Source organism: Ammospiza caudacuta, chromosome 3 (genome assembly GCF_027887145.1).
Source record: "Ammospiza caudacuta isolate bAmmCau1 chromosome 3, bAmmCau1.pri, whole genome shotgun sequence".
Lineage (NCBI taxonomy): Eukaryota > Metazoa > Chordata > Aves > Passeriformes > Passerellidae > Ammospiza > Ammospiza caudacuta.
In genome coordinates this window covers 37,394,879-37,519,323 of record NC_080595.1, presented here as the reverse complement: position 1 = coordinate 37,519,323, position 124,445 = coordinate 37,394,879, and the positions used below count along the sequence as shown (strand labels likewise).

The 124,445-nt window shown below is 39.2% G+C and overlaps 5 protein-coding genes across 11 annotated transcripts; 3 read left to right on the top strand and 2 right to left on the bottom strand.

The window, feature by feature from the left end:
• Positions 1-4,226: 4,226 nt before the first annotated feature.
• QPCT (glutaminyl-peptide cyclotransferase) lies at positions 4,227-16,458 on the top strand. Of its 2 annotated transcripts, none has more exons than XM_058802352.1 (7): positions 4,227-4,392; positions 8,137-8,283; positions 10,656-10,937; positions 13,465-13,641; positions 14,487-14,586; positions 15,050-15,166; positions 16,052-16,458. In XM_058802352.1, the coding sequence occupies exons 1-7, from the start codon at positions 4,291-4,293 to the stop codon at positions 16,195-16,197; spliced, it is 1,071 nt and encodes a 356-aa protein (XP_058658335.1). In that variant the 5' UTR covers positions 4,227-4,290; the 3' UTR covers positions 16,198-16,458. The 2 variants fall into 2 exon arrangements, with proteins under 2 accessions (XP_058658335.1, XP_058658334.1); XM_058802351.1 differs by having other exon boundaries at positions 13,462-13,641.
• Positions 16,459-19,977: 3,519 nt separating this feature from the next.
• SLC30A6 (solute carrier family 30 member 6) lies at positions 19,978-36,947 on the bottom strand. 2 transcript variants are annotated; one of them, XM_058801830.1, is made up of 14 exons: positions 36,921-36,947; positions 34,410-34,496; positions 33,726-33,810; positions 32,637-32,679; positions 30,583-30,648; positions 30,101-30,181; positions 28,830-28,865; positions 27,926-28,020; positions 27,112-27,160; positions 25,161-25,280; positions 24,758-24,860; positions 24,403-24,450; positions 23,768-23,836; positions 19,978-22,757 (listed from the first exon to the last, which is right to left on the bottom strand). In XM_058801830.1, the coding sequence occupies exons 1-14, from the start codon at positions 36,921-36,923 to the stop codon at positions 22,260-22,262; spliced, it is 1,383 nt and encodes a 460-aa protein (XP_058657813.1). In that variant the 5' UTR covers positions 36,924-36,947; the 3' UTR covers positions 19,978-22,259. The 2 variants fall into 2 exon arrangements, with proteins under 2 accessions (XP_058657813.1, XP_058657814.1); XM_058801831.1 differs by lacking the exon at positions 36,921-36,947 and adding an exon at positions 36,552-36,765.
• A 7,980-nt stretch (positions 36,948-44,927) lies between these two features.
• SPAST (spastin) lies at positions 44,928-79,216 on the bottom strand. 4 transcript variants are annotated; one of them, XM_058801032.1, is made up of 17 exons: positions 78,749-79,216; positions 74,722-74,808; positions 73,388-73,471; positions 67,829-67,924; positions 61,733-61,917; positions 60,633-60,766; positions 60,240-60,333; positions 56,905-56,979; positions 55,609-55,680; positions 55,018-55,093; positions 54,387-54,478; positions 52,530-52,609; positions 51,685-51,727; positions 51,002-51,081; positions 49,334-49,404; positions 47,469-47,509; positions 44,928-46,218 (listed from the first exon to the last, which is right to left on the bottom strand). In XM_058801032.1, exons 1-17 carry the CDS (start codon positions 79,152-79,154, stop codon positions 46,096-46,098), a joined length of 1,839 nt encoding a protein of 612 aa, XP_058657015.1. In that variant the 5' UTR covers positions 79,155-79,216; the 3' UTR covers positions 44,928-46,095. The 4 variants fall into 4 exon arrangements, with proteins under 4 accessions (XP_058657015.1, XP_058657016.1, XP_058657017.1 ...); XM_058801033.1 differs by having other exon boundaries at positions 74,722-74,805; XM_058801034.1 differs by lacking the exon at positions 67,829-67,924.
• A 3,457-nt stretch (positions 79,217-82,673) lies between these two features.
• Positions 82,674-88,270, top strand: DPY30 (dpy-30 histone methyltransferase complex regulatory subunit). 2 transcript variants are annotated; one of them, XM_058802497.1, is made up of 5 exons: positions 82,674-82,787; positions 83,224-83,297; positions 83,382-83,429; positions 84,604-84,746; positions 87,978-88,270. In XM_058802497.1, the coding sequence occupies exons 2-5, from the start codon at positions 83,262-83,264 to the stop codon at positions 88,048-88,050; spliced, it is 300 nt and encodes a 99-aa protein (XP_058658480.1). In that variant the 5' UTR covers positions 82,674-82,787; positions 83,224-83,261; the 3' UTR covers positions 88,051-88,270. The 2 variants fall into 2 exon arrangements, with proteins under 2 accessions (XP_058658480.1, XP_058658481.1); XM_058802498.1 differs by lacking the exon at positions 82,674-82,787 and adding an exon at positions 82,969-83,132.
• A 6,394-nt stretch (positions 88,271-94,664) lies between these two features.
• Positions 94,665-123,754, top strand: MEMO1 (mediator of cell motility 1). The gene is made up of 9 exons (XM_058801193.1): positions 94,665-94,848; positions 106,840-106,921; positions 108,991-109,059; positions 110,939-111,051; positions 112,344-112,455; positions 113,376-113,518; positions 114,657-114,733; positions 120,087-120,191; positions 121,493-123,754. The coding sequence occupies exons 1-9, from the start codon at positions 94,788-94,790 to the stop codon at positions 121,622-121,624; spliced, it is 894 nt and encodes a 297-aa protein (XP_058657176.1). The 5' UTR covers positions 94,665-94,787; the 3' UTR covers positions 121,625-123,754.
• The last annotated feature ends 691 nt before the right edge of the window (positions 123,755-124,445 follow it).

Genomic DNA, 124,445 nt, shown 5'->3' with positions numbered 1-124,445 from the left:
ACTGGTTTTCTGTATGGACCACAAGGGCTATATAAACAAACTGCGTTTGGAACTGTTTTATAACTCTAAAAATGCATGAAGTTTTTCCAGTTTGAAAATAATACCTCTAGCATTTGGTTATTTCATATCTGAAAGTGGATACATCATGTATTCATTTCCATTCACCAATCTAATGTTTTGAATATTTTCATATTCAAGGCAACATCTTGGGAGAGTTTACTGGGGCATTTGCCTGAGAAATTCCATAAGCACACGCTGCCATGATTATTTTTCACTGTTTTTACCCTGATGTTGCATAGCAAAGGTCCTTATTTAGGATCTGCAAGATCTGCAACAAATGTCTGCAAAAAGAGGAAGTAATATCTCTATAGACAGAATATAGAAGTGCTTTTCCTTTTTTTTTTTCTTTATTCTTTTTCCTGTTCATTGTCTCTTTTCTCTCTCACTCTCTCAACTCAACCTCTCCCATAAGGGAACTGAAAAAAAAGCTAGGAGTTCACGTTTGGTTTGGATAAAATTCTGAAATCTGGGTATGTCTATGAATTACCTCATCATCTTGGTTTGAGCCCTTAGCTGAACTTTGTCCCAACATCTACCTCCACACCAACCAGTGAAAAGTTTCATATAGACTTACAAAACATAGAATCAAAATTTACCTTGGTATAAACATCCATTTTGGACATATTTTTTTTATTAAACAAAATCCATATTCATATTCAAAATTCTAGGTAATTGAGTTTTGGAATTCACTTAACCCCCCGCCCCCAAGTTTAAGGAATGATCTCATGGATCCTTTAATCTATAGGTAGCTTCATTCATATCATATATAGAATTCAACTGTATCGGCTCCAAAATAAAGTTATTTTCCTAAATAAGGCTTTGGGGTAAACCTAACACATTTCACACTTCCCACTTATTAAAGCTTTGTCTGAGAAGCCATGGAAACAGGCTCTCTGTAACCTGAATCACCAAGCAGGTTGCTTGCACAGCTTGATAGAGGAGAGGAGCAGCGGATGAGCTAACCGGGATGAGCAGCAGCAGCTGAAGCCCACAGGATGCACACGAGCAGCGGGCACCTGCAGGCCCCTGTGCTCCCCTGTGACCGTCCCCCCACCAAGGGCCCACCATCAGCCCTTCCCTCTGGGCTGGCAGAGCTGCCTGTGCATTTCTGAGGCTGCAGCAGCCCAGGCTGTTGGGCTCTGGAAATCTCAGGCTGTTTCTGCTGCCTCACTGCTGCTGGCAAATCAGCCGCAGCTGAGGCTCAAAATTCTTGAATCAGGAGTGGCTTGGGTTCCAAGGGACCTTAAAAACCATCTGGTTCCACCCTCCCTGCTGTGGGCAGGGACACCTTCCACTAGACTGGGTTGCTTGGAGCTCCATCCAGCCTTTTGGATTGGAAATGACCTTTTATTATGTGGATTCAAACCGCAGCAAACCAGACTTCCTCTGCTCTCCCTGCCACGGGGGAGGCAGGCATTCAAACTGTATTTGTGACGGTGGAAGGTGCGGGAGTTCCCCCTCGGGAGAGAACTGCGTGCATTAAACCGCATTAACCCCGCATTAAACCGCATTAAACTGCGTTAAACCGCATTGAACCCGCAGCAGCGCCGGGCAGTGCATCTCTCCAGGGCTGGTAGGCACGGCAGTGACGGAGCCCGCGGCCTCAGCTGCCTTCCCAGGGCAGTTTGGCTGAAATGCTGGTGTGCTGGAGGGTGAGCAGAAGGAAAAGGCTTCGCCAGAGGTGCCTGCATCCACTGTCCATCGGGACTTCAGTAGATGGCACTGTCACACCAGCTGTCGCTTGCTGGGCACAGGAAGGGACGATGTACAGATCATACTGTCACACATTCTCTGTGCTATCTTCAATTAAAGTACCCTTTCCCCCCCTCTACATGGTATCTGATTACATCTATTTGATTTTTCATAGTAATAACACAACTATTTAAAATGTATGTAATAGAACAGCTGGCCACTGAGAAATTTGTTGACACATTTCCTATTAGGTGGTATGGAGCGGGATTAAACAACACATTTTTTTCCTTCATAAATCCCTGGAAAAACAAAATGCCCCTCACTTCTGATTTTTATTTTAAAGTTTGCATATTTAAATAGTTATGTAATTCTGTTTTCAGCTGTGAAGTTTTCAGCTGATTTCTGTTGCATGTACTTTTTTGCTGTTGTTCTTCCCTCAGTCTTCTTTGTAGACACAGAACTTTATGGGGTGGTTATGAGAAGGGACTTCCCCACTCCAGATTTTGAAAGTAATGCCCTTAAAAAAATCCTGTTTGATCTCTCTAGATCACATCTGGTCCAGCACTTACATTTTTATGTGTGTTTCCCATGTAGGTGATATTAACACTGCCTTAATCTGACTTTACACTAGCCAAATTTGTAATCTATCAAATAATTGTAACCCTCAGAGCAACCACAATCCCTTAGGGAAAAGCAGTGTTAGCTAGTCCTGACTCATATTCTTGTCAGATTTCTCCTGTAGCTATAGTATTTATTTTCTTTTCTGCTAAATTGTATGAGAACCCTGGCACATCACCCAGGAATTCTGTCCAGCATCTGGATTGTATAGCCAACCACAGGAAATCTCATGGAGGGGCAACAGATTTTTGTTCTGTAGTGTAGTTCTGCTGGGATCGCCATCATCTTGGTAGTGGGATTTAGACTAATTGCCCGTGACTTGATCTCTGACATGCTGGGGCTTTTGTCTAAAAATCTGTCAACCATGCTGATTTTTCTTGGTAATCAAAAAATTGCCCATTTCTTTCTGTTAACCAGTGATTCAGCTGTGAATTTGGAACAATTTCCTAACAAAGCACTGTGTGGACTTTCACGATGGAAAAAAAAAAAAAAGGCACCAATTTACATTAACTCTTTGTTTTCCCATATATGAAAAAAAGGGACAGAGCCACATTCTGAGTATCAGCTAGAAGGATCTGTAGTAAAGCTATCACCACCAGAGATGTCATCTGTACGCTGGGTGGCAGACCCACCAGCTTTTCTAGGAACCCTGTGAAATCTGGGTCAACAATCTGCAAATCACAAATCACTCCATTTCTCCAACATCACTGTTACTCGCAAAGCTGTAGTTACTAGGATGAGGCTTTCCAGTACAAGGCTGACAAGCAGCAAAATTATTACCCCTGCTGCTTCCCTCCTTCACCTCTTCTTTTTCTTCTTTTGTTTTGAGATTGAGCCTGAACTTTAAGAAATATATAAAAGTCGGAGACTTTAAATATAATATCTGTGATGCAGAATAGACAGATGTTTTCTACAACATTCTAGAGCAAGAACGGTGATGTCAAATCACCTAAAGAAGAGGACAAAAACTCAGACACTTGTATCTTTGGTTAATTAAGTTAAATGGGTGTACTGCAAAATACCACCTCACCACAGATTTTGCTTTGTTCTTGGTTGATAATAAAAGTACATAAATTAAAACCTGAAAAAAAATTTACATAAATTAAAGCCTGAAGAGTGGGTTTTCATTTTAGCAGGTATTGTGGTTTTAGGCCTTAAAAAGATCATAAGAAGAACTTGTAAATTAATGAATTAAACCCCTTCGCATTTCCGTGGTCTCTGCTGTCCCACCCTTCATAAGGAATACCGGCTCCGAGCTTCCATCAGCGCGGCCCTCCCTCATGGCAGCGCCCGCAGCTCCCACCGGTGCCTGGAGGCCGAGGGATCACGAGCTGCCCCTCGGAACATAGAACCAGCTTTCAGGGAAAAGCCGCAGGCTCAGGCTTTTCCCACGGCGGGAATCACGAGTGCCTGCCCGCGCTGGCTGCCCGGCGGCCGGGGCAGGGGGGAGCGGAGGGGGCCGGGTCGCAGGCAGCCCCTGGCGCTGCTGACGGGCCGGGCTCGGGGGAACGCGGGCTGCCCGAGAGGCTGGCACGGCTGCGGCTCCTGCGGCCAGCGCCGCTCCTGCCGCTGCCTCCTCCCGCCGTGCCTCCTTCCCTCCCTCTCTCCGTGCCTCCTTCCCTCCCTCCGTGCCTCCTTCCCTCCCTCCTTCCCTCCGTGCCTCCTTCCCTCCCTCCCTCCGTGCCTCCTTCCCTCCCTCCGTGCCTCCTTCCCTCCCTCCTTCCCTCCGTGCCTCCTTCCCTCCCTCCCTCCGTGCCTCCTTCCCTCCCTCCCTCCTTCCCTCCGTGCCTCCCTCCCTCCCTCCGTGCCTCCTTCCTTCCCTCCCTCCCTCCGTGCCTCCTTCCCTCAGCGCCGCCTCCGTCGGCACAGCCGCCGCTCTCTCCTTCACTCCCCCGGCACTCGGCGAGGCGGAGGGAAGGGATGGCGGGGGTCGCCGCCCGGCTGCTCGGGGCGCTGTGCCTGGCCGCCTGCCTGCCCCCGGCGCTCGGCAGGGACGCCGGAGCGCAGTGGACCCAGGAGAAGGTGGGTCGCGTTCGCCTTTCCCGGCGCTTCTCGCCTCTCCCTCGGTGCGGGGGCAGCGCCTTCCCGGCGGGCAGGGGTGAGCGGCTGGGCGCGGGGACGGCCCCATCCCTCCTGCCCCGGCCTCCAACGTGAATCTGGGCTGGGCTCGCCCTTGGCGCCGTCCCGCAGGTGAGGGTAGGTGCCATGGCTTCCCTCCTAAGCCTTACGAGCAGATCTTCCTCACACGTTTGGCTTTGTCATCTCCCACCGCCCGGGACCGGGCATCAAGAGCGATAAGCTTTGTCACGGTCTGAAATGTTACTGAATTTAAGGGGAAACCCAAAATCTGAAATTGTATTCCTTATAACATTCTACTATACTCCAACTTTCATTGTGACCATGTTGATTCAGAGGACAGTGACTTAGTTTGAGAAGACAGATAGCTTTCAGCAGCAATGCACATGTATCTAGGAAAAGCAAGTAGGCATGTGCTGATAGCCGGTACAAAATTGTTTTGAAAAGATACAATGCTCTAATATGCTGTAGACTTGTACCATATTGTGTCTAATTTAGACTGCTGTGTGAACTAGTGAAAAAAGGAATCTTGAGATACGGTTTAATTAAACAGTGGTGAGCTTTAAACCATAGATTTCTCAATGTAGCAGGTCTTAGTGTTTCATTATGAAACTAAACCACGTGAAACGTAGGAAAGCTTAAAACTGCAAACCACATTCAACTAAACCCTTCAGGAATTTCCAAACAGAAAATATACTTTTAGGGCCATTCCCCAAGTGTTTGTAGAAGAAGTCAAAGTTCAGCAAGAAGCGACTGAATTCCTCAAGTCGGAATAGACAAGCTGATAAAATGAGGCTTCCCTCACACCCTTCCATGCTTCCCCTTAGTAACTCCCTTTCTCCTTGTTTTAACTCATCCCCCCCTCCCCATTCAAGGAAATCTTGGCTTGTTGCTTTGTTAATGAGATACTGTTTCATTCTGTTCTATTAATTGTACCTTACACTACATACATATATATGTGTATAGCTCATATAGTGTATATATATAGCTCATGTATAGATTGTATATCTGTAATTATGCACAATACATGTATATGTACATATATAGTATATACATGCAGGGGTGAATCTTTAGTCATGCTGGTCAATGAACAATCACACAGCCCCAGTGCTCCTTTTTGCAGCACCCTTGAGCCCCATCCCCTCATTCTTTAGCTGGCTGCATTCTGACCAGCCAGTCTCCCCAGCAGTGCTGTCAGTAGTGCCACAGAACCATATCACCTCAGCTCCTCCACCTGTGCACACACTGAGCAAGAACAACCTCCTCTTTCTCATCAAATTCTTGTCCTTCAACAACTTTTGTTCTTTGTCCCTGGAGGGACATGTGAGCCAGAAATTCAAAGTCCTACAGGTAAGCCTGGGCTACTTGTAGAACTCGAAGTTTTGCAGTTTTGTACAGCTTAGTAGAGCAGGATTAGTGACAACCCTGTCATGAAGATACTGTTCTGCCTCCCTGTTGTGGCTAAGTAGGGATTGACCAACACTGTAAAGAATGAGTCACTTACAAATCTTATTTTGCTTCTCTTTTATTTCATAACCACTTTTGTAACTCCTCTCACTTCCCAAATTTGAAGATATCTCCATCATTAGAAATGGAAATTGATTCCTCTCCTCTGAAGTATTTTCATGTATTTGTACTTTAATAATGTTTCTTTACCGAGTGATTTGATGACCCCAATTACCAGGCATGCTCTTCTCTTGTTCAACTGCAGATTTTCTGAACTTCCTCAAGTAAATTGTCCTCCTACACTCTTCCAAAGTACAAAGCTTTTGTTTTTCACTCTCCCCTTACAGCCCGCTCCTCCTAAACTGAACAGCTCCCTGTCATTTTCTCTTCTCTGTGCCTCTTCTACACTGGTTTAAGTTGCACCTTATTATACTTCTAGTATTTCAAAAGACTGCTTTACAACTTCCATGGTATAATTTCCAAACTTTCAAAAGTTCATCTTCATATCAGATGAAATGATATAATTTTTCTTTTTTCTTTAATCTATGTATAAATTTGCTAGCCATAAAAATGCTAACTGCCCATCTTAAATTTTGGTGTCCTTACAGTCTTAAAATTCAGCCTTAAACACTGTATTAAAATTGGCACAACTAGATTCAGCGTCTTTGTGTCAGCCCTCTGCTTAATTTCACTGCTAAACCTAAGTGGAAATAGAGGAAAGGTTCACACAGAGATAAACACCTAGGAAACAAGAGAAGGGTAGAATTAAATGTTTGCAGTGAAGTCTAAAAAATACTTGTGCTCATACTTGCTTGTACAAACACAAACAAAGTAGAAAAAAGTCAAATAGTGAGGCAACCCCTGTTTTTAAACAATATTCATCACCTAGGGTAATAAGATAATTGGTAATAAGATACCTGACTTTCGAGGTCAGTTCACATTCTGGCCAGGTAATGGGTTTTAGGTGTTGTGTCAGACACATGTGAAATGACACACACAAGTAGAAAAGGAGTGAATTATTCCTTGCTAACACATACAATGATAGGGTTAGACTACAGATATGTATGAAAATGTCATTTTGATGCAGGAGCATCCCAAAAGCAAGTCAGCTGTTGAACAGTTTGAAGAAAGAAAAAGAATAAAATAAAAAATAACATTGTCCTACAGTATAAACTATGATTTGCCCATGTTCCATTTTCACTCCTTTTGCTCATCTTAGAAAGGATGACACAGACAAGGTACATGGAAGGACAGCAAGTCTGATCAGTCATGTAAGGCAGTTCTGATCAAAGAAGAAATAAACAAAGCAGTATTTTTCATTAGAAAGACAGGAGTAGAGGGAAGACCCTGTGATATAAATGAGGAATGGAATGATAGTGCCTGAAACAGGAATCTGTAAAAACAGTAGTGGCACAGGAAGTTTCTGAGGAGACAACTGCTAGAGATTGGATAGGTTCAAACCTGGTGTCTAAAGGGGCATTTGAGATGTCCTTGGGAATCCCACCTGGCATTCGGCTACCACTGCAGAGCTCTATGGAGCTCTTGCACATCTAAGATGTGCCTTTGCCAGCTGCATAAGGATGTCTCAAGCATTTTGGGTCACCTGATACAGCCCCAAAGGCCTGTGCTTGGGTGACAGAAAGGAAGTCACTTGGGAGGTGGGTCACATACTAGGGGCTGCCACAGGAGACAAACTGTCGGATCTGAGGTTAACCCATGTGTCACCAAGCTGACAAATGCCCCAGCTAGCCCCAGAGGAGCCGCAGCATTCTGTGCAGTCACACTCATTCTGCCGCTGTGGGCAGAGACCACAATGACACAGCTAGCTCCCCCTGGGCGTGACTTACCTTAGGCATTTCTTCACAGCACACAGCATAAAGCTAAATTCTACTACTGGAAACAAAGCTTCTGGTGTTTGTCTCAATAGAAACCTCGGTTGAAGGTGGCGTGGTTGGACATGACATATATAATTTAGATATTAGGAAACAGAGAACCCATTCATAGGTTCAGGTTTTACAGCTAGCTGGTAGGTAAAACTTTCTCCCATACTTTAAATACTAGCAAATTTTGTATGGAAATGAAAGAGAAGCTAGTAATTTCTGAGTGAAAAGGGTTTAATAATTATGTTTTGTTTGGAATAAATTAAAGTAGCACAATATATCATTTTTATTGTAATTATGAAGAAAACTGGTTAAAAAGGCCTAGTAATAGTTATAGCACTCTTCTTCTCTCTACCTTCTGCAGTATTCTCACCAACCAAGAATTTTAAGTTCTGATGCTATTCAAAAAGTTGTGGCCAACACAGATATTTCTGAAATGTGGGAGAATGATTTGCGCCCTATCCTGATAGAAAGATACCCGGGATCACAAGGAAGTTACATTGTGCGACAGGTAAGACAACACTTCCTGACAAGCTCTAACATCTTTACTATATATTATTATTATTATTATTATTATTTATATTCTGGTAACATCTTTGGTGACCCCTACCAAAGAGACAGTGCCACAGAAATTCCTTTAATTCAGTAGGATGAACTCTATCATTGTTCAAGTCTAGACCGCATAGTGCCAACATGACACAGCTTGCACATCAGCTGACATTATTTCCCAGGGCTGCATAGCATGATGGAAAATAAGTTATTTTTTTTTTTTTAATAATGTTTTAAATTAACAAGTTTGCCCCAGGTTTGGTACCCAAAGTACAACACAGTGGTTGTCCTTTCCCTCACATGAGCAGGTTTTTGGTCACTGGTTCAAACCCGAGACCATGCATGGGATGAAATAAATGACACTTTTTCTGGAGAGGCCCTGTCCTGTGCTGTTACAGTGCTCTGGAGTGTTGCCTCAGATGGGTGTATCAACACAAAAGGGGGTCAGAGGGGCCCAAAGGGGCAGGCAGATGAAATGGTCAGCACAACAAAGTGCAGCCCTGATCCACGAACCACAGCAGCTCCACTGGCCCAAGCACAGCAGCGTCCTGATGCTGGGCTAACAAACCAGGCTGCAGCTGGCCCCAAGGCAGGAAAGACTCCAGCACGTTGTCTTTGAGCCACAAGAAGCTGTCACACAATGGCGTTGCTGCTCTGCCAGCCCCTCTGCTCTGCACTCACAGCGTGCGCAAATTCAGGACAGTGTCCATGTTGGCTCCGGACCCCATCAGCCAAGCAGGAGGCAGACAATGGTACAGCTGAGTTTACTAAAGACATTCACAGCATCCCACTAGCTTGCATCTGCCCTTTGGGCACTGACTCAACAGCTCTAAGACAGCCCCAGCTACAATACATTTATTTGCTACTCAGGAATTGGTAGATTGGAAAAATGCAGCCTTTTTATGCATTGTGTGTGTGTGTGTGTGTATGTGCACATCTCTGTAGATTTAGCTTTGTGGTTTCTTTAGCAGTACTCTGGAAGGCAGCCAAGTGAAAGGGGGAAAAGGAAGAAAAGCAAAAAAACAGCTGAGCCTAGGCTAGAAAACCACAGATTATGTTCAAAATAGAATGGATCATCCTGTTACAAGGTAACAGCATGTATTAAATTAAAAAAAAAAATTAAGAGTCCTCTATTGTCAAAACACAGCAATGGAGTTTGAAATGGATTATACTTCTTTGTTGACACAAAATCATCAGAATAGGGAAAAAGGCTACTGGGAGCTCCATCCAGGCTTATATAGTGCCCTCAGTCCTTAACAGACATCCTTCACTCTGCCTACTGATAGCTGATAGACCATACATGTTGTAAAAGCTTTTAGTGGGTGACCACAAACAAAATGGAAGTTTGTTCTAGCACTAATATCTATGGCAATATTGTTGTTTTTTATCATTCCCACTGACTTCCCTAAGAGCAGAACAAGTCTTCAAAGTCTATTTCCCCCTCAGAGGCTTTTCCTAATGTTTACTTAAAGAGAGAGGAATCTGCCTCAAAGAAGCTCTCTAGGGACCCACAAAAATAAGTTGCTCAACAGAGAAGCAGAGATGTCCCTCTAATATGAGTTAGCCAGAACTCTGGTTGAAGTATAGCTGGGGTTGTTAGAGGTATTCTCTTCAGGCAGAAAGATAGCTAAAATTAATGATTTGCCTTATGGATTGTCTCAATTCTTATCTTTATATGAGCTACACTTATAGAATTTCATTTTTGAAACGCTCTTCTGAAATGTGTCATTCTTTCTTTAATTAAAATAATCTACCTATCTGTTATGGCCTTGTAAACAATTTATGTCACTTGAAAGGCAGATTTTTCACAGAAGCTTAGAAGTCCAGCCACCTCACACCAACCAACCAACACAAAGAGCTTTTTTTTTTTTTCCCCTTATACTTCTGTGGCATCTTTGTGTGGTAATTGTCTAAACAGCCACAACAAGGTCTCCGCAGCCAACTCTGACTTTCAATTTAAAGGCACATCTGAGTCAAGCTCTGAAAATATTAACATTAAATCTGCTCTAGTTACACCTGTAAAAGACACTGGCCTGAAAACTTTAGATATCAAGATCTTAATGTGTCATAATAACCAGCAATAATTCAAAACATCTTCACACTCACAAAAAGAAAGGTCAAAGGGAAGACATAAAAAGCAAATGAGGCAGTCAGAGGCTCAGGTAGCAAAGTTATACAGTGATATTACATTTTTTGCTATAAAGTTTATTCTTTAAAACACCATGAACTTACAGAAATAAGCTTAGGAGCCACTATTAATTAGCTAATAACAATTTGTCTGCAACATCTTTCTGAAGCAAGAAATATTAACCTGATTGTTTTTTATAATTGCAGCATATCAAGGACCGTCTTCAAGCATTAAAGGCTGGTTGGGAAATTGAAGAAGATACATTTCAGAGATACACACCATATGGCTATAAAACCTTTTCAAATGTTATTGGCACTCTGGAGCCCTCTGCACAACGCCATCTCGTGCTTGCTTGCCACTACGACTCAAAATTCTTTGGACAACAGTGGCAGGGCAGAGTGTTTGTGGGAGCCACTGATTCAGCTGTGCCTTGTGCCATGATGTTGGAGCTGGCACGGGCCCTGGATAACGAGCTGCAGTTAATCAAGGTAGTTCTTTTGTTTCATTTTCATTTGCCTTGCCAACAGCAACAGGCCTCAGGGCATTTCCACATTCTTTTCCATAGCCTGCATGCTGGGTTCTCTGATTGCTGTGCTTGTAATAAATCTCCCATTGACTCCAAGAACAAACAGAGATCAGTATCTACTACTCTAAGTTATATTGTCACATTAAAATTTCTTATAAAAAGGGTGGATATCTAAAAGTTATATACCATTTAAAAAGAACAAATTATATATAAACATATACCATTTAAAAAGAACAAATGATACATGAATAATAGATGTTTCGTAGACTTGGAAAGGTGTAATGCTACTTTCTATCTAAAAGGCACAGAACCTGACTCACAAGTTCCTGTCCTATCCAGTAACATCTAGGGCCATTGAAAATCTTTGCTGCATTCTGAATCCTGCAGAAATCTCTTGGTTGCATTCTGCTTTGAGACAGAGATGAACTAATTGTTCTGCAGATGAGTCACACTCAGGTCCCCTCATCCCACAAAGATTTTCTTCTTAATTTTTTTTTACAATTTTGAATAGTTTTTTTTATGGAAGAAGTATAATGTCATCAGTCTGTGTTACCTGTGCTATGAAAATCTGTTTCAAAGGGCTGCAATTGCTAGGCACAAAAATCTGTTGAGCCTACAAACTCTTAAAGCTTGTAGGATTGCAAATTTGTAGGATTATGGATTCACGAGTGCCATCTACTGGTTCAGTATTCAGTATTTACAGAAAAATAATTCTCATAAGTTTGCAGAGGTGTTACAGGAAAAGGTTTATCAAATATGAGAGACACTCTACAAAGTGTCAGGAGTACACTCAGCTCAGGTTTTAGAATTACTTGTCGACAGGAGTTCCAGAAACTGATTTGGTGCCTTCTGATATGTGAATATTTAAGAATGAGAAGATTAAGAATATGCCAATATTTTTAATCACAAAACAAACCAAGAAAAGTCCTGTAATACATAGGCTTTCATTTATAATAAATTTGCCCAGTGAGTATTTATGAAACAACTTGCACACTGACTTTAAAGACATTTTTCACTATGAATACACTATTTTACAGTGAAAATTATTTTTTATCATCTAAGATGACAGCATTTGACAAAAAGGCAACTAATGACTTTTCACAGGCTATCACTTGTACAGTCTGTTAACAAAATATACTTTGGGATCCATCTGCTTAATACATTAGTTATGATGTTTTTGCTCTGCTTATGGTAGCACAACAGACTTTGCTATGTTTTCAGCCAAATCTATTTATACTTTGACTTGAAGCTGTGATTTTTGTCTTGATGCTTCTCCAGTTATAACATACTTCTCCAGAGTTAGTTTAAAATTATTGGGCAAAGACTCTCTTCATTATTAAAATGTGTTAAGCAGCAATAGTAATAATAACACAAGTACTACTTTCTAAAACTCAAATAGCACTGATACAGTTTCCTGCAGAATGTAATGCAAAATGACTGCTGCCCACAGAGCGCTGTCATGTGCAAAGGACAAAGGGCAGCAAGCCATTGCCATTAGAGAAATCAATATACCACTGTGAGCACAATCAATACCATCTTGCCTGCATGACTGACATTTTATAGAAGCTTCTGTTCAGATGGCATCAGCTCCAGCTATTTGGGAGTTGTAGCCCATACAGGACATGACTGCTGCCAGTGACCTCACCTTTTTAACCACATCATGCAATTTTACTTGAAGCAGTGTTAATTCATAGAGGGCTTAAAGACTGTCAAGCGACTGTCAAGACTACAGTTCTCAAACTGTTCATTTATTGGAACCAGACGGGGATTTTCTGGGCTATGGATTATTAGGAAATTCTGACAATTGAAATGAGGATTCAGATAGTAGATTCCCTCTACACTAGGAAGAAATTTCATACAAATGTCTTTTTTATGACATTAAACACATTTGTCATATATATTCTCAGGTTTGAGTGCTGTTATATTTTGGTTATTGAAAGGAAAAGACATATCTGACATATCCACTCTCTTTGCTCTGGTTTAGCACAGAATTACCTCCGTGACTGCAAATTCCCCTGAATGAAAAGAAGGGGCTGAAAGAACCATCAACTTGTCAAATACATAATTCACCTCCACTGATGCACAGCTGTAGCAATTACATTAATCCTTGTGATGCAATCAAATGACGATATTTGCACTCCCATCAGTTGTTGTTACTGACATGTCCCCTCATTATTTGAGATAATGTTGCTGCTACCTGGTTTTGCAGGTCTCAACACTCAGGTCATGTCCTCCTAAGTCAGAAATGAAACTTTTATCCAGAACCAAAATTGTATGAGACTGGAGAATGTGTCACTGTGTTAGATAAATAGCAATTACCTTGACTGATGACTACCACTATTACACCATAATAACATCCAAAGGAAGGTCTGCATAAGGAACCTTGAAAATACATCCTTATCTGTGTTACTTACATAGCTACAGTATTTGCCCTTTATTTACTGTTCTGGCCAGAATCACTTAGTTTTACTTTTAACTTCCTCCAGCAGGCCAGCTCAACATCAAGACCAGACCTTTCCCTTCAGCTGATCTTTTTTGATGGTGAAGAAGCCTTTGTTCGGTGGTCCCCTTCCGACTCCCTCTATGGATCTCAACACTTAGCTCAAAAAATGGCATCGACCCCACACCCACCTGGTTCAACAACCACAAACCAGCTGCAGGGCATAGTAAGTGGCTCTTCCCTTCCTAAGGACTTTCCTCCTTAAGGAACAATAGTAAATGGCATTTATAAAAATATTTAATTAATAGGTAACTGGCCAAATTCCCAAGAAACCACGACCCCACTGAAGTTAAAGGAAGAAGCAGGCTTCTGGAAACATTGTGAAATATGTTAGAGAATTGGGAAGAGCTTTTCATGGGATTAGACCTGCTGCATGCAAGTATGAGGAGGAGCCATAGAAATATCAAAATACACAGTTTATTAGAATATAAACTAGGATACCCACCTTCTTCAGGAAAAGATAATTCAAAGTGATAAGGAAAGAGCACAAACAGCATTGGCCTATGAACAAATCTCCCCTAGCTCAGTACTAAGCTACAGCAACCTCTGTATCCCTCTGATTCCTACTAACATTCTGGTTGTCTGTTGCCTTCTACTTTCCCTGTTTACTGCTGAGGCACTTGTGTCACTGCTTCTTGTGACTCATAAAATGTCTTTCCCTTGACAGACTTTGTTGTTCTCAGGGGAAAAAGCAATTTCCTCTTCTTTCTCCCCACCTACCGCTGTTTTAAAGAGATATAACACACAAATTGCAGGCTAGGCTATGCAGCCTGCTTCAGCTTGAGGAACAGAGGAATAGCCTAACCTTGCTCTCCTTGGGAAGACAGCAGAATGTATCAGATTGGAATCAGGTTCTGCTAGTGAATTCTCCTCAGTACCATGCTGGAAAGGCAGATCTTTGGCCAGGGCTAGCGAAGACCTGCTCATGAGCTGTACAGGACACCAAGAGTTTCATTACTGCTGATGATGTTATAGGAAAGAGTTCTGCACTAAAGAGTCTTTCTTGTCTAGGACCTGTTTGTACTACTGGATTTAATTGGTGCACGAAACCCGGTCTTTCCCAATTATTTTCCAAACACTCTTCGATGGTTTCAGAGGCTTCAAGCAATTGGTAAGCCAAAGGATATGGGTTTTGAATTAATTTCAAAACCAAGTGAGTAGCTGCTGAATATATTAAGCCCTGTGAATCAGATTTTTAGATTAATTTTCTGGTTTACAGTAAGAATCTTTGATAATGTAAATGTGAAATATTAAACCTTTATGAAGATTTTGATACTTAGTTAATAAAACAACTGAGGAAGACTCTCAGACATTTGAAAGCAACAAAACATTATGTTGCTGATTGTCATTCTGTGACACTTGGCAACTGCTTCACTTCTGTGTTTTTGTTCTCACTTCTGTAAAATTATGGTAACAGCACCAGTTCTGAAGTCTTCCAAATATTAAACAAATGCAAAAGACAGTCTCTACTGTGCCATGGAAAATGCTTCCATGTGTGAGGAAAAATAATTCAAACCTGCCAACGTTCCTCATTGTCCAAAAATTGTAATAATCACTTTCATTGTGCATTACAGAGCAAAAGCTACACAACATGAATCTGCTGAAGAATCACCCTGTTCCAAGTCAATATTTCCGCAGTAATTTACATCGAGGCTTGGTTGAAGATGATCATGTTCCATTTTTGTTAAGAGGTACCAGAAATTCTTATATTCAGTAAGAAATGCTTAATTTAGTAAATGAGCAAGTGCATATGCTCTCATTTTTCAAGCTTATTTGTCCCAACTTGAGGCTTCTGAATCCAGCTTTAGAGCTTTAATGTATTACCTAATGAAAAAAATTAATTCCTTAGAGGTGTGCAGCTGAAAAATCAGAGAGAAAAAGAAGTGAAACAGGAAAGAGGCTGAGAAAAAAATGCTCCTCCCCAAAAGCAATTGGGAAGCAGAAGACTGATTTCATTCCTCTTTTACCTACCTACAAAGCTGCAGTACATATAGGTGGCTTAATGTGTGTGTGTGTATGTATATATATATGTATATATACACATACATGCAGTGATACAGTTCCTTTATCTGAGGGCAACACTGTCTCTATTTTACAGAGTAAAAATAAGAAACCCTATTTTACCATTTATGTAGAGAACTAGAAAAATGCTTCAAAAATATTCAGTCTTAACAGTATCACAAAAACATGGTAATCAGTTTTCATTTTGAGGAGCTGCAGTGATTTCTCTGTCCTACTTTAGCTCCTAAACACAAAACCTAAAGAATCTTGGAAAAAAAAAAAAAACCGCCAATAAATAGCTACAGATTATTTTAAAAAGAAAAAGAAAAAAGTAGGAGGAGGGAAAAGTACTGAAAGGAAAGGAAGGTGGCAGCTTTACACAATACACTCTTTAATGATGGGATGCAGTCACAAGCATCAAAACAAGAGAAGGAAAAAGGAAGCTGCAGGGACACACCCTATAAAGCAAGCTTATTGAGTAGTTACCTGACTCTGTTGCTAAATGGTGAAGTATCAGTTGGCTTAACAGAACTTCTAAAACATTTCTTCTCCAAATTTCACTTTCCTTTTTATAGGGGTTCCAGTCCTGCATCTGATTCCATCCCCTTTTCCTGCAGTATGGCATACCATGAAGGACACAGAAGAAAACCTTGACAAAGCCACTATTGACAATCTCAACAAAATCCTGCAAGTGTTTGTACTGGAATATCTCAACCTCTGAAAGACAAAACATCAACAAATTGTATTCCATTCACACTACTGTTTGCCCACCTTCACACTTGCTATTTAATTGCATTGGAGAGTATCAAGGTGAAGAAAAATGCGATAGCTCTTGCTAGACTGATTATTGATTGAGCTGTTCACGGCCCATTGATCCAGTAGCCAAATAAGATACCATTAAATAAGACCTAGCTCAGCCTGGAAAGAATTTGATCTTTCCATGTTTTGTGTCTAAATAAAAAACCTCCAGAATCTTTCCAAATTGTTATCACTGTTTTTTGTCAGGTATTGTGATCCCAGGAGGGAATGCCTCATGACTTAATTGTATGATACATTTTTACAAGGTGGGACCAACTTTTGCAGTGTTCAGCTACAGAAATTTACACCATGTTATCAAAAGAGGCAAAAATCACATCATAGCAGACTTCTACTTTGGGCTGAACAAAACCACCTCATGCTGAAATGAGTTGCCAGAACTCCTGACACACAGGTGTGATTTTTAATCCTCTCTGGTCCCTCTCCTCCTTCCCCTACAAAGGTGGCTGCAAGGGTTTATCTCTGCAGAGAGCTGACCCCCAGAACACAGACCAATAACCCAAACTCAGCCTTGCCCCTATCATTTGTTGGATACTTGTTGATGGAGAGTGGTGGGGGTGATCCTAACAGGAAGGTTTGTGGGGGTTTCCCTGTGCTTTGACTGCGACACAGGAGATATAAACAAAAGATCAGGTGGTGTGTGGGAGCAATGACCCAGTACACGCCATTCAGTCACATGAGAATCATTCATAATTTGACCCAAAAAACCTCCAAACCACCACCCATCTGCTGTTTTTAATACAGACCACAACAAAAATACTCATATCAGGAAAGTGATCACTTTAGAAACTATAGTTTATCTAAATACAATTTTAAAGGCTAAGTGCTATCAAAAATAAAATGTTATTAAAAGCAAGACAGCAGTTTAGGCACCAAAAAGATACAAATTTAACAACCCTGTGCTTTTACATTCCTTACTGGAATTGTTCAACAGATAAATCTGTTGTAACACTTGCAAAAAGAAGGCCTGGAACGAGATCAATGAAAGACAGAAGAACAATATTCAAAAGCTACTGACAGAATTGTGGTTTCCACTGGTGAGAAAAGGATGAGAGCATTTTACAGGGGAAAAAAAATCAAGCTGATAGGAGATGAACTGAGGAAAAAAAGTCAGTATTTTACTGCTCCAAACTTCTTCCCGGCGAAGTTCTACCCTGAGCAAAGAGAATTAAAAATGAGGTAAGCAATGGAGTTTTAGGCATGTCAGATTTGACCTGTATTTTATCATTTGCCTAAGACAAATATTTTGGAGCCTAAGACTATATTTATATCTATATTATAAAGTCGTTACAGAAACAGGTATTTACAGCAGTGGAAATTTGTAAAATTTTTCTATTACAATAGGATCATTTTCAGGATAGCCTGAAAATTAAATTTGATCTGATTTTAAATTTAATTCTGATTTGGTAGCTCAAAGATGAAACAAAAGCATTTTGTGTTTTCCTATCACTTTAACATTGGTGAGAAACATTTGTCTTACCTGCAACTTCTGAAATAGAACACTATGAAAATTCTAAAAAATCAGTCAGATGTCTTTCAGGTGTTACTGTACATCTGTGTAAATATATCAAAGTTTCTTGAACTCTTCATAATCATATTCTCTTCTACTTCAGCCCATGAGAAAATAGTCTAGAAAATGACATTAAATCTTCTGAAGTTTGAATACTTTGAGCACTATAAGGCACCTTCATACCCTCCCAAGTGGTGAAGAAAGGTAACAGAATGGCTAAATATAGAAATATTAAACATGAATTTGTGTGGCTGATTTGTTTTGGCAAACTCTTGTGGTATTTCATATTTTGCAGGACCTCTTAAAATGCAGTACATGTTTGCAGTGTGGACTGCAAATTTTGCAGTGTGGACTGCTTCAAATTCTCAAATCCTCTTTGAGAATTTGAAAGTTAACTTAAAACATGCTTCATTGTGAAATACTGGTTCAGAGGGTTGTTATAACTGGGAAAAGCCTGGGTTTTTTAAATCTCTATGAAGACTTAGCTGAAGCCATAATTTAACCATGTGGTACTCCAAATCATGTCAATTTTGTCACTAAATTTTTACTGCCTGAGCATGCAGTAAAAGTTATGTTTATCTCGAGTTATGTTTACTCAATCCAAGGCAATGAGACACAGGTTGCTGTAATATGATTCAATATTTCTCAAAATATGAAGAAAACATGAAAATGCTCGGGGTTTTTTTCTTCCCTTCCTGGATTTCATTTGGGGTTTTTTTGGTACAGGAAAAAAAGGCCATCTCCTAACTGGATGCTAGCCCTGGAAAAGTTTAGTTACAGAGTGATGGGTCATCATCTTAGCAATTTCTATGATCCATCATTCATTTAAAAAATAATTGCTGGAAGGAAAACTTACATCAAGCTAGTAACCATGTGAATCCAAGAATCTAAGTTCCTAAAAGCACAAGAAGTAGCCAGCAAGGCAGACATGGCACAAGGTTGATTTTCATTGCTACCAAGGCAGTGGAGAACAAGCAGGTAGGACAAAGTCAAAGTTATTTCATAAAATGCCCAGAAAACAAAAAATAAAGTGAAGAGACCAGGACTGGTATCTCTTCTACTCTCAGTTTCAACACTGCATATGACTAAATATCCAGATCCATTGGGTCTGGACAAGCACAGGACAGATAATCAGTCCAGAATTCAGAGGGAGGCTTTGTGTTGAAAAACCTATGGCTGGATAGTTTCTCTTCCTCTGCTGTATGGTGGCAGCAAGGGTTAGAAATCAATAGAAGACTTCAGTTAATCTAATCAGAGGAATTGCTGCACAGGTTCTCACCTTGAAAAGGATTTGTCACATCTCAGTCAAGGGGAAGGGAATAAAAATCAGTTTACCAGCCACAAAAGGCTGTCACTGGCTTTGTGTGCCAAAGGTGTCTGTGGTTATCACCAGGGTTAAGGGAATGCAGAACGGAATGAACTCAAGAGCCGTCACTCAACACGTAAAGCTGAAAAACCCCCATATTATGGTAGTTATTTGTCTTGTGATAGGAGCTCTGGCTCCTTCTGTATCAGGACAAGGCAGTTTCTCACAAGACTCTGAAGGCAGATAACGGTACATGCCCCTCAAACTCTCTAAAGCTGGATGCATTTACCTACAAGTGATGTGGTCCTGTGCAATCACAGCTGGAACAACTTAAGGGGGTAACAATGCCACATCCTCTGGCAGACAGAAATGACAGCAAGAACCAGTCTTCTTTTCTCTCTAGCTGAGACAGCACTCCTAGCATTAGGAGTGAAGATGATATAATTTATCAATTCTTATTCACTATGTATCAAATAAATATTTAGATTTTGACCACCTAACAGCATTACACAGAAAAGGCAAAATGTACAAAAAACCACTTTCTATAGAATTATTGCAAGGACCCAGTCAACCCTGGTAGTAGACCCAGCAAAACAGATCTGAAGTTTCATATACCTGCTCATTGAGACTGAAGTATCACCCGAGAGCATCACTTAAACAAATATAGAGAAAGGTAACTGTAAAATCTTGTACACAAATTACCACTTTTCCCTTGTCGTTTACAAATTACACTGATTTTATTTTCCTCATATAAAAGGAGACATTTTACTCTGTGCTGATTTAACAAATGTTCTAATATACTCATAACAATAAAGCAGCTAAAAAGCTGTTCTAAAATCTAAAAGAATCTTTATCATCTGCACATATGATATATGCTGTAAACAATCACTCAAAAAAGTATTTTTGTTAAAGTGATTATATTGCACTCAGAATTCTGGGATTCTCACCCTCCCTTCTCATTTTAAATCAGAGATCAGCTTCATTTTTTAATAAAATGGATATTTAATTTTCTACTGAAAACAAGTAAGCATGCATTCAATATAATACAATGTATTGAAAATATCAGAAAAAGTGATATCAAGTGATTATGAAACTGGAGTAAGGAACAATTGTTAACCAGGCCACACAAGAGTAGTGTATTGTAAACATTCTGCTGGCTCTAAGGTGTTGCAGATGCTGTAGAAAGTGCAGTCTAATTCACCACTCAAGAGGTACAGGGAATCTGTTCAAGTGTTCTGTACTTCAGTGAATTTCCATGCAGCAACGGCACATGTAATAGGCTCACAGAAAGAAAGGATAATGGACCACAGTTAATACTGAGTTAATACTGACCTCACAGAAACAGAGCCAATCATTGTAACTTCATTGCAATCTTTAAATGGAACTTTGCCAGGTCATTACATTTCCTAACAGAGCAATGAAATTTTCACTCTCGCTGCAAATGAAGTACAGAACTCGATTCCCTACTTGTACTTACATGGACAGCATCCCAGTGGCAGCCTGGGCACCACCCTCAGCCTGAAACATCCCCAAAAGATACATCTCCATCATGCAGAATGTCACCTCGCTTTTGCAAGAATGACTCCCTCCTCCCAGCACTGGCTGAAGAAACACAGGTCATGGAGAGGGGGAAAAAATACAAATATTCTTACACAGAAAAAGAAAAATAAGTCCTCAGCCAGTGAAGAGGCCACACATCTTTAAAATTAAAATGAACGTTGTTTTCTCCACTCAGATCTACATAAGAAAGATTTCTTCATCAAAGCAATTATCTTCAGGTAACATAGTATCTTTGGAATCCCTGAGATACTACAGCTCCATGTAACCACCTCACAGAAGTGGAGTCACTGACTTAGCACACAGATGAACAAGGTGGAAGCCAATACATAGCACCCTGAGTTGCAAGTGGAACAACAGGAATGAGCAACCCATTCCTAGACAGCCAAGAAATGCAGAAGAATGTGCAGAGGGGCAATTGTAATGTAGATACTGCACACAGGAACAGAAAAAAAACCTGAAGTATTTCTAAAAGGCCTTTCCCTGTTCTCAGAGCAGAGAAGGAAAAGACAGCAATGAGAGGGAGGGAAGAGCTCTCTGAGAAAGGCCCTGGAGAAATGCAGACAGCTCAATGTACAGTAGAACAGTAATACAAAAGCACATTTTTTTTCTTGTGGTCTTGTTCCAAATGTGCCCCAAAGGTTAAGCACTCCAGCAGTGACTATGAACTCTCAGTGATCCTGTACTCTGGATTTAAACCAGGAATATAAATAAATTACTTTTCCCCCTGGAACTATTAAAAAATACAAAGAGGAAAATACAAAGTCACAATCAAATCACAGAATACTCCCCATAGTCAAAAATTAAATACTGGTTTCAGAAACAACAGTCATCTGTTCTGTATCCTTAATAGGGTAAAAAAGAGGTGCTTGTAAAATCTTAAGTTTTAAGTATTTTATTTCCCAGTATATTGCTAAATAATTTTGCAGTTAAACCAAAAAGTAAGAAATATCAGAGATGAGTATGGAATACTTACAACTAGAAAATGGTTGCTGAACCATCTGAATTTCTATAAAAGCATCAATAAAAATGTAAAAACACGGTATCGCAAAATCAATTACAATCTGAAACGCCAGATTGCCTTCGCAATGGCCACAACATGAATATTTGATGGATTTTTGCAACCAAAAACTAATTGTGATTTGGCCCAAACATGGCTTAATACAGCAATCAAACATGTCTGAAAATTGGGACTTGTATTTCTGCCATTTCCTACACTCTGCTATTCAGCATCCAGTAATTTTCATTAGGAAAAAAAAAAATGCTACCTGGTCACAATTTTATTCTCTTATGGCGTTGTGCTGCATCTCAATACATTCTTGGATAAATGAAGAAAAGTGGATAAAAAAGATGAGTAGAAATAGACACCCTATAAAAACTACTTGTAAAGTATTGTAAATCTGCAAAATATCTGTGGCATTACACAGGCTACTGCTGATGCGAAGGAAAAAACTGCTTTTTAACCACTTCATGAATATGAACAATGCACTTGTTCCCAGCCATTCAGAATGATGTGACATTCCAAATGTTCATAAAAATTGGGTAATAAAAGAATTAAGTCAATACCCTTAAGTATAATAAATAATGGTGTTTATTACGGTCGGGGCTGACCACGAGTGTTTGTTCCATATCTGCCTGGGACATTTGCAAAACCAGTTCTGAATCCTTGAGCTGCTCCAATTCCTGGTATTCCAAGTCCTTGACTGAGTACACTGCTGTAGGGTGCAGATCCATGATTAAAGCCCAATCCATAGGGCTTTGTCTGAGTATTTAGAAGGATGACTGGACTCACATTTTTGCCTGGTGTGTTAAAAGAAAATTCTGGTGGTGGGCTGCTGGGCTTAGCTGGAGTGGAGGTAACAGGGCTCAAATTGTCAGCAGCTTTCAAAGACGGCATTGGAATAACGTGATGATCCGAAAGGTTCAGAATGTTGTTTGCAATAGGCACAGATGATAAGGTAGGTCTGATCCAGTCATCTTTGAAAATCTGAACAGTCAAGGTAGAGACCAATGTGTATAATCTGTTAGTGACATGGGCAAGGACCATTTGCTCATTTGCATCTCTCCGAATTCGGACATGGACCGATCCAGCCTAGAAAGTGATAAAAACAAGATGGCTGTTAATTATGACTCCAATAAAGATTCCCCACATGCATTCAAGAAAAGGCAAATCATCCTGTAGAGAATTACACAAAGACCTTTTGCAGTGGAAACTACTGACTAAATTAAGAACCTTATTGCAGGATACATTTTGATCTTTGCTAATGTGTTGGTCTCTTATGAACACAGCAAGATCCTCACTCAGGAAAAGTGAGTCTTAGAACCAACCTATACACTAAAACATGTGTTGGCAGGAAAGGCAACAACTGGGGGAGAAAAATGGCTCAAAAGAACAAAATGCAAATTTAGGCATAAGTGACAGAAAGTAAACTGAAAGCTGTTTTTACATCAGAAATAGAGAACAAATGCCTTTATTGCTGTTTTAAGAAGGGCAGCATACTGGAAGAAAGCAGTGAAGAAATATTCTAAGACTCTTAATTTTCCAGCTGTCACAAAATACTTGCATCAGCTTAGGAATAACCAAGTTCTGTGTGATCACTCTGTATCACAAAAAATATCCCTTCATTTCTTTAAGCTTACAGAATTACTGGTACACAACTGTAATTATTTTGCTCTACCTTCTCCCCTAGAAATGCTGAAAACATATGATTCTACTGTCTATTGTAGAGCTTTGGTGCTTGAAGGGTAACAGTTCTTTCTCTCTTCCTAGACAATTTACACTAACAAACCACTTCAAAAAATGTTTTTTCCATTGTTTGTCATTTTCTTCACTCCAAAATATGAAAGAAATTCTACGGTTGCCAAAATGTATGCATTAAGCCAGAACTGCAGTATACATTAATAACATTAATCAACAACAAAGCTTTAAAAAATGTAAAGGACAGAGGAAGAGAAGTTTTGCAATAAAGCAAACAGACTGAGTATTGACTCCATCAAATTTTTTTACAGTTAGTATTTCAGAAGAAATATCTTTATGTAAATTAAAAAATTTAAGTAGTATCTCACAACAAAGGCTAGGAAGATAATAAAGGCATAACTTACCAAAGTGCCAAAACCTAATGTCCAGAAATGCTCATTTCGAACTTCCAACACACCATCCAAAGTTGAAACCTAATTTTACACAAACATCCACAAATATGAAAAGAAATTAGAAGCTTCAAATCCCTTTAGAAATGTATTTTTATGCATAACTGAATAACAAATAATTTTCACTAGTGAAATAAAAGCTCCATACAGAGAACAAATGACGTCTGTTAATGTCACTAATGCTTATCTATCACACTTTTGCTACCCTTAAACATCCAAATCCATCAAAAAAGTTTTAAGGAACCTATTTCAAGTAATTCTTGCTGCCAAACTGAAGTATGTTCTCAACTTGATATGCTGTAATTCAACAGCTGCCTGTACTCCTTTTCCTCCTTCAACTCACATTTGTCAACCACTTCAAATAGTAGCTAAAATTTAAATAAAAACAGTCTGCACTACTTAGACAGATTTGTTCCAGATACCTAAAAGACACTATTCATCTTGGAAAACAAGATTCCTATTTTCTACATGCAGCTAAAAAAATATTAAAAAATATTTTTAGCAAACTTCTTGGACTAGTCAGAAGAATTCTTCACATTCCTGAATGCTCATTAGCTGTACACACTGTGCTGTGTATTATACTGACTTACCTCTCTAAGAAGTTTATCTAACTGGCCAATCACATGAGGTGGGGTTGTCTTCAAATAGAAGAAGAAAAGAAAACACAGTTAAAATAAAGATTAACTGGCCCTGTTCAAGTAAGAGAGCCTTTAAGTCTGGTCTACCCACACAATGGCATTTTCATCAAATTCTTATGACTTTGTGATGCATATTTGCACAGCCTTTAATATTCCTGTACCACATCACAAATTCCCATGGGAACACTTCCTATCTACAAGCTTAAAACTGATTTCAAGGGTTTTATTTGTTTGTTTTTTTTTTTTTAATAAGGCCATTTAACAAAACCAAAACCACAAAATCTGTTGATTTGCGAGGCTGCCTTACCTGGAGTAGAACTTTCCCACTGTAGACACTCATGGGATACATGGTACCAAATGTCATCAAAGCAATTGCTATAGCAGAGGCTGTGTCCACAGCAAAATAGTTGCTAGGGAGAAAGAGCCATTTTAAAGAAACGCTGGTATTTATGTTTTTGAGAGGCAGAACAACTTACTTATGATTCTTTTTTCATTCTTTTAAATTATATACACTTACAAACTTTTACACATGCTAATCTCATTTCAACTCTCATTCATCTTGGACAGCAGACAGATTCATTCACAGAGTTGCAATGCCATTCATACAAAATGCAGCTCTACATCAGATCATTCCTCTCATGCAAAAAATGTATTTTCCCACAGACTGGATACAAAAAGAGCTACTGTTTTAAAACAACAACTGCACATACTTGATTTCAATGAGCATGTATGTAATGCAAAGAGCCAGAGCTCCAGCAATATCAATCAAGACAAAAGGGTTCATCCGTGGCAGAAAGATGCTACTCAATCCTGGGATGATTCCACAAATACTGCAACAAAACAGAAAAAGCAGCTGTCAGCCAGCTCTTCATCACTACTTTGAAATTCCAAAAGTACACCCATCATTTAGCATTTAACTTCTAACACACCCGGCAGTCATAGCACATGATGAGCACTGAAAAGGCCCCACTAAATCAGCTCAAAGGCTGCTGTCAGCAGAAATTAACCAAGTGGTTTTTTGTGGGAACACAACTCTATGATATAGCTCTATCAGCTGTCTGCAACACAAGTGCCTCATGGGTTCAATACTGGTATTACAGAGATGTACACAGTGAGAGATTTGAGTATCACCTGTCTTCAATCCATCTGCCACCTTGGTGTGGCAAAGTGTCCTAAAGTCAAAGCTAACTAATTCATGGAGTCTGAAAAGAGGAAGAAGACCAGCTAGTTGAATAAGAGGAGACCAAAAAAATGCATGAGGGAATGCTGGGAAAATTACTTATTTATAGCTATTTCCTGTCAACAGGAGTATGAAGAGAGAAATGAGTTTTTGTACTTTCCAGTGAATGTAAGTGCATGTCACGTCCTGGAAAATTTCAAGGCAAAGACAACATGAAATATTTTGTTGCTATGGTTAAAGCCAACTTATGTTTAGACATCATGTGCTGGCCTGCTTCTGTAAGAATTTTAATTAACATAATTATATACAGGTGCAGATATTTTTAAATCAGCACTGCTTCACATAGCACATCTGAAATAGCTGTATACATACTAATTCAATGGGGCTTCACTCATATTGGCTTAACTCTATACAGGTGATCTCAAAACCCAGTAGAAATAATACTACTCTTGATCTGGGACTCCTTCAAGTTATCCATCAGTGTCCTTCCCCTTAAAACTGTGTTTCTACACTGATAAAAGGGAAGCTGTGGAACTATCTGTGATTGGTATCCACCTTTTATCTTTTTTTTTTTTTTTAATAAAACTTGGAAACCTAATTATTAGTCTTCCAAAACTATTTCACAGATTTTGGTTCTGATGATGTAACATCTCACACCCATATAAAATCAATTCTTCTGTTACCAAGTCAGCATTCTCTGCTCTCCTTAACTGTGAAAAAGATCACAAGATGCAGAAACAGATGGGTTTTGAAGCATACTTAACACGTTTCACGACTTGGTTTAACATTTTTCTTTTGATACTGACAGATAGTTGGAAAAAACATGTATGGATTAAAATAAACTTCCCTAACATCTGACAAAACTATTTGCAAACAATGTTATCTTGCATTCAGATATCCAATACAAACAAGACAGTTAACAGACAAGATGAATGAACAACACTGCTTATATCCCTGGAAGACACAGACTTTTCAGTTTCCTGCTGGACAGGTGAGGGATTTTCATAGCTATGGTTCAGTGAGTAACCAGTTTCATATATCATATTTAAACTCAACCATCTGAAACATTTGTTCAGCCCACAAAGTAAATAAACATAAATTATTACAAAATATATCACTTGGTAATGCATGTTGTGAAATGCAGTTCGAGTATGTACAGGACAATGCTAGTTTTCCTATTCTCACCCAAAGAGAATCACATACAATGTACTGAACATACATATTCAAAAGAAAAGATACCCAGAAATATGTATTTCTGTTAGATTGATGTATCTGGGAAATATGGGAGACAATGTTTGCTCCAGAGTTCATACATGAGACCTGCAGTAGGTAAAGCTATTTTAAAAGCTCTAATACAAGTTTATGCCTCAATATCCCTCCAAAACGTTATTATACAAACAAAACCAACACTGCCTTCCAGAAGCTAATGATTTTGAAAACAATATAAAGCTAATGATTTTGAAAACAATATAAAGCTTCACCTTCTACTAAGATCTGCAACATGTTCCTGAAGCCAACTTGTGCTGGCAGCTGCAAAAGAAAGAAGGTAATAAAGTTACAATTTTAATTACCACTTTAAAATTACTACATTTTAAAGTACACACAAGTTTTATTTTAAGGGAAGAATTCAATAAATACAGTGTGAATGAATAAATATATCTCAACAGATACCCTGGCACTTGAAAACAGACCCAAATCTGTGTTTTCCAGGCAGCAAGTACAAAATCCATCTCTTATAATAATCTGAACTGATTAAATACAAATATAATTGCAGCCTATAACCATTATCTTTTATATAATATAGTGTAAAACAGATATTTATAACTATGGACAATTTACAGGACAATTACAACAGAACAATTTACAGTTGCAGGAATGAGTGCAAACCTACTTACTGAAAAAGGTAAAAGAGCTTTTCATTTACCAATGAAAAGGAAAAAAGAACTATTGCATTAACTTATATTTTAATCCATTAATACATCAATAAAATGTGTTGAAAGTTCTGGTATCTGTCACATGACCTTCACTGGTTTCATTGAAAAAATTGAAAATAAAGGATAGGATACTGCAGCATTAAAATAATATCACCTTAATTACCTCAGACTATTCAGAGCCTTATAAGCAAAGTGGAGTTGAAAATCAGATGGCAATTCTACTGCACAAAGTTACATTAACAGAGGTAACAGTAATATACAACCACTAGTTAAGGAGGTTACCAGACAAGTTATACCTTGATAAAAATAGGAACATTAACATTTTTTCTCAATTATTGTTACAGTCTAATTTATCACATACCTTCAGAGACATAAGCAAAAGGCTTATTCTTAATGGAAAGCATTGTAAATAAGTTGAAAAAGAGAGCCACGAAAGTACCAACCAGCAGTCGTCCCCTAGGGAGGGGAAAAAAGGTGTCTTAATTTCTCATCATCACAGAACATCATCAAGCTGTAACTACCAGTAACACTATCAAAATATTTTGTTTGGTGTTCACTGAGGCTGAAAGCCAGCAGGATAAACTAGTGTAACACTTAATAATCAGCACTGTATAATCATTGTAAGGGTTATACCAGATCACTGAACTTGGTACTTTATTGTTATCACACAACGCTCATAATGTTGAGTAACAGCTCTTAACCAACTGCATATTTGCACACACACACACACACACATATATATATATATTTGCCCTCTGAAGATACAAACACATTGTCCCCTCAGCAGCACAGCCAAGCAGCTTAGCTTTCTATGGAATTATGCCATATACCCCCAGCCTTCTTCTAGAACTACTTCATCATACATGCCACATCCCCTTCCTTTGCCCCATAACACTTTCTTTTCCTCTCCCTGTGGTCTTCATAGTCTGAACCCTCTTTGCAAAACATTCAGTTCCCTGTTGACCACAGCATCCTTCCCCTCCACATACCAGGCCTTCCAAGAGGCCACAAGAAAAAAAAGGAACTGAACTATGAAAAGCAGCAATGTGTAGTTAGATCACTATTTGATATAACATGAGCATTAAATTTCAATTGTACCTTGAAAAGAACTGTTTGCAGTATAGCCTGCACATGGTTTGAAACAAATGCCAAGGTACCAAAAGCAATTTGGTACTGAAAGAACTTGCATAAACAATATATGCTAGATATGAATTAGAAACATAAAAGGACAACAACACATGTGACATGCCAAAATAATTTCTTACGTGTGTATCTCAGGCTGCTCCAGAAACCGCTCTGCACTACAAGAATAATTGAAAATCTGAGTTATACTCATACAGTAAAGCCTTGACACCCGAAGCATGTTTTACAGTTCCTTAGCATTAGCTGCCATTCATAAACAAAAACTGATAAAGTACTGCAAAAAATGGATTGCTAAAATAAACACAGCAACTCTTGTAAGCAAAGAAAGCATTTAACACTGAATCAAAGCAGATGTGATTTAGACTTCCCAAATATTTCCAAAATGTGCCAGTTACCATGAATGCTGCCTGTATGATAAAAATATGCTTGTAAATGAACATGCAAAAAAATATTGCTACTGGCACCACCACCCGTGTTGGTGACCACAACAAACTAAGTCTGAAATTCCTGACTTACAGCCTCACACTATGCAAGGTCAAATCAGGTAGGCATTGGATATTGGGATGGAGATATAGATCTTTTTTCACCCATCAGTGAGTTAACAAATGAGCTTCAGCTATAACAGAAAAACCTGCTAAGTTTGTGGAATTTCCTAAAATTGATGCTGGAAAACTTGGAAGTTTTGACAAAGGGTGATTCATTCCAGTGGACTGTCACTTCAATACATTTATCTTATAGTATAAAGTTGCTAAGTTGTTAATAGAGCCCTTTACACAGAAAATAGGGCACTTGAATAAAATAAGGGAAGGTATACTGTTGCAGTTTTAAATTCCAGATGTTAACAAAAGCCTCTTCATCTTTAAAAACAAGAATAATGTTTTAGGCTAACCTCCTGAAATAGAAATGCTCCCAAGCATACATGGTATGGCAAATTAATACTTGAGCAAAATTTGAGGGAGTGAAGAAGTTGATGCTTCAAACATTCAGCTCCTTGATATATTATGAAGCTACTTTGACTTCAAAAAGCAACACAAGTAAAACAAAAAAACTTTTATTTGTTCATGAGCTTATGAAAGTCAAGATGCATACGGAAATGCATTAAATTAATGACACAACCTTTGGAAAAAGTATTCTTAAAACCATTAAATCTTTCCCTAGAAAAGCTTTTTAAAAACATTTATCAATTCCCATCTTTACATCTAAAGCCTACATGTAGTGTAGTAAATGTAAAGCACGCAGTAAGGTTTAGCAGTATTTTTTTAATATCTTTTAAGTTTTTTCTAAAGTATCTCTTTAAATACAGCACTCATAGAATACACGTGCTTTTAGTTGATCTATAGTTGGACTATATCTTCATATGTTATAAAATGAAAGAAAACATACATAACCCTACCTTTCTTTCAGTATAAAAAGAGCACCAAGCTGTGCCAGAACTGTAGATGCAAATACAGCTAGAACTTCAAACCTTTCAAACCTGAAATTTGAGAATTAAGTTTAGAAACACTGAACATTGAACAATGCATCCAATAGAATCTTTTCTGTGCAAGAACCAGCAGGATACACCTACTTTTTCCAATTAATTCAACAGCAGACAGATGGGAAGAAACTGAAAGTCTTATGGAATAGTCATTATTTTCAGTTTCTTTTAACACTCCACTCATCAGAGACACCTTAAAATTCAGCATTTCTTAATTTTTCTTCCTGTCCATCCCCTACTCTTTAATTGTTCTTTACAGTAAGCCTTGGCCCTCCTCACTTTTAGGTTCTTTCACACACAGAGTATTACTGATGGCTGTTCAGGGATCCAGGCAATGACAGTGAGCAATGTATGAAATGCTCTATTATCAAACACTGTATCTTGTTATTAGTACTTACCCAAATGAATAGATTGGGCTGGGTTTCTTCATCATTACCCAGTAGCTTATTAGACATGTTATCAAACTGAAAAAAAGGGGAGAATTACACTGTGATCAATAACAGCAGCCTTTACAAACTGCAAAATCTACAAATACACACTTGAGCCACCAGAACTCAACATACAAATACAGCAACATCTTGTCATGAACTCAACCTCCATCACTGTCCCAGTGATGTTCTAAATGCTCCTCGTGTGCTTTCTGAACTTGCCTAGAAATGTTGTAACCTGAGAAATGCTGCTTACATGAGAAGAAGCTGATAAGCAAGACAGAAGAGTGAAAGAAAAAGCCAAGAAATATCTCCATTAAAGTCTTCCTTTAGAGTTATACCATGAATTAGATTTGGTACTCCAGAGTAAATCTCAGGCCTCACTGAGTACTGCCTTTCTTTTCCACAGTGTAATTTCTCTATGTAATTTGTCCACAGCCAAAACAGATGAACTTTCTTTGGCTGCATTCACCTACACGAGCTCTAATCTAGCTGGCCATTCACTGACAGCCACAGGTCTCTCTTGATATGTTCTGTCCAAATTTTTCTCCCATACTGAACATCTAGAATTCCAATTATTTTGGAATCTCCATGGTAGTAGTCAGAATGTTTCAAGGATGAGTACAGTTTCCTCTGCCTATTTTTCCTCTATTGAACAATTTTTTCTCTACAGAATAATTTTTTCAACTGGAATCCACATAGATTCAGTGCCATCTGTGCTTTCATGCAGTCCTTTTGTAATTAATAACAATGTTAAATCAGACTGGATCAAGAACTCATCCCTACAACTGATGAACAATCACATCCTCACAACTTGATTCTTATACAAAGCCATAAACTCATATTCTCAGTGAGACTATTATACGCAACCAGGCAATGACAGAAAGAAAAGAAGCAGAAAATGATTTTTGCAGCAGAATTACTGAGCATTGTTCTCCCTTACAGCAAATCAAAATTCTTGAAAGAGATTGCTGTGACTTAGGATAATCTTCTAGTCCAGCCCCTAATTAACCAAAGACAGGTTGTTCCACCTTCTTCCAAAACTAAAAGAAAAAAGAATTCCATACAAGTGGGAAGTACAATATCAACACTTTCCCCAATTTCCCCAATGTGAAAAAGGTATTTTGAGCAAGATGACAAAAATTCAGTAGATACAAAATTCTCAAAGACAAAATTCATTAGAGTTAAACTTAATGCCAATGCAGTCACAGATAATTTTTTTTGTGCCTATCCCAACAAGTCATTTTTGTTTCTGCATGTTTGGTGATGTAATTTATGAATGTTTTACTGTAAGTCAGATAAGTTATAGTAGGTAATGGATATATGTATGACTCAGAAATGGATATATGTATGACTCTTTTATAAGATAGTGAGATAGCAAGGAAGGTATTGTAGGCTAATATTTTTAAAATACCTACATTTTATTTCTCAACCACAGCTACCATTCTGTATCTTAGAACTGAATATATTTCATGTCTGTATTATCAATATTAGCAAGTGTTCAGAACTATCATACTAAAAGTTGTTTTAATATAATTTTCTTAGAATACAAGAAAAACACTGTAAATATCTAATGACCTTATGTGCAGAATACTTGGTATCTAGCTTGTGAAATATTTTTGAAATAGAATGACATGCTTCTTGTTTCCTGATGTTAAAACTGAGGGTTGCTTCACAATCAGTGACCATGGCATTAGGAAAATGTTCTGAGAGAACAACCAGACAACAGTTTTGTGCTATATTGTTTTATGTTGTCACACATCTGCACAGAGAAATCCATGACTGAACTGATCAGTTACTAGTCATTCTCAATATAGCTATGGTCATTCTCAATACATCTAATAAACAGACAAATACAATATATTTATTGTGTGCAATTTTATACTCATTTAAGCTATATTTAAAGCAATGACTGTTTCTATACTGAAGAATAAGTTACATGTCTTTGAACCTGTAAGTAAATTTTAAATGTATAGAAATATACAGACAAAATGAACAGTATGACAAAATGGGAAAAAACTCACCTGAAAAGGTCAAAGATTGTCAAATATGTGTAAGCAGTTAAAGCTGTAAAGAAAAGTAAATATTAAAATTTAATACTTAATTTTTCAATGCAAAAAACACTTGTATTCCAAGTCCCTTTTGTGCAGCTCTTTCCAGTCTTCTACCTACATAAACTGCCCCTACTGACAGAGCAAGTCTCTGTTATTCTAAAGACACCAATATATTTAATGTCATAAGCAGGCTCATTATGGCAATCCTAATTCAACTAAAGCACCCAGACACACAGTTACCACATTTGTGACTAAGTTGTGACAAGGAATTTAGGTACTGGAAAGTCAGGAGATCTTCCAGAAACACATCACTTACCAAAGTAAGAGATCTCTTGTGTGTGTTATTGCAGTGATAACTAGGTTGAACTGAATATTTTACTTGTTTTGCATCTCTAACCTATCTTGAAACTGCAAGAAAACCTGCACCAAAAATTAAAAACTAAACCAGCACTCTATTCCCAGTGCAGGTGATGGGAAGCACATTGAAGCCCCTGTCCAAAAGCAGAAGGCACACAGAACTGCACTGGGTCTGGCTGATCTGGAGCTCATTTCCCCAGCAGCCCTCACAGCGCTGTGCTTTGCAGCAGCAGCTACAGAGGTGCTGGAAACACTCCAGTGTTTTGGCTACTGCTGAGCATTCCTTGGAAGCAAAGAAGTCTTAAGCCTTTTCCACACTACAAACATCCTCATTCAACTGCAAGCAAGGGACTCTGCATGTCACTGGTGCTACTTATACATGGAACAGGTCTGAGGACTAGTAACTCAAAAGCCTACTTGTTTTCAGGCTTAAAGATGAAGAAGCTACTGCAGGAAGCAAATGACCAGCAGGACTGAAAAACTGCAAACTTTGAAGGACTTCCACCCCTCCAAACTTGTCTGTGAAAATTGCTGATTTTCTAAGCTGACTGTGGCAAATCAAAAGGAAGCACTTTCTGAACCTGGCTGTGCAAACCCCTAACTCCATTAAGCACTGGATTTGGCTTTTCAGTCAGCTGGAACTCCACAAGCTAAGAAACACACAGTAGTTTGTTGTAGTTTCAGTACGTGAGAGCCACCTACCTATGCTGTTTGTAGAGCTGCACCACATGAGCAGGAAGCCAATACATATTAAATTTATAGCACCAAACAGTAAAATCTTCCAGGACTGTTGATGAGAATAAATATGTATTTATACCTTCAAAAATTTACAAGACAGAAATCTATCTATCTGGTCTTAAAAAACAATATTGCTGTACTTGGTCATGCAAACAGAACTGGCTTCTCCTCCCTCCCAAAAATTCACCACTCATTTCAGAACAGCAAGCCCTTAGTCTTTTAAACTTTACAGATTATTTTAAAACTCATTTATAAATGCCACCATACTTAAAATACCTTTTTGGTCTAAAAAACACCCCACCCATCTATAATATTTGCATTTCATTACAGCACACAGCATCTGTGTGCTGTAATGACTTTTGAATATGAACTCATGCAACTTTATATTACTGGGTTCCTTTATTTGTGCTGAAATTTTGGTCCCAAAAACATCTAAACACACTCAGTTTACAGTTCCACTGAACCCATCAGATATAAATATATAAGTTCTGGAGAAACACTAATTCACAGAGACAACGCACAGAAGCACTACAACTTTAAAATTATTTTTTAAGCACAGCTAGAAAAATTCAAAGAAAAAATTTCATAATATACTTAAGTTAATAGTGTATTTTTATAATAATTATGATTGTTTTAAGCAATACTTACCCTTCTGTCTGCTGCAACCAACCTAAATTCATGTGTTAACTTTCCAACCAATGATCTCTGTGATTTGCGGAACAGGTGTATTGTCCCCTTAAAAAAAACCAACAGTTTAATTAAAAACTTTACTTACAGCATAATTAAATTAGCAAAAAGGAAATCTTCATTTTTGAACTATTTTCACAATTGTATCAAAGACTCAGGTGAACTTTTTGTTAATCAGAACTATCACAAACTTTAAACTCAATATTTTGGTGACCATTTCATATGGTTTATTATATTAGAAAATGACAAATTACTTAGAATCAAGCTTCATTTAGACATAATCCAGAACTCAGTTTTACTGGAAGAGACACTAAAGTATCACTTAAAGAGGGGGTTTTAACTTTTATTTACATGAAACTACTACAAGACAGTTTTAAAACACAAATATTTTTCTTCATCAAAACACACTTCCCACCCAAAGGCAATAGATTTATTAAACAGGGAAATATTGTTTACAGACCTATAAATGAGAACCCACCACAGAAGTAAAAACAATGCTGGTGATGTGGTGAACACAAAGCCAGTAACAAAATGAAACATACCAACAATCCTGGCTGTGACTTAACCTAAAGCTACATGGCTCTTCTGCCAGCGAGACAGGGAGCAGACCACCAGAGAAACTCATCTGCCATGACACTTGTCTCCCTTTCCTCGGAGGGTCCAAGCTTCTGGTTATCATCTGCTCTGCTCTGACCACACAGAAGTAAGCTTTCCACGTGAAAAACCCTTCTGATTTGCAATAGAAATTTGTGGCCTTGTAATGACAGACCACTGTCATCTGCACCAATTTGGGGCCAGATTAAATAAGGCTTGATTTTAAGCTATCACACCTTAGCTGCCAGCAGAAGGCAAAAGAATATAGTAATGGGCTCTTCACCGAAATAAATTCAATTAACTTTCAGACTTTGTCAACAAAGCTGCATTTCATATTATCTGAGAAATACACGTGTGCCATGAATTAAACTTTAAGCACTACTACATATCCCAAGTTTAGCTCATCTGGGCTAAAACATGGGCACTTACTCTTTTCTTTATTAGCAAATCATTACATGATAATTTTAATTCTTAACAGATACATGAAGGATGCCAGAACACCTCAGAAAGCTTTTCTAACAGGCAGTGGACAGCCTGCTTATGAAAGCTGCTGTGTTACAGAATCACAAAGAATCACAGAATATCCTGAGTGGGAAGGGACCCACAAAGATCACAGAAGTCCAACTCCCAAGAGTCACACCACGTACCCGAGAGCATTGTTCAAACATTTCTTGAGCTCTGTCAGGCTGTGCTGTGACCACTTCCCAGGGGAGCTGTTCCAGTGCCCAACCACCCTCTGGGTGAGGAAACTTTTCCTGATACCCAACCTAAACTTCCCTGACACAACTCCAAGTCATTCTCTCATGTCACTGGTGACCACAGAGCAGAGATCAGTGCCTGTCCCTCCTGTTACTCCCGTGAGGAAGCTGTAACTGCAGTGAGGGCTCCCCTCAGTCTCCTGAGGCCGAACAGCCCAAGTCACCTCAGCCACTCCTCACACGGCTTCCCCTCCCGACCTTTCACATGCCCGTAGCCCTCCTTGTCACCTTCACATCCATTGCTTTCCCACACTGCTGGCACTGTGTGCGCTGCCCAGCCACACTGCGCCACACACCCCTGTCCACAAAGGACGCCGTGCCTCAGGGCTGTGCACTCTGTGCCTCAGGGGACCTGTGCAAACTCAGGCGGGCCCCAGCCCACTCGGGACAAGCTCCAGCTCAGCAGATGTAGTACCTCGGCATGAAGGCATCCCTGGATCCCACAGCTCTGCCCAGAGCTTACACACAGAGCTTCTGCCCCACACCTCAGCCAGCCCCTGAGGTGCCAGAAGAGCTCCACAAGGCGTGTTCCTGCAGCCAGCGGCGCTGTCTGCCCCAACAGGTGACAGCACCTGTCATGGATACCCATGTCACTCCAGTCACTCCAGCGGGGCTCAGCACGACAAGGGAACATTTCGCCACCCAGATGAACGCGCACACGCGGCGGTCGTGCCCAAAAGATCGGGTTTTCGTCTTAGGGAAGCGAGCCATAGAGTGACAGCCCCGACACCTGGAGCAAGCGCACTATAACCTGTTTGTCCTGCGGCGAGTCCCAGCTCCCTGACCGACGTGCCCTGAAGGAGAACTCCGAGGCTCACACCGCAGCCCGGTGTTCCAGAGGCAGCTCTGGCACAGGAGCCCCCACGGCCCCGGCTCCCGGCCGGGCCCTGCCCGCGGTGCCGGCGCCCGAGGGGCGGGCGGAGAGCCCCGGGGAGCAAACACCGCACGGGCAGCGACACCCGCGCTGCCCCCGGGCCCGCTCCGGGCCGCGCCTGCCCGGGCGCCCCGCGGCGCCACCGCCCCGGCGAGGGAGCGGGCGCTTCCAGCAGCCTCCGCACGCCGTGTTCCACACACGACTTTGCTTCCCCTTCCCTCCTTGCCCCCAGCAGGGGCCACTCACCATATTACTCCCCGCAGCGGAAGAGACGGCGCCATGCGAGGCCGGAAGGGGCGGGAGAGGTTCCCGTCGCCGCGGCAACCAGCGGGCCCGGCGGGACACGTGGCGGAAGCGGCGCCCGCCGGGAGCCGGCTGCGGCTCCGTCCCGATCCCAATCCCGATCCCGCGGGATGTGGGGCCCGGGCCGCCCCTGCCTCGCTCCTCCCCGGCGGGCTGAGGTGGAGGTCCGCCTCGGGACATGAACGTCTTGTCGGCCGCCTCCCTGCACTTGTGCCGTTGATCTGCCCGCTGCCTGCGAGAGCCCAAGGAAAGGGCTCCCACCGGTGGTGCCATCACAGACCTATGATCATCACAATCCAGCCTGTGATCAAACAGCACCATGTCAACTAGACCATAGCATTAGGTGCCACGTCCAATCTTTCCTTTAAACACCTCCAGGGATGGTGACGCCACCATTTCCCGGGCAGCCATTCCAATATCTAACCACCCTTTCTGTGAAGAAATTCTTCCTAGTTATTCAACCTAAACCTCCCGTGGCACAGCGTATGGGTGTCGTAGTCCTAGGTCTGTCATAGTCTGTCACGATACTCCACGACAGCAATTCCACGAGGATGGGTTTGCGTCCCCACCGCCAGCCGCGGTACCGGCGTTAAGGGCCCTCAGGACACAGCCTGCAAAAGGCATTTCTTTTCCACAGCAAAACCCCCGAAGGACAGCAGCTCTCCAAACTACAGGAGTTATGTTGAAAATTTAGTCACTTTGTTGTGTGCTGAGATCCTCAGACGTGCTCTCGTTTCTGTGAATATGATGAACATTGGAAGCACGGCAGCGCAGAGCAGGGATCCGCACGCAGCCCAGCCCATCCCAGAGCCAGCAGCTATCCAAAGCGGCCTGTGAGAGAGGATTCTGCCACTGTACCGCTGCCGAGGCTCTGGAACGCCGGGACACAAGGGGACAGCCATCCCCCGGGCTGGGTGGCCAGCAGATGGCTGCACTGCGCCCAGAAGTTCCTGTCAGAAGGGATGTGTACGGCAGGAACGCTTTGCACGGAAAGTACAACGAATTCCAGAACAGAAGTCATCGTGGAAGTTCGGAGAGATTTTAAGAAAAATTGTGTTGCAAAGCACCTGCATGGGATTGAATGTACTTAAAGATTTATTCACAAAACAGCTTATTTATTATTATTATTATTATTTGCAAAGTAAGTGAGAAAGAGAGGAATAAAAATCGAAGTGAGATATTTTATTAAGACAGATTATTGTGCCTAGGAAGAAACTTGAAACAACCTTTGGTAACACTGCCTTAATTTTTGTTCTTTTAAAGAGTCCATTCAGTTCTCCAGAACCCGTAGTTAAAAATGTTATTTGCATCTCACCTGTTCTGTAAAACCTACCAAAATACTTACCTGACTGTGGGTGAGAGATAGGCCTGTACATCAAATTAAACCAGGAACAAGCCAGTCTTTAATCTGCTTCACAGTTAAGTGTGCTTCACAATTGTGTGTATTGTCTCCAGGATATGTGATTTTATTATTGAAAAAAAAAGATAAAATAATTTTTACTTTCTAGATTTTGAGTATATGTGGTCCTTAGAGGTATCATTAATTAAGAAAAACTATCAGACTTATCAGGTAGTTGTACTCCTTAAGATATATTTAATATCTCAGACCTCATTCTAAGCTCTTGGCTGTAATCAGTAAGCTTTTTTTCCAGTGTATGGAAGAAGTATTAGAAACTATTTGCAGAAAATAGATTTGTGCTTTATAGAATCTGGATGACAGGCAAGGAATTCAAACTGCAGCTGCTGCCTCCATTCAAATTTAATGAGGAAATCAGAACTCTGATGAACCACTGTATAATTTGCTCCACAAAGTTGTTTGGTTCCTTCATTATTGACATAGTATTGAGCTTTTTGATTTATCTGATGTCACAGGGTATTTCTTCCCAGAAGAGGCCAATAGTTAGTTATTAGAAACTGCACTTGAGGAAGTGTCTTCACAGAAGAAAAGTTCTACAATAGCACAGCTGATACTAGCATTCTGCATATAACAAAACTAAGAGTCTTCAAGAATGTCTTACTGAGGCAAGTTTGAGGCCTTTTAGAAATTACTAAAATGAGATTTGAAAATAACAGAAGTTCCAGACTTAGAACATATTGTTCTTACAGTATACACTTCCCAAAAAGTGGAATTTTCAAAACTGTGTGGTAAAAAACGCCACACTTTGCTCAATAGGTTCCTTGTAGGCTGATATTCTGAAAAACGTGGGTTTTTAAAATATAGCTGCAACACAGCACCTGGAATAATCCCACTGGTGTTGAGAGATGGATTCTAGTTAAATTGTATTTTTCTGCCTTCACCAGTACATCTATTTTCTGTTTTATCATGATACATAGAATAAAAATTAACTTAGGGAATGTTGCATAACTGTCTTCTCCAGAGCCATATGAACCCTTGCAGGAAACAGGCTGGATTTCACAAGTTCACAATATATTTGGAAATTTGCAGAAAGATGGCATGATGAGGGGAAAAAAAAAAACCAACAACAAAACCCCCCCAACAAAATGAACTCCACCCAAACAAACAAAATAGCAAAAAAACCCCCAAAACCAAAAAACAACAAAAAATCCCAAACCAAAACAAACAAAAAACCCCCCAAAAAAACAAACCCCCACCACCCAACAAGTTTTAACATACCTTTTTTCTCACTTTTCTCTAGCCAACTTGGAGCACTCAAATACAGAAATAAACATCTGAGATACACCAGCATCTAACGTTAGGCATGCAGCCTTGTCTCCCCTCCTTCCTTGGCTGGAATGGGAACAATTTGTTGAGTCCAAGATAAACTTCAGTCCAGAGTATGCTGCCAAAACCAAAATCTCTGTAGATTTCAAAATAGCAAATGGTGAGATATGTTTTCTCATGCTCTTCTTTCTTCACTGATTTTAATTTATCTGATTATCTCCTCTACAACAATAAAATATTTGAATGTCTGTAAACTATATGCAAAATTACCAATAGAAATCATTTTAGTGGTTCAAAATCTACCTTCAAGCAGCAGTATTTCAGCCAAAGAGAGATACCTTCAATAGACACCAGTGATGTCTTTCTGCCCTAAGGAATTATTCCTTGACAGAGGCAGGAATAGCTCACATGTCTCTGTCCAAAACACTGGGGTTTTTTTCCTCCTTCCTGTATTGATTTTTATTTGGTTGGTTTGTTTTAGCAGTGATTGACATGATGATGTGTGGAAGGCAGTGGTCATGGCTGTTTTTTGGAGACCCCTAATGCTGCCAGATATGTAATATTAAAATGAATCTTAAAAAAATAAAGTTTGATTAATTTTATCTTCAGGATGTAACTGTAATAACAGAAATAGCTGTAAGCAGTCCAGATGCAGCCTCAAGACAGAATTACAAAGGGTAAGGCAGTGGGGATAAGTAAAGAAATTATATTGTTAACTCAGAATTAACAGCAGCAATCTCCCCCAGGCAAAATTAAAAAAAGAAAAGCCATATTGAGGCCAAGCAAATTTGCTCCAAAATTTTCAGGACTTCTCCATGACCACCAGAATTAGTTATGTGAAAACTCCTGGTTTTCACCATGATCTAGCAAGACTAGGATAAGCACACACTTTCAGTTTAAGCACATTTATTTAGGAAGTAGCACTTCTGTTTACATTAGTTTTAAGAACTTGAGTTATGTTCTTTAGAAACTGATTTATTTACATATTTATTATTCCATCATCTGGTATACAACACCTGATGTTTTTAAATGTTTTTTTTTAAACCAGCAGCAATTTAATAGGCTTCAAGTTTAATGAAAAGGCTTTTAGTTTTGGACATTTTATCTGATAAACAGACAAGAAAACAGTAATAACAGGACAAACGAAACATTTTATTGTAAGCTAAAGCTATGTGACTGCTCGTCATGCTTTTTTACATTGCTATTAGTAAAATGGTGTTTAACATTTTAAAAAACATTCTTAAAAGAACAATGAAACAAAAGTGCTTCTAAACAACAAAATACAAAAATGAATCCCATCCCAGACTGGAGTTGTCCAATATATTTTACAGGGGTGGGGTATGGTGTTTAGTCTCCACCTTTGGTTTTCATCACTTTAATACAAATTTCTGAAAAATACTGACTAGCCCTTCAGATGACTAAAAATGGGAATCATGTGGCAAGACCAGCTTCTGTGTTTGCAGTCCCTTTGACAGGTGTGTGACTATTAGACAAAATGCTTTCTTCCCCACTTCCAATGGGAGAGAACCTGCACAAGTGAGAGCCACACCCCGGCATCTCTGAGCACCACACCTGCGTTAACCAGCTACAAAGAGCACCGACCTTTAATCCTCAAAGCCACTTCTCTGAAGAAAGGGTTTTTTAAGAAGTGTGTCTTATGAAGGCAAGGAAAGTCTTACAGCAAAACAAGGTTCATCACCATAGTTTCCAGAAGTAAGGTCAAGCATTTTGAAATCAAACCATCAGACTCTGAAGAATCTGCAGTGTTGAGCCAGTATGTTGTATCCACCGGAGGAGTGTGTACCTTGCCAATTATTGCTGAACTCAGGAGGTAGTTATTGACAAGGTAAGAAGTTTCCACTCTATGACAGTTAATGATTTACACAAGAAGCAGGAAAAACAGAATACACATTTCCCCATACTTTACAAGATGATTTTGTATTTGCAGGAAGTGACAGCTTAACTTCCTCATCCTGTGGAATTCTAATTACCGTAATTAAAAGAAAAGACACTGAAAGTTATAATTAAATAAGAAATTCTAAAAGAAAATAGGTGATCAATTGGTCATCTCTTAGGATGTCTGCAGATCATCCTAAGCATGAAAATTCACATAGGTCAGTAAAACAACATTCTTCAACACTAAACAGCAGCTCAAGAGAAACTAATAGTAAAACTGTCTCTAATTAGCACAATGACTGAGATAACTAGTTGCATTGACTACTTGCTTGCTACTCTTCATTCCATTTTTGATATCTGGTAGAAACCCCAACGACTTAAAGCATCACAAAAGCTTGGGGGCAGCACAGAAAAAGAATGTTTTCAGGTACAGTAGCACTGGCCCCCTCCCAAAGCTGCCACATGCAGAAGCATCACTAAAGCACTGGAGAAGCACATCCTAGGCACAGCTATGCATCATCCACGTCTTGGGCAGGAAAGCACTATGGAAATCTAGGGCACCAAGTCTCACCACAGGTGATGAAGGAAACCCTAAGGAGAACGCTGCTTTCCAGTTCAGAACAGATGTCTCAGTTCCATTTGCCAGCATATCTGACTTCAGTATTCCCAGTACAAAGTACTTAAATTTCACAAGAGGGACATGACAGCAATGCAAAGCAGTGCTAAGCCCCAGTTGTCTAGAATAGAAAAAATACTATTTATCCTACACCAGAAGGTAAGGTTAATTGAGTTATATGTATAAAAACGGTCATTTTAAAAACACTTCACAGAAAGGAACAGAAAAAACAGCAATAGTCTCTAATTAGTGCAGTGACAACACACCTTCTCAGTTCAGAGATCCTATTCTTGCTCTTATTTTAAAGTGTTATTATCACATTTGTTACCTACATAAAGTTGCAGGGCCATATTCAACAGAACTGTACCTAGCAACTGGCTTTGAGTCAGCAATACATCTCAGGGGCACAGTGCCTATTTCTGATACTCTAAAAGCTGTAAAGTCTAAGAAACTAACAGGACAGATTTATTTGTGCATAAATATCCTAGTTTAAGGCTTATCTTTAGTATTCTGTGTTGATTTTGTCTTTGCATACGCAGAGAACCTGTACAGGTTTGCTGTAGTCCACAGAAAAGTCAACATTAGCAAAGGGAGCATCATAACAGAGAAAATATTCTCTTTTTAAGGAGAAAGAGCAATCTACATACTATTATTCCAGTATGTTGAAAGACAAAAGATGTGGCTCCTGCTTAATAAAAGCAGAAAGATATATGAAGAAGGTTGTTAGAAAAACACAAGGGGTTTGGGTTGGTTTTATTTTCTCCCTCCAGTAACTGCTACACTTGAAAGTCAGTAAGACACACTGGCAGAGAGCCAGACAAGCTGCTTACTAATCATGTCAAAAAAGTGGGTCAAGTTGCTCATTCACTAGCAGTGGGCAGATTCACAGAAAATAAAAGGGAAAAAAAAAAAAAAAAGAAAAAAAGAAAGGAAAAAATCAGTCCAGAGAGCTAATGGACTCGTAGTTTTCACAAAAGTTAAAAGCACCCAAGCTGCTGTCCTGTTTATCCTGATTTGAGACATTGTTTTAGAACATAACCTGATTTTATGGAAAATACAACTGGTAAAGTTCTGTCTAAGTACTACAGCCTTGGGAAATACAGGTAATTTGTGGTTATTTGGGGTGGTTTTTTGTTTTGTTTTTTTGGGGGGGGAGGGGTTGAAAGGTTTGGTGGTTTCTTTCCGTTGTTGTGGTTGTTTTTCCCCAGGTCTGCTCTTATACACAGTTAATCCAACATATAGATGGAATCACTGAGCTGGGACTTAGTACATTTAAAATGAGGAGTAAGATGCAAGATAATGCCTTAAGCAGAACAGAATTACTCTTAGAAGACACTATTCAGAAAATAGCATAAGACAAGACATTTAAAGGAGATTTATGAACCAAACAGCACCTGGCCATGGGCTAAGAGTCCAGCAGCTGTGGGGCAAACTGATGTTGCAGAACAAAATTTTCTTTTTACTGTGTTCCAGCAATAATTTATAGGGCTGTAGTTCATCCACTAAGCAGAAAACAATCAGGCATAATGAAAGACCAAAAAGCAGCTGTACCAGTCACACAGATTCTCTTGAGCTGAACTGGTTGTACAAACTAGTGAAAGAGCTGGTCTCTTTATGTAGCAGCTGGTGATTCTGACTCCTTGTGCTGCATACTGGTACTACTTTAGGGGATGAGGACTTCTAGCTCAACATTTCAGGTACCTATCCCAGGCCAGTGAGTATGCATTTGAAATAAATAACCAGTATGTTCCTCAAAATTAAGTGGACAAAACCAGCAGTTTTGTAACAATCATTTAGGAACACTCAAAACCAGAAGCATTATCTCCAAAGTTCTCATTTGCAAAGGATCTCAAGGAATGTCTACCAGAGCTTTATGAATAAAACCAAGGCCCTTTTTTAGCTGTAGCTATTTGACAGATGCTAATACAACAGTAATATTCATGCTCAGCAATATGAAGAATATTACAAATATGGATCAAGTCAGCCAGGAATCTCCAACAACCGAGATGGTCTACTGAAGGCAGAGCTAAGGCAAAACAAGACATGAGACTTAAGAATCTGAAGTCTTTTAGCATTTCTCCAGAAAAGTGAGTCAGAGGAACCAAAGTCACGTTTCATTTACATAAGACATAGAAATTTGAGAGAGTCCTATCCTTAGAAGGCTACAAGTGGTTTGGTTAGACTATTTCAAAAGGCATAGTAGTGGAACACAATCTTCTCTTATTTGATTGCTTTTAATCTTAAGATCAGTTAAAAGCATCTCTGGTTGGAAAAAAAAAAAACAAACAAAAGAATCCCAAACATATTGCATACGTGCATCTCAAAGGTATGACAGAGTTTCTGCTACTTAGTACTCAATACCACACAGTGAGCACAGTCCTCTCAGAGTATTACTATACCTACAACTGCATCTCTCAGCTAGGGTTGGTTTTTTTTTCATATATACATATAATATATTATTTATAATCAACTTTCAGGTAAGTAGTTCAAAAAATAAGTTAAATGAAAAATTAAAACAAATTTTCTGTTAAGACCAAAAGCAAACAACACATTTTCATTAAAACAACAATAAACAATATGCATTTTCGCAGTAGCGCTAAGTTGGGAGAGGTGTAAAAAAAAACCAAACCAACCAAAAAAACAAAGAACCCAACAACCCACAAATCTGCTTTAACAAGGAACTAGTGTTCTGCCTTGCAAACATCTGTGTTTAATCTGTGTAGAATTTGTAAACAAGATGTTGGGCCTTTAGAAGTAAAGGCAAAAATGCTTTCCTTTATTATGGTATTTAAAGGCTATCATTTAAGAGTTTGTTTTTTTAATAGCTTGTCATTTATATAATAAAAACAAGTATTTGTACAAAGATGCAGTTTCTTTTTAAAAAAGCAGATCAGTTGAGTGTTTCATACTTTAATATATAAACTGAAACATATGAAAGCTATAAAAACATTAATGTGTGCCATGTATTAAACATGTAGCCTCATATTTAAATGCTTACATGTGGAGATTAAAAAAATTATCACAATGGAAATTTTACTTTCAATTATCATAAACAGACAAAAATACAGAGTAGAAACACGTCATTCCTGAAACTCAACAATTAGCATCACCTACTCTCTCAAACATCAGCTGGGCTCAAGTTGTACACTGTAAGCATAAGCTAACATTCTACCAATGGAAGCGTTACAAAATGCATTAAGAGAAAATACTGCCACTAATGAGTATCTCAGTCTATTCTTTTATTTAGTAGTTTTTCTTTTAAAAGGCAGTTTGAATTGGTTTTATAAGGTTGGGGTTTTTTGCTGTTCTGCTATCAAAGGTCTTCTTTAAACCTATCCTGTGAACAACTCCGTCACATTACAACAAAGCAAAAAGACAAATAATAACAGACCAGCTACTTTTAACATTTTAATAATCATAAGTCCCCAATGCTGTTCTTCCACTCTGCACAGGGAAATTGTTTTATTTGGCACATTAAGGATAAAAAAGTCAAAAAAAATGAACTGCAGTTTACAAACCTCAAATTGAACATCATTGTTCCAAGTCCATTGTTCATCAATGTCATGGCAAAATTAAAAACAAAAAAAACCACACGCACAACATAGGGAAAGGTTCTCCAATGATCAATATCATCAGAGCCTTGTAGCAGAAACAATATACATATATTAATGTTCAAACCAGGATCAGATTGCTAGCAATCTTACTTCTCTCAAGTCCTGTTGTGCTCTTACTTACAGTGTGTAAATCCTCACTAAATGGCAAGGAGGCTTTGATGAACACATTTCATATTGTATAATTTTCTCTTAATCTCAAGTTTTAATGCAGATACTTAAATATCTGTAAAGTCCTGTAAACTCTGGCTGCTTCCCAGTTGTCTGCACCAACTGCTCCCCAGGCAGGAGTGTTTCACTTCAAGTAGTGTCTCACACTGTGGTATCTCCAAAGTCCTTGTTCCAGCGGATGTACGCCTCCAGGGTCTGAGGGCTCAAACTGCGCTTGATCTTCTTCAGAGACTCCATGAAATCTGACAGCTTGATGTTTCTCATCTAAAAGGAAAATGAAAGACATCAGGGTCACAAGTGGTTTATGTACTTTGGTTTATTCAGGAAGTACTTGAGTATTCACTTTTAACAAAACATATTCTATGAGTGCTGCATCTTAATGTAAGAATGAATTTTTTTTGCAGAGTAAACATTCACTGCAACGACCCCCCAAGAATGTGGTAGAGTCTCCATTGCTGGAGGTTTTGAAAGTATGAGTGGGCAGGGTGCTAAATAATCTCATCTAAGTTCCCCTTCTCACAAAAGGACGGATCAGGTGATCTTTCAAGGTCCCTTCCAAACCAGAGTGTTCTATTATTCTATGACCTGATGCAAGAATCTTGTAATTTAAGACTACCAGTAGGTACCATTTTAATAAAATAACTTGGCAATAGTAAGATCTGCCTTGTTACTTAACAGCTCATTAGACTGTGTCATTTCTTCCTGTTTCAGTAGGTGGTGTGAGCTGGTACATATGAGGACATCACAACAAATTATCACAGATGCTGTTATCCTCCTGCAGCAAATCCTTCCAGTTTATATCTTTGGCCATGACCTCAAGCTAAACACAAAAAGCAACTGAGAAATGAAGCTTTGCTTCATTTTCTCCTGTGTAACCGTGCTTTGCACACACCTGAACAGAAACTTCTGAACTTCTGTACACACAACCGATCGCTTCCTTTTTTTTCCATATTTACAGTACAGTTGCAGTTTGTGGTCAGGAGCTTAATCTTTCTCTTCATGATGGCACATGTCAATGAATGCAAGTATTATACATACACATGCACAAATCTGTTTTAGGTTCTCCCCAAGTTAACCTCCTTTGTGTAAAGATGGGGTGGAGGGGGTAGAAGTAATTTCACATAATACTTCTGGGAATGTTCTTGGGAAGTAACACTGAGTAAATAATAGCCAGGGCTCTGACATCATCAGCTAGGTAACAAATACTGCAGTTCAGTGTGAAGGAAAAGACAGGACAGTCAGATGAAATTAAGAACAGACTTACTAACAGAAAAAGAAGTGCTCTGAAGCCTGAAAGCCAACAAACTACCCATGAACCTCTGACATCTGAGGACAGATCTTCTCAATCTCTATTTCTACAGAATTTTCTTTAAGGATGCAGCTATTAAAAAGGATGATACCCCCCAAAATTATCCTATCTTGTATGATACTACACATAAAAAAGGGACTTAAATAGTTTCTAGTGAGAAAACCTTCTATTGAAAGGGGAATATACAGCTGCTAAAACAGCTTACCTCACTGGCAGACATGTTCTTCACCTGTTCTGGTTTTAATTCTGTAAAAATAAAAATAGATGGGTGAGTTTAATAAGAAAACTTTCATCACTTCTGACAAAAAAACATGCTAAAAGCACTTATATTCTGGAAAAAACTCCTGCAGCTAAAAATTATACCTTTCTGCCTCAACACAGTCTCCTATAAAGAAAGGTACATGGTGGTTTTGCCTCCTCCTTCCCCATTTATCAGCTCCTTAACCAGGCTGCTCCCACACTCAGTTACTGCAGGTGCAGCACAAAGTGATAGCAGAATTATTCCTTCTTCCTAAAGTATGGAAAACACACAAGCCAACAGAGCTACCTCCCCCATATTAATTGTGGTATCCACAGCCTCCCTACTGCATTTCAGGAAACAGAAGGTACAGTCAGCCAAGAACACTGAAACAAAATCAGGCAGGGCACATCAGAGTGCTTCTTGCCCTATGCTGCACCCATGGGATCTGAACATTCTTGCATCATTCACCAATTTTTTTTTCCTTGGAACTTGCAATAATCTCATTATATCAACACGTAACAGCAAACATTTTGCTAGGAGAGTACAAGAAAAAACCTAGACAGGATTGGCAAGGATAATATCACAAAACATTTTCCAAAATGTACTGTTTTATATGGAAAACAAGTGAAGGAGCAAGTGAAAGAAATGTGTTGCACAATGTTACAGGGTCTCTTGAAATGGACTTGCGTGTGAAGTGAGCTGTCAGCAAAGTAAAGCCTGCATACCTAAATGCATACATTATTAATTCCACCACTCTAAATAAATATATTCAATGCTTAGGAGACATGATGTCTCTTATGAGAGCCATTTAATGCAGTTCTGTTTCCCAGTTATTATGCAGGATTGTGAAAGATGTGCTTTACCAATTCAGCAGCTGAAAGAAAATGTATAAAAACATTACATTCCAATAGCTGCTTTCAAAAGAGAGAGTGCACTGGCAAAAATGCATGCTACAGGATTTAAAAAAAAATAAACACACCCACAAAACGTGAACAGACCTCTCCTCCCCGTAAATAATGTAAGAGAGTTGCAACAATTTTTATTTACACATAATAGGCTGATATTACAGAACACTTCTGCTCTGCCTGCCTTTAGTACCTTTCTGTAAAGTAGGACAATATGTCTACAAACAGAAAACTAACACCAAACCTTCACAATCTTTTCTACACAAAAATCCTGCTACTGATCTCCACTAAACCAGATCAGTTCCCTCAGATGTGGCTACTGGACACATAATTAGCTAGTTAAAGAGAACAAAGAGAAGAGGTGTTGGAAAAAAGTATTCACATTAAAACTGGGTTTTTCCTAGCTGAACATGTCAGAGAAAGAACAAATATAAGCAAAACTCTAGATCATTCACAGTTGTCATCTGGATCACAATTCACCATTAAGAGTTAAAAATATAAAAAGCTCTGCCATTCAAACTGTATCTAGAAAAATCCCATAAAATAGCTTGTTTCAGTTTTCTTTCCCTTAGACTTCAAAGACATTTGACTCTTTTATAAAGGCAAGTAATGCAAGTAGCAATTGCTATTCAAGTAGTAATTTAGCTACAACAGAACTGACACCAGCCTCAGAAAGACACTAGTTAAAAACCCTACAAATCAGCAAGAAACACTTCACACTGCTTTTCTCCTATGACACAAAAACTTTGTTTCACATGCTGAGATGCTGAAGGGTTTTGTGTAAGTAAATCTTATAAAGATGCTATTATGACAAACAGACTAAAATCCAATGAAAAAGTTAAATTTCAGAGGTTTGAGAATTATAAAGATGCAAGAAAATGTAACTCTAATGTCAAAACCTCAATAAAAATCTCTGCAGCTTACCTCGAATGGGGCCAAGTGCTGCATCCTTCGCTAATGCAGTGAGGTCACTTCCAGAGTATCCATCGGTCATTCTTTGGCAAAGGAAAAAGTGGGGTCAAGGAGGAAGCAAAAAAACCAAAAAGCTGCTTCAAATCAATTTAATTGCAGATAATCAAAGTGTTAGTTAATCAGAAGAAGTATTACTTTGATGTTATTTTTCAAGTTTAAAAAATCAGAAGTGTGTTCAGTATAAGCGATCTTTCACAGATTAAAGTACAGATATTCAAGTCCCAAATAACATTCTAGAAAAAAAAAAGGCAGCACCTAGGATTTGTAGATGAAAACTGATTCCAATCACATTTACTATTTCTGTAGGAGAATTCTGTACCAGTAGTTTATCAACATTTGTCAATTACTGTAAAACCAAAACTTCAATTGTCCTGTACACTCTGTCAGAGCTGTTCCAGAATTAGACTTAATATCCAAGTTAACCACTGAAACACTCTGGAGAATAGAGGCCTCCACTGAACCAGGAAGCCAAATACCAAATGCCAGCATAAGTGAAAATCAGTAGTTCAGGTTACCTAAAGGAAAATTTAAAAACAAAACCAGCACCCTTGTAAGAACTGTGGCTAGCTGCAGCAACATGAGCTTAGTCTTCTGGAGATCATAAAGTCTGTTACAGCTCGTAGAAAAAGTTGCAGAGGGGCAAAGGAACACAAAATCATAATGGAAGTTAAATACTTCTCTCTTTCAAAACAAAGAAAGACGGAAAAAGAAGCAGGCAGGATGCTCAACTTTTACATTTCCTCTAAACCCTTTAAAAAAGGCTGCTCAAGTTGCATTTGTAATTTGGTTCTTACATTTGCAGTTAGAGTACAGGACACTGACTGTGTTTTTCCTCCATTTAGCTATTATGCAGCCTAAACATGGTCTAAGCTAACAACCTTCAAGCACAGAGGGAATATATTCAGTTGATGACACATCAACTTCTGCAGCATTACTAAGAGGCTGACTAAATGCTACATCCAAGACTGTACTAACCTCTGTTGTCCTACCACAAGGAGAAACAGACTGAAGTACATCCACCTGTCCATCTTTGCTATCTCACAGAATGTCTTCACTCCTTCCTGCCCTACCTGCTTTTTAGTCCAATCTCCTTCACACAAATTATTAGATTTAGGTGACTAACAGCAGTACTGTGTCAATCTCAAAGATGAAGAACATGAAACAACTCTATTTCATAAGAGGAGGGAAAAATTAACCCACATTTTCCCAATCAAATTTGAAAGTGAAAAGAACCTAAAATTATCCAGTGCTAGCAAGGCACCAGCAAAGAGAACTTGCCTTTTATTTGAAATGAATGCCAAGTGTAAAACTGGTGCTATCTTTTTGCATCAGGGAGGAGAGCTGGACTCCTTGAGGGAAGGGTGGAAAGAAGCATCCTCCTCCTCAAAGGAAAGAGCTGATGAGCATGTTTCAACAACAGAAACCTGACTGGGTGTATCTTATATATGCATATATAAAACCACTTTCATACAGCCTGACAGGGAACCATCTTCCCCAAATAAATGAATTAATGTTCTTTCTGTTGGATGATTTACATGAGTTACATTTTGAATGAATTAAACAGTCTGAATGAATGCAGTAGAGGAACATATTTATTTAGTATGGTTACAAAATACTTACCTAGCTAGTTGAGCCAACTCTTTCTGGGTTAATGGACTTCCTTGCTTGCTTAGAAGATTTTTAAGCAAAATCAATCTTGTCTGAAAAGAAGATAAAATTATCAGATGCAAAACTCGTTTTCACGGAACACTTAAAATTGTGTTGCAAGAACAGAACTACGCTTTTGTCAGTTTTGCTTTTGTGCTTCACCAGTTTAAACTTGCCCATAGTGCTTGTGCAATTAGACTGTGCAGTATCATTCCTTCAGGAGCAGAGATAAGGACTAGGTAAAATCAAGACCAAGAGCCTAACTATTAGTATCAAGAAGAATTAGAATCTTCATCAAAATTCCTGATCTCCTGTTGAACTGACAAACATTAGGAAAATTACTTCTGTCTTTAGCAATAAAACACTCCTTCAGCCAAACAAACATGCTCCTCTAAGTCCTACTTCAGACTTGCCCACGTCTGCCAGTCTGTCAGCAACACCTCACTAGTCAAGAAGTACTGAGCAGCTACCACCATATTTGCTACTAGTATGAGTGAAAAAACCCCACAAATCTTAAAATACTTCTCAGAATTAATGCACTGTGTATATGGTCAAGGTGAGCCAGAAATTAGTTCACAGAACTGTAACCATCCACAAGGGCAGGTTAAGAACTGCCTAGAAGTGTCTTAAAAATTTGAGTAGAAAACAATACTTACCTCCTCGTTTGGTAAAGACACATATACCCGTTTGGTGAAGCGTCTGAAAAAAACCCAAACATGTATACATTGTTCACACTATTATGTAACTATTTATCTCATACAAATCTAACATTTGGTTTGGTTAAGTGACAAAATTTCACTTTCAGCATCAAATTCTAGGAAGCAGAACTGGAGATTTTGAAAAAACCAACAACAACCAAACAAAAAATATGTAGAAACTACTGGTGCCACCTTACTCTTATCTGAATTTATAAGACTCCTCCCAGAGGGGAAACATTCTAAAGGCAGAAATACCACTGACTACCAGCAACGAAATGAAGCCTCTCTTAATTTTTACACAAAAAAAGTCTTTGGAATAATTTCTTCAGGCAGTGCTGACATATCTATTTTCCTCAATCAAGAATGAAAAGAGAATAAAGTATGAGTACCTTTAACAAAAAAAGCCCTAAGGCAAATCTACAGCAAATCTGTAATTGCATGGGATGTCAGAAGACAATATTCACAGAGAAGAAATACTAGATTTCTGGTCAATCTGGAATACGGATCAAATTTTCTCCTTTATTTTGCCATTAAGATCCAAATAACAAAAAAGTAAAATATTAAATTAATTTAAAAACCACTGACGTGACCTCAACAGGTACTACTGTTTCAGACTATTCCAAGACCACCGTGATTGTGCAGATGCATCTCAAAAGAAAAGAGCCCCTCTTTGAGAGGTTAAATAATTTAGCCTTGCTGAACAGCTTTTACATATTACAAAACTTCACTGAGACACTAGGCAAAACCTGTTCTTCATAATGAGTATCACCTTACTGTATATTCTGAAAAAGATGTTTTGATACCTGAGAACAGCATCATCAAGCTCCTGAGGCCTGTTTGTTGCTCCCATCACAAGTATTCTGTCCTCTCCAGAAGACTGCACCTATATAATGTGGGAAGGCAAGCCAGCTCAGTTTACACACTCTATATTAGGCAGAAATACAACAAAACCAGTTAGAGACTTGCCATGGATTCAGCACATTGATGGGATCTTTATATATATATATATACATATACACACATATGTATGTATGTATGTATATGTTTTGGGTTTTTTCCCATTAAAGTAGGTTTAAAATATTCCTTAGATAATTGTAAAGTCAAACCAGGAAAAGGTAAAAAAAACCCAAAAAACCAACAAAACCAAAATAAAAAAAAGGCTTTCTGAAAAAATCTGAGACCATAAAGCTATAAAAGGCACTCATAAGTTTAGTTACCAGGAGATAATTATGTTGAAAAAAAAGAGAGACATTCTGCTGTTCTGGAGTTTTTACACCAAACATTGTTTTGAAGCCGATAGGGTGAGAATCAAAACTTTAAACTGAAGTATAGCCAGAACCACAAAATCAGAACAGAGATCCATCTAACACAGGTCTCACACAAATCCAGTAATCAAAACAGGCCATAAAATAACCATAATAGCAGAAAGGCACAGCAAATTCCTTCCCAATTCACTCATTTTATACCCCAGAATATGGAGACTTACACCTTCCAAACTTTAGAGGAAACTTTATAGATTTATGTTCACTGCTACCATACCATGTTCAAAAGGTTCACCAAAAATACTCTATGACATAGATACACTTCAAATATTAAGTCAGCAGACTTTACATTATGCTTATTTTTCTCTTTTCATTTTAAGGGAAAACTCTGCATGTGTGTGTAAATAATCTTTGCATATTGCTCTCACATTGCATCACTTGTCCTGATTCATCCATTTTGGATTTTTTCCCAACCTTGCTGCCTCTCCATGTTGTTACCTGCTCCTCCTGTACCTCATTACTATTGCTTCACCACTGCAGCAATATTCCATTGTGCTAATGGAACACAAACTAAAATTATTCACTACAAGAACAGTGCTGTAACAGAAAAATACTCTGATATCATTTGTGTCTGTGTCCCACTATGAAATCCAGTTCCTCTTCCTGGGTATTGCATTCATGCCATTAAATACTTCTTACTGAATTCTGTCTTCTCTAGCTTAGGATACCAAAAAAAAAGTTATATAAAGTTGTAACAAAAGGTGTACTAACACAGAAATTAATCCTTCTGATGTGTCAGAACTGTGTATACGTGAGATATATATGTGTATATATATATGTTTTTATACATGTGTATATATGTTTATATAATACCTGAACTGGTCTCTTGGAAATCCTCTCACCCCTTGACAGTACACGTTTGTGACACACATTCCTTTGAAAGCAAAAACTATTTAAATGGCTTTTAATCTTGTTTTGCTCTGCCAGAATAAAAAGAAGTGACTCATGAAGCCATACAATTGCAAACATGGATTCAGCTCTCTGTGACCCTCAAATGTCCCTCTTGCCCTGTAAGAACAGCTGTCCTCACAGCTCCTTTGCTACTGCCATCTGTTATCCTTTCTTCTCTGTCCATAATCTTCCAAGACATTATTACAGCTCATCTCCAGATCACTACCTTTCAGTCCATCAGTGCATATTCCAGAATATCACAGTAAGCAGGTAGAAAATTAAAAACAACCAAAAAAATCTGTTTAAGCTGTTTTATGGTGGGGTGGGAGGGAGGCTGACCTAAGCCTCAGCAGCCAAACCCTTTGTAATTCACCTATAGGTTTTACTGGCACCCATCACAATTACCCAATTTAGCTAAATCAAACAATACCAAAATTAAATACTTACACCATCAAATTCTATTAAAAACTCTGTTTTTAGACGCCTGCTAGCATCATGTTCACCTTCTCGTCTCTCACACAAAAGGCTATCAACTTCATCTAAAAAACAAAAATACATCTTAACTAAGCATACAACATCAAAGTTTTTGTATTTGACTAAGTTCCTTTGCTAATATAAAGCTCCTTTAAGGAAGACCAGATCTTCATTCTTTAGGAGACAGACAGATCTTAGGAAAGTTTTAAAACCTGCGTGATGTGTTGGCCTTTGAACAGGTAATACCAAGCACAAATGAGAGGGGGGGAATAAAAATATCTTTCTGATGATAAACTACTACTCAGGACAAGCAAAATATATTTTCATGTTTGAAGTTTAATGGACTCAATCTGTAAAGGCAGTACTTTTCTTTTAGAGGGCACCGCTTCCCACTATTACCACCAACTAAATAACATAACAGCAATCTAACATGCTTTATATGAACCAGTGATTGCCCAGCAGGTGATATCTGAGACAGCTGTCCTGAGCTGCAGAATTACCCAAAAGAAGTTTACCCAACTATTCCAATAGTTAAATACTTACTAATCTTTGGTAAGTAAGATTATTTAAGAAAGTAAATAGAAGTTAAAATTTAAGGTCTTACCAATAAAAATTATAGAAGGTTGAAGTTCTCTCGCTACTGCAAATAGAGCACGCACCAGTTTCTCCCCTTCACCCACCTAAAATAACAATAAACTGGTTTTTAGGGGGTTAAAAATTTTTACTACAAGACAGCTAACAGAAGGACCTACAGAAAATCTTGCTACTAACCTACACTCAGTCCATTTATACATATTCAGATTATCACTGGTTCAGTACATACAATGGAACTGTTTACATCTTAAAAGAAACACTACAACTTCTCTTATGATCACAACTGAGTTAACTGTCAACAGATTTTCGTGCCTAAATTACCAGAGTGAAAAAGAGCTGGGACCAAACTAATTCACTTTTTAAGGATGGAAAATCCCACAACGACTCATCTGCATTACTGCCATTGCCAAGCTGAAAAAACTTTTGACACTGCTTTATCACAAGCACAAACCAAAATTTTTTTACTTCACTAGTCACTTTAAAAAATATGTTCATTATAGGCTAACAGTTCACCAAGGACTCATCGGAAGTCTCTGGGTTTCTTAAGCCTAATTAAAGCATGAGTGTTTTCAAATCAATATATTTTACAGCCACTACTTACGTATTTTGAAGTCAGACTCGCTGCACTGATGCTGAAGAAAGTAGCATTTGATTCTGCAGCAACTGCTTTGGCCTAGGAAAGGAGGGGAAAAAAAAACACTTTTAAAAGCTATCATATTGAAGACAGTTCTCTGCATCTGCAGTGACCACTCATGGCCTGATGGACAGTTTTGAAAACCACTATTTCTTCAAAGGGAGCACCTTGTAAATGGAACACAAAACTTCTGTCCAGATCACTTATAAATGAGAATGGCTATGCAGTCAAACCAACAGAGAAATTTCCAGACTCCCATAGACTTTTCCAATCCCCTTAGCTCCATAGCCAACTACAATTAGCTATGGAAGAATAAAAGCCTCCAGTTCCTTTCAATTTATCCTGAATAGAGATCTAAGCCAGTTTTTACTAATTTAGGGTGGCAATTTAAGGCATCGGTTGGATCAAATCACATAAAAAAATATGGTGTTTTTTCTCCTTCTCTATATATGCAAAAGCTGTTTTCAGAGGAAAGCTAGGGAAAATAATCAATTGGAATGCTCATTCTCCTTTAACAGTTTCACCATATTCAAGAAATTATGATTCCCTGCTTATAGAATCTAATTTTAGTGATTAGCAATTATGTTCCAGTATGTCAAACATAACAGATGAGCCTACACGAGCTGCTCTACATTGACACTCCTGCACTTGAGAGCTGCTCCAGCTCCAGTGTCAGCAGGAGTGCAGCTGCAGCCACACCACGTGATCAGGACGATGTGCCCGGCTCAGCCGCATCAGGACACTCGATGCTCCCTGCCTGATGCACAGCCATGGAGCTCCAGCTCCCTGCAGCTAGCACAGCAGGCTGAGGAAAAAAGCTCTGGCTAGGCACTTCCACAGCTCTTACGCTCTTTGCACAGCAGTGTGCAAGTGAGACAATCCCCTTTTTTTGCTACTGTGCTCCCTTCTCATTTCCAAAATGTACTTCTGGTATGTTTCAGCAGAGAGCAGATAACTTCTGATCAATCACTGCTATACAAAACAATGAACCCACTTCCTTTTGCTCTCTCTGAAAATGAAACCTGGACTTGCTGGTTTAAAATATTACTTGTCATAATGAAAATAATTAAAGAGAGAACAGTTTAGCGACTCCCTCTGTAAAGTCCACGGTTAAGAACAATTTTGCCCTTTTATGTATGAAATGACACCATAATATATATTCTGTAAGAATGTACAGTTTACTAGTCCAAGCCCCAAACTGAAAGTCATCCCTTGTGGTTACATTTTAAGCCCACCAACTCATGCAGGAAGTGATTTTCTCACCAACATTGTCTTCCCATTTCCTGGTGGGCCAAACAGCAATAAACCACGTGCAGGAGCTCTCAGACCTGTAAATAACTGAAAAGGACATCATCATAAGTTATCATCAAAGACTTGAATATAATGTTACTTTACCTTTGCAAGAAAATGGTTTAAGACTGAGGACACTGGCTAGTACTGATAGCAACAGCAGCAGTGAGTGCCACAACAGTGCAGGCTTTGAGAGAACCACACTCTGCTACTAACTTGACCTAATGCACACCACTATTGTTTCCCAAGCAGCAGCTAAATTACGTTGTAATTGTTCTGTGCCTGGATGCACTGTGCAAGCAGTTTAAAACACTTTCCACAAGACAGACTAGCCCATCAAGTTTAAAGCATCAATTCCAGTTAAAAAGGGACTAATGAAGGTGTACAGTAAGAGAGTTAGTGTTCTTACTAATTCCATATGGAAGAGCTCCTTAATCTTTCCTTATTAAATGAAACTTGAGAAGACAAGCTTTCAACAAAATTACTTAAAATATTACTTAACAACCACCTACTCTCTCTATGCTACTGACAGTCATCTCTCTCACTTTGCACTAGATTCATCTTCCCTACTCTATAAAATTGTTCCCACCACACCTAGTGCAAGCAAGTCTACAAATTCTCACAGAATACATAACTTCCAGTTATTACTCTTGCCTATTTTCTCTAGCACTTTGTCTTTACCCCTTCCCTCAAAAGTTTCAGAGTTTCTCTTTTGGTCTCATACTCACCCCTCCCTTCCAGCTTCCAATAATTCCAATAAACAAGCAAAAGCAATAGGAGGGTATTTCATATACATCCCATCTGTAAACAGCTCTGTCTGCAGGCATTTCTTTCCACAATATCCATGACTACAAATAGCTCCATTTCTAGTGTTATATTTCTGATCTGACTGACCAACATGTGTTTTCTCTTATCATTTCATCATCCACAGCATTTTGTTTGTGCTTGACTCTGATCCCTAAAAGTAGTTACCCAGCTATTCACTAAGTGAACACTCCATGGCTTACCACCATGTACATTTTTTGTCTGACTTCTTTTGTTTGAAATAATTCTTGGGAAGTTCCACCATTTTCACACAGCCCAGATCAGATCTGTAACTTTTTCTCACCTTGACCATTACCTACAGTTCAGCTGCACTGACATTTATTACTGAGAGACACAAAGCTTTTCAAGTTTTTGTTAACAAGGTAATTATCCTTAACATGGTCTGAACTGCTAGCATTTCATTAGCATCTAACCACTGAAATGGTTTCAACCAATGTTTCCTGCTTATGTACCCCAACTTTTGCTCTCCTATAAAAATACCACTGGCTTGTTAAATATGAATTTGAGTTCAAAACTCATTAAGACCAAAACTGAACTAGTGTTAATTTACTAAGTATCCTCCTACAGTTGCCACATCTACTGTGCTCATTTATAAGGAATAAAACCAACCCTCTCTACTTCCAAGGAAAGTTTAAAAATTCATGGGATTCTCTGTCCTTACTACATCTCACCCTACACCAAGGTCAGGCCCAGTGCAATATGAGACAACCTCATTGAAAATACCATGTTACTGGAAAAGCCACTCTAAGCCTCCCATCTCCAAGTCCTTCCCACCCAGCTCACAGTGTTGGTGTCACTGAACAACACACTTGACATGCTATTGCACTGTAGTAACAGAGATGCTGTAATGACATCTTCCTTTTGCATAACATCTGAGCACACACATTTGTTGCCAAAGCTTTTTTCTCCTTACAGCTCATATTTCTGTGATGCTATGCCAGGTTTAAGGTTTCTTCCCTATGCTGCTTCAAAACCAGTAGCTGCATTAAGGGGAAAACCACAGGGCAACTCCAGTCACCTGTCCATGTAACAAATGAGACACACAAGCAAACAAAAAATACAAACAGCATTTTTTTCTTCAATAATCACAGAATCACAAAGTGGGACTGGGTTGGAAAGAACTTTGAAGATCTGCTTCCAACTTCCCTGTCATGGACAGGAACATTTTCCACTAAAGCACACTGCTCAAAGCCCCTTCCAATCTGGCTTTAGACAACTCCAGGATGGGGCATCCACAACTTCTCTGGGCAACCTGTTCTAGCGTCTCATCATCCTCACAGTGAATAATTTCTTCATAATATCCAAATCTAATCCTACTTTCAGTTTGAAGTAATTTTCCCTTGTTCTGTCACTACCTGCCCTTGTAAACAGCTCCTCACCGCTTTTCTTTTAGGTCTCCTTCAGGTACTGAAATAATGCAATAAGGTCAGCCTGGAGCCCTTCTCTTCTCCACACTTAACAACCCCAATTCTCAGCCTTTCCTTACAGGAGAGGTGCTCCAGTCCCCTGATCATCTAGTTGTTCCTCCTCTGGACTTGCTCCAACAGGTCCATGCCCTTCCTGTGCTAGGGAGCCCAGAACTGACACAGCAATCCAGGTGGGGTCTCATGAGAGCATTGCAGGAAATCATTGCATGCAATTTCCTCAAAAGTACTGCAACTTTTAGTAAGTTCAGCTTTAGAAAATGACCAATTTTTTCCTTAAAAGTAGCTCAGAATATTCCAGCAGTATGCAGACTAGGCCTGAATTTAAACAGTCACAGTAGTTGAGATACCATCTATGATAAATAAAAGTCTAAATGATCAACTTCCATACAGCCAAGTAAAGAGGAAATCTGCCCTCAAATGTTATATATCTCAGTGTATTTGGTTGTTCACTACACTTCTTTGTATCCCTTCCATCTGTGAATAAAATATTCAGTGTTTGACCAACATTCTCACAGTGAGGATGACCACAATAAGAGTAACATATTTCCAACAGAGAGTGTCACAAGCTAATTTACCTACACAAACCTCTCCCATTTCACCCTTCCAGTTTGGGGCTTTGTCCCTTACATGGCCATACAGGGTTGGAGACACAGCTATAGCTATCTGGAACAGTCAGCCTGACAAACAGTGAGAATTTTTGTTTGTTTGCTTTTGCTGTTTGTTTTTTTTTATGGGGTTGTGGGGGTGTTGTGGTTTTGGTTTCTTTTAGGGGTTTGTGGTTTGCTGATTTGATTGGGCATGGGTTTTTTGAGGGTTTCTGGTTTTTTTTCTTGCCCTAGTCACCTTCTGCAACATCGATTAACCAGAAGACAAGGAATTTCATGGCAGTATTTTACACATAAATCCTATATTTCCCTTTTGCAAGATGGCTAGGACCCCACAGCTACTCATAGCTGCATAATCAGTAAAAACAGGATTCAAGAATCATCATTTCATGTGTGAAGCACAGCACATCTATTTCATCCTGTCACATATTGACAATACCCAGTTGCTTACCTCAGGTCTAAGAGAAGGAAGGATAACAATTTCTTGCAAAGCTTGTTTAGCCAGTTCCTGCCCTGCGATATCATCAAATTTGACAGCTGGCCCACTAACAAAGAAATGGAATACTGATTAGTCTAACAATGAGATACTCTTTTTCAGCTGCAGCTGACTAATTTAATGCATTTGACTATTTATACAGAACCCTTTTGAGAAAATCCACAATTTATATTGTTAAGTATTTCAAAACATTCTTTTGCCAAAGTAACAATAATAAAAACCCAACCAAAAAATCCCCAAGAAAACCCAACAAAGTAGAAATACTAATTTCATTCCAATTGGACCAAGATTGTACTGAATGCAAAACTGATTTACTGGATTGAAAAGCCTTCTTTTCTTCATACTTACCTATCAACGACTTCATTTAGCATAAGATCAGCCAGACTGCTGTCCACATTTTTAAATATCTTAGTGTCTTTCTTTTTTCGAGGAGCAGTAGTAGGAGTAGAAGGCTTATTTGCTCTGCTATTTTTAGGAGCAGCCTGGACAGGGGGGAAGAAAAAAAACCCAAAACCCCCAGATTAATACTTTGAAAGCGTAGTGTTAAACAAAGTAAGATCTACATCTTATTTGCTCCAGTAAAACGCATGTTCACAAATACCCAATATTCTACTGCTGCATTTTGCTACGAATCATACTGTCATATTAATTAGCCATAAGTAGGCTATCTTAGAGTCCAGTGGTTAAGCATCTTTGGTTTGAGGTTTTTTTGTTTGATAATTCATTTATTTAACTACAGTATTTTCCCCCAGCATACTCTGGAAATAAGCATGACAAAGCATTTCAGGTTCTCAATACCTATAAGCAAGAATTCCTACTACTGTTGTACTTTGTAACAGGCCACTTTTAAGTCTTCATATTATAGCAGCAATAATGCTTTAGCAGAACACTTAGGTTCAGTCCATTCTGCTCTTTATTCCACTTTACTGGGTAACAAGGATGGAAGGGAAAAAGATAGGTCAAAAGAAATGCTGTAATTTTCTGTATCCTTACTGTAGGACTTCTGTGCTTCAGCTCCAGCCTAAGTATAATTTGCTTTTCAATGTGGTTGCAAAACAACCTGTGTGTGCATGCATGCTTTGGAAGAGAAGAACATGTAGGGGGAAAAACCTTGTAATTCTGGAATAAGAGGTTTTCCCCTCTAATCTTTTACATACTAGAAGTAACATTTATTTTTCTTCTAGGTAACTTTCATTCACTTCCCATGCAATTTTAAAAACAAGTAGTATTTATTACTGTGATTATACTTAAAATCCTTTTTCCCATGCACCCACCTGATGCCCTCCTGCAGCATACCTCAAGAGGCCTGGCTAAAAATTTGGAGTTTCAGTTTTTTCAAAAACTTTCTGCTGCTACAATACTGCAATTAAGGCATTAAATCCAAAGCTTCTTCAGGAATTTACACTTGATTTTTCAAGTGTATACTTGCATATTTATCCTCACTATACCTTGTGAGCTGAAGGTGTAGGATTAGGTGCTGGTCTAGACACAGATGATGATACCCCACTGTAGCTGGGCGTTCTGTGGTGACCTGAAAGGCCTGTGGATCCAGTTTTTGCAACAGTCTTTGAACGAGGAAGGGAATTACTCGTGTGGGTTAGGGGGTCCTTCTTTTTTGGAACTGCTCCACTTTCTATAAAGAAAACCAGTGTTGTAAGAACATTTGCAGCAGTCATACTTTACCATCAACTGCAAGTAGAAGATAGAATTGTTGAAACATGTAATATGGCATTATAGAAGAACAACACACATTTCTAAAGAGATTTAGTGTTTTTAAGGGGATATTGACTGCTGTTTTCACCTACAGATAAAATTCTAATTTTTAGTTCTCAAAATTAACCCTAGTTAGCCGTCTTAGAAAAGTCAGAGATAACTTAGTCCCGTTATCAAGGGAAGAACACCACCTACTCCTTATGATGCAAAGTCCTCTGCTGTTTTCTTTCCCAAGAACTCTTAAAAATAATCATCACACTATCCCCCAAATTTCAAGCCTTTAGATTCTGAGTATTGATTCTTTAAGTGATGTTAGCAGGCTAGTTAATTGGATGCCAGTTAACAATTATCTAGCACCTTCCACTCAGAAGCTTCACCAAGGCATTTTAATCTGGAAAAATTACAGTAGTAGTTATACTTGCAAGCGACTGTCAGGTGTTTTTTCTTTCAACTTGCTTCCACTTTAGCAATCTTGTGGTGTAAGTAAATTCTGAATGAACAAGTCTGAAGCAGCTTACTTTCCTACATTAAAAATTAAGTCTTAAACTACATTTAAACATCACCAGACATTCCACTCACACTACTTATTCACCTCCATGATGAAGCAGAAAAGTCTCAAATTAGGTGACAGATAAACGTGAAATATTGGCCACAGGCCATCAAACTAGAAAGAGTCATTCTGGTTCAGAGTAAACAAAATAGCACTTGATGTCTACATTCTCCATATGGGATACATGGTAAAATAAAGTTCCTTGGCACAGAAATGACAAGTGTAAAACATCAAATCAGAGATTAAGAGGTAAGAAGGTGATACAGCAAGCAGGCAGGTTGGTCAGGCTGGTTAATGATTAGAGCATAGCTTCAGATTAGGGTACTTTTTGTGGTGGGAATACACTACTGGAAGCTGTCTAGTACAGTACTGTTGTTTGCAATGGAAACTATAAACACTGTCTTATTTCATATCCTTTTAAAAGGATTAAGGAGTCTTTTGATTAGGTAAGAGAAATAGGGCATCAGAGGTAAGGAAGCTCAAAATAGATTTCAGCTATTTCAGTGTCTTCACTAGGACTGTAGAAATTTGCAACTCAATTTGACCTGCTAGTCTTAAGGAACAGGCCAAAGAACTCTGATTTTTAAGGAAATTAGTGACTCTAAGAAGAATTTTTAACTTAAAACATTGCAGTTCAATGAAAAATACTTGAAGTAATAAACCTCATAATTTTAAAGGTTGTGTTTAAAAAACTCAAAGAATACTTCAGTCAAACAGTATTATGGAAGGATCAACTAATTACTGCTATGTTCTCAGCCTCTTTAAACATACTACAGGACCTAATCTCTACACAGCCTGCAGATAGCCTTAACAATTCAGTGAAAAATTTCTAAAGCCCTTCTTTAGTCACAAATCTATCCCTTTTTAGAGTTACAGAAACTCTGCTGGGGTCACAATAAACAGTGCAGATGTATCAAGAAATATGCAAGAAACAAGGCAACTTGACTAATATAATTAAGTATATTTACCTGTAATATGTTTCTTCTTAAAAACAAATGAACAAACAATAAACAAGAAAAATCACCAAAACTGGCTACTGTGACTAAACCACACACAGCTCCAAAGCTGGATCCAATTATTTAGACATTCCTGCACAGGAATTTCCAAGTCAAAAATGAGGTATACTTACTAACTTCCAAGTTCAAAGAGCAGTATATGAATCTGCTAACATATCTAGCTACTCAGCACTTTGACTGGTCCAATTTAATCAAAAGGTGGCATTCAGTTTGGTTGGGTTTTTTTTTAGCCCACCTCAACTTCATTTGCACAGCTGGCTTGAAGTCAACATGGGAAGGCTTCAAAAACCAAAATTAGTTTTTCTCCAGGTCCTTCACCCTAACATGCTGCTCAATTACCCCACTCTCCCAGAACCACTCCCACACATTGAGAACAACACACAGATACTGCAATTTTGAAGGTCATAAAATTGCACAGGTAAGGAGTATTTCAGGAAGCTGGAAACAGATGGGAGGAAAGAAGGGAAAAGAGACAAGGTTTAAATTATTCAAATTATTATTTACTCTAACTGCACCTCCAGGACCCAAGACCTGTAGGTTTACATGTTTTGTTGTCAGTCCTCAAGGGTAGCACATAAAGAAGCACTGATGAACAGCTCCAGAACAGAGCTGTTTGCTGAATGTCAATTCCAGAGGGAAGCTTCATTTTCATTGAAATAACAAATAAAAATATTATCAAATCGTTCAGAATCACAGTTTCTATAAAGCTTATCTATTTCTAAAGCATGAGGTGTTTAAGGGAACATCACACATCAGACAGCTCCTACTGTTCCACTATGCAAGACACATATTTTGCTGAAAAAACCCCCCAAACACATTTCTTACCCATTTTTATTTGTTATCTACTGAAAGTCTGGAAATACACAGCAAGTGACTTTAATGGCTTCATACTATCTCCAGCAGCATTTTGGCAAATGTTTCACTGTTCTGCATAAAACAATAAGGAAGTACCTAAAATATGTTCTAATCATAAAGAGACACCAAGGAATTGTTTCAAGTGTATTTGAAACACTGAACAGTTCAACTGTCTGCTTCATACATACTTATAGAATGGTAATAGATGTTTAATCAGTTTGATTTTAATCTCTAATTCAGGACAGAATAATTTACTTCATAGCTCCAGGCCAACACCACTGGATTACACAGACATAATAGCTGTCTGGTCCTGAAAGCATCCCTGCAATTTTCATCTGCCATCCAAATACACACACAACACAAATTACAAACAAGCAAGTAGAAAAATTTTGTCTGAAGTTTTCTATTGGCTAAATTGTGATAAGATGCAGACACAGGTGCCCAATTTCAGACTCCCTTACAGAAAGAAATGTTATAAGTTATTACATAATATAGATACTTATTATGTTAAACTGGCTTTAAAGATAAAGTACAAATATGTTTGAAAAAATTTAAGAGAAGCTTGATTATATTAAATACCTGGAAATACAAAAAAAAAATCTTAAAATTATTCAACTGTAGCTCATTTATTTAATATAACAACATCCTTTATATTTCCAAAAAAGCAAACCCATTGGTTTTTTTTCTTCACTTAAAGCAAATTAAAGCACATGTCAATAAACAAGTTTCTACTAGTCTCTAATTTCTTAAGCATCCAAAATAAAAGTTTAAATTCAAATTAACAGCAGCAATTCCAGCACCGCAGAACAATTTCCAGCCTTCAGTTGTGACATCTTAAAAATCATCAGGGAATATTCCTCAGAAATTCCCTACATATGCCTATTGAGAAGTAAGATAAAGGGACTAAGACAAGCTATTGTACATGGTCTATGGACACTAAGTTGGAAGAAAAAAATCTACCAGTCTAAAAGTATCTGTAACTTTATGTATGTCATTTCATTTAAAAAAAACAACAAAACCAAAAAACTTGAAATTGCTGCTTTAAACTTTCAGCAATTGCAAGACTGATTGTTATTCAGGATCAGCATTCACAACAGCCCCCAAAATCGCAATTCTTCAAAAATTCAATTCAGATTTTTCAAATAGGTAGATGCAAGTAATAAAAGCTGTTTAACAGAAAGCTCCAGGAACTAAGAAGGACATGCTGCCTGTTTTCAGTGGTAGCACAGCTACACAAGCCAGGAGTTGCAGCTGCTTTCCTTTCTGAACTGACAGATCCAAATTAGTCAAAGATCTGCTTCTGTCAAATTATGCTGTTAAAAACAATATTATCACTACTTGTTCTTTCACTCAGGGAACTCCTTTGAAAACTTCAGTATTAAAAATAGAACTTCTGCACCATGACAAACACTGCCAGTATATGCCTACTATTAAAGACATGCCAGCAACTCCTTCCATGTGAAAAATGAGATAAAATACTAGCGAGCTGCACAGTATTCATGTTGAGGTAATAGAAATGTAATGCTCTGTCTGGCCATCCTTCATGCTGGCATTTACACATCAAATGGTATACACTGGAATTACTGTAACACTAAGTATTGTATGACAAGTAAATGAGTTCATAAAACTCAAACTCTGCCTTTGGCAAGACTGGCATAATCTCTTTCCCTAGCTTGTTTAAGAAAAAGAAAACAACAATCCACAATGAAAAGGAAAACAACCACATTTTAGGGGAGAAAATACAGGTAAATTGTTTAACATCTAATTTAAAACTGCTATGAGAAGAAGGATGATGAAAAATAAATTAATATTATTTCCAAGTACAGGTTGGGTTCAAGGCTACTTGTTATTACTCTTTATACAAGTTACTGCATAGCCCTCTGCAACTGAAGGGGAGGTGATACTACTGCCATGAGGTCTTGAAAAACCTCAGCATAAAACTGGAAGATGAACTTCCAAGAAAAATCTCTACCTATTCATGTAAGTTTGGGAACCACAAATGCTGAAGACAGGGATGGGCAATCATTTGTGTTAGAATCAAGTAAATTGGGCAGGAAGGCTGACACAAATAGTATCTTGAGAGAAGGAAGAATCTCAAATCAGTAACACTTTGGAAATAGAAAAAATGTGCAACATAGCTGTGAGAATAGTACCTTACTCAAAATTATGAAGCAAAAACATCTGTAAAGACTTTGGCCTTTAAAGGCAAATAAATTAAAGCAATGTAATTTTAGACCAAATTATAGGGAAAAAGGTACTTCGTTTATGTTAAAACTAAGAATGACCATGTATCATACTTCATAAAATCCTTAACTTTTAAAAAGCCCAACCTGATTAGGCAACAGGGCAGGTTAACACTTGCCACAGATAGAAAACTAAGCTTATGCCAGAGCCCTGTGGCTCAATACCTCAGAAGTACCTCTACCTTCTCAGATAGAGACAACAGCCCTCTTATCTGAACTGATTTTGCAAATCTTAGCCTGCAAACTGATTTTGTAGTTTTCTAAGAAACCCTGCCATCTACTTTGTGTTTTTAAATTATTAGAGCTGTCCATATGAAAATATTGTTTTACATGTATAAAGGAAAAACAACAGCAAGATGATTAACAGATTAAATCATAACCACCTATTTGCATTGCTTTTAAGAAAAAAAGTGTATTCCTTATAGAAATCACTCCCTCATCCCACACCCCAAAAAGACAGAAAAAGCAAACACAAGAGCACAGGCACCAACCATTTAAGAAATCCAGATGCCTGCTAATAACCAGACTGGTACTATATCAGGGATCCCACAGCTGCAAACATTCCATACTTTGGGTAACCCTTGGACAACTTTACACCTTGTTTATGGACACAAAAAGTTCATTTCTGCTATATTAGTAAGCTTGGTTCAGTCTTCTGGGAAAGGATTAAAACAATGTTCTTCAACAAAATGCAAGAGCTGCTGTCATTCTCCCCTCATTTCAATTGCATCTCACTTTCTTGATGTAAGAACCCCAAAATTTTTAAGTTGCTCAATGCATATTCACAATATGATAAAGGAAAAGCTAATTATTGTAGGCACAACATATAACCTATATATCCAACACTGACACTTTCTACAACAGGTTTAATGTAATTCCTTGAAGAATATTACATGAGAATTATTTTCCAAAATCTTGCCTTAGTAAATAGATTTGAATTCTAGGACAGTCATTTAAGAGAAAACCAAATACTACAAAATAAAACAGTGTTGTCAAAGCCATGGAAAGGATGGAATGTATTTTACACAAAGCCTTTAAAAACAGAAACATAAATAATTTTATTTTAAAGCTGGTGGGGCCAGAATACAGCATTGCATTATTTTGCCTTGTAACACACCAGGAACTGAGAGACATCCCCTCAAGAGGTGCTGGTAAAACCAAACCCACCTGACTGGAGATGTCCATTGCGGCATGCCAGGTTAGTACTGTCATTATAGACCTCCATTTGCGGCTTGGAAATTTGCAAAACTGCCTGCAGCTTCTCTACATAGTAGAACAGAGGGGAAGGGAGGAAAAAGGACAAAATAAACAAACAAAAACCAAAAATGAACCAAGAAAATTTATGTATGTTGAACACAGAAATGTCAAGTTTGGCTTTGTTATAGTTAAAGATAAAAGGAATATTTCTATCTATTCTACACATTCAGCAAATGTGTAAGAAAACACTGTTAGTATGAGCATGACTGAAAACAGCTTTAAAACTCATCCTCTGTGGCTGAGTTAATTACAATAATCTTTCCAGTCTAGTGATTGCAGTTACTTCTAAACACAATGTTCAGGATTAACTCAATTTAATTTAATAAATATTCATGTAGATAACACATTTCTGAATGTCCTTCTCAAGGTGTTACTTTTGACCAGGTGCAAGGAGTCCTCACTTCTCTGCATAATAAATGTTCCACTTAAGTAGTAACAGCTAGTCAACATTTTACAGAAACCTTCAAACTTCAAGCAGAACACCATATACACATTACAACGATGCCATTTGACACCTCTGTTTAGATATTTAATTGCCTTGAAATTAAGTCAATAAAATTGTCATGCAAATTGTGTTCTTTAGGAAGATTAACAGAAACATCTGAATACAGTATTTATAAAGCCAAAGATTAAGGAGAAAGTAATGAGAGAAGTAATGAGAAACAGCCAAACCACAAGTCAAAGAGGTGTAAGGCTGCAAACACCAAGGAAAAGTTAAGGACCTCTCATTCTCTGCAGTCCAGCTACCACTCCTGCTTTTCCCACTGCAGTTAAAAACCTCTAGGCCATACCTTTGGGTACCTCTCCCATCTTTATTCCACACACACCCCTCTTGTTTTAAAAACCAACCACGGTCTGCAAGGACGTAAGGCATACACTGTCAAGCTCTCTCATTCCCTCCTGCTTTTTCTCCCTTCTGCTCACCCCACAAGACATAACACTACCAAGAAACTGCAAGAGAAGAGATGCCAAGTAGAAAAGCAAAAGCAATGTTCTCTGGTACTATGAAAGCATAAATTGCAAAAGCAGACAAATTCTACTGAAAATGTACACAATTAAGGTCATAAATAACCTGGCTGGAGGAAGAAGTGCCATTCAGAGCCTGCAGATGGTAGAACCAACAAGCATGAACATCTCCTTCCTTAGGCTTCTTTACCTGTTATAGATCTCCCCCTAATCTTTGTGTTTTGTTCCTTTCTTCTTCCTGCTCTTCATCACTCACTGCTTAGCTTTCCTGAACAGTATCCTTACACTTCATAGTTAAAGTGATGCCTTAATAACATTTAGGTTCAACAAGATGTAGTTTGGAATGAAAACTTTTTAGTTACAGGCACTTATGAAAAGCTAAAACTCAAGATTAGAATGTGTACACAAAGTTTACTTCATTTTAAATTGAAGGCTTTGAAGAGACAGAGTAAAACAAAAAAATGTCAGTCACACAATAACAGCCTACAAACAACCACAAACCCTGCAACTTCCAAGAAGTTACCCTCATAAGCCTTCCTCTCCAGACAGGTAAGGAAAATCCCTTTGGCAGGACTGACTGCAGACAGTGCACTACTTTAGTGAACACAGCAGTAGCAAAGGAGGAGCAGAATGGTCTACTCCCTGCCCAGTGCATGCAAAGAACATCCAGAAAACTTAGGAAACAAAATTAGTATTCATAGACTTTGAAGATATTAGATAATCAGCTGAGTTTTGGAAAACATTTCTGAGCTTAACAAAAAAAAAAAAAAGAACAACTTCCTAGTGAGCAACCATAATAACATCAATTGGCTGGTGCAGGAGTTCAGGAAATGCTACTTGCTTCAATGCCACAATCTGACACCAGGGTTCTACTACAATTATCAATGCTTAGCTAGTTCCATATATTCAGGAACTCCAGCCAAAGAAAAAATGTAATCTAACTGTTGCCCAGCTTCAATTCAGAGTTCTCTCATCACATTACCTATCAACATTTCATTTTAGTATTGCACATGAAATTTCAAAAGGCAAATATAGATCACCTTTCTTTAGGGACAGTATAGCTGTAGATATCTGGGATATCAAAAATAAATTGAGCTTTTAAATATTATTCCAGGGAATTACAGGATACCATCATCTTCCATTTAAATATTTTCTCCCTATTTTTCCAGACACTGACAGAAAGTTCACTGATTCTCATTCATTATTTCCCTTTCATGACACAACACTGACATAAACCTACCAAACAAACAGCACTGCAGCCACTGCCTTATTTAGGCACTAGAGCTTGAGTTCAAAAAAACTAATTTCTACTAAAAAAATGCTACCCTGTAACATAAGCCTGAAGCAAAAAGCACCATTTCCCCCAAGAAGTTAAATATTCCAAAAGGTGTCCATTGAAGACTGTACCTACACAGGCAGAATAGAGGAATATCAATACCCTCCAAAGAGGATAATGATGACAGATATTTGAATTATGTGTCACATAACACTCTTCAACCAAAATACTGGAGCTACACTAAATACACAGGAAGGCACTTGTGACAGAAATCTGTGCCCCTACAGAAAGTCTCTCTGAAATGAGACAACACAGATTGGTAAAAAACATAAATAGCATTAGAATTGAATAGTGCTGCACTGGCCATTACAGCCATCTATCTTTAGGAACAACAAGCTGCCAAGCTCTGTGTGTCAACTGTAGAAAACTAATATCCTCCTGTCATTCTAAATATATAAAATTTAATGACTCTAACGTGGGTGATCAGTCATCCAGTGGAGACCAGGTGTGTGAAGACCATCAAAGCAAGATTTAACCACACAACTAACACACCCTAAACCATCTGAAAAACAGGGAGCCACCACCAAATCAAATGGAAGGAATTACAAGTCCCCTGACAGCTTGCACAACCCAGTATTGTCAATGGACTGTCAAAGCCATCAAGTCCCCTTGGGTTGACCTGAAACATACCAGCAGTCACTTTAGCTTTCAGACTGTGTTACAGGACAGCTTCAAACAGAGTAAGAGACATAATTTAGACCCAGGACGAAAACAAGGCTCAAAGTAGAAAACCCATCATCCACAGTGGGTAGCTCCACCCTCTTCCAACATTGGAAGGCATCAGGGGCGTGATGACAGAGTGGTAACACATGGGTGTGATCAGACATCACACTCTCACCAGCAGTGTCCAACACCCCCATCAGTGGGGTCATGCAAATTAAAGGTATGTGTGATGTAACACAAGTGATGTACCAACACCTCAAAAAAAGCAAACCCTAAAAACCAACAGCTCTGAGCACTTTCAAGGGACAGCTGTAATCAGCATGATTTAATTTTCGTTCTCTATGTACTATCAATGTAACCTGCTAGACTGGATGGCATTTGAGTTAGATAGTCTGCAATGTCATCTCCCTCTAGCAAGCAGGATGAAATATTTGGCACTATTGTCTGGTTTGCTTTATCCTTTCTGCTAATGTAATAAAGGACTTGCCTATTCTGACTTAAGGAAGGGAGAAATTCCACAAAGCAGACAACACTTATGAGTTCAATTAATAGAAAAAAATTACTTCATTAAACTGTAATAGCTTCAAGAGCCTCATGCTTAATTCAACTACAAAAGGATCTTTACATCACTCAAAAACTTCCAAATATCTGTTACTATAAGTAACAGGCTAAAAGTGTGTTTAGAATGGCACATGGAATTCAACTCTATATTACCTTAAATTTCTACAAAATCCATGAAAAATTACAGACAAAAATAATAAAAAATATGCTGTCAATACTTCAAAGATGGTTAGATGGCATAGAATATTACTCAAATAGAACCCTAATGATGAAACCTGTAGGGATTTAAAACCATTGAAATATCCCTCCAAACCACATCTTTTGTCTTCTTAAAGGGCACATGACTTCACTTGGTCCTTTCTATCCAAATTTTGCTTTTAGGTACATTGTATGAAGCACATCCTCAGTAAAAATTAACTAGAACCTAGGCAAACCAAATTGTTAGACTGATAATTTAAAAATAAAAATAAAACATGATTTTACATCAACTAACATAATAAACACTATTCTATCTGTTTACCTTACCATCTGCACTCTGAATTAAGCAAACAAATATCATGTGATCACACATTCTGGCAGTGAAGATGAATATACTTCAACTTCAGGGTTTTTTGTGAGTTTTACCCTTTGTTTCTGTCCAATCAGATCACAGCAAACAAGCAACTTAGCAACACTGCAAGCACTACTAAAGTTATACAAGCAAGGATGAAGCACTACCCACAAAATACAAACACTGTTGCTTCAAGCCATACCTTACCAAAGACTGTTGCATGTAATCCATGTTTCACTCCATTGCTCCCTAGTTCATATTACCTCTAGAAATCAGCCTTTAACCCTAGTAAGTGGAAAATATCTTTTCTCCATATACTAAAACTGCATGAAGATACTAAAGCATAGAAGACAGATGTCTCTTTCACCTCCTATCCCCTTAATTTTTTTTCAAAAAATATTAAAGACATTAGGAACTCAAGGGGGACAAAAGGGGCTCACTTCCTTGGGGTTGTCACAACTGCCCTGTCAATCACCAACTAGGACCACAGAACTATGAAGTGTAAGAGGAGAAAAAAGCCCAAGTTTTCCCATCTGTGCTATATGCTCCTAGAAGAATGAGTTAATAGGACTGAACACGGGAGAGCATAAGATTAAAACTGAGATATGCAAGTTAAAATCAAGTACATTTGTTAGTGTATGATGAGGAACCATTTAAAAAATATCCCTTATTTTACTTTTACTGACTGAACTGAAAGCATTTTCAAAGTTTTAAATTTATAAGATGCACTACACAGAGCAACGGGTCTGTTGTTTGATGGGAGGATTTTTACTCTGCTAAGAACTTATATACAACATTTTAATAAAGCTAAAGCTACACAACAGTATGTTTCTGAAAAATATGACTGTACCTTCTAATTTTAAAATAGAACACTACTAGAAAATAATCAAGAAAATTAGAATTTCACAACCTTATGGTCTACATGATATTAAAGAATTATTATTATCATAATAATTATTATTATTTACCAATAATAAGGAAAATTGTTAATATAAGTGACAGCAAAATCAACAGAACATGAAGTAGTTACACTTACAAGAAGCACACTTGGCACTCATGATCAGCAACATATCATAAATTTCACTACAGTACTAACAGAAAAATCCTGAACAACCTCCATTAGGAGTTAATCAAGACTTCCTCATTTTATGAGTCAAGTGTGCTATGATATAAAGATTTCTCAGTTACTTTTATACCTGAAAGTGAGTCATGAAATTCCATTTTCAAAATCCATCAACAGCACTTACTCCCAACTGAAAATTAAACTAAAGAGACCCTACAAACATAATGACTCCTTCACTTTAAAAATCAAAGTAATATTTTAGAAGAATACATTAAATGAAGTTTTGCAAATAATGACAAACTTTCCAAAGTCATGAATTGTAACTGGTACCTAAAAGCTGCAAGCGATCCTTGGCCATTGCCAAATTTGTCATCATTTTAGATTGGAGACGTCGAGCCCGTTCACACTGATCACCTTACAAAGAAAAATCCACGTTAAAACACAATCTGGTAAATTAAGTGCTAAAATACTAATATCCAGCCCTCCCTCCTCCTCCTTCTCCCACTCTTATCTATTCCCTCCACTATGGAACTTCATTACAAAACTAATAAAAAAAACTCTAAAGCTTCTGTTTACTCAAGAATTTAAAGTTAGTTGACACTCTGTGCTTCACAACAGTGCTTATAGAGTGACAGGAACCCAAACACTGCTTTGCATATTGTCTAACATTTCATGCTGACCTAAAAAGTCCCTTGTCTCTGCATGTCTCTGAACAGAAATCAAATAAAATATTTTTGAAAAGCTTGAAAAGTGACTGAGAGGCAAGTACAATTTGAAAGAATTCATTTTGGCAAAATTAACAGATTTAAATTCAGTTGACTGTGTCCCTTTACATTTCAAAACACATGGAATTAGACATTAACAGCACTTTCTAAGAAATATTGTCTGTTCAAGTCAAGGTTTTTTTTTTACACTGTGCAATTTATACAGGTTATACCAAAATGCCACTGGTATTGCCCCCTAAGTAAGATCACCACATAATTTTTAACACAGATGAAAGAATAAATAAAAGCCTGCAAAACCACTTAGAGGTTTATGTTTGGGGCAGGTGATTTGGGTTGTTATTATTACAATATTATTTTGAGGACAGAAATTTTCAGCCAGTCCTTCACTACACCTGTATTTCTATAGTACATACCTGCTTCTAAACTAAAGGTTAAAATGTTTCCAAATAGAGAGATGGCTTTCTTCCTTTGTTGGAAATGTTCAGTTATTTGGCCCTAAGTTATTCAGAAACACAATGTCAGGCCATTCCAAATTGGGGGTTTCTTTTTAGATTATACTGAAGGGAATAAAAAATTCTGCATAAGTGAGAACATGAACTGTCAACTTCAGCAAATCAAATCCAAACTCAGTATTTTGGCACTCCCATTATATAAGAAATCACATGTTTTACTTAACAGTGTTCATGAACTCCTTATGATTTCGTAGAGTCTGAAAATATTTGGAGCAAGATTTGCATGTCAAATAGACCAGAATATTAAGGTGGAACAGAGAAAAGGACCAGTGTTCACCTACAGCTAAAACAGGAATAAGAAAGATCCTTATGAAATAATTCATACAGCAGGTTGCTCCTAGCCCCTACCATATTTAGTAATATTGATTTCTCACTTTAAAGAAGCCATAAACCAAAATTAGTTCCACAAAACTCAAAACTGGCTTACCTTGACCAATTACTAAGACAGCTATTCCTTTTTCCAGTTCTTCAATTCCTTTCTTATACCATTCAACAGCTTGTTCCTTTTGTCCTGCTTAAAAAGGAAGTGAGCCCATTATTTTCTTGAACGAATTAAAGCTTAAGAATGGTTCTAAATAATGCTACATAAAACAAGTAAGAGAGAGGAAGAGATATTTGAGCAAAATCCAGTGATTTAAAGGAAGTCTTAAAGGGACACTGTCAACTTTATAGCTATTTAAATATCAAATAAGCTTTTCTATTAAAAACAGGTGGTACACCAGCCTCAAATCACTTTTGCCTGTTTCAAGAATAATTCTTCATCTGCCTTAAAGAAATAAATCCACCCTTTCCCCCCCCCGCCCCCCAAAAAAGACATGAAAGCTCACCTACACATATTCACTCCCAACATAAAAAGTGAAATTAGCAGTTTTTACTTCTGGAACATCAACTAGTTGTTGATGTTCCAGAAGTGCCTCTTAACCTTCCAGCGACAGCCTAATAATAACACTAATAATACCCAAAATAACACTAGAAGCACAGAAACTCAAGAAGAAAAGCAACAAGTCTAAAACACTACATGAGACAGATGAGAGACACTTCTCCTCTGGTTACCTTTTGTCAGTGCAGCTCATTTGTCATGAGGGCATTTCTTTGTTTATGTTATTATGAAAGTGCTGTATTACAGATGTGTGCCAGCTTTCACATGAAGCAGAACACAACAGAGTGAGAGCTCACCTCTGCACCACCCATGTCCTGAGTGGATATTGCAGCAAACACAGCCCTGACCATGCCTGTGCCTGCCCTAAGCCATGTGACACCATGCCTGCAAGTCAACCACTGAACACCCATTAATATCTACTTCATATTGCTATCTTTCCATAAATACTCTGCATTAAAAATTAATATGCCTGCATACTGAAAAATAATTTTGCAACATAATTATATCACACTAAGCATGCATTTCCACAGAGGAATATAACAAATTAGGTATTAGGACATAAAACCTGATCAGCATTAACAAGCTACTAGTGGTAGGAAAAACTAAAAATGCCTACAATGAAACTTCAGATATGATTACCTTATTTTAAGATAATAATGTTTCACAAAACTATTCCTAAGTGCCAGTTACCAGTGGTTGTGTGCTTCTACACTCAAATGTTTTGAATCTTTTGAAAACTTCAGTACCAAACCTATTTTCTAGCAAATTTCAGTGTTACTAAAATTATTTCAAAGCATTTTTAGAATACTCTTCAGATTACAAAAAAATCCCTTAATAATAACATTTGGCAAGTTCCCCTGTGCAGGTAATTTCATGCCTTGTTCCTCTTACCAACACAAACCACAGACCACCTGCCTATAGTCATGAACACCACACACTTTGGGAGTTAAATCATTACTGCCCTTTCTCACCAGCCTCATATGTCCTGACTGTTGAGGACAAAGCTAGATAAATTAAATCACCCAAGGTGAGTGACTTCAATCCTCTCTTTACACTTTTTCTTTAAGCTTCTTCTCTCTACCACCCACACAAACAGTTTCAACTGCAGTGTAAATCATAAATCTAATACTGATTATAGCTAAATAAAAATCTGATTTGAGATGATTCCAGCCACCTGTGCTAAGAAAGCCTGAACAGCTTTGTTATTCTTATGGGCAGCTGCAAACATGCCAAGGTCATCATTAAAATTTCACTTCCAGCTTTTAACTGGAGAAAGTTTCCAAAGCACAATACCACACCAAACTGTTTGCAAAGGTTGTGCTCCAACTCCACACAGAATGGTTGACTAGTTCTCAGTGATTATGACATTAAAAATAAAATAAATGTCATGGTCCTTGGAAGTTGCTGACTTGCTCTATTGGCTCTGGCAGAATGGAGCTCATTTTCCTCAAACAGCCCCAATGGCACTGTGTTTTGGATTTGTGACTAAAACAGTTGATAACACAGAAATGTTTTGGGTACTGCTGAACAGCAAAACCTCAAGGTTTTCTTTTTCCCATCTAGATCCCCAGTGAGTAGGCTGAGGGAGCACAGGAAGTTGGGAGAGGACACTGGCAGGATGACTGACCCAAACCGGCCTATGGAATATTCTGCATCATACAATATAATGCTCATCAATAAAAACCTGGCTGGATGAATAACTGAATGGGGGCTGTCTTCCAAGGTAATCATTGCTTGGAAAAATTTCTCATCTATTTTTTTCCCTCACTTTTGCTCTTCCTATGCTCTCCCCTGTCCCACTGAGAAGAGTAAACAAGCAGCTGTGTGGATGCTGAACTGCTTGCAGAGGTCAACACACCACATGTGCCTTCTCAGGAAGAGATATTAAGCTTAATTGTGAAAATACCAAAACAAGAATAACTGCCCCACTAATTCAGAAACATAAAAAATTACCAGAAGTGCTATCAAAATTACTGAAGCATGCAGAGCTCCCACAACAGCAAAAAAATGCCACACAACTAACAGGCTATTAGACAATTCAGAAATTCCAACCATTTCACATACTATGTCTAACATACAGTTTTCTCTTTGAAGATATAAAAAGCTTGTTTACAGATAAAAAAAAATTCTAAGTATTCTGGAAAAATCAGATAAGCAAATAACAAATCTATGTATTAAAGGGAGTTCTTTCTTAGGGGAATGTATATTGCAGTTGCAGGGCTGTAACAGTTGTGTAACTGCTCACATTAGCAGCAAAGATCATCTTACTAAATGTATGGCCTGTGCAGCTAATTAATGTATCATCACCCTAAAGAAACCTACAGAGCAAGTCCATTATTAATATTTATATTTAAGGGCTTACCCTCCAAACCACCAACAGTTAGAGGTCACAGCAGTGGAACAGGTCCCTGATAATGTAAGATTTTGCCACTCACAGAGCAATCACCAACAACACTGAAGCTTTCAGCTACCTCACCTTCTTTCGTGCTTTGTTCCTGAGACCCTCAGCGCTCCCTCGCTGTACATCTGTGCTGAACTAACCCTGCTGCACATGGTGCAGGTTTTTTTTTCTCTCCCAGAACACACCACTGCCACTCCCAAACTGTCAAGGCAAAGGAGGACACATCCCATGCTTTTATGGTGCTGTCAGCATGCAGCCTCTGTTGAAGGCCTGCTCCTGTATGCTTAATCTCCTCCTCTTGGATAGCAGTTTCATTAGAGCACAACTGAAAGTTTAGAATAAAGCATTCTGACTTTTCCTGAGAATTTTAAACACCAGCACAGCATGCCCCCAAAGCCTACCTTTTGCATGCTGACACAATCATGCTGCTGCATTTAGAATAAATGATTAAATTTAATTCAGTATCAAGTATTTTGTAAAAAATCCTCACTCCTCTGTTTGATTTCATTGAACCTTAAATGCTCTCCTTAAGGTCTTCTCATCACACAGTGGTAGGTTTTTAGGCTTTTAAGAGTATGCATGTCAAACAGTTTAAGAAAAACACATTTTAAGAAACTGCCTAAATACTTAAAATAAGTATTTATTTCTTTAAAAGTCACACCACTCCAAATGGGCATTCTGAGGGCCAAGTAACCTGCAGCCTCGCTTGAGCGCTCACATCATTTGCCAGGCAGTGCACTGTAGGACACATCCTTATTATTGTCCTTGCTGCTTTTGTGGTCCAGCTGGCTTGGCGAAGGCTAGTTACAGTCACACACCGGCCCACAATTTTTAACCACCTCACCCAGAAAAAATTGAGTTTTTGGGGAGAAATACAAGCACTTGTCTCGCGAGGGGAACGAGCCCGGGCCGCAGCTTTGAGATCCGACCCGCACCTGCGGGCTGCGGCAGGGACGGACCGGGCCGGGGACCAAAGCACCGCCACCGCCTGCGGGCACAGCCCGGCTCACCCACGGGCACAGCGTCCGCAGCCCCCCGCACACAGCCCGGCTCACCCCCCGCATTTCTCCCACGAGCGGGTTTTGTTTGCTCTCAGCCGAAAGCGGTTCCACGGCCCAGGGCCTTGCCGGCCTCCCCCACACCCCGGGGCAGCCGCGGGCGCTCCCTCCCTACCTGTCTCGTCCTCGTCGATGCGCAGAGCCATGGAGATGCACTCGAAGGCCCGCTTGTGGCACGCCCGCACCGTCTCGGGCGCCCCGCCGGGCTCGGGCGCCTCGCCGGCCCCGGCCCTGCTGCCCTTGGCGGCCATGAGGGCGCCGCGGGAGAGGCGCTCGCAGAGCCAGGCGAAGAGCAGCCCGAGCTGGAAGGCGACGAAGCGGAGCAGGGCGAAGGCGGCGAAGAGCGGGTACGAGAAGTAGTACAGGTTCCGCTTGTGCGGGGACGCCGCCGCCGCCGCCCCCGCCGGCGGCACGGGGGGCGCCGGCCCGGGCGGCGAGGAGGGAGAGGCGCCGGCGGTCGGAGGCGCGGAACTGGAGCCGGCTGAGCCCTTCTTCTTCCCTCGGCCGCCCGGAGAATTCATTCACCGCCGTCGCCATAACCCGCTGCCAGGGACTGACAACAACCGGCCATGGCGATGGCGGCGGCGGCGACGCCCCTTTCGGCCGGCCCAGGCGGAGGGACGGGGGGCGGGATGCGGGCGGCCCCGGCGGGGCGGGGAGAGGCGGCACCGCCGCTGCCACCATGGGAGGCGAGGGTACGGCACCTACAGCGCCCGGCCTGCCGTTCCCACGGCCCGAGTGGAGGGCTCTCAGGGGCGCTCAGCGCTGGGCCTGGAAAGCACAGAATGACAGAATCAGTGTGGTCGGAAAAGGCCTGTGAGATCAGCGAGTCTAGCCTTTGACCGATGTGAAACTGGACCGTAGCACTAAATACGGCGTCCGGACCGGTCTTGAACGTGATCAGGGACGGTGACTGTACCACCTCCTCGGGCAGTCCATTCCCTAGTTAAACAACCCTCTCTGTGAAGAAATTCCTCCTAGTGTCCAGCCTGGACCGCCGCTGGCACAGCCTAGGGAAATGTCCCCTTGTCCTTTCGCTGGTCGCCGGGAGAAGAGGCCGCCCCCCAGCTGGCCCAGCCTCCTTTCGGGGATGTGCAGGAGCGCAGACCGACAGCGGCAGCTCCAGCCCCGGCCGAGGCCGCCCAGTGCCGGCCCATGGCCTCACCGAGCGGACGGGCGATGAATAATTTACCAGGATTAGTTATTCTGGCCGGGATTGTGAGCCGCCCTTAGGCACAATGCAGCGCGGGCTCCTGGCGCCGCTCCCGCCTGCAGCCACTGCTGGCAGAGCCCGGGGAATTCCCTCGCTCGGAGAGGCGTGGAGCAGCCAGTCCCCGACGGTGTCCCTGCCCCCGGGAGGGTGCTGCGGTGCTTTGTCTGCTCCGCAGCTCTGTAATGGCAATGACAGGCTGGCTCCTCACATGCAGGGAGCTAATGGAATTCACTATACATTATAGATACAGCGCTCTGGAAGAAAAAAAAAAAATTAATCTTAACTCTACTCCACTCTCCTTACCCAAAGTGAACATGGAGTTGTCGAAGCTCTTGACAATTATTCGCCCAGCCATAATATTTATTTGTGTTTCACCAAAGAGATAGATCCTCCAGCTCCCTACTCCTTTGGTTATTGCAAACCTTAAAAACGCTTTGGTACCTTTGGTCTAGCAATCTAGGGGAGGGCGGCATCCATACACCAGCACTTCTGTGCCTGCCGCAATGAGCGAGCGCCTCCCTCTCTGCTCCAACCTTCCCACCTTTGTGGGTGCGTTGTCTGATCTTTTTCATCTTTGTTTTGCTTGGTCACACACACTCTGTTCTACAAATAAAATACTGAGTAATACTTATTACAGCGGCCTGAGTGGGTCGCTGCTGGTGAGAGAGAGACGGTGAATCTTGTATCTTGATCAGAAGGCTTATTTATTAATATATGATATATAATACATTATAGTTATACTAAAAAGAATATAGAGAGAGGTTTGCAGAGCTGCTAGCTAAGCTAAGAATAGATAGAAAAGAATCCACAACAAAGTTGTGTCCAGGGACTCAGTCCCCTGGCTTGCACTGATGATTGGCCCTTAATTATAAACATAGAAAATGAGCCAATCAAGGTGAATCCTATTGCATTCCACAGCAGCTGATAATAATTGTTTACCTTCTCTTCGGGGGCCTCTGGCTCCCGAAGACACAGAAATATGAAAGAAAAGGATTTCTGTGGAGAAATGTCTGCGACAAATACTAGATTATGATAGATCAGCTCTGTGCTGCACCCCTGAACTGCGCACTGTCGCCCTGATTTGTAAATAATTTATTGTTTTGCTTTCTTTTATGGAGAAGGAGAAAATTGATAGACTTGGTTTGTCCAGTGTCATTGGTGAAGTGGCACTTTCACCCTCCAATCCACTGTCACTTTTGGAAATCTATAAATGTTGAAGTCAGAAAATAAACTTCCCTTTTTTCACCTTGAGAACAATAGTGTGAGCGTGTCGTGTTGTTTCATGTCCTACAGTGACAGCACACCGGAGCTGAGACAGTCCCCAAACTGCAGACAGGTAATTCAGTGCCCAAGCAAGTTTCCCCCAGCTTATAGCAAGAAAGGGCAGTTGGTGGGGCATGTTAATTAAAAGGATGCACCAAACTAAAATCACTACTGTCTGCAGTATTTTATTCATTCTTCCAAGATTACTATAAAACTACTGGTTTTTTTTTTCTTGTTTGTTTATGCCTCATTAAGTTACTTCCAGTTGCCCCTGGTGATGTGTATTTATTTTCTTAAACGACAGAGTGGAGTGGTTTTCTTTTAGTGACAGAACAGTACACAGTTTTCTTACTGTATGAAATACAGAATGTTATCACATATAAAATAACATACAAACATATAGCAACTATTCATGACCTAGACCATTATTAGACAGACAGTGAACCTATTAGTACTGAAAAAATGCAGTGATGTACATCAAGTCCTTTTTTACTGTGTTTTGTAAGAATGATTATGTACTTTTATTATGAAAATATTATCAAGTGTGAAAAACGCCAATCACTTTTTTTTTAGAATTTTAAAAGTTCAATAGTAATAAAATGGTTATAAAAATAGTAATATAATTAGAGTAATAATAATTTGGACAGTTTGGATTAGGACAATATGAGACAATAAAAACAAAGAGTTATGGACGTCCGGGTACCTTTTTCTGCACAACATAAGCCTGAAAAGGGGCACAGGTTAACAGAGGATTAACCCTTAAAAGCAATAGCTTGTTGCATATTTATACATCTCATACATGATGCATAAATTCCATTCAAATACAGGATTCGGTCAGGTCAGTGTCAACTTCTTCCTCTTAATCCTGACAGCATCTTCAGGACTGAGCGAGGCAGGAAGAAGTTCATTTCTTCTGCTAATGGAGCAATAAATTCTTTTTCTCTGAAAGATTCAGGTGTCCTGTGGCTCCTATCTCGGTGCGAGTCCTCTCTTTAAAAAAAGTATATTACATAGCATAATTTCTATTTTAACATTATGTTATAACCTAAAACTATATTTAACACATTACTTAAGAAAATTATACAGCATAACTTTCTAGAATAACACATATAATATTAATTTTAATATTTGTGAAAAGCCAATCATAAAATACACATTTTTCACATCAAGTATGTTCCAGCCCACTCATGAATTTTCTTTTAGTATATATAACTGTCCTTTAAAAGATCTCTTATTTACTGATATAAAGTTTTAACAGATTTTATAATACCAAAGAACTTCCAGAAGCCTCAAGCAGTGTTAACACTAAGTTATTTCACTAACAAAAACCCACTTTCAGCTTCAGCAATGTTATTTTCCGTGAACACCACAGTGACCTCCTCAGACAGCAAGCCGCACTGACTTACGAGCATATTTCTGCAGGCAAACCGCCGGGCTGACTTGGAAGCGAGCACATCCCGCGAGTTTTATCCCGACGGGAGACAGAACTCTCCCGCACACGGCCCCGCCCCGCGGGCCGCGGGTGGCGCCCGCGCAGGCGCACTGCGCCCGGGGCCGGCCGCGCGACCGCTTCACTGACGTCAAAACACTCCGCGACGGCGGCCGCGGTTGCTGCGGAGCGGCTCCCGGTGTGCGTCCCGCCGATCCCGCTGTCCCGCCCGTCCCGGACCCACCGGCGGTGAGAGCCCTGCGGCGGGGCCGCCCCTCCCCCGCGGGGTGCCCGGGGCACGGCCGGGGGCGGTGCCCGCACGTGGCCGCGGTTGCGGCGCGGCCCCAGCCCGGCCCTGCCCGCGGCGGCTCTTGGGGCGCCGTGGCGGGCACGGGAGGGAAGGAAGGAAGCGGGGAAAGGGATGTCTCCGGCGTCCCGGGAGATGAGTGCTGTATTCTCTAATCGCAGTACTGCTCCCTTCAGCGGACGTAACTTCAAGGCACTTCTCGGTTATGCGTGCGGGAGAAACCAGTTCAAGTTTGGCGCGGGGGGAGCACGGAGCGACTCCCTGTGCTTTCTAGTAATTGTGCCTTGGTAACCATTAGTAACCAAGTGATGCAATATCGCTCAGCTCACATGGGCTTCATCTCAGCCTGCTGACCGGATTTTTTTATTGCTTTCCTAGATCTTCTTGGACGTCAATCAAATTTCACTTCTTGAATCATGGAGGGAGAACAGATTATGGAGGGACAGCCACAGGTATTATAAGAAATGTTTTATGTGCATTATGTTACATGTGTAAAAGGAGAATTTTAGCTTTGCTAACCATGTGTTATTTTACAGGTTCCGGAAAATCCTCATTCCGAATACGGCCTCACTGAAAATGTAGAGGTAACAAAGATTTTGTTGCAGTGGAAGTCACATTTGTGGTTTGGGGAAAGAAGTTGACTCCTGAGTCTAACTTCAGAAAATGTAATATTCTCAATGGAGCTAAGCAATACCTGTCCCTGGTGGAAATAGCTGTACATATATTTTCTGTTGTGCTACTTCCATTGTTCTAAATGATACTGAAGTAGATAATGAGCCTTTTAATGAGTTGGGGTTTTTTTTAAGTATCTTATGATTATTATCTGTTCTGTTGCTGTCTGTGAGAGATACAGATATATATTATGGCACAAAAAAAGCTACCCACATTAGGCTCAACCTATGGTGAGTAGACTGGGAGAATCACTTCCTAACTCTATGACATTTATTTACTCTTCTTATCAAAGACAAGCTTTCAGCCTCCCTTTATTATAAGTTCCTACTCTGTGCTAAGCTTTTGCACAAACTACTTTAAAACATTTTCTGGGGCTCATCTCTCTGGTAACTGCTTGTGTCTATGCCTCAGCTTCCATGGTTCCTACAGGCCCATAACACACCAGTCCTGTGCCAGTAGATTCATGTACATTGCACTGAATACTTTTGGTTTACTGGCAGTGGGACGGTATCACTCTTCAACTACAGTTAATGGTGTAAGGTGATGCAGCACTTTTTGAGCAAAAAGTACCTGGAGGCATTTTGCATATGTTTTCTTTAAAGTGTCCATTTATACTTGAGTAGAGCACAGTCTCAAAGTACTTGACTTTACTAGAGTTCCCTTTGTCTGACTTCACCTGAATTCCTTGTGCTTTTACCATTTTGTGTTAGAAGCACATGTGTACAGGAACCATATAACTGAGACTCTTGTTGATATTCCTGTCTTAGTGGTGTAGAGTTCAAATCAGTGAATTTGAAGTGAAATTTAAAAAAATGGCAGAAATAAAAATTCCTGGGATTGGATGTCTTCTCTTGTAGAAAACTTAAAACTTCTTAACGTTGTTTCCCCAAAACATAGGAATTTAACAGAAGGTTCCTCTGAATTAGGTTTTTTTGCAAGGAAAAATATGCACTTAATATTCTTTAAAGATGTAAAGAAATTATTGCCATCAAATTGCAGAGATGGGTACTTTGCACACACACTTCAAAGTAGATGTGGCTGCTATTACCAATGTTCATTCATGTTTTTGGTTTTTTTTTACTTCAGAGGATAGTAGAAAATGAGAAACTAAATGCTGAGAAAACATCAAAGCAGAAGGTGGATCTTCAGTCATTACCCACACGTGCCTACTTGGATCAGACAGTTGTACCTATCTTGCTACAGGGACTTGCTGTTCTTGCAAAAGAGAGGTAAGATGCTTCTGTGTTCCTTCTGTTCCTAGGAAATGCAGGTCTCAAACTCGGGCAGTGCAGCACCTTTCAGGCCTCCCACACCAAATATGGTATTGCTCTTTGTAAGGTCCTCATTATAACAGGTTTATGAACCCATGAATTGCTGTGATTGACCATGCAGGGTGGGTTCCTCACTTAGGCACATATGGCATGACAGGAGTAATTTATTGAAATCATCATCTCCCAATAAGGTACACTATTGTGAAAGTTTTAGAGGGAAAAATGGGAGAGGTTTTGTTATTAATTTTATCATGTAATTCACCTTAGAGAAGCAAGGCAAGAGGATGTTCTGGTTCTGAAGATTTTTGTTGTGTGGAATTATAAACAGTTCTGCTTGATATTTAAGAGAAGGAAAGACAAATCAGGCATGACATGCATCTTTGTCAGAGATTAAGATACTTCCCAAAGGGTGTGGCTGAGCCTGCACTGTAAACACAGTCTGCTTCTGTAAGAAGCAGACTGATGGTTTATCTTCTGAATAAAGATTTTACTGTTGAGGTGCCCCAGCTCTCTTTACCAGTCAATGTAGACAGTATCATTCAACAACAGCAAACATTTGTTCATCTTAACAAAACTAATTTCTAGCCTCTTGGTGTGTCCTCACTAGTGGCAAATCGTACTTTGTGAGCCATCTCTCAAACTGAAATAATACAATCAAAAGCTGATATAGATGACCGTAATTGCATCATGGCACCTACACTCAGAAGAACCATCAACAGTGTATGAACTTCAAAAGCAGTTGAGAATTTAAACTGCAGTGTACAGACAGCTAATTAAGCAAAATTAGGCACCTAGGAAGGTCCACCCATGTGCACACCTGAGGGATGTGCAGATCTTCAGCTGATATCTGTGGGAGTTCTGCTGCAGACTCAATGTAAAACACAGCCCAAGGTTAATACTCCACCCTTGCACTCTGAATACCTGTGTGACAGGCAAACTTTTTCCTCCCTTTCCCTTTCTCTTTCCCTTCCCTTTGCCTTCCCTTGTCTTGCCTTGCCTTTTTTCTATCTTCATTATGGGGTCTCATCACAGAAGTGAAATTGGATCATTGATAGGAGGGGTTAGGAAACATACAGGTAGTATGAACCTACCAGGACAAACTGTCTGTTCAGCTGAGCATAGTAAACCCTCAGGAGTGAGAAAGCTGAACTCTCAGCTCTGCTGTATAATCTACTGCTTAAAATTGAACAGGAAAATAACTAGTGGATGCTAAGTTATTTTTCAAAGGAATATAGAAATGTTCAGGGAACAGCCCAGTACATCTGATAATCATGCCTGGAATTCAGTAGAAATTACCATCCAGGATAGTGAGCATATGGATAAATGACATATTTGGGAGGAGGTCAACACAATTTGTGTTAGGTCTTTTAAGTGTATTGGAGTTAATTGAAGGAGTTAGTAAGCATACATAAAGAGGAATGCAGATGATGCACTCTGTTTAAATTTCCAAAAAGATTTTCACATTGTTGTTCAGTAACAGCTTTTAAAATTAGTTAGTTGCTGTTGGGATTAAAGGAAGTGCCTTTATATCGATGAGGAACTGATAGGAAGATATGAGATAAAGGGTAGAAATAAATGTTGAATTTTCACAGTGAAATGAGCTCAACACTAGAATCATGGAAAAGATCACTTACAACAATTTGAAGAAGTGGCGGACAGAAGTTGTTAATGAGACTGAGTTTTACAGAATAGATTTTAAGTTGATTAATTGTAAATAATTGCACGGGAACTTCATAAAACTGTGAAGACTGGCATGAAAAATTTAAACTGATAGAAAGTGACATTGAATCCAAATAAACATAAAGTTGTGGACCTCAGAGGGTAGTGAAAAACTCCACTGACAAAATGTTAGATTCTGAGCTGAAAATTACTCTTGTGGAAAAATGATGTTAAACTGTTACATATATATGTCAATGCACTGCTTTAATCAAAAATAAATTCTGAATGGTAGCACTTAGAAATTGAAGGGGTAAAACCAACCTAAAATTAAAGAGGTAAAAAACAAGCATAATGTCACTATTTAAATTAAAAAGTGATGTTCTTATATTTTATTGTTATGTATAATTTCCCTGTATTCTGGTAGAATGTGAAAAAGTGAGAGTGACAAGGTGGTCATAAGTATGGAATACTATCTCTATATGGAATGACTGACTAGATGATATCTAGAGAAGAGGCTTCTGTGGATGAACATATTAGGAGCCTGTTAAATCACAACAGCACAGAGATGATGGATTGGGATGGACTGTTTATTATCTCTCCTGATTCAGTAATCAAATTAAATGAAGCAGGTAGCAAATTCATAATGAACAAAGGGCTGATCCTTCACAGGTCACATAATTAAGCTATTTTTGTGCTTTCAGTTGAGGACATTAACATTTTATTTGTGTTCAAGAGGCAACTGGTCAAAGCTGTAGAGGAATCCACCCCAGACTATTAAGGGTACTAGCTCAGGAATTGGTACATGCTTGGATGCCAAAAGGATGGTCCCGAGAAGTGTCTCTGCATATTTTTGTTGTTGTTTTTGTGCTCTTTATAGGCAACTTGCTCACTGCCAGACCTTTGGTTTGACATGCTCTGGAATAAGTATGTCATTCTGTGGACAGAATCCAGATTAGCAGGATTCACATGGTATAGCTGGAGGAGTTCTTTTAAAAAAACCTACAGACTAAGGCCAGTGATCAGAAGTGTTTATTATTGACTACTTGCAAGTTACAGCACTTCTCAAACTTGAAGATTTGTTGTGTTTTGTTTCAGTTGCCAGAAACCATGAAAACAACTCTTAATACACTAAGCTACACAATAACCACTTGAAAAAAAAAAGAAAAAAGAAAAAAAGCAGAGATTCAGTTTAAATAACATGAGTAAAGAAAGAGGCAAATGCATGTCATATTCAATGATGTACATACAGTATTTATGCTTGCAGACTGTGATTTTATGTATGTCAGTTCTGTTCTAGCAATTTAGTAACATTGAACCCACTTTGTGACTAAGACCCCTTTTTAAAAACTTTCTCATTAGACATAAACTGGAAATTTACAGTCACTCTAGGTAGTTGGTCATCCCTAAATCAATGCTTAGAAGTGTTTGGGACGAGCTGTGTTGCTTTTAAGGGAAGGTGATTGGTTCTTCAGCTACCTTATTCCATATAATAACAAATAATTATTTTTGATTTACTTTTTTTTTTTTCAGACCGCCCAATCCCATTGAATTTCTAGCAGCATATCTTTTAAAAAACAAGTCACAATTTGAGGACCGAAATTAACTCCATAAAAATGAGGACAGTTGGGCTGCTAGACTGAAATGCTCATTTGCCGCAATTTGTTTTCTGCTGTAAAAATCCTTTAGCCACGTTGTTGTCTTTCTTAACTGCACAATTTGCTTTATCTTTTGAGTTTATTTAATAAAGAACACTTTACATTTAATTGTTCTCTTGTTTTAAACTAGCTATTAAGAGATTTTGAAAATAAAATACTGAAACTCCACTACTGGATGAAAGTCTGAATAATTCCATCGCATGGCTGATAATTTATATAACTTAATTGGGTTTTATATAGCACCCTCCAGTGCAACATGCCTAAACAGAAAGCAAACAAATGCAGAACAATTAAAATTTAATTGAGAACTTGCTTCAGAACACCGGGAATGGGTTTAGTTAAAACAAACAAGGAGATCCAGCAGCTGAACAGATCACCTAGAGACAGCATCCAGTGTCTCACATAGGTACATTAATGAGGTGTGCTGTTCAGCATTTGTCATTGCTCTCCTAGGGCTGGATTCAGCTGAAACACAGAATGAATTTGGAAGTGACATATAAGAGTTCTGTAATTCAGGTCTCTGTACTGCTACCCTTAGTTGAATTGTCTAAAAACTTGCAGGGACTGAGGTCTTGCTGTTAGTCTTAGTAGGAAGGTTTTCACTATTTTACATACATCTTATTTTCTTAAAACAGAAACATTGAATTAGTGCAGTCTAAGAGCAGTAAGAGGGGGGAACAAAAATTGAAAGAAGCCTGCAAACCCCAAATCAAGTGTAAAAGCTGTTTTCTTTTGGAAAATGTACCAAAATTTGGAAGGAGATTGCTAATTCTATTGCATTGTGGTGAATACAGTCTCCATCAAACAGTGACACTAAAAAGATACTGAAAGGATTTTAACAAGAGTGTTTTGACTTTCTGGAATGACTAATAACATTTAAGTGAAGACAAGGAAGCACCATAAAGACTTGGTACTGCTATTTTTATTGCTAAAATGGCATTCCAACATTTCATAAGAAACAACTTTGCAAGACTGTAAGAACTGTTAAATGCAAAGGGAATCTAAGCTGCTCCCCAGCTTCTGTGTTGAGAATTTGTGTAAGACCAAACAAAAAGAAGCAGTTTCACTTTTAATCCTCCCCAGACAGAGCAATTTTCTTAGATTTTTGTATCTGAATTCAGAATTTCAGATTTCTTACCTGACAGTAATACCTGTCAAGCAGCTGCACAGAACTTGAAACACTCTGGCTTTCTGCACAGCTCTTGCATCAACCTGGAATCTCAAAGCATCAGTCCCAGTACCAAGGGAAGCTGTTCCTGCTAGCAGTGTGCCATCCACTCAGCTGCTGGTGTCACTGGTACATGGTGTCATCTGCTATTATTTTCCCATCTAGGCTAGAGATTTAATTCAAGAGAATGAAAAAGCCATGTTCACACAGTGATGGTGTTAGAAGATTTACTACAGCAGCTTTTCTGGGCAGCCTCTTCTAAGAAATAAATTGTTATGTGACTAGCAGCAGTGAACTCACCACTCTAAAAATTAAATCTTAGTGATTACTGTGAAGGTATGACAAGTCAATAAGATAAACACAACCATTTTCCTTACTTGTTAAATTCGCTTCACCCATTGAGAGCTTCTGCATGGAAGATACTCTGTAACAGGAATAAGTATCAAGTTAATACCTGTATTATCTAGTTCTCAGTTACAAAAGTAATGATAAAGTCTAAATTTTAAAAGCATTTACTTGTTTTAAACTCTGCATTACAAAACCATGAAAATTCTGTGAAGAGACGCGACACATGCTTGTGATCCCAATTTAATCTAGAAAGTGGTACTGTTTTTCCACAGGAAATAACAGTTCTGAAAGCTTCAAGACAAATTGTATTAAATTTTGAAATACAAATACTTTTAGAGTAAAAGCTTGAAGAAGTACTTAAAAATGGCAACTTTAGATGTATGACAGGCCACTGCTAAGTATCTGAAAGCCATTATATCTTTTTTTAAATTATTTTTTAGTGTTAACTACCCCAGGTAACTGAGTATATGCTCCAAATGGCAGTAAAATTGAGTAGAAAATAAAATGGAATACCTAGTTTACTTGACAACATACCTTTCAAGATTACTATTTTAGATCTCCAGTATCCAGAAGTCACTATTCAGTAACTGTGAAAGTATTATATATGTGTCATATGTAGTATATTAAAGTGTGCTTTTTTAACTGCTTCTACTGAGAACATTGTCATTTACCTGGAGGAGAACAAAGACAGAAGAAACGATTTCCCACTAAAAGCAATTCTGATCAAAGGATTCTACATCCTTCTATTCTGAAGCCAGTTACCACCTAAAATTACAGTTTGACTTGCCAAATTCCTTTTTTTTTGGTTTTTTTTGCTCCTCTGATTTATCAAGGACTTTCTCCAAAATCAATACGTGTCTTTGAGCAATCTGTTTTATTTTCTGAGGCACTGTCACCATTGTAAAAGCAGTGTGATCAAAGGAACTTTTCTCTCCCCATCAGACTTTCTAGAAATAAAAGACCTGCTTTTAAACATATGAAAAATCTGAAAAATTCTGAAAGGTACAAGCAGTTGAAACCCGTAGGTTGGAAAGGAAACATGAGAAAAATTCCTATGCCTACCACGCTTCATAGAGTGGAGGTTTTGATATATTACCATTGTACTAATTACATAACAAATTATTCTTAGCCAAGCCTTAGCTTGTGTTCCCTATGCCATTTCATAGTCAGGATTCATTTTAAGAGTGACTACATAGCCTAGATCACAGAAATACAGAATGCCAGCTGTTATAGAAAGAGACATTTTACCATGATGAAAAGTCTATCAGCACTGTTTCTGCCTGTGTTACCATTCAAATACAGTTTTATGCAAGGATTTCAAATGTAAATGTACCATGAATAATTATGGGGCAGTTTACATCAGTGCTAGTGCAGCACTGACTAGGAAAATGTCACATTCCCATTCCAAATGTGCTTTCAGCTCTCTTCTAGAAGTTTGCTTTGCAGTAGTGTGTAACAGACCCGTTTTCCAAAAGGAGCCTAAATTGATGAAAGACTGCTGGGTGGTTGAGCGGTATTTACAAGATGGGTAATTACCCACTGATATAATCTCAGATGCTCTTATGTTGCACAGGAAGTGGAGAGATTTCCCTTGTAAGGACTGTGAAGCTGGGGGTGAGGCGGGGGTGTCTGCTTTTAACAGCAGAAGGAAGGACTGGTAGGAACAGCAGGTTCCTCAGATGCAGAACAACAGTTTGTAAATAGAAAAACCTCAAGTAACAGTGAACAGCTTCCTGAGAAGGGAGGGGACAGGAAGAGGGCATTGTGAAAAACACCATAGGAAAGAACCACGTGCAAGAGGACAATGGGAGCAAAAACGGAGAGCAACAGACCATGAAAGCAGGGCCAGCTGAAATCCTCCCATCCCAGCTGATCACACGGTGTTACTGGAGGAAAACCCTGCATGCTAAGGACACTTGCCAGTGCCTTCACCCCATTTTCCAGGGAAGGAAGAACCTGCCAACAGACACACATGTGCAGCAGAGGTCTGTGCTTTAAGGGTGTGCAAACCTGGGGGATTGTCCATGCATCATGTCAGAGAAAAATGACTGGAATAACAGCTTGGAACTGTTAAGTTACTGTTCCAATACAGCTTGGAATGTTAAGTCCTGTTACTGTTCCCCATACAAAAAGTGCTTGGAAGAACTGTAGATGAAGAAGGAGTATTTCCCAACCAAACCCATGCTTCACATCATTCCACTGAAAGCTCAGCCTAGTTTCTCAGGTTTTGGCTAGAACATTTTGATACATTGTGTCCTGAGTACCAGGAAGCCCAGCACTGCCATCGGTGGGATGGACAGTTCCCTGTGGAAGGGGACCCACAAGGATAAAGTCCAACTCCTGGCCCTGCACAGGACACCCAAGACTCACACCATGTGCCTGACAGTATTTCCCAAACAGTTCTTGAAGAGCTGAGTGCTTTTGTGTTTCTGCCTCTTCCATGTACAGGTGGTGCAGAGGGAGCACATCACCAGTCCTTACACAAAGAGCTGATGGTAGGAGAGGACAGTTACCAACAGGAACCCACAAATCACTAAACACTGCTCAATGGTATGAGGACCACTTATGACAGGGTACAAATGAATATCCTACTGTCACCCTTAGCAGTGGAACTGGCAGAAGTTCCTTTTGTAGTGTTCTGGCTGACAAGCTTTGTCAGGAGCAAGCAAAAACTGGAGGATGTTCTTCAGCTTCCATGGGCTCTGGACTGACAGTGCCAATTGATAACAGAGAAGGGCAGAGAATCACCTGGCTGTCACAGTGCTTGTGGCACACACCACAGGTTAAGGATTAGCAAGAAGAAAGCCTGTGCTTTCTGTGACCTCCAACACTGAGCTGTAGTGTTCCTCTGCATCTATGGGGATGCTGTGTCCATGTTACACCCAGCAAAAACTTAATCCTAATCTAGGAGAGGTAAAACTACACACAAGGAAAGAAAGGGCAATGAGGAAAGCAAGGGAGAAGGAAGCTTAAAAAAGAAGCATAAGGAGAAAAGGAATCCAGCCTGTTATATAGCAACAAGAAGAAATATATTTAAGAAATTTTAAAAGGCAAGCTGAAGAGGAAAAAACCACTAATAAAGAAAGGTAGTATACCCAGAAGAAAATACTTGTAAAATGTTTTTACTTACTAAACCACCTGGTTTACTACTCAGTTCTTATATTTTAATTTAATTGAAAGGAAATGCTTAGAGAAAATGAAAGCTTTTCCTCTAAGTTATAGAAAATAATAGCAGATAATTAAAATTATGTTTTATAATAAAACGTTCCTGCTAGCAGCCTCTTCTAACTGTTGGTGATGGACTGTGAAACAATGGTGTACCAAATAACTTGAATATACCCTGATGTGACCCATTTTTAAAGTATATAATCACAACATGTACTTTTCTCCATGCAGTAAACTTTAGCCTCTGCTGCATTTGTTAACTTTATTGAAGAATTAGTTTATTGAAGGATCACTCCAGAAACCAGTCTTACTACTGAAGTTTATGTAAATGATTTGAGAGGTACAAATGGGTATCAATATAGTTAATGGTCAATATAACTACCAATATGGTTTCATGTTAAAACAGTCAGGCAGGGTATTTTTTCCGGTCTATGCAGCAGTTATAATCTGCATTAACCTTTTTGAACCCACTGTTTGTAAAATAACAATAGAATAATGTAAGGCTTTGTAGAGCAGTGAAGGCTTCGTAGAACATTAGACATTTGCTGGGATAATCGAGGCCCATTTCCTCATGGCTACCTATTAGAAATATTATTAATGGGAGACCCCAGTCCTTACCGCCTCTCAGCTGCACTGCCAAGGCAGTGTCATGGGTGCAGAGGAGGATCCTCACTGATATAATGCCTTTGTCCCTACACTTCCTTTGTTTTACTGTAAAAAAATCAAAACCAAATCAAAACCAAGCAAACAAACAGTCCCCCAAACCTCCGTATTTCGCACGCATTAATAACCGCCTGGAGGTTTTTTCGAAGAACTAGATGACAAAGGGGGAGGAGGAGAGCGTGTTCGCGGGCCGGGCCGAGCCGTGCTCCCCCTCACAAAGGCCCAGTCTGCCTTCAAGGCCTCAATGGCCGCAGCCCCTCATCTCCGCTGTGGTTTCGTCTCTGCATCTCTCGCGTCAGCGGCCCAAATTGCTTTTTCCCTTCCCCCTTTGTACCGGCCCTTCTCCCCTTTTCAGTTCTGCCTCGTTAGCTATTTTGAGCCACGCTTGATGTCTCCATGGCAGCGGTCCATTCACCAGATAATAAAAAAAAAATAAAACTTGAAGGGGTGGGGAACTATTAAGCTGAGAAGAAGCGGAGACTTCCACACAGTTACACTCCCACGGCCCTCGCTCCGTGCCACGCTGCCGCGGGCGTCACCGCACGGGCAGGGAGGTGCAGGGAAGGCTCCCAGCTCGGAAACACGGAGGACCAGCGCAGCAAAATCCACGCTTCCAAAGATGCCTTTGGGAACCGGTGCTCCGTCCCTGGAGCCCTCGCCATCCCAGCTGCTACCGGGGCCATGCAGGGCGCGGGGGGCGGCGGGGACGGCGGGGGCAGCGCAGACCGGGGCGCTCCCCGGGGTCTCCCGGCCCCCCCGCGCCGCTCCCCTCACCTGACCCGCGCCCGGAATCTGCCCCGCCACCACGGAGACACGGCCCGGCCAATCAGCGCGCACGGCACCCATCACCACGGCAACGCGCCGGCCAATCCGCGGCGGGCTCCCCCGCCTGGCCCCGCCCCCTACCCCTTCCCCCGCGGGGCGGTGCTACACTTGTCAAAGGAGTGGGCGGGGCCGGCGGAGAGCGAGCGGCCAATCACGGTGAGGCTTTTGCTTTGGTGCCCAATGGGGGCGCGGCGCCCGCGCGGTCCTTAGTCCACGGGAGCCGAGTGGGGCCAAACCCAGCTGCGGCCGCGGCCTCCTTCTCTCCGTGCCCCCCCACCCGCCGGCGCGGAGTTGGCGGCGGCGGCTTCGAGCTCTGTCTCCGCGTCCCCCTCCCGCGACCCCGCCCGGCCCCGCGCCCCCGGCCCGCGCCGCCCCGGCAGCGCCGCCTCCGCCCGCGGGGCCCGGGCCGTGCCGGGGGAGGAGGAGGGGGAGCAGCGCCGCCGCCGCCGCCGCCGCCGCGGGCGGGCCCGTCCCCCAGCGCCCCCCCCGAACACCATAGGCGGCTCCGGCTCCAAGATGTCCAACCGGGTGCTCTGCCGGGAGGCCAGCCACGCCGGCAGCTGGTACACGGCCTCAGGTACCGCCGCCGGGAGCGGGGAGCGGGCGGCGGGGGCTGAATCAGCACTTTGGGGCCGCCGGGGCCGGTACCGGGCGCGGGGAGGGGCCGCCGGCTCCGCCCCCGCCGGCACATGGCGGGCGGGGGTTGGGGTGCCGGGCCCGGCGGCGGCGGGGAGCGGGCTGGGCTGGGCACGGCTGTGCCGCCGAGCCCCGAACGCACCTGCCCGCCGCCGTGCCCCTCTTCTGCCGCCCCGGTGCCTGCAGCGGCGCCGCTCGGCGGAGCCCGGCGTTTGGCCGTCGCTGGGGATGGATCGGGGCCCCGGCTGCGCCTCGTGTGCCCGCCCTGCCCGGCAGCCGCGCCTCGCCGCTGCTCCGCCGGTGTCACGGCAGCGCGGCTGGAGCCTGCCCGGGGCTGTGCTTCGCACCGAGTGCTGCTCTCCGTCACAGCACACGGGCGGATTTCAGTGTTCCCAGCTGCTCCTGGGGTTTATTGGTTTTGTTTTGTTAATTCCATGAGAAAATACCGCCCGTTTGGGGTTAGAAGGCAGGGGGGAAGGTGTGAAAATAGGGTGTTTTATTTTACTTCTTGTCGAGGTATGAAAATAGGGAGATCTATTTCCCTTTTTGCAGTCCAAGGAAACCTTCTATTTTTCCTTCCCTAGCGCTTTCTTTAGAAGGAGTAAAAAGTTACTAAGCAATAGCGCGGAGTGGCTCTGTCCATTTAAACATGTGGCACTTGCAGAAGAAGAATAGAAGAAAAACGTGGTGCATTGGAGGGCGAGCTGCCGCTCCCCTCGCCCGCGCCAAAAAAAAGGGCAGAAACACGTAATAATGGCTTGATAGCACATGTGTTTGGAGATAAGTTTTGTTCGGTTTGGGGGCAGAACCGCTTTTGTGAAAAGGATGCACGTTTGTCTCTTCAGAGCTGTTAATAAGATTTGTAAGGGATGTTCTTTTACTGGCCCCGGGAGTAAAGATGATTACAGAACTGCAGGTGAACGAGCTTAGATGAACAAGAGGCTGTCGAGATGAGCAGTTCAGAGGGATGGGGGGGTACAATTGAAAATAAACCAAACCAAACAATGAAATATTGCATTCAGGATCCTAAATTAACGTCTAAGAAGAATTGGATGTGACAAGTCATACACTTCTCTTGGCTAAAATAGATGTGGTTTCCCTTCTCCTCCATAAATTGATGAACAAAGTATGAGGCAAAAAAAATGAAAGGGAAGAAAGAAATACAGAGAAGAGGGAAACACAGGAAGAGGTGGATTGTGTGATAAGTAGCTGGGCTTCAAATGGTTGGGTAGGCATTTTCGAGACAACAATAGAGGATGATTGTTTTCCTTGTGAGCTTAATATTCTAAACATAATTCTTGTGTCCATGACAAAACTGGCCTCAAATCTTTGTGCAGCTTGCAACTACGTTTATTTCTGATGATCTAGAAAGACAGATAGTACTCCATTTACAGAAAATATACAAAATCGTGTCATAAATATAGATTTAACCAAAGACATCAAAACATCCGAGCTTTGTGGTAATCAAATTGCTCCTGCAATTTATATTTTCATTTATGAGTAAGGCAGAAAACTGATGTGTGATATGGAATGGCTACATAACCTTACACACAAATTTTGTCGTTTGCTTGGCATTGGACTTCCTGTCAAGTTATTACTGGTTACCAGGAAATAAGAATTTTAATTTTTTAAAAATAAATTAAGAGGCATGGATTCTGTGTTTGACTGTTTTCTTCTCAGTGAAAATGCAGTGCATAATTTAGTTAGGCTACGCTGTGCGTGTGACTAGTTTGGCCAGTACTAGTTGTTTGTAGTCGGACATCCAAAAGCATGTTACTCCCCTTGCTTTTGGGCAGCCCTCTGGCAGTTGCTTATGAGGAGATGTGGGATGGTTGCCCAGACACACTGCATGAAAAAAAAAACCCAAACTGAATCATGTTGTAATAATGAATTATGACAGCTGTGCTTGTGACAACTTAAATTGTTACAGTGTGTATGGTGGGGGTAAGTGGTTGATGTTGCATAATCTGGGGATTTTGGAAATGTTTTTCCTTAAATGAGCAAGGAGTATTTTGTGTCTTGCTATAGAACTCTTTTCTGCTGTTTGCACTGGGTATGTGAGAGCAGGAATTGTGCCTGTTCAGCAAGACAAGGACTACCTATTATTTATTGCTCAAAAGCAATAAATAATAAATAAATAATTTTGTGTGCCATTTAGGAAGGTCCATCAAAACTCGAGAGAAAACAAATGGGGACCAAGAGGCTGTGCGTTCATTGTAGATTTAACTTAAAATCTTCCTGTATTTCAGGCCAGACTCACATGTCAGCTGCTACCTCAAACTTGTAACGTGGTCTCCTCAATTGTACTGCTTGAAGAAAGTGGATTTTACCATGTGTTTTCAGCCTGCATACCTTCAAGGCTGGAGCTGAGGCAGGGATTAGTTTGAATTGTGATAGTTCTTCAGCGTGTTCCCATGGTTCTCTGGGGATTGTCTTTTCAAGTCCTCCTCCCTCCTCTGTTCTTGGTGCTCCTGTCTCGGCCCAGAAACGATTTGTTGTGTTTTGTATAAACTGGTTAGTGTTTGAGCTTCCCCTTTCCTCCAAACTGCTCTCCTTCCACAGAGCTGAGTTTGACTACACAGGGTGAGTGGGTGCCCTGCCCCTCATCCTGCTCTGTAGTTAAGATGATCCATCTGAAAGGGTAATGAGAAATGTGATTTTTTTACAGATATGTTCAAAATCTTTTCTGAAAGCATTTTTAAAAGGGTTGAGTGAGGATAAGGTTTTTAAGTGGTAGTTTATCCTGAGGTGCCTGGTACCTAGGGGTAAAATGTCAACACACCATCCAGGATGATGCATGGCATCCTGTGCTTGGGAGGGGGTTTACTGCAAAAGTGAAGCACCCATTGATATTAAAAATAAAAAATCTCTGAAATCTGGCTGTAGAAGTCAGCTCTGGGAAAGAAGGACCAAAGCCAGCTGAGGGGGAAGACAAAGAATGGATACAGAATGCAGTCTTTTTTTTTTTTTTTTTTTTTTTTTTTGGGTGAGCGGGGGGAGGTCAGAGGATATTCTTAAACTGGCTTAGCTGTCTCCTGCACTCCAGGAATGGCAGCAATATCACAAGTGAAGCCACAACCAAGAGGAAGCTGCTACTCTTCGTGGATGGTCAGTCAATGCAACGTGTGTAAGAGGAGGGTTTGGAAGAAATGCCACTTCTTGTCTTTAGAGCTGCTCATTTCCATGGGGCAGCAATTGTTTCAGCTGAAAATAGACCATTGCTCCATCATTTTCTCCAGCCATGGGATGTGCACTGCTTAGGTTCTGCCTTGGAAAATATAAACATGCCCTCCATTCTAGTATGAATACACCACCTACTTGTATGATGCTAATGAATGCTGTAGAGCAGGTGGGACTGGCTGGGCAATTATGCACATTCAGATATGTTCACATGTTAGAATGTTTCATCTTAGTAAACAACTTTGTATTAGAGAGAAAGTTAGGTCCCAGGGAGAAAGCTCACTGCTTCCTACTCAGTAAAGCTGAGAAGGGGGCAAGAAGTGGAAGATCAACTTCACCATGATGTAGCATTTTTCTTCCCATGTGTTCTTCATTGTGTGCTGTTGTGACAACAAAAAAAATCTAAAAATTAAGGTCTTTAAGGAGTTTCAGTCCGTGAGTTCAGTATGACAGTTCAAACCAAAATGTTTGTCATCTCTTTCCCCACACCAAGAATTCTAGAGGAAAGATAAGGTTCATTCCACATCAGTCAATGCAGGACCTTAATGAACTTGAGGTGTATACCTCTGGAGCATTTGATTGGCAGCAGACAGAACATTGAAGTCTGGTCAGTTGTTCCTCCTCCTCCTTAGCAGCACCACTGAGCATGGAAAGCTTTACAACTGAGCTTCCAGACTGAAACTGTGCTGTGCCCATTGCTGATAGTAGGTCACTGGTCTAACAACCTTGTTCTTTACTTGCAGAGCTTGATCTGCATGTCTGCTATTAAATAAAGTTAATGTTATATGACATGCCATTGCTTTTGTGGAATAGCAGCTTGGTGTGTACTGGCCACTGAAAACATTTGCAGAATTTAGATAAAAGCATACAATGTAAATAAAGGCAACACACAGCACTGCTGTCATGTAGATTGTTAAAAAAAAAGAAAATATCACTCTTATGTGGTGAAAAATAGTACACTCACATTTATTTTTGGAAGGAAGTCCCAGTCCTGCTGTGTTAATTCAACCACCTAGTATCCAGACGTCTTGAGAAATTGATTTTTAACCAGCAGGTGGAAGAGGAAGATTAAGGACAACTTGAAACAAAAATGGCATAATTTTCAGTGGCTTTGAATGCTGCCAGACACATTCCTAGATACAAAAGAGCAGATGAAATGCAATGGAAATGACATGCTATCCTGAGCATGGTGCTGGGCAGTTATTGCTGTGGGAAATCAATCCCTACGCTTCTGAAATGGAAATAAACATTAACTATGTGTGTCCTTTTTTCCTCTGCTGCTTGTCATGACAAGTGGGATATCACATTATGGTGCTGAACATGGCTTATGGGCTCACAGCTGGCCTCCCTTGTCTGGCCCCTGGAAGTGCTGACTGAATACTGTGCTACTCCTTATTAATGTGTGCGATAAGAGTTCTTGTTTCAGCTTTTCCCCAGTCAGTGGCATGGTGATACAGGTAAAACATGAAGGGTTTTAGTAGGCTCTTCCAGGTCACAGGAGTAAAAATCAAATTGAGAGTGTACGAGAATAACAATACTCCATGATGTGAAACTTGCCCTGCAAAACAAGTTTGTTGTTGTATTAGTTAGGGTTTATTTCTCTGCTTTTCCTGACCAAACCATAATGGCCAGAGGTGTGCTGTTAGCCTGTGCCAACTTGTTTGAACTAGGAGAACCTTAATTTCCATAAGCTTATTAATGCAAATGTGAGTTGGCAGAGTAATTGCTGCATCGACTTGAAACACCATTGCACTCATTGTCTTGAATGCTCTTTTTTTTTTTTTTTTTTTTTAATGATGAGCCAAGTAAATGGCCAGTAAATATTTGAGGAGACTTTAAGCTTAATGGTGCACTTGTGTTTCTGCTGCCCTAGCTTGTCAGCAAAAGAACCCCGAAGGAGGTAGGCACTGACATCTTGTTGCTACTGTCTGTAAGGATTAAGCTTCTAACTTGTTTGGACAAGAAATGCCAGAACTCTCTAATAACTGGCTATTGTACTGCCAGCAATGTTTCAACCTCGTCTTTTGGACAGAAGTCTGCATGATGGTGTCTAGATCAGCAGGAAAGTATAATGCTTTGAAGAACTTCAGCAGACCAGAAAATAAATGAAAAGGCAATTGTGTGCCATGAATGATCAGTTCAGAGGTTGCATTTCCCTCAAAGTTGGCTACTATTTTCTCACATTTGCAACCCCTTCTATTCCTTTGTAATCCCCAGTAAGATCAGAATTAAGGCTTTTTTACTGCCTTTTTACTAAATACTGTTTTTTCTGGTGTCAAAACCCACTTACTCTGTGAGGTAGGCAACTTCAAGGTGCAATAGCAGTGTGATTCTGAGATAGCAAAACTGTTCTCATTTGTGCCTTCTGGGGCTTGGGGGCCCTGAGGAGTGATGGGAGGATGACTCTTCATTTTAACAAACAGTGCTGTAATCCAGCATTTGTATGCTTGTTGGCACGAGCTGGAACTTCTCATCAGCATTAGAGAAAGTGTGTACATCAGTTACAGCTGTTCCTGCATTGCTGTGGCGTTGCTGAGTGTGTGTAATCCATTCCCCAGGCCTGCTGCCCACAGTCTGTGAGGGCAATTTCTGCTGCTGGGTTCACTGACCCTGAGAGGCTGCATCCACCTTAACTTAGGGCAGAATCTCTTCTCTGTACTGTGCTGGATATGGGTCTCTGCAGCCGCTGAAGTGGTCAGAAGGGAATCACATGTGACTCTGTGTGGTTCAGACTAGGAATGCTGACGAGGGGTTGAGAAAGATGTTCTCTATGCCGTAGAAGAGTCCATAAAAGTGGTTTACTGTGGCATGCCAAGAACCCTGGCATACTCCTCAAAATTGGAATAACTCATCACAGTTTGTTCATAAATGTAATGTAGAAGTAGTGAATCATCATGTTGTTTGTAGATGGTCATAGACAAATGGATCCAGGAAAACATGGAAAAAGCATGTGGGGGTCACTGAAATGAGATGTGGTTTAGTGGTGAGCTTGACAGTGTTAGACTTATGGTTGAACTCTATGATCTCAAAGGTCTTTTCCAGCTTGAATAATTCTATGATCTCTTGTAGTGAAGGGAGCTTTCTGCAGTAGCAGGATAATTAATGTACCGATCATGAAATCTTAATGTTGTGACATTAGCTGAAGGATTACAAATACAGCTGTTAACTTCAGTTCTTACCTTGCAATCTGTGAACAACTAATCATAGTGTCTTACGAATTCATTAAGTGTTTGCTTTGCAATGTTAAATACCAAATGTAATATCTCTCTCCCTTTGGTAGTTTATCTTTTTTTAGGCTTTTTAGGGGTAAACTGGATGTGTCATTACTGACTCTTTTATGAATTAAACATGGAACCCAGCATTAATATGCAGACTGTATTATTTAGCATTGTATACTGAAAAAGCGTACTGGAATAATTTGAAATACAATTTCTAGGCTATTATTTCTAGCTGAATCACTTAAATACTGTCAAAATCAACATACTTCAAAAGAAAGAATGTAGATTCAACTTTCACTGTACAGTTGGAATTGAAAAAGAGTTTTATATTTGGTGTAGTTCTGGTATCATTAAAATAGGCCTGCAAGTATCACTTAGTGCACACTTTCACAGATCTCATTTACATTTAGTGTGTGTTAGAGCTAAAATAATTTAAAGAGGTTTGGAACAGAATGTCATTTGTTTGGATCTCTGAATGACCTGGGTACTGAGGTTTTTTTAAGGAGGCTAGGTAGGTACATGTTGGTTGATGTTCTTAATGAGTGGCGTTATAGTTTGATTTTTTTTTTTTTTAATTTCTGCCAACTTTCAGTAAAGGAAAATCAGTAACTAGTTGAGTACTGGAGAACTGGGGCATACAAGTAAGAACTGCCACCAAAGCAGATTTTGATATCTGTTTCAGTGTTTCTGTTGTGGCTTCAGTTTTATTTTCCCCCGTTCAAGCACTACTTGCAGTTTTAGTTCCATCTTACAATGTATATAAATAGGAATTAATGTGGCATTGGTGTAATCTCTAATTGTGTCTTAATTTTCCCCCAGGTTCTTGTTTGCATTAGTAAATTTCTGCGTTGCCTATAGTCTGATTTCGCCATTTTATCAACATTGGATGAGAGTATATGCTAGCAGTGGAGAATGTGCCCATTAACATGAGTTGTTGGAGATCACCTTCTATTCCTGACAAATCCTAGTCTTTGCATAGCTAAAACTTATTCTTTATTCGAGGATATGCCTTTTGTTGCATTGAGAAACAGGTTTGTTGTTTTTTTTTTTTTTTTTTTTCCCAAGTGCAGTCTGTGTTTTTTGAAAAATCTTTACACTTTTTGCAATTTTAACTGTTAGTCCTCTGTCACATTTCAGGTTTCAGTTTGCCTAACAATTTATTTGGTGTTTCAGATTCACCTTCAGAATTGTGAAGAAAGGAATTCCCTTAGTTCCAGTTACTAACATAATTGTCTGCCAGCCCCCAGGGTTTCACTATTACTTTGATTTTTCTAACACTCTACAAGAGTAAAAGCTTACTCACTTCTTACTACACATGTTGTAATATTTATTAGAAGCATTTTTAAGGTGTAGACTTTTCTCATCAATGGGAAAAGGTAGTTAAAAAGTGAAAGACTCAAAGGAGGGTGGTGGCTCCTATAGGTAGGAGACATTGTTGGACATGTGAAAGCTGTCATTGCTGGGGACTGCAGTGTTACTGTCACTGTGCTCCAGCATTACTTGCCTTGCTGCAAGTGCTGTACACCGCAGCCAAGGGGGACCTGAGCAGTTTTCCCTGGCACTGCTCTAAATTTTGATTGAGGTTTATGCTCTTCAGTGAAAAAAAGTGTTCACTGAGACTGAGGATTCAGAGCAAACTCTGAGTCTTCCCTGCCAGTCTGAAGAAGTATGTTTTGTGTGTGTAATGTTGGCTGCCGGAAAAGGAGCAAAATGCAATAACATTGTGTTGACACTTGGCGTATAAGCACTTCAGCCTCACCGACAAGGTGAGGTTGGCTGTGGAAAGAATGTGCTGGTTTGGCTTAACCTATAGAGTCTGGATCATCACAGCTGTAAATTGGGGTGATGAACTTATCTGAGTCACTACCAGATGTCTTTGTGTTATTATTCCCTGGGTGACAATGGCATGCGAGCAATGTGGAAGGATTCTTTCTTACTTACTCTAGAGCTTTGTGATGGGATAATGTTTATTGTTAAAATAAGCTGTCCTTTTAGGCAAGATAATTGAATAAATGCTGCCCTGTTTCCCTAGATTTGCCTAGTGGAGACTTGGTCTGTGCTTGCAATTATTTTGAACCTTGGCATAACTTCTACTGGTTTTCAAAACAAAACAGGATGTGAAATATCCATGGATAATGTCAGAAATCTTTAGTTACACACCTATGTTTATACCTGAATTCACAGGATTGAAATGCAGATCCTAATGTTACATACTTCAGTGAAGCTCATATTTTGCTGCTTAACCTTTTGATCAATGAAAGGTCTGATCTTACACTACTAATGCTAAAGTATACTGATTGTTGCATCCAGAAATTGCATCCCTAAGGTTTTCTGCCCTTCTGTCTGGGTTAGCCTTAAAATCCCTGTTGCTCTCATCCTGCCAGCTTTCTCAAGATGAGCTTTCCACCTGAGGTTCAAGGAGCCAGGACCTATTTTACTTCCAACCACAACAGCAAGGGGATACATGGGTGGCAGTGCTGTTCACTGCCCGTGCTGGTCAGCTACACATTCACTGGATTGTCTTGATGACTGTTTTTCCAGTTAAGCTTCATTTAAATACGAACAAAACTTCTTTATGAGGAAGTTACTCATGTACTATAATATAATTCCATATGGCAGAGCACAGCTACTGTGATAGTGTGGGTTTATTTATATTTTGTAAAACAAATTCAAGTATTTTGACTTTAGCTTTAAGCATCCTCATGTTTGAAAAATTGGGAGAAAAACTTCTCTGAACAGTTCAAGAAAAAGTTGGTGCTAATTTGGTAACAAGAAAATTACAGTTCTAGGGTATGCCCCTTAAAGTATTTGTAAGCATAAAAAGCTGCAGGTAGGCCATACCTTTCTGAGTTCACCCGAGTGCTGTTTGATTTTTTCCCCCCTTTTTTCTTTCTTTTCTTTAGCTAAAAGGTCATGGATATGTTGTACTCTACATTCTCTGTCTGTTAGTCCTCTGGAGAGAGAAATTTGATTGCATATTTTATTAAAGTAGTGCAGATAAGTATAAGTTGAAATGAAAGTTTACATTAGGTCAAAATTAATTATTTAAACAGGCACCTTATACTTGGCATTAGAGGGAAAAATCTGAAAGCAGATGTGTTACTTGGTCCTTAAGTAAACACTTACAAAGTTTCATCCCTTGGGTCTTACAGATCTGTTATTTTACTGCCTCTTGGAAGAAAATGTTATTTTGTTAGAGTGTGTGTCTGTAGTAGCAGACTAAGCAAACCTGGGCATCTTACTCCACTTCCACACTGTAAGATTCGAAATTTTAGTCAGATTCGACCAATCATGAAATTTTAAGATATTACCAGGTGTTCTGACCTTTGTCTTTAAACTGTCCAGCAGGTTACCTGATTTATCTCAACTGAGGGCAAATTGCCTTCACCACATCCTTAAAAAAAAACAAACTCTTGCTAAAGAAGGGATGGAGGAGGGCTGAGCACAGTGTCTTGCGGGGGAAGAGTTCCCCTTGGCTTAAATTCTGTCACTTTTGCAGTTTTGTTGCCGATGGATCCTCTTCTTTGAGGAGAACAGGTCAGGTGGGGCAAAGTAATATTTAAGTCTGGGTAGTCAGTGTTGGGAAAAAAAGTGTCCTCCTAAAGAGCTTCATTCAAAAAGTATTTTATCTTTCTACATTTTTTGGGAGAATTAGGAAGTAAAAACATTTTTTAGGTGATTTGTTTCTTCACTGAAGTATGTAACAAATAAAAGTGGTAGTACTGTACAAGTGTACTGTTTTGTTAGTCTCTTATTATCTTAGAAGGAGGGTGAAAATAGAGACCCTCTATTTTCACCCTCCTTCTAATATTTGTACTTAACTTCCCCAATAGCCTCCATTTTCTAACATGTCATTATGCTTATCTCTATTGCACGTCAGCTGCTTGTAATTTCTCCAAACAACACAAGCAGAAGAACAAAATTGGTATGTGGTGAAATTTTTATAACAATTTCATCATTTCACAAAATCACTGCATTATGTGAGTGACAGCAGCTACTCTGTCACTCTTTCACCTTGTTAGAGTTCCAGACAGTAACTAAGGCTTTCAAGGTGTAATAGAAAATTTAGGAAAATGGTGCTGCACTTGTTCTCTTCCTTCATGTAAGAAGGTAGGGCTCTTCACAACTAAGAAGTTGTCCTTTTTCAAGGAGACATGGATTTAAGTTCTGTATAAAAACTAATGCCTTCAACACTTCCACCCTTCACGTCTGCATTTTCTAGGGAAAGTTTTTTGACTATCCCTGGTCAGGGACTGATTGGATTCTGCAAAAGTTGACACCTTTTCTCTCGTTCTCTGTGGTTCTTGTCAGCCCTTTGGAGAGCTGTCAGCCCTTGTCAGGGCTGTTTGGAATGTATCTGTGGAATGGCTTCAGGTAGTTTAATTTGGTTTTGACTTCCACTGGCAGTTGGCAGTTCAACACCTGCATGGGGAAGATACAAAGATCTACAACGTGCATGGAAGAAGAAAAGCAGCTTGCTGCACCATACTTTACAGATAAACTCTGCTGGCATAGAGTTCTGTCAAAAGCATAGTATCAGCTGAAAAAAGTGCATCTATTTTCTCTGTTAATCCTATGTTACTTGTAACAATAGCAGCTGAATGAATTTTTCTTAAAAGTTTTAGTGTTCTTTAATAAGAAAGAATGTTGTACTCTATTTGCCAGACTTGCTTCCTGAAGGATAGCTTAACATTAGAAAGCTTTCTTGTGATGGGAAATAATCAAAATGTGGTTGGTTTGGTTTGGTTTTTTTAATGTTGCATTTCTAGAAGGCTTTTTTTTCATGTGTCAGGTGATTGAATTAAGAATATTTGCTACTTGTTGAGGTACAGAACTTAGTTTAAAAAAATTAAATTCTGGATTGGCCAATTATCAAAGTTAATGTCAACTAAGTGATTATGTACTTGTAATATATGTTGAATGACCAGAAGTTGTTAAGGTGTTAGGATAAGCATAATGTCTTCTAATTTTTAGCTTTTTCCTGTGCATTTGCACATTTTCAAGGTTACAATGTTTTGTATTATGCTCATGTACTTGTTTAATAAAGGATTTATTACCATAGTCATTTGCCATCATGCAAGTGTGAGGCCTTTGTATTCTGTCATCTTCTCATATTGGGCTCTCTTGATCAAGATCATAACTTTTTACTTCTGAATTCTGCAAATCCAGTTATGAGAGGAAACAATCATCTGTCAGCGATTCTTTTGAAATTCTCTCAAATGGTGAAGTGGTGTGTTCAGTAGTCCTCACAGAGCAGGAAACAATAAGTCTGTGTTTGGAATGTGCAGTAAATGAACTTTCCAGACCAGGTTTTCTATGGTAACCTTCAACATTACAGGGTTGGGGTTTCTTTTTGTTGTTGCATTGGGTATTTTGGGGGAATAGTTTTTTCTGTTTGTTTGTTTTTAGGTTTAAACCCACCTTTGAATGTTTAAGATAACTTTTAAATCTGCCGGACTTTCAAGCTTTATTTGTAAATTTTTGAGATGTATTAGGTTCTTTTATGGCTTCAGTATTTCCATGTCTCTTCACAGGACCCCAGCTGAATGCACAGCTAGAAGGTTGGCTTTCTCAAGTACAGTCCACAAAAAGACCTGCAAGAGCCATTATTGCACCGTAAGTTTGAAACAGAAGTTCAGTATATCTAATACTTGTTTAAATGCTCCTTCTTTTTCTGGTGATTTTGAAAACTATTTAAAGCTAGTATTTAGCTGAAAGAAGGGCTGTATGGTTTCTAAATAAGTGTTTTGGATATAGCATAGAATGACAGAAATCTGTGCACATTTGGGTGTATGATTAGCTTGCCTTTGCTGATGGACTGCACACATAATATTTGTTTGTGACACAGTAAGATGGGTCAGAGTTATATAAATGAGAAAAACAAAACCCCTCCAATAACAGAAAAAAAACCCACCTCAAAACAAAATAAGCAAAACTGGTGCATCCCTCACACCTCCTAAATAAAATTTAACAGAGCTTAAAAGCAAAAAGCAATTAAACACTATTCAACTCTCCAAAATGGTTTATTTTTTTTAATTTTAGTTTGGTTTTGTTTGAGCTGTTTGTCCACAGGTAAAATAGGGATCATCTGAACTATTTAGGGAGAATTCAATTTCTTGAAGATAGCTGAGATGTGTAATGACAAAAGTATGTTGGTCATTCCAAATAATTATGAGGTGGAAGGAAGCACTGGAAAAAGCACCTTAAATATGATGCTTGTCCTGTGCTAACATAGCATTGTCCTAATGTTTGAAGTATTGCATAATAGTATTGAGTGTGCAGAAGAAATGTCCCACATCTGCCTTAGTCTTTCTTGCAGGAATGTCAAGAGACCTTTCAGCTGCAGATTATGTAGTTTGGTTCTTTTTCCAGAATTGCTGGGGGTCTTCCTATGATCTCACCACATTTTTATGTTAACTGTGCCCTTTTTTTACCACCTGTGAAATGGGATATACTTAATATTTTTGTGGAAGCTGGAAGAAGCCTGTAGCAGAGGGAACGTTTCAGCAGACTCTTTTGACATTGTCTGATAACATAGCTTGCCCATTTGTGAGGTTTTGGTCTTGTGTTTCCCCCCTTAGCATGTATGTTAGTACCTTTCTGAGCTCTTTAGAATCAGTGGGACAAGTGATGAAGTGAAATCCCAGGGTCATTTTGAAGGTAATTTGCTCCAGGTATCAGTCTGTGGATGAATATAAATGTATCTGAGCATACCTACATATAAATACGTGTAAAATCCTTCAGTGCTGTCAATGGGAACTTGTGTCTTCAAGCATCCTGTAAATCTCAGGGCTTGCAGCATGCATCATTGTGTCATTGTGTAAAGCTGTGCTGTGGGCATACTGCTGAGTGACCAGGAGCCATTTTCTGCCCCTTTACCTGAGATTGTAGGAATGAATGTTCTATGAAATTAATGCTTTTAGCAGTGTAATGTGAATTTTCACTCATTTTAATGGGCTTGAAGAGAATAGTTTTTCAGATTTGAAGACAATATTTGAAACAACTAGTCAAAATAATTATAAATTGTTTTGGACCACACACAAGAGCAGAGGTTGAGGAAGGACCATGCCAGACTGATAGGAAATGGTGAAGCATGTAGCTTATTCCCTGCAGTAAAAGATAGCATGCTGCCTTCCACTCCTTTCCATGTGCTTGTTCATTCTGTTGCTAAGTTATTCTTCAATGACAGAGCATTTTTATTCTCTCTTTATCTGCTGTGACATGTAGTTCTCTCTTTGCCAAGACCCCTCTACTGTCATTATGTTCAGTTACTGGAGAGTGTTAGGAGTGGTTAGAAGAGCTTTCTCCAGTAGTTTGCCAGTTTGCAACTCCCTAGTTCACTGGCTGCACTGTTAGCGTTGTCATGAGCTTCTGATAACAGGCAGTTGTGCAGTGTGCATGTGTCCTTTACAGGTAAGGGAAGGTGCTTTCATCTGGGGGTTTCCTGACTGATAGTTTTTTTTACTGATCAATAAATGGTCATTGCCAGTTCTTCAACAAATACATGTCTTGTGTGATCAATACTGCAGCAGCACTTTCCTGCTCTTTCAGGAGTTTTGGATCACTCTAAAAATTTCTGGTTCACTGGGGACAAAAAAATCCTGAGAGATTAACACTGAATATCAACATATTTAAGATGTTAAGCAATATGTAAATCCTATCATTTTGCGTACTTTGGTTTGCAGCCATGCAGGATATACCTACTGTGGATCTTGTGCAGCCCATGCTTACAAACAAGTGGATCCCAATATCACGTGAGTGTTGCAGCTTTCTTTACAAAGCCTAAGACCCTGAGGTTGCAATTCTCTGATAAGTGGAATGTTCTTGTTACATTCTTACATCTTGAAGTACTCACATTTTAATTTTGTATTCTTCTTAGCCTTCTGTGCATCACTTCTCTTTTAACTTCACAAATGTTCAAATTGGATGTTACAAAAGGGGTAAAAAAGGAATATTGTTAAAATAATTGGTAACTATTTACAAGGGAGGGATTAAAGACTTTTCAGTTTATTACTGATTTTCCACTGCCTTTATAAAAGCCCAAGCTGGTTTTGTTGGGTTTTTTTGGATTTTGTTTTGGTTTTTTGTTGTTGTTGTTTTTGTTGGGAGGTTTTGTTTGTTTTATTAAGTAGATTAAAATATTTCACCATAATTCTGCATTGGTTTTTTAGTGCAGGATTATGGGCTGAATACTGCCAGGATCCTCCTCTGCTGTGGAGGAAGTGACCAGTGTATTTATTAAAGTTAATTGTGCCAATAATTTAAAATGGACTTCTGTTTCTAAGAAGTTTAAAAAAAGAAAAAGTAAAAAAATACCCAACCAACATGCTGTTGTAGTCTGTGTCTGCCTCTGAAAATTTGAATCCAGTTATTTTTGGGTAAAGGAATATAATTTTTTATGCTCTGCTGACTGTAACATTTTTTTTAATGACAAAAATTTAAAATGTCTCCAGTATTTACTCAAAGTATGCATTTTGCAATCCTAAATAAAAACTGGCTAGGCTTACCAGTTGTTCATAAGATAACATGCTGTAATACTCTTCAAAGACAATGGTTTTAGTTCTTTCTAATCTATTGCAAATGATGTGAAAATAGCTCATGGTATGACAGATAACTAGTTCCTGTAAAATTTCTGGAACAAGCTGTTCCCTGATAAGGAGTTGGTTGAACTTGCTGGATCATTTGTTTTTTACTGCATGGGATATTTAGAATTCATCTTTGAGCTGAACTGCTAAATTGCATATTTGAATATTTGTTTTTTATTAGCTTTGCAGGAAGTTTGCGTTTTAGTGTACCTTGTTATAGCACTCCCTGTGTAAGGGATTAAAAAAACCCAAACCCTCAGAACTTTACATATCTCCCACCCCTTTAATTCAGTGCCAGAAACAAGACTATATAATCCTGGATATGAAAAGCTGAATTGCCTATATTTTTTTTCCCTTTTTCTTTTAAGACCTGTGGCAGGAGACGCTTAATATCTAACCAAGAGCCAGGAACTGAGGACCTGATGAAATAATGATGTCATGATGACATGTAAAAGGTTGCAGTATCAGCTAAAGCTATGAATGTTCTGGTCCAAGTCTCTTGTTGTTGATGCAACAGCAAAAAAACCATAACATGTAAGAACATAAACCCAGCATTTGAGAAGGACTTAAAATTTAATTTAGTGAAACTCAAGTAAGGCTAATCAAGTAAATAAGTGGAAAAACTCCGAGTGGATGATAAACTCATAATTGTTATTTGATCCTCTATTTATTGAAGGTGGTGAGTAGCTGAAGGTTGTGTTGATTCAAGGAGAGAGTTCAAAAATCCATTCGAAGTGGCTGTAACACATCATTCAGCCTCCAAATGAATGAAGTCCGACAAATTTCTAGCTGATGAGTGCCCTCTGATATATAACCTGCTTAAGAGATTTAAGGGTAGAGCATAATTGAACTGATCTCATGATAATGCCTGACATACCAAGCAAGATTGGGCCATGGATTGATGTGGGGGTCTTCCTGACAACACAGTAAAACTGTTGTAGCCATGAGAAAGTACTACTTGGTATGCTTCTCTTAAACTTGTTACTCTGAGCTGAGTTGCTGTACAATTACAGTTGTCTAAATTGTGGCCTTCTGTTAATTGTTGTAGCCGAAAAATTTTCATTCTTGGGCCTTCCCATCACGTGCCCCTCTCCCGATGTGCACTTTCCAGTGTGGACATTTACAGAACACCTCTGTATGACCTTCGAATTGACCAAAAGAGTAAGTGCATGACGGAGCTTGGACTTCTCTGAGGCTTGGGTATGATAGACTGTGGTACTGCAGTGCTGGGGACTTCCTTCTTGTTGGGCACTTCCTTGCTCTAAGTGGCATACAAGTGCAAATCTGGTTTTAGTGCAACAAAAAATGAACTTCTGAATGAGCCTGGTTGTTTCAGACATGGTCACGTCATAACCGTAGAGTTTCTCTTCCTTCTGGCAAGAATTCAAAATTTTTGCTTATCTTTTCAATTTTGAGTGTGTGCTTCAGGGTTTTAAAACTACAAAAGTATTACATCAAATAGTAACTCACAGAACATCTTTTCCATTCTCCTGTTAAGTGTTCTGGCTGGAAATAAAGGTTCTTTAGTTGATTTGAGTTTGATTCCTGATAAATGAATAACAGAGAAACAAAAAATTGCTTTTATTTGGATTGCATGTGACTTTCTCACTTGCAAACTTAAAAACTGTGAGTCCATGAAATGCCAGTCTTTTGAACTAAGTGCAATGAAGTTTAATTTGATATTTTGCGTTTTATGTATTTTGAGGTATACCTAAGTGATACAGTATCTTTTTTCAGAAAGGCTAGCACAGATGTGCTGTGTTTCATTGTAACTGTGATTCAAAAAGCTAATTCAGGCTTTCTACATAGTGCCTGCAGAATTTCCTTAGGTAAGAATTGTTTTGCTTTCTGTAGAGCTCCTTTATGGAGTTGAGAAGGAGGCACAGCCCTACATCAAATTCATTATCCAGTGGAGAATTTTCAGAATGTGGAGATGACTCTCTATACTCTCAAGTACATTTGAGAGTAGAAAAGATAACTTTAAAATGTGAATTACTTAATCAGTTGTGGCTGTCTCTACGTTTCATGATTCAGTCAATAATAAATTCAATTAAATAGTAACAAATCAAGCAATAGCTCATCTGATTAGTTTTTTTTTAACATTTAATGGGCAGTTTATGAAAATAAAAATTCAGTGACTGGGCAAATGCATGTATGTTTTCAAATGTTTTATTTGTGAATTAAATTTTGTATCATATCAAAATCTTTTTCAATATACTAACACATTTTGTAAACTGAATCAATTATGTTTATATTTTAATGCCTTGAACATAATTTTATTTCTGAATTTATTTAGAAACAAGTGGTTTTTGATGACAGCCCTTGGAGGCAAGTAATTTTTTATAGTGGCTATGTTCTAATGAAGGTACACTATAGCTTGCTTTTTGCACTTGAAATAGTTTGCAAAAATAAGCGAAAAAAAGTACTAAAACCTGCTGTTTAATTCATTTCAGTTTATGCAGAATTGTGGAAGACTGGAATGTTTGAGCGCATGTCCCTACAGACAGACGAAGATGAGCACAGTATTGAAATGCATTTGCCTTACACTGCTAAAGCCATGGAAAGGTACTGGGGCTAATTACTTCTGCAACAATGAACATTATGTGCATTAAATGTTGGAGCTGCTGTGAAGTGCAGTAGGAAATAATGATACATTTTATGGCATAGAAGACCTTATGGTGTATATAGTGCTCATACTTCCCTGTCCCCTGATAAAAATTTTGGTAAGGAGAGGGTCAAAGACTAGGATAAGTTGCTGTAATTGAAACTGTGAGCAAAACAAACACCTAAACAATGAAGTTATATCACCTCTTATAAACAGGTTTATTTAATAGAATTAATATTAGATATGCTTTCATGAACTTTTTTCAGTAGCTGATTTTTCCCCCCACTTTTCAAGGCATCTCTGAAAGAAGTTCAAATAGTTTTCTGTGGGATTTTAAGTTTGTTTGGAGCCTTAATACTAATTTTGAAATCAGGCATATGTTTATAGCTACTGTTTCAGATGTTTTCTTTAAATAAAAATTTTCAGTCTGTGTTGGGGTTTCTTCCCTAAGATGTGCCCCATCCCTTTTTGTTTGGTTTAAATTTCCATTGTGTTTTGAATTTTACCTAGAGTGTCAGTATATACCTGGGTACTGTGTTGAGCATTTTCATATAAGTTTCATTTACTTTGGAGAATTCCCAACATGCAGCATCTATACAGGGAACATTGAATTCTTACTTCATTGCTGATTTCACTATCTTTTCTTTTTGTTTGTCTGGTATTTTTACTTTGCAGCAGAGTGAAGTACTGGTTTTGGGGGTGTATGTTTTCTGAAATTGAAGTACTTTGAAGTTCTAAAACAACATCCTAGTATGACCTTTGCAAAATGCTATCTTCAAATAATAGCAACCTTTTAAACCATTCTGCAGTTTCAGTTAGCAAGCCCTGAGAAATCTTCAGATGTTACTTGAATTACAACCTTTTTTCTTTTGCTTATAAGCCATAAGGATGAGTTTACTATTATTCCTGTGTTGGTCGGAGCACTGAGTGAGTCAAAAGAGCAGGAATTTGGAAAACTCTTCAGTAAATACCTAGCTGATCCTAGTAATCTCTTTGTGGTTTCTTCTGACTTTTGCCATTGGGGTAAGTTCCATATCTCATTATAAGAGTATATTGAATATTTTGTAGTTGTTTTCAAATAATGTATTTTATTAAACATTGAACATTTGAACTTCCAGTAAATTCATTTTTGCAACTTAAATGCCTTCATAAAGTTAAAAAGTCTTTAAAATCTGGAATAATAGGTAAAAAATATTGATGTGGTAATGTGTTTTCAGTGTAGTGGAGGAAATAAATGGTGATTTATATATGTCTCTCTACTGTTGCAATGAAATAATTGTCTGAAGTTGCTTGCTCTTTTTACTCTTCTTTTAAGCACATTAAAACAACTTTCAAAACGAATTAGCTAAAAATTCACTGGGCATGGCCGCATTCCTCTGACAGAAATAAATTTTGTATGTTTTACTGCTGGGTAAGATAGCAGATGGATTATTTATTCCAATTCACCAGTGCTACCCCAGTTCATCTTGGTGACAGAGCTACAAAGACTCCAGAAGCCTTGACTTCTGCCCTGCTTTATAATTTTATTTTTCTTTGAAGTGTAATAGTAGCTGGAAAAGGGACTGCTTCAGAAAGATACATGACACAACAGACCTTCTTCCTTTTTTTCCATTGTCATCTTTGCTCAGCTTAATTAAGTGCATGTTTCACTCATCTTTGAAGTGGAGTAGGTGGAAGGTGTATGTAAGAATGACCTGGTCCTGTTGTGGCTAATGACCCATCTAGAACTGCTCATTGAATTATCATGATTTTTTTCTTTTAATCTTCATTTACTGTGGGTATTGTTGTGCAAGCAGAAGTAGCCTGACTTCATATCTGGCTTTGTCAAGAGGGATAGCAAAATGAATGTTGCTTTACTTCTTAATTTATATAATCAGATTATATGGCAATAAGAGGCAATAGTGAGTGATACTTCAGTGTCAGTTCTGCATAGTAGATTTCTCTTTAGGAATATAGCCACCCATCATGTATTTTTTTTACTTTACTTCTGGGCTGCTACTTTATGATTGCCCTAGAATTTCCTCAATGGAGCTAAAAAGTATAAAATAAATGAGGATTACTACTTTATAAGTATTATACTTTCAAATATTTAGTAGGTATTAGGGAGTGGTTTAGCTACAATTTTTCCCTTTTTTATTTTATACGTGATTTTTGTTTCAAGGTCAGAGGTTCCGTTACAGTTACTATGATGAATCCCAAGGAGAAATTTATAGATCCATTGAGCACCTAGATAAAATGGTAAGTTTTCAGATTTGGTGGAACTAACTAACAAATTTCTCCTGTACATTCCATTTCTTTGAGCACTTGAGAAATTTTTCTAACAAGATATTATAGATTAGCTATTTTATTGAATGTATAATTTTCCTTTGTTTACCAAAATAAGAATTTAGCTGTTGGTTTTAGCTGGTATCCTTCATTTTGCTGACTGCACACAATCATATTGTGGGTATAAATTAGTAAGCATAATTAATGAAGAAAAAAAAGCATGTTCACCTACCTAAAATGCCCTGATGTAATGTAATTTCTGTCTACATACCCTCTTCTGTTTTTGAAAAGCAATAAGAATTATGCATGGGAAATTGTGGTACTTCCAGCTTGATTGCTGTGATACCTGCAATGGGAACAGCATTGTGATTATGCAAAGGTTTCAGCAACGTCCATTTGGAAGAGGAAAGGCTGTAGGGCTTTGCACTGGTCAGGGAAATGAAAGCCCCTGTTTCCTTGGGAGTAGCCTTCCCCCTGCCCCTTACTCTGTAGTAGGTGGTGGGGAAAAGCAGTACACCAGGCTTCATTTGGGGTTTGGCCAAAGGCTGAAAGGAATGTTAAATCCATAAGGGTCCAATGCCAGTTATGTTGCATTTTCTTTGCAGTCACAGGAGCCAAGGATTTTTTTAATATAAGAAAACCCCAACAACTTAATCTTCAAGTCTATACTTAAGGCACAGTAATTCTTCTGGAAATACGTAACCATAAAATTTGTTTTACAACTGTTTGCATCATTTATGTAACTTCTGTAGAATCTGTTAGAACAGAGAGCTGTTCTTATTCATGGTATGTTAATTTTTTCCTTATCTTGAAGGAATAAATCCTATCTGTTGGAGACATCTGTAGACTTTCTTGCCTTGTGTATACAAATTAACCTCTTTGTTTTGCTACTATTCATCACTGGAATAGAAATAATAATAGTAAATAATTTACCTTCATTCTGTTTATCCCATTTTTAATAATTCTTGTGGTCAGTTGAGAGGCTTCTCTATCAAGAAAAGCGTTTTTCTACAGAATCCCAGCATCAGTAGCTTTGAGTGTTTTTGCAGGAGAGCTGATTATGGTGCATTAGCAAACATTAGCTTCCCCTTGTTAATTTCTGTGGTGAAAGCTTGAAGAAAGACTGGACTTTGGCATTTAATTACTCTTAGGGAATACATTGCTGCCCCAGCTCTTCCTTTTAGTCGTTATTCAGCTAAATGGAAGTGACATTTTTTGTAACATGGAAAATCATGTCTACTGTTTAATAACTATGAAAATACTTTTTCAATCTGAAGTTTAACTGGAAAACTAAACATGCTGCTGTATAGCAGCCATACTATGGTTATTTTTTGCTTGTTTGTATCATGCCATATCTGACCACATGATTCCATATTCAGATGCTATATGGAGGAGCTTTTGTTTTGGGTGATTTTCAGAGATGTCTTATTAGCAATATCACAATGATCTCCCTGTCACATTTTTCCAGTTTTTGGAAGTTTGTTCAATTTTATGTCTCACTTGGCTACTTCTTATTTCCTTAGAGATAAGTATTGGATTTTTTCATGTGATTTGACATACTAAACAAACTTGTACTGTTGTAAGCAGTAGGCCTCTACACAGACAAAACAGAGTTAAGATAGAGACAAAGCTCTGCTAAAACTGGCTTCATTTTATTGGTCCTAACTAGGAAAGCAGTCAGCTGAGCACATTGTAGGCAGGAAGGTATTCTGGGGCAAGATGAAATCAATTTTCCTTAGAAATGCCTTTGTGAGAGGATGATGGCCTCTTCCTTAATTGGACTGGACCTTACCTATAGGTGCATTTTCTCACCTAGTGCATAAAAACTGCTGAATACTTTGGACATTGACGTTTAGAGCCATTAGGCTCCAGCATAAAACAAATACAGAGTAGTAAATATTGCTGGGCAGACATCAGTTTCTCCATGGTAATTGTTGATCTGACCACTGTCACTACAACCTACTTTGTGATGTAATGGCAAAAGGAGGAAATAGCCTTGTGGTTAGAAGGGTACCTTAGGGGATAATCCTCAAATTTGGAGCTGTAACTGAGCAGCTGATGTGCAATAGTTTGTATACCATAACCTGAAACACACTATCTTTTTACATATAAGTGGGGGAAGTATTTTGTAAGATATTGTTGAAGAGTAATTGTTTTTGATTGACTAGACAGAAAATGCTCACTTTAATCTTCAGTGCTACATTGCTAGTTTTATAGGAGCATAAATTTGGTATGGGATACTTTATGCCTCAGTTGAGTCAATGTGAGGATTGTGGTGCCCTGAATGCTGATGGGGAAAATGCAGGCTCTGACAAGTGCTGTGCAAGAATAGCCAGTACTTGGTCCAGGAAAATGCTCAGCACCCATGGCTTCTCAGGCACCTCTAATGACCTGCTGAATTCTGGTGGCTTCTGCAGTGGTGCTGCAGTGAGCCAGGACCTTCCACAGTGCTCCAGCCTGGGAAGGCTTCTTAGGCTGGGCATAATGTAAGATTGAGTCTCTGCCTGGATGCCCAAGTCCCTGTTCTCTTCTCTGTGCCTCGGCAGTGATTTTCCTGGTGGTTATTTGTCATGTAGGCTGAGTGACTCACACATGCAAAGATAGTTGGGCTGGATAGTACTAAGACCAAGTTTGTTTCCACTTCCATTAGAGTGCTATTAGTTTAGATATTGAAGTGTGAAGAAACAGCTGAAATAACTGATAACAGACTTTACTTGACCAGCCAAACAAAGCATTATTGGCATATAGTATAAAAGGAGCCTGTTGGTTGTTGGATTGAGTTTTTGTTTGTCTATTTTGGGATATGTGTGTGGGGTTATTATTTTTTAAAGTTTTTTTGTAGGCTTGTAGATACTTGATCGTATTAAGGGATATTGTTTGAAAATGTAACTTTGTAATCATGTTAAGTGCACTGTGCTGGGATATTGTAGATGCCATTAACAGTATGTGGGTAACTGAGGTATGCAATTTCTACCTGATGCCATAATGACCATGTAATAAACTGTGAAACTGTGCTTACACTTGTACCATGTGGGCTTTGTGTTTTACCTCTGTTCTAAGCCATGCCTAGCTGAGTTGTTTCAAATACTGAAAATTATTATCTTCATATACCTCTGCTTTTTGTAAAACACAACCTGGCAAAAATGTTTCCTTTGTTCCTCCACGCCATATTAGACTGAGAAACAAGGTTGATAGTCTTTGTTCCTCTGCCACAATGATTTTTAAATCCAAAAGATTGAAGAGTTCAGTACAACCTAATGCTTATAGGACATCTGTTCGTACCAATTCCCTATAGATTTTCTCCAGTCTCTGATGTATGGAACTCTGTTAGCATTTTCTGGGATGAGCTGCATAGCTGTAAATGTTTTGCAGTGCTGAACTGTGCATTGAAATAAGCTTACTTGGCATTCTCATAAATCCATGTCCATTCATTTGAGACAAATGCTCAAATGCCTCTGCCCAGTATGTTCCAGTGATTTACAGCTGTAAAGCGAGTCTCTCAATGGAGCAGCCATTTTCATGTTTTTAGAAAGTCATGAAAGGGTTTTACAGACAGGTAAAATATATTCTCATGAGCTGTTCAGTATCTAAGTAAGTGCCTTCTGCCTCTTTAGTTTCACTTGAGTATTTAGTCAAGTTTAGTTCTGCTTTCTTTAGCTGTGTATTGACATGTACAATCTGCAAGGAAATGGATGGTTGAGAGATATTCTTTGGAAACTTTGGAAATGCAATGGTGTCTATGTAATCACTGTTAGTTAGAGAATAGCTACCATTATTTTTTTGGCACTTATTTAGGCTCTGTAGATCTGGAGTGATTAACAGCTGAAATTACTGGCCAGGGCTCCAAACACACTCTCCATGACTCCAGAAAAACTGAGTTCTTACCACCAATTGGCCAACTTAGCTTGGTTTTGTTTTTCCACAAAACGTGTTTCTTTATGAATTCATCATATGTCTGTTTCTGTTTAAAAGTACACAAGGGTAGTGGTTATTGTTGCTGTTTGTAATTCTCCCAGCTCTCCTGGGAATCTTCTGCTCCTCCATTGTAAGCTGGGATCCAGCCTGAATAATTAGCTGATATGTGCCAGATCAGCCAACGCCCTTGCAGAGTGTTGTGGAAAATTCACTCTTGAGGTGGAGATTTCAGACTGACTCCTTCCTGCATTGTGGCTTCTCCTTTTATCACCCAAAAGTAGGGGAAAGAGCTGGGACAAATGCAGGAATCTTAGAAGAAATTGTCTCCTTTCCTGGTATCAACCTCCAGTTATTCCCATGCAAAGTATATTTTTTTTCCTAGTCTCTAAGAAAGAACTTAGTGTTTCACCAACAGGAGCAGCATAACTATGTATTTTATTGAGTTAGTGAGTGTCTGGAGCTCATTTCCCTGATGAAGGGAATAATTTTCAGAGAAAGGAGAAAAATATGAGGATGGAGTCTAATACAGGCAAAAGAGCAAACCCATTATAAAACTGAGACAATAAGTGATTTAGACTTGTTTCTATACTAGTTTCATGGTGTTTGATCTGCTTTATGGGATGGGATAAGAGTAGACTGTATCTGGAGTTGTAGGATTCTTTTTGCTTTTAAGAATGCAAATGTTTGTATATGAGTAAGATTTTGTTTTCCACATGTGTGCTGGTATTCTTAGCATGACTCCATGAGATCATGGGTCACTCTCCTTGGAGGAAAGGATGTGTACATGTGACTATCTCCTGTGAAGTGGAAGCACCATCTCCTGTTGTGCACCGACTTGATAGATTTTCTGGATCTGGTTTTTATACTCTGAGCAAAGGGCCAAGCCATGCCCAGATCAACTGTCTTGCATGCCTTTTATGTCCAGGATGCATCACACTTGTTAAGCATGTGAATTGCACATGGATAGTGTTTGTTTTGTCTAGGGTTTTTTGATATCTGGAAGTCCCAGATAAGTGCTTGGCCCTGAACTTTGTTACCAGGGAGAACAGATGGCGGCACAGCTTCTTCCTGCTTTGCCCTTTTAGTAAATTTGTCTGGTTATAGCTGTACCAAATCTTATGGAAGTAAAGCAGTCTTGGATGGTGGGGATCAACTAGTCTTCAGAGCCTTTTTAATGTGAACTTCACAGATCTGTGGATTAATGACAACTCTGGAAGAGCTCCTGCACTTTTAGTTTGGCAAGGAATGGAAACAAGATGACTACAAGCTAGAGCTCACATGCTGAGATTCCTTTGATATCCTTGGTACAAAGTAGAGGGATTTTCCTCCTGCTCTGTTGTAACAAATAGATGATGTATGAACACCTTCTTGTGAATGTGTAATGTAATTATTGCTATCAATTCTTTTTCAGGGTATGAGCATTATAGAGCAGCTAGATCCTGTATCTTTTAGCAATTACTTGAAGAAATACCATAATACAATATGTGGAAGACATCCTATTGGAGTGCTATTAAATGTAAGTAACTGTTGATTTATTGAAGAATGCAACTTCTGGGAAAATGCTTGCATTTGTAAAACACAATACTGCTGCAGTATTCCTTAGTTCTAAAATGTCAAGCCTTGAATTAATTTATTTTTTTAAGTGTTCTCAATTTGGTCTCTGATTTTCGTGTCTTGCATGTAGACAAATGTAAGCTCTTGAAAGGGCTGAGGGTTTTCAGTTCCCTAAGGGAGATGAGATATCACATTCCTTTTGAATTTCAATGAAATGCAATCATCCACTTTCTCTTGGCCCTAAATAAATGAACAAATAAATCCATCTCCCTGAAGAAGTATGTACTTTTTTGAATCAGTACTTATGAACATGAATTTATTTTCCCTATATTGCTATTAGCTAGCTATTGTGGGTGCCTTGTGATGTCTGGCAGTGGTTTTGAGTTTTGAAAATATGGTGAGAGATATACTTAAGGCTTAGTGCAGAGCACCATTAACTCACAAATTAACAGCAGTTAGAATTCAGATTCCTTTCTGCTTACCATATTCTGCTTTGCTGATGCAGTGCAAACATAAACCTGGCTTAACTTAGTTGTCTAAATGTGGTTGCAGCTGCTTTACAGCACTGGTGGAGGGCTGCAGATTTGTCATATTGCTTGAGTGAATCTCACTGTATTTTTACTGTAATTCAATGAAACAGGAAGCATGTTATTTTTTTTAATAGGGAAAACTTAATTCACTGGGAATGTAGTCTGAATGGAGAATGTAGAAAGGAACCTTTTAAAGTGGAGTCCATAAAAGTTTGTATGAGCATTATCAATACTAGTGATGCATGTAGCAAAGTTCAGTACTATGACAACTCTGCAAATATACCCAACTCTTATCCTCAGATAATTATTAGTTTTGCAGTGAATCACAGCCAAGTTCTGTTCATTCACTTTTGCCAATTGTCATGCTTTAATAAATTATCTTTGTACCTCCTTTCTCCTTGATGGAAGAAATAGAATCTGGAAAGTGTTAATAGTGTTAGACTTTTTTCTGTTGCATCTGTGTTTCTGTATAAATTCCCCATGGAACTGAAAGCATTGTTTCTAAAAGAGGTATCATGGAAGGTTCAGTGTTGCTTTAGAGAACTGCACGGATGTACACTGTGCAGTGGGGGAAGTGTCAGTGAATGAAACAGCACAGGAATAGGCTACATCCACTAGCTACTGGGAAGTGCTTAGATAATGAGCTTGTGAGAGATGGTGCAAGCACCTTTGAGACCTAGGAAATGTAATTTCACTGATGCCGTTTTTTAAACAGCTCTTTTTCTCTCCTCAGGCTATCAACGAGCTCCAGAAGAACGGAATGAATATGAGCTTTTCATTTTTGAATTACGCTCAGTCGAGCCAGTGTCGAAACTGGCAAGACAGCTCCGTGAGTTATGCAGCTGGAGCACTTATGGTCCACTGAACTGCTGAACGCTCAGGGATGGCACCTGCACACACTCTGTATTCGGGGTCCCAGCCTAGCCCCCTAGCCCTTACAAAGATACAGCCCCTGGTCTTTGGGTATACTGAAACCTCAAACTAATAGAACTCTGTTCTTTTCTAGTAGGTGTAGTCCTTCCTTAGTTTCAACTCATTTAAAAATGCTTTCTTGTTTAGGACAATGGAAGGAAGACTGGTATCTGAGCTTTTTGTGAGAGTTGTTTTTTTCTTTGGAAAAGATAATGGCTATGAAGGCATGGTGGTAGACTGTCCTTAAAAATACAACATGTAAAGCATTTATCATATCCTAAATTTGCACTCTTTGCAGACCTGTGCACATATACTCAGCTTTCAGAATAGTTTTGCAAGTTGTAAACGGAAAAAGGGGGGAAAAGGGGGTGGAAGCTTTTTAATAAAAGAAAAAAAAAAGGAAAACAACGCATTTATAAATGATTCTGTATTAGAATATAATAAAACTCCAGTATAGTCAGTTACTACCCGTGATGTACAACAGATATCTTCTATTTTAGTTGCTAATAAAGGGCTACACAAACCAAAATAGTCTGATTTAAACTTATTGCTTTGTGTTCTGTATGTGGCTGCTTATCATTAACATTCTTTATCCTCAGTTCTTATGCTTGGTAATCCAGCCATTCTGTAAAATATTTCACAATGTATTTTGTATTCAACATCTTTTGACTACATCATTTACAGATTTTTTTTTTTAAATCTTAAACCTGCACTATGAGTTCAGCTGTGCAAAAGAATTTGGAAAACTTTTTGTATAGTCTAATCCTTTCTGTTTCACAAACAATCTATGAAATAGTATCTTTTAGTATGTGATACAAATTTGTATCAGCAATGCACTTTTAATGATTTTTATGCTCAGTTTGATTATTCAAGTGAAATAGACAAAGTACTTTTGTTTGAAGTTACTAAAAATTGAAAACAAGCAGTAGCTTGAAAATGATAATTTTTAGAGTATCTATCTGGCATTTATAGGCCACAGAAGCCATACAGTGCTAATCTCAAGCCATTATTCCTCAGAGGTGATTTGGAAGGGGAAGGTAAGGCTCTCCTTTTTTCCCCATTTTTATTTTTTATTCTTTGACTGTGGGTAGAACTGTTTTTTAAACATCCCATGTTAAAAGTTCTTGAACTTTCTTGCAACCAAAATAATGATGTAATTATTTCAGTTGTCATTCCCAAAGACTTCCTTTTATTCTAATAAGAAATGCAAAGTAGGATGCAGTATTGGCTCATTATCTAAATGGAGATTTCATTCCTTGGTATTTCACTTGCTATCAAGAAACCTCCTGGTACATTCAGCTTTTCTAAGTGGCAGAGGGGAATTTCGGAATTAAATTTAAATTATCTCTGAAAGTTGTGGGAATTGCTGCATGCAAAGTCTTAGCTGAAAGCATACCAGACATCTTGTTAATTTCTATTGAAATACCCTCTGCTTGCATCACTTCTATTTATCTTATCACAGTTGGGCACCATTTCAATAATAGCAGGTGAATGCTCCATTTATAAAATGAACTACTTTGCAGATGTTCAAAATCCATCCCAAACGCCAAACTCCTGTGCATGCCTGTTCTTTAAGTTGCCTTACTGCTCTGCCTTGTTCTTGGAAAGTCTCAGCAGCAGACAGGGAAAACAACTTTCAGATTACTGTTGACAGACCAGCAAGAGGGCTGTGCAGGTAAAACTGAATTGGTAGCCAGTCTTTGTAAATACTTGTCTGACTGTGCCTTATGAACAAAGAAGTTTGATCATGAAGGTTGTTTAAAAAATCCTTGGTGAATACAAGTTTAATTAGGGCTTGGGTTTCTTTCAGTCTTATGCCAAATGCTTAACATCATTATTGAAACATACAGTTAATTGGAACATTTAAGTATATACTTTCTCCCTAAGGTAAACATAGCAATTAGCTTCTGAATACAAATGCCTAAGTTGCTCTTAGTTCTGTAAGATAGTTGTAATGGAAAAAGCCCATAACTGGAAGAGCTTTGAGGAAATTGGTCAGCCATTTTGCTCAGCATAATGTTATTAAATATCTTATCTTGAAAACACTTCACATGTAAATTGTACAATGTATTTCAAAATAAAGTTTCTAATTAAAATGGGAATTTCTGTGCCTACTAGTAATAACCAGCAATGACAGTTCAGAAATCCACTCAGAGAGAATTTAAAGCTTTGTGAAACCTGTTGTAACTCAAAAAGCCCTTGTAAAAGCTTTTTTTTTTTTTTTTTAAACAGGAAATACCTGATTTCAAAAGAACTCAGCTTTTTTTTTTTCCCTTTTGCTGGGCTTGGAAGGAGTTGGTTTCAGTGCTCTGTTTCATGGTGTGTTTAAGATGTGTCAGGAGGAAAAGCAGAATCTTCTGAAAAATCTTCACTCAAGACAGTTAATTCATTGCTTTAGCTTTACCACACATTTTATTCTAATTTAAATATACATTTGTATATAGCATGTTGGGACAAAAAGTTCTGATTTAGACAATAGTGAATATTGAGTCCTATTCACTTTTCTGGAGATTACTTCTATGCATAGGATGCCTGAGCTTTCACCACTCTTTTGGTGCAGGAAATCCAGCCAGGGACATGATTCTCATTTTAAAATTCTGGCATTTTAGAGAAATGTTCACTGTGTGAAATAGTTGATTAAAATACTCCTCTGTTTTTCTGTTCTCATGTTGTTCACAAAGGAGCTTTATGTATTTTCTTCCCCTTAAATACTGCCTAAAAATTTTTTTTCAATACTGTCTACTGAGTTTACAGTTCTTCAGTTCAATGTTTTT

What these genes read in the sequence shown, in the direction of transcription:
- QPCT (XM_058802351.1), top strand. Translation starts at nt 4,291, where the DNA reads ATGGCGGGGGTCGCCGCCCGGCTGCTCGGGGCGCTGTGCCTGGCCGCC. An exon ending in GAAGTTACATTGTGCGACAG is followed by an intron (nt 8,284 to 10,655) that starts GTAAGACAACAC and finishes TTATAATTGCAG; the next exon opens with CATATCAAGGACCGTCTTCA. An exon ending in ACGAGCTGCAGTTAATCAAG is followed by an intron (nt 10,938 to 13,461) that starts GTAGTTCTTTTG and finishes AACTTCCTCCAG; the next exon opens with CAGGCCAGCTCAACATCAAG.
- SLC30A6 (XM_058801830.1), bottom strand. An exon ending in ACAATCTTTGACCTTTTCAG is followed by an intron (nt 30,649 to 32,636) that starts GTGAGTTTTTTC and finishes CCTTTTTTTCAG; the next exon opens with TTTGATAACATGTCTAATAA. An exon ending in TAGATAAACTTCTTAGAGAG is followed by an intron (nt 23,837 to 24,402) that starts GTAAGTCAGTAT and finishes GTGTAAAATTAG; the next exon opens with GTTTCAACTTTGGATGGTGT.
- SPAST (XM_058801032.1), bottom strand. Translation starts at nt 79,154, where the DNA reads ATGAATTCTCCGGGCGGCCGAGGGAAGAAGAAGGGCTCAGCCGGCTCC. An exon ending in CTTGATGATGCTGTTCTCAG is followed by an intron (nt 51,728 to 52,529) that starts GTATCAAAACAT and finishes GGTTTTTTTCAG; the next exon opens with ACGCTTCACCAAACGGGTAT. An exon ending in AGCACTTGGCCCCATTCGAG is followed by an intron (nt 47,510 to 49,333) that starts GTAAGCTGCAGA and finishes TTATTTTTACAG; the next exon opens with AATTAAAACCAGAACAGGTG.
- DPY30 (XM_058802497.1), top strand. Translation starts at nt 83,262, where the DNA reads ATGGAGGGAGAACAGATTATGGAGGGACAGCCACAG. An exon ending in TTATGGAGGGACAGCCACAG is followed by an intron (nt 83,298 to 83,381) that starts GTATTATAAGAA and finishes GTTATTTTACAG; the next exon opens with GTTCCGGAAAATCCTCATTC. An exon ending in GCTGTTCTTGCAAAAGAGAG is followed by an intron (nt 84,747 to 87,977) that starts GTAAGATGCTTC and finishes TTTTTTTTTCAG; the next exon opens with ACCGCCCAATCCCATTGAAT.
- MEMO1 (XM_058801193.1), top strand. Translation starts at nt 94,788, where the DNA reads ATGTCCAACCGGGTGCTCTGCCGGGAGGCCAGCCACGCCGGCAGCTGG. An exon ending in ACTGCTAAAGCCATGGAAAG is followed by an intron (nt 112,456 to 113,375) that starts GTACTGGGGCTA and finishes TTTGCTTATAAG; the next exon opens with CCATAAGGATGAGTTTACTA. An exon ending in TTGAGCACCTAGATAAAATG is followed by an intron (nt 114,734 to 120,086) that starts GTAAGTTTTCAG and finishes ATTCTTTTTCAG; the next exon opens with GGTATGAGCATTATAGAGCA.